We start from the raw sequence: 116,682 nt of genomic DNA, 5'->3' as shown, positions 1-116,682 counted from the left end.
TGTTACGCTGAACTGATTGTATTTATGAATAGAACAAATGAAAAAAAAAGGATCACGAAGATGATAGTGCTGAAAACAATAAAAAAACTAATAATGCTAATAAAACTAATAAAACGTAATCTGAAAGGTTTCTCTGATTAATTTGCTTTTCATCTAATTTTTTCATTCCATTACCATGTTATCTTGATCTATACCTCCATGATCACTTTTAAAGTAAAATTAATTAAAAATGAGCTGAAAGCACCTTTCCAACCCCTTAAGTGACAGTACCTCCCAAACTTTTGAATCTTTGTCCCCCAGGTGTTTTAGCCAAAATGAAAAAAACCGAAAACCTCTGTTTTACTCTCTGTGTAGTTAAAAGGAATTAAATGAAAAGGTCAAGTTAGTGCATTAGAGAGGGGTCTGCGGTTGTTTGATTGAATTTGCATCGGTCTGTGAATGTTTGTTTTTGGAACTCTGTCTCAAGCTGAGTAATAACGGCAAATTCAAGCCAATTATAGCAGCAATTTCGGAGCTCTTGGTATTTAGGCTTATGAGAAGAGAAACCTGTTCTGCTTGGCGCAGCCAGGTACTAAACAGAGAGAGAGAGAGAGAGACAGAAATAGACCAATTTGTCTGTTATTTGTCTACATTTCCTGGGAGCAGCTCAGTCTCAAAAGTCCAAATGTGAACAGTTCCAATTGGAGAACAAAAGCAACAATAATCATACTCTGCCCCGCCTTAATTACATAAAACCTCCCATTTAAAACCCACTGTGATGAAATTATTCCGAGGGTGAATGTCCAGAGGAGGCGGCTGCCTGGCATGTGAACCTTTTTGGTCATCGGCTCTGTCCGTCAACCAACATTTCTCTCACAGTGATGTGTTTTCCTCTGTGACTCCTCTCACCGCCGGAGCTGGGATGGGTCGAGAAAGCAGCTTCTCTGTTTTCTGCCCACGCAGTAGTTGACCTGGCCAGACGCACGCACACATACACACATACACATACACGCACACGCACAACATTGTTCGCGAGCTGCCATCTCCACTCCACGCATGAGTTTTTACTTGCATAGCTAGTTCTTTAACCGAACGTTAATGGAAGCATATAGGAGTCTAGCATAGGAAAGTCCTTGAGTTAATATGCAGGTTGGTTTCATAATTCAGCCTTTAAATACTTAATGCTACATATTCACCACACAATAATTAATATTAATGTATATAAGTTTTAGATGATGACACTCTATATACATAATAGCTATTCTTAATCACTCCACGTCTTGAATACAAAATAGTGCACGCACACCCAAGGGTTAGGTGTTCACTGACAACTTTTATTTAATTCAAATCAATTTAATTCATTTGTGGAGGGATCCCTCTACCGGGATGGACAGAATTCAATGGACAAAATGAGCTACGTAAGAGATACATGTAACACCATCCGATTGTAACCACCATCAGATGCCACACAATCAGCCTGGCTCCCACTCACCTCTAGTAACCCGGCATGTGTGGAGCACAGCCCTCTACTAGGGCAATACGGCATTATAAGCTCCTTAAGATAAGACGGTGAATGACCAGCAAGTTCCTTGTAGCATGAGAAGCACCTTAAATGATATGCTTCATGCACATTGACACAAGAGAAATTTGTGCAATAAATAGATATACATTTACCTTAAATGATAATGTATATATTATAATGAATCTAGTATTCCAGTAATTGGTATTGTCAACTAATTTGATGAGAAACAGTGCACCATGTCCAACTTTGAACTCCACTTCTTAAAGTTAGTCTTAATTTTTATTTTTTTGTTGAGTTTATTGCATTTTTGTTGACTTTGTTCAACTCCGGAGTTGGTGCCCTGCTGAGTGTTTGATGCGGCGGAATGGGTTTCATGTGGGATTGATTCAAATAAACCACAGAAATGCTTCCCACAGGATTTTGCGAGACTACGGTGGATGGACCTACGGGACGCCCCCCTCCCTGAAGGGCATTGTAAAAGTGGGTTCACTCGTATGTGTCCCATTTTACAAAAAAAATCTTTGTCTACACAGAGAATTATTGTTAAAACCTCTGAGGACATGTGTGTATTATTGCTTGTGTGTATGTCTTTGCTTGAGATATATTGTCATTTTTAAAAACAGGATGGACACATCCGTTTGGAAAAGGACTGGATTGTGGCTGGACTTGGAATAGTTAAACAACTTCTCAGCTTCTAGTCAACCTGGGATCACATGGATGCACGGCGGGCGCTCAGAGACGTCCCCATCCACGCCGCCGTCGCGCCGCCCCACTTTACATTTGCGGCCTGTCCGCTGGCATGCGTGAGCGCATCTCGGCGCTCTCCGTTGACCTCTTTGGCCTGCGGTGCATTTTTGTCCCAAGAATCGCTGTCTTTTTGTCAGGACGTTTTTAACTTTATGGTTTCTTCCCCTGCTTTGGTTTGTGCCGCCACCCTTCAGCAAACTCAAAGAAGCCCCACGTGACATCTGTTCGCCAGATGCGGGATCCAACCCGGCTGTAATTTATCACACCGTTTTTTAACGTGACCCGAAACTCCCATCGTGCACATTTGAACATTTAGTTGAAGCAACTACGCCTCTCGTGTCTGTCTCCCTTACGTCTTGTTCATACTTCACTCGGGAGGGTAAAGATAGAGAGGACGAGAGAGGGATTGCCTGCAAGCTGACGCAACAACAGCAGTGCCATACAGGTCCGCCAGACTGACGGACCACTCTCTCACGGGGGTTATCGCAGTGGGGGGGGGCGAGGGGCGAAGTTATTCAACTGGATATCAAACTGTCGTTTCTCCACAACAAAGGTTTGCACTTTTTACTGGGGGGTTTTCTAGAGCAGCATCCAGCACGTATTTTTCAGTCTCCACAGATTGAATGTAAAGTGCTCTCCCTTATGAGATTCTATTTTGATGTTCTTGAATTAGTCGTCCCCCCCCCCCCCCCCCCCCCCCCTCCTTCACCTCACTGCCCACACAAAGACGCACACAAATGTCCTTTGTAGCCTTCAGTTAACCATCTGCCGGGGATGGGAGCACATGGTAGATAATGTGTTAATGAATGCATGGTTATATAATCTAAACCTGTGGTGGCGGGGGGGGGCCGTGAGCGAGCGGCAGCCGGATTGTCACCTCTTGTTAAGTAGAAAAGACAAAGTAAAGAGCTTCATTGTGCCACAAGTGCCCTCAAGTGGCTGGAGGCAGCATTTCCTCTCCTCCTCGCTTCGTCTTTTTAAAACATGACAGGAAAAGTGCCTTTTTTTTTTTCTTTCTCTGTCTATAAAGTCTAATGCTGCAGACATAGGAGGTGATGCATTGCAGGCGTACACAGGGGCGGTGTTGTCTTCTCTTTTCAATGACCACCCTTAAACGGGCCGCATGCTGACTCGGTGAACCACAAAGCGCCGTCAACCGTCGTAAATCAGTTCCCGGGCCCCTCACTCTTCCTCCCGCCGCCGGAATGTTCCACCTGACCCCTACCCTGGCCCGCCATCAAACACCTTATGACGCTCAGACACTGAACGCACAAGAAGAGGGAGATGAGGACTTTTGTGGTCTGTACATTTTTTTTTTCCCTCCCTCCTCTGATGCATGTTTCTGTAAAGCAGGGTTGCATGATTAATCCTTTAGGCAATGGGTTTAAAGCTCTCGCAAAGCTGAAAGGGCCCGGCTCACATCTTTGTTCACATCCATTCATGTACTGTACATAACGGGGTCAACACGTCTGAGGATACATGCATGACCTCCCCCCACCTCTGCCAGTCCATCATACCATGAACATATTTCTCCTTCTCCATTTCTCTTTCAGCTTGGTCGAATTGAATTGCTCCGGTAGATCTATTTGTAGAAACCATGCTGTTGATACAGCATTCAAGAAAGGGCAACAAAACAGCTTTTACTGATCATTGAAATCTTTTTTTTTTTTTTTGAGGCTTAGGAAACAACTGCATAGTCGGTACATTTGTGTTAACATGTAACACCAACAAAAGAAAAAGTGTACAAACTGCCTCACGAGACACACAAATAACACGTTTTTTTTGTATGGTTTAATGTACTTCTCTGGGAGAAAATGATTAGCATGTTTCTTTAAGAAGCTTTGAAACCAAAAAGTGTCTGACTCTTTTCGGATACGCTGTGTTTCCACATCTGCTTGTTCCATGGTGAGAGAAAAAAGCCCTTTTCTTAAAAAAGCTTAATTAATATATTGTAGATCTGTGAGTGGGAAGCTGTTTCAAATGTATTTTAGTGAACCTTTATTCAGCCGCGATGATCCCAAGACAATAGTACGGGGTTCTTTTGTAAAGTTGGCAGCATAAGTTTCCCACAAAAAAAACACAAAGACAGATTAAACAAAACAGATTTTCATCTCACCTCTTTTTGTGTGAAGTTCACCACCGTGAGAAGGAGCATGAGACAATAACAGCCTGTCACATATATTGATAATACCATAACGCAGTTCTAAAGTTACTATCTCCTCGTCTTCGTGCCCATAAGGACAATAACCGTTGTTCAATAAACAAGGCCCGGGAAAAGTGGAGAAGCCACGCCGCACACACTCCGGTCTGCTTCACTGGACCTGAACACAACCATTTCATCTGTTGAGCCAGCAGGCCAAATCAAGTGGTCTTTATTAAAGTCACTTTGATGGATTCACCCCTGCCCCCCCCCCCCCTGCGGTGATCTATCACCTGTTCAGCCCTTGGAGGTCGTGATAAACTTGTTTAGCGATGGGGTCACTGCATGCAAGCAGAGCAACGAGTGTGTGTGTGTGTGTGTGTGTGGCTGCTTTACTGCTCCTACGGTACACGGCTCTAGTCTCTCTGTCCCGTCCTGCGGGTTTAATGGTAAGCTGCTTGTACTGGATCCACTGGTGATTATATTTGTGTATTCCTTACAGATTGTTGCGTGATTGCATCATATTTTTTACACGCACACACACACACACACACATGGTTAGGCAACAGCGGCGTTACCCCTCTGAGTAGTTTTACTGTAGATCAGTTCCTGCTTATTCCCGAAAAGTGTAATAAATCAATGGTAGTTAAGGATGCGTAAGCCCTCCACAGATTCAGTGAAGTCACACAAAGCTATTTATTTGAGCTATTGGTTTGTGGGGGGGAAAAACAATGAATTATTTGTTTCTGCTAGGAATATATTTCTATTAAGAGTCTCTGGCATTGATTTTAAATGAGTAGGACATTTTTATCAAATTTCTTATTCCTTAAGCTCAACGTCTCACATCTGTGCAGTGGTTTTTAATTGGCAGCAGTCAGACGCGACTCTTGGGAGTTGCATCAGGCGAGGGAGCGGAGATCTTTAAATGTTCTGTCTGTCCTTTAGTGAATGAAGCAGAACAATTAGCAGATGGGGTCGACTAGTTCAGTGTGTTATCTTCCAGTTAGCAACGGCTGACCTAGTCCACTGGGACCAGTGTCTTTGGATGAATCATCAGATCATCAAAGGTCTGCAGTTCCCGCAGACCTACTGAAGGCTATCTCACCTTACATTGTGTGTAACCCTGAACCCTCCTAAACAATTACTGATATTTTGCTTTTGGAATTGAGTTACACCAAGATCCAAGCTAAAATAAGCAGTTAAATAAGCAGTTACCATTAAGTTAAAACTTAATGGTAGATTATATTTAAGCAGTTGCCTCCAAATAAGGCTGTGTGTAAATAATTACAGTATAGTCACATTCATTTCCAAAAAATGGACAAGCACACAACAGGTTTTCACAGTTTAATAAAAAAAAGGTTGGTTTTACGATGGTGTCTAAAGGTTTATTCATTAAGCCGCAGAGTTTGATTTGAATGGAGTAACTGTTCATAACATGAGCTGAAGCGATCAGTTGTTTTTGTCATCTGTAGCAAAGTTCATACCATCGTCTGAGTAATCCTCATTGAAATACAGTCTGGAAACCATCTGTGGAGAGATATTGGTTGAAACTCTCACTCAGGAATTCATTGCGACCACAGTCCAGTTTTTTTCAGAGTCCACACATGTCTCCAGGCAATTGCTAAACACACTCCAAGGTGTTGAAACCCTAAAACCACCAACGGAGGGATACAAAGTTGTACCCCACACCTACGATTTCCTGGAAATTGTTCGTTAGATTCGACAGCGGCTCCATTCATCATCCGGCGCCATGAAAGCGCCACGCCCTCAGAAGTTCGCTGGGCGCACCATCATGGTCGCCATGGTAGCCATCAGATTTGGACCCTTCCAATAGTACCACTTAATGCCGTTGTAGCGAACCACACTGGATGAGCTGGGGTAATACATGCCATTCAGGTTGGATGGGCCGCACGCCTCAAACCACCAACCTGAAAAAAAGAGGGTTAAAATGATTTAAATATGAGCCCATGAAATCCAACACCCAAATGTACAGCTAGGCGTCGGTTCTAAATTTATATTGGCGCGGAAGGAAAATGAAATGCACTTTTACAAGGCGGTTCGAAAGAAATGTTTAACAAGATGCGTTACAGACTGAGACGAGGATAGAAGTGGAGGGAAGCTGCGTACCTCCCGATGCCAGCTGGGCGCACTTGCAGGTGCAGCGGTCGTTGTCTCTGTCCTTGGTGCTGAAGTGGGTGCCCGTGTGGGAGAGGCTGCTGGTCCGTCCAGCTGTGCCACTGAAGCCCTCGGCGTGAAGGCTGGAGTTGTGGGGGAGTGGTAAAAAAAAAAAAAAAAAAGCAAAGGGTTTCAGAAAAGAAAATAAGCCATAGGCAGCTTTTATTATTTAGCGTTGCGTTGGGCAGCTATGCTTGTTTGCAGCTCTGCATGGCACTGAACGTTACAGCCCCAAAACTTCTCTTTTTTTTCTGAAAGTAGGGCACGACCCAATGCTCTCCATCACAGATCCTTCTTGACATTTATAGTCTGTGCAGAGCTGAGCCTTGTGGAACACGACATACAAAAGAAAGAAAACAACAAAAAGTATAGCACAAAATAAAGATGAATGAAGTTATAACCATGTGTAAATCATGTAGGAAATCATAGCATTTTTAGTGTGTGTAAAATACAAGGTACCATCTCAACCTAGGTGTCCACAAGAAAACTAAGCTTTATGGCTCTTAACAAACCAAAGTAGTGGGACATTTGTTGTGTATCAATGGCAAGAATTTTCAGATTCATAGAGGTGTTGGTTATTTTGTTTCAGACGAATTGCAAAATGATTTTTTGTGTGTGTAATATTGATATATTTCTTCACCGGTAACTAACAGTATAAACAGATTTTTGCACATCCTAGCACTTATCCAGATACAAAGTAGACAAAGTACTTCCTGTGTAATTATTAAAAACTATTATATTAGAGAAGAAGGCAACCGTTGCTTAGCCAGGACTCCACCGGCCTTTTTTATCCTGACTGACTTTTCAATCTTTTAATGACACGTTTGCTGTTACAGTAAAAAGGATGCCATCGGTTTCACTTTGAGACATCAGTGGAAAAGCAGTCTGATATGCTGATTATTAATGTCCGAATCATGTTTGTTCCTTGTTTTCGGGGGGGGGGGGGGGGGGGGGGGCAGGCTGGATGGAGGATTGCTTCGTCCGACAAGCTGTTTGGCGCCACGGGTCTGACTTGGGAGTTATAATATCAACACACAGACGCAGCTGGTAAAGCTGATTCATATTGAACTGGTTACACAGCCACATGATCTCAGAGGTAGCAGGCTTTGGACGTGATTATATTCGTTAACCACGATGTGGCCAACAGCCAAATCGGGGGAAAACATTTGGATTCTTCGCGTTAGTTATGTAGAACAAACTCGGGCAGTGTTAGAGCTCTTGGAAAGCACACACCCGCGTGTGATTAGGATTATCATCTGTCACAGCATCAATCAATCAATCAGAACTTTGACTAAACAAGGGGAGAATTCTTGTTAATTTATATGAAATCAAGCAAACTATTTGACTAGTGTCATGTCTGTGTGCGTCAGAGGAAGCACGCCCGTAAATAATATTCAGTAAGTGATAGTAAGGTTGCAAAGTTGCAGAAGAAGGCAGGATATGCTTCTTATTTTCCTGTGGAGGTGCTTTGAGGAGGCGTTTTGTATCTGTCGTGATATGAAAAGTACTTCACTCTGAGAGAAAGCAACTATTAAATAACCCAATAATAACTCAATAACCCCAGTAACTATTTACATGTTACGCATCGCTGGTACCTGTAGTTGTTGTCCTCCCCTTCTATGTAGAAGCGATCGTAATGTGAGAAAGCTTCATTTCCCTCTCGGTCTTTTAGCTGCACATGCAGGCTGTATTCTTGAGAGCTGGTCAGCTTGTGGATGATGTCGTTCCCCAGCCAGTGTTCCCCAGACGGCTCTCCGAAGCCCTGGATTAGACACAAAGGCAGAGAAACAATGGAACAAGAAACTATTCCAACAAAGGGGTTTGTTTTTACCAGGACCTGCCAAGTGCTTTTGTAGTTTTTATGAAAAAGTCGCATTCATCATTTTGTTGGCTGTAGACAATCCACAAAGTTTATGAAGATAAATAGTACAATACCAAAGCAATGAGCCAGCCAACTAAGACTTCACGTTTTTATCCAAATATCCTACATATGTTCTATCAGTGCAAACAACTGACAGTTTATTGATGACTGGCTAGCGGCACAAACTAGGGGTGGAAAGCTACCCAAACGGCATGTACCTCTATGTTGGGGTCCGGCGTTTAGTATTCTATGTTTCTGGTAGCGCAGGGAAAAATAAATATTTATACGATAATAATATTGATTTAGTTTTGAGCATGCAACAGTAGTTTGTTGGCACTGACTCATTGCAATAGCGGAGGCAGAAACTGGCATCTTGTCAATGTGTGAAAAGAAATGAATATCAAAATCCCAAAATAAATATCCCAAATGCTCATAACATGCAATGCTCAAATCAGAAGGAAGCTGTCTGTTGATTATACAGACTAATAACCACGAGAGAACCTGAAACAGACAAATTGAGCATCCACCACTACCTCTATCCAAACATCAATTTATCGAATATGTTCTGTAGGAATGATGGACATTCCTTCAGAATAGAGATGAGCATAGAAGCTGTTTTTGCAGCTCATTCTTCAACAATTTGGGTTATATGCCGCTTGGGTTTAGAATATCAAATAACGGGTACAAAAGAGACGTGTCAAGGACATGTTAACAGCTTGAAGCACACTGATGTGAACATGATCGCAGCATTAAGCGAAAACCGTTACAGTGAGTCACACGGGCATGATGTGGGAAGGGATAATAACATGCAGCGTTCATCCAAAGATACCTCTGACGAGGAGGGATATAATGGGGCTTCTGCTAATGAATGTCATGTAGGGCCGACAAATAGAAAATGTGCCTTTTGACCGATGCAGGCGGAACGCTGCACAGTGTGAAGCGTGAGCATACGTTATCTGAACATGAATAAGCCTACAACTGTGCATGATCAAACTATAAAACCTGTTCAAAAGACCACTCTCTACGGCCATTGTTGTTGATCATAACTTATGATCTAATAATTAGGTAATACGTAGTTAATGCGGTTGATCATTTCAAGATGTGTGTTTGTTACGGGCTCTAATGTCTGCCAACTGTAATACAGTTATCAGCTTTTGTTTCCCCTTTAAGGCTTTAGTAGGCTTTATTTTTAGAGGTTATTTGATACATATTATTTTTTATTGAATTACCAGAATTGAATTTGAACTGCGATGGAACGATATGCAATGACTTACCGCCCTTTATTCAAAATACTTGGTTTCAGTGGAACATTTTCTCCTTGTTTACCTTAGAATCCCACCTCACTTTATCTCACTGACAAACTTTCCGAGTGCTACCGGCCTCAGGTGAGAGTCTTTTTGCATCGAACGTTTGAGCAGAAATGACTAGTTTTGAGAGTACGGATCGTCTGCAGAAGCATTTTAGTAAATATGTTATCTGCCAACTACAGGGCCCCTGGGCTCCAACGTCCCAACTGGAACCAAACATTTATCATCCACTTGTAAAAATATTGTCTTCGAATGAGTTTTTGCAAAAATTCAATTTTTTTTTCTCTCTCTCTCTTTGTTTGCGGTAACTCCGTTCTACTTTCAATCAAAGCTGGAGCCACTGATTTGTTGGCGTGGGTCAGAGGCAAATTGCTACTCCACTAAATCCCAAACTAGCCTCCTTCATTTGTTCTGTGGATTTCAACACAGTTGAACAAAAGGCCTGCGAGCATGTGTTTTTCTCTATTTCACAAACGCAACGTCGATCCCCGAAAGATCCGAAAAAGCCCCAACAAAACCCTACCCCGAGGTTACTGAAACACGCTTGATCCGGCCAGAGCGCTGAAACGTCTTCATAGCATCTGGTGCACAATTATTATGAGATCCAGTTTTTTTTTTTTTTCGAAGCTTGAAATGCTGTGACTTTCATCCCCTGCAAAAGCTGTTGCGATGTGAAGATGGGTACGACAGTTGTGCAGCGTGTACCACTGAAGTGTGTGTGTGTGTGTGTGCTCTCGCATAAGCGTGTGCTCTCACGGGTGTGTAGGAGTATGTCGGGGGGGGGGAGGGAGGGAAAGCGAGCAGGTGCAATAACACGGGGGTGGGTAGAGTACACGAGGGCGGCCAAATCCAACAACCGCGGGGTCACCTGGGATCACGAGCGGTCCGGCGTCCCACGCCTCTCGGCGCCAGATCACCCCGCGGAAGGTTATTGAAACCTCCTGTTCGGGTCCCACAACACAACGATCCGCGGTGCCGATACTGATAGCGGCGCACTCTGACCCCCCCCCCCCCCCCCTCGAATCCAGCGCTCGCCCCCGTAGAGCTCACCATTTTGTAATCTCTCCAGCCGCGGTGGAAGCTCACGGAGCCGTTTCTCCGGTGCTGCAGCACGGTCCACCCGCCACCGCCGGTCTTCATGTCGCAGAACACCTGTGGAAATGAAGGCGTAGTTACAAAGCGATTTTATTCCCTGCGTCTAGGTGACACAATGATTGTGTCTGTAAGGTGTCTAACTCGTACTCGATAATAGAATATTTACTGAGCAAATCCGGAAACCATTTTGACCCTTTTGATTAAAGGAATAATAACTGTTTGTTTTTCCACCTTTAACGTTAACAACCATCTCATTTGCCACAATCATTTTGCACATCTGCCAGATACACGGCATTAATTCGAAATTGTGTTTCAAGCCCCGTTGGCAACAGCGTGATATCCAGCCTCCCTTGATCTCCACAGCTGCCGAGGGAAATATGGCTTTGTGGAAGCCAAAGGCCCCACTGCGTTTACCAGCTAGTCCCTTACAGAGGATTGGCCCCCGGGCCAAGTGTGTGGTAGGTGAACTGGAGCCTTGTGCCTACGACAGAACTAGTGCTACTTCAGGGACATATCATTATAAGATTTTGTCCTTTTTAATTGAAGTGTATTCATTTAGCATATTTCAAGAATTTCAAAATGAATCTTATCACCTCAAAATATACTTGTACTATAGGGCTGGGTGATAATTCAGTATGATCATTTATTATCTTTCAATGGAGGCATATTTGATCATATTTAATTAATACACATTGTAACATTTCTTGTTAAACTATCAAACTATGATTAATCTGCATTTGTGAGCGTACTAGGGCCATTCCAAATACTGATGAACCCTATACAAAACAGATTGTTTTGTTATTTTATTTAATGATAGCAGCTGGTATATTAGTCCCCAAACAATTTTTCAACCAGGGTTGCAAAAAAGATTTCAAACCCCTTTTGTTAGAATCTTCCTTTGTTGTTATTTTTTTAAACACACACAATTCAAATTATTAGGAAATAAATCATTTGATTTTTATTGATGAAAAAAGTACGGATTGTGGATCAACGCTGATCCTTTACTCCACCAGTACCAGTAGTGAATATACACTTTTGCTCCAAAAATTAGAATTTTTAACCTATGTCACTATTTAACTAAGGAGTAGGCCTCAACGTGAATATGCATCAGTATATGGATTTATGTCGAGAACTCATTTATTGAAGATAGAAGACTTTGACCGCATTGCTCGACCCAATTTCTTTTGACGATTCCGACTCAATAACGATCTACACAACCAGAAATGCTAAACAGGTGCTAAATTACTGATGGCTGGTACTGAATGTTGCCAACCATATAAATCACCCTGACCGGTTTCAAGAGTAAGGAGGCGTTGACGCCGGTGTGTGGACAGCATCCCAAAGGGTTCCTCTATTTCAACAAGTCGAGTGGCTGCTTTCTGCTTGAAGTGAAATGACATCGTACAGCACATTCCCACAAGAGGAAAGACACATCAAGGTCAGAAGGCACTCAGGTCTGTTACCTCAGAACACAGAGTGGACTGAACACATGCTGTGATTATTCTCTGGGACATAAAACACATGTTCCGGCGTTAAAGGCATCGCAATGAATACAAAAACAGGATCTTTAAATGGATACGGTTAATCAATGTGACTGGTACCAATAGTTGGTATAAGTGAAACATCCTTTGATGTCAGACTATTCTATTTTCTGTATGTTGTTGAGTATTGGTGTAGGAAATATTCAGTTCATATATAAAATGGAAATAGAACGTACATCAAATCTCTTTTTTGCAAATGTGGTCGTTATTCTGATTTAGACCATATAAATCATTTTCGTTGTTATTAGGAGCAAATTGAGGGCACAAAAATCGAGCAAATGTAAGCAGTTCATTATTGTATTTTTTTTTTTTTATCGCATCCAAACTATTAATTATTTGCCTGGTAAACACCATCATTATCTACAATCCTTGGTGATTTGAACATGCGTAGATGGATGCATTCCTAAAGCACTTTGTACACTTTCTGTCACTTCCTCGGCTGAGAAAACTCCCCAGTGCTTTGAAAAAAGGGTAATTTGTATTTGCCCCACTTTTACGCGGCCACCCGGATTGCCAGCCACATTGGATTTAGATGGCATAGATTGAAAGCAGCAATGATTTTGGGAGTACTAACTCACATCAGTGGAAATGCACATTGGCCCTAGTTGGCAGGAAACCCGTGGCACCAGTGCCCAACACCTGGTTGCCTTGCCCACGGGAAATGAAAAGGAAGAACAGGGGGGAAACTACAGGCGGTATGAGATGGTGCCAACCAGAAAAGTAGACTCAAAGTAATGAATAACAAACGAATAAACAGTTCCACTGCTTTTTTGGGCAAGTCATGATCGCTTTTTTTCAAAGAGGAGATAATGAAGGCCACGGTTGAGTTAGCAAGAGCTAGCTGCTTCAGGTCAGCGGAGGTTCCTGCTAAGCCTTTCTGACTCTGCATTCAGTATTGCACGCCCACTCACCATGAAGCCTTTGGGGCACAAAACTCCTGTTGCTTATTATTTACCCCCACCCCCTCTGTAACCCACCGTGGCATTTCCATCAACCACTTTACCAAAAGCCCCGGCACGTTACCGTTCCATCAGGCTGCTTTCTCCTTTCGCTCTTTACAGCGTGTTGATAAGCCCTCAGAATTTCATTGTAATAATAATAATAATAATAAGCTTTCCAGTATTAAACATTATAACTAATTGGTAAAAATACCTAGCAAAAAAAAAGGTTCCATGTCACAGTCAGTTAGGTGATGTTTGCAACAAAAGGCCTTACTACCTTGACAGTCTGCGTAGAGTTAGGGAGGCGTATGCCATATAATCCGCTCTCCGTCACTCCAGAGCGCAGGATCTCCGCACAATCCCTGAAACTAGGCGCGTCCTCCTTGGGCGTATTGGCGATTTCTGCAACAAAAAAAAGAAAGAAAAAAAAAGGTGGACAGTCGGCGAACATAAGGGTTTTGCGCACAAATCCCAACCAGATTTATGAGATTTATTGTAATGTTAAGCCCGAGCTTAAGCCTGCAATGTCTGCAGCTCAGGCGTGCGTGTTGTTTGTTTAGCTTACATTTCCCATTATTTCATAATTAATAATAATTTTTTTTAGCCTCTTCTCTCTGCGCATCTCATGTTCATTCATTTAAGGTGCTGTGGATGGGTTTCCCGCATGGAGAAAAAAAAAAAAAAAACGGCGATTGCCTCAGCGCTACCGTTGCAGTGGTTGACCAGAGCCAGCAGCTGCTGAACGGTGTCCGTGAGCGCGGCCTGCTGTCTCTGCAGCACGCTGCTGTTGAGCGTGGAGCTGACCAGTTCGCCCTGCAGCTGACTGACCAGTCGGCTCTGCCGCTCCACGAGTTCTTGAAGCTGCTGCTTTTCAATCTGCATGCCGTGCAGCCCCTTCCCATACCGAGCCTCCAGCGCCAAGAGCCTCTGTTCCAGAAAGCTACCCAAGAGAGAAAGCAAACCAAGAATCAACGCGTGTGGTATTGGTTAATATTACTGAAATATCTGTAGAACAGGGAAAATGGGGTGACATAATACCGCATCAGGTGTTGAGACGTGTGTGGAACCCTTTGGGTGGCAGATTAAATAAGCAGCGGGTGAACGGGGAAAATTAATCTGTTTGACGTTTACCTGTCCCGGCGGAGGTTGAGCAAACTTGCACATTTACATGATGATGACTAATGGACATCAAGGTGACAGGCCCATTGGGCTAACATCATATAAACACCTGTACTGCAGCAGCATTCACAGATGGGCCTGCATGCGAAACCTCTCCATCACAGCCATCATGCAGCAATCTGTGTGTGTGTGTGTCTGCACAAGGGCCACACCCCCATATGCAAATGAAGACCATAAATCCCTGCAGCTTGATCTTTATGGCTTTTCAGCAGTTATTTATTGAAACATCCAGCCACCCATATTGAACAAGTTACTTTTTTAGCCCTCTGCCCATACAACCGCTACACTAAACGTGTATCCTCAATCTTTCACTGTAGGCAGCGACTCAGCATGTGGCCTGGAATGAAGGCTGGATCAATCCAAATCGTTTTTAACATCGCTTCAATTTCCTATTTGCCCCGTGTGGAGGAGCACTCCATAAACGTAGCAAAGCAAGCAAACAATTTTTTCTTCATTAATGTATTTTACTTTCAAAGAGGAAAAACCAGCAGGTCGATCAATGTTCATAAAGTCAAAGGGTCTGACAAACATTTTTCGAGTCATGTTGCATCCTGGTAAATTAAACGGTTATGCTCATGACGTTGCGCTATTTATTATTATCGAAAAACTCAATCAATATTAGACGGCACTTGCCCAGTAAACGCAAAATGCAGGGTTTTAAATGTAATGCATATGAAAACAAACATATCTTTCAGCTCGTTTTAGTTGGCGGCGGTTCAAAAAAAAAAAGGGCCCCGGCCCCTCAAGGATCAGCAGCAGTAGCCCCCAACAAACACCACGTTCCCCTTCTAGTCCACAGCTGATCGTCCGCCAATCTGCTCCGACCTCTCCATCTCCGTTGTCTATTTGTGAAGCCGCATACAGTCATTTGCAATGAAGGACGAGAGCCAAACGGGCAGATCAAGGCCAGATGTGTGACAGGTGTTTGAGCGCGGGCAGCGCGTTCCACCGGTCACACTTGGTACGGACGGTTAGACCGACGAACCCAAAGAGAGAAAAGCCGCCCGCCCGCTCGCTCTGCCGCCGCCCGACACGCTGCCCTTACTCTCTGCTGGCCCTAATTTGACCTCGTCTTCCTTGACAGAAGAATGGGAAACCCCTCCTAACCCGCACTGCCCATTCACTGGCAAACACACACACACACACACACATGCACACACACATGCTTAAACAATGCTCATTATACTGTTCAACGTGTTCTCTTTCAGTAGTTTTGGTGAAATGGAAAAGTTTTTCCTGACGTGCATGAGCTGTGCTTTAAGGTATTTTATATTTTTGCCACCAAATGGCAAGTAGCTTTTTTCCCCCGTAGGAAGCACAATTTGGTGCTGCCTACAGCAGACAGGGTGAGCTCATTGTGGCTCACCAAAGGAAAAAAAAATAGCACAATGCGCAGTGATTTCACACTGACAAACAGAACATCTGCCTATAAGCTATTTGACGGCATCAGCTCTTGTACACTGTAATAAAAAATGTAAAAATAATCCACTGAAGCATGTGTTTTCACCTGTTTTTGTCACCGAGGCGTGAGATCTCCTGAGTCTGCAGGAGAATGTGTTTCTCCAGCCGGTTGGTGAAGAGCGAGTACTCGAGCAGCTGTATCTCCAGGCGACTGGTCTGGTTTAACACCTACAGATGAATGAAAACAGAATAGTAACGATCGCAGCGCTGAGGAATGGATGAGAGTGACGACGGGCTTATTGACTGCAGGGCGGGGGGGCTGTGAAGCTCCAACGTCGCGCACCGAACGTCACGAGGCCCATTATGCCGTCGGCCTTTGATCTCGCAACGAAAAAGCCGGAGCGAGGAATTATCTCACAATGCACCTGTGACACGTTTTGAACTTTAAAAAAAACTCTGAACCAAGCAGCTCAGATATTTGTACAGGTTGCAGTTTCATATCGACTCTGATAAGAGGCAAAAAACAAACAAACAAAAAAAAGCACAGGGTCCGAAAACAGCCCAATCTGTAATAACAGCTCTGTGGCACAATTGAAGACACATCTGTGTTGTGCTACTGCTCTTTATGTTTTAATTGGCTGGTTGTCACACGGGCGAGCTCAATTCAGCGTGTCAAATCAGAGTTCCCGTCAAACCGAATGCCAGCTGTTTTTAAAAGCGCCCGCCGCCCACCTTTGGGCCCCGGCTTTCTCAGTCGGCTACGTCTGACTTGCGTTTAATTAGCTCTCCGCCAAGCGTTTTGCACGTAACATCATTTTTTTTTTTGCATGGTTGCGACCACCCCCCCCCCCCCCCAATCATTTGGATTGGCTGCGTTCAAGTCGGCCCCTGGGCTCGCTCAGACGCCTCCCGGTGGGCTCACCTGGGTCTCGACGTCTGTCAGCTTGCGGGTCTGCTCCGCTGATTGGCTGAGGAGGTTGGTTCCCATCTCCAGCATGGCAGCTGTCTGGGTGTGTACGGCGGTTCTTTTCATTTCCTCCATCCCCGAGCGCACATTCTGCTGGATGAAGTTCTCCAGCTGCACAGGGAACAAGCCGACTCTGAGAATATTATATTGCATGGCAGATTTTTTTTTTTTTGGTTTCATTGTGGTGGTAATCATATTTTTGAAGGTAATACACTGGCTGCTTGATGCATTGTAAAATTCATGGAGTCATCCGTCTTCTTCACATCATTTTTTTCTAGATTGCTTTGATGGAGTCATTGAATATCGTACCCCTACGGCATTGACACCATCCATCCATCCATCTACCTCAGGCAAATACTAGCCAGTACTTTTTTTTATAATTTAGCATGGTGTAGGAGTTTCATTGGAATTTCAAAAGGAGCAGTAACGACACACACCAACAGGCTGGGGTGATATTTATGTGCAGGGCTTCGGGGATCGTCGCCTACACCCTAATCAATCACCAGGTCAGATACATTAAAGCAGCTTTGGCCAAACCCATCATATTTGGCAGAGGGAGTAAAAATATAATGGCATCCTTCTTACTGCAAAACAGATTTTCTTATTAATGTGGCTGTTTTCAGCAAACAGAATCTGGACGACACATTCGGCTTTCAAGGCTGTGACCGATGGGATTTAGTTTGTCGTTTAACTTTCAATGGCCTGAGCGCCGCAATGAAACCAAACCGGGGAACAGTAATATTAACATGATGCATGTTATTGTTTGTGGGGATAAAAGATCAGACTTTATCTTTATCAGACTTTCCTCATGACTGGAAAGTCTCGTAACAAGCTTTATTTGCAACAAATCAAAGGTAATTCAAATTAGACTGTTTGTTTGTTCAATACAAAAGTCTGTATTTCAGGAGGGAATGGAGTTATGACAGTGTATTGACACTGCTTTTTCTGTATTTTATGCAGTATTAAAATACGGATCTAAGTGGGTAAATAGAGATGAATCTGCAATTAAAATAGTTTGCCTGCCAGGGTTTCCTGCAGACACATCTCTCTTTATCTCTAAGAGGGATTTACCGATCTGACTTTGCTTTCTGTCATTTCTTGTGTGTGAGACCACTATAGCCGTGTATAAAATTATACAAAACAAATAGATATAAATACTCAACAATTTAAGAGCAATTACAACTCAAGAGTATAAACATAATGTTTAATGTAGCAAATTGGTAAAAACTGGTGTTGAGTTTCTAGTAACATACTTCCTCTTGATCTCCCTCTGATTTAAACTTTGCCCTCTTCTTCCTTCATGCTCTATGTATTCATTTCTCACATTTTGCTAGTAAAGGACAACTGAGGGATTAGAAGAAAAAAAAATCCCTCCATAACGAAGGTTTTGAGAATCAAGCGGATTAGAGCTAAATCTGCAGGAAGACCCAAAAGATCCCTGCGTCATGATCACCCTGTTTAATTAAAGCCAGTCGCCTGTCCAAGTGTTTTAAATTACAGCCTTCTGTGGTGGGACTCAATCCAGAGGTCCCGATACACCCCATGTCTCACTGCCAAGTGCATTAATTGCAGCTCTGTCACATACTGCACTGAGCCGCAAGACACATTGCAATTGGGATGTAGCATTAGTGAGTCTTATTGTGTCGAAGAAGCAGGGGTCACTGCTGAGACAATCAAGGGAGTAATATCACATGATAGCCTAATTGTTAAGCAAATATACCGAGAGGAAATGTATGAACACAGGGTTTTGGAAAATATGCTTAATGTTTTGATTTTAAGGCAAGGAATGATTTCTGTGACCATGGAAATGGCAAATGTATTCGGTACAACACATAAATTCACTATTTTCCTTTTTCTTTTCTTTTTTTTTTGGATATTTGCCTCAACCTCAATAAAATAGACAAAAGTTTTGATGATGTATCTTTCAAGAAGAAACCTCTCCAATTATATGGGCATCAGCAAATCTTTTAATACTTGCTGATGAAAAACGTGTCCTTTTCGAAACGGTTGAAAGGATGTTCGATAGATTAACCCAAAGTAACCAGGATGTTCTCCTGGTTATTATCATTTTTCTAACCAGGAATGCTTCCAAATCAGTCACATGTTGCATGACGATCATCACACAGTGGCTGATGTCTTTTTACGTTTCAGATATAAGTGTCAATGTGACATTATGAAATTGTAACAAAACTAGTTCAAATCAACCCTTGGCTGACCGAGCAAAAGAGCATCCTGCCCACACAGTTTTTGTATTTCCCTCCAAAAATGTTGGTGCTGGTTTGAGACTACTACAACACCATACCACTTGTGATGCACATATGTACCACAGATGTGTATTTTTAATAGTAGAGGGTGGATGGTGGGAGAAATAATGAAATCTTTCGAGTTGCTCCCCACCGTTTTTTTGTGTTCAAGGAAATTAAAAATGATTGAGGAAAAATAAGTAACGTCCGTTATATGGGTACCATACTTATACATGAAACATCACTGAGACAGGAAATCGGGTCACCTGAGGTTAGCCCAGCCACCTTGATCTCTATGCAATATTTCCGCATTAGCATAATCCACACAGGCTCTTAAAAGGACTAACAAAAGCACGCTTGCATCTTTTATCAATCCCTCAGGGCAGCAGAATGTTAAATGGATTAGTTGGGGGAGCTGGCGGGCTGTGTTGGGGGTTAGAACAAAACAAACACAAAAAACACGATGTTCTTCTCTGAAAAACCAAAGAAGGAATCTGGAAGATTAATCCTGTCCTGTTGCACTCGCCCACTTGAAGATTCCTCAGCGGAACATGCTGGATTGTGCATCGGAGCCTGTGTGCGTGCTGGTGTGTTTTCTTTCAAGAGGTTTGGGTTGAAGGCTCACAGAGAGGGTCATATTATCCCAGGGGAGCCTTGAGCGAGACCTCATAGAGTTTCACAGACAAACCCACGCACAGTCGCCACGTTTTAAGCTCCTTCGCATACCAATTTGTCCCCCGACTTATGCAGATATGCTTAATGAGCTCCACAAGGTGCTGAAAAGGCTTTCACCATCTGGAGGTCAAGGGTCGGCATAACCTCTTGCATTTCTGAAAGAGCCTCTCCAGGGTCTTGAAGTGTTTATGAGGAAATCCCACCTACGGTGCGATCGCTTATGCATTGCAACGGGAGGGTTGGAGGTAACTTGTTGAAAGCCTCGGTCCTTGTGTTCATTCCAGATGTTGTGTGGAGGAAGTTTGGCAATGGAGCAAGATGTGCGTCAGCAGAGCTTTTTCTACAGATGGAGGGATTAAAACTGCATCTCCACCATGGCCTCTCTCATCACATCTCTGGTGAAGTGGTAGTGGCAACATGCTGTGGAGAACACGACGGAGACGAGTGCGGGATGTTCTGCGGACTGCGTGAATAACAAACTGGACACGTGAGGGGGCGGGAATGGTGTGCATTCTGGCGCTATCTCTTCAATACACTGTATCTCACACATTCCACAGAGCCGCACTGGTTGGCCTGATGGGATGCTTCTCACTGAAAGCATCAGAGGGAGCGCGCGCGCTTCTCAGCGTGGGGGGGGGAGTGGGGGGGGTCGAGGGCGCGGGAGAGCAAGGCGGCCAAAAGAGTTTGAGACGTGGTGGTCGGCGAGTCGAGGTGCGATGTGAAGTGAAGGAGAGGGACGGGGACAAAGGAAACAAAGGAAACAGAAGTCGCAGACAAACTTATCGCGGGTAGGGCGGGGGGGCGCTTTGGCACTCTCATTACCTCACTTTTAAATCCTGAAACATAATCAACATGTTTGCCCTCGGGCAGGCCAATCCAAACACTCGACACAAACCCTCGCAGTCGGCCCCCGAGGTTTTGGTGTATACCATAAATATGCTGAGAAGAATGGAGAGACGGGTGGAGAGGGGATGACGTGTTAGTCACTCTGTCTTAGACAATGGCCCAACGCTGTTTCTGTGCCCTGACGACCTCAGCAATGAAAACACTATTGTTGGGGCCACTTTTAATCGCATCATTTCATTTCAGTCGGTCGTAATCCAAGCCAAATGGAACCGCAAAGGGCCACGGGCCATGCTGAAATGTGTTTGCAGCAGATAAAACTTTTTTTATTCCCCTCACTGAGGAACATATTCAAATATTCTAAATTTATACATCGGCTGAGTCTGGTACACACATTTTTGATCTGATGCGTTACATATTTGGCATCATCTGATATCACTGAGCTTTCTTCATCTTCGTCTCTCTCCTCTTGTAGTCAACTTGGGGGGTGGGGGGGGTTCCGGCTTCCTAGCGGTCTTCAAAGAGACTCGTGCTGCTGAAATGATGAGTTGAGAGGCTGCCGGATGTGCACACAGAGCAGAGCACCCGGGAAATCCCCCCCATTCCGTGTATTCCGTGGACGCCCCGTCCTATTCTCGGCACTTGAGGTCGTGAAGGCCTGCAGACTCAGATTTGGTCCTGCCAAGAGCTAAAGAAGCGGGGTCAACATAGAACAGAGATCTTACCTTCTGCAGCCACTGGGTGTTATTCTCCATGGCGCTCTCCAGATTCACCAGCTTCCTCTCCTGCCAGGAAGGCCTCTCCTCCTGGTCCTCGCCCGGCTCCAATTGGCTGGCGTCTGCCTCCGGCGGGGAGTCCCTCTGGAGGGTGTTGGTAACCTGGAAGTCCTTTGAGGTTTGGCAGTGCTCCACCTCGGGCAGGATGAAGGTGTAGCTGCAGCGGCCGTGCTGCACCCGGTGCTGTTGTCGCTCTGAGCCGGTGGTCGCCAGCAGGTGAGCCAGGTAGGCAAAGGTCAGGGCCAGCAGGCGGCCCATGTCAGGGGGGGTGGGGAGGGGGGGATTCAGGTGAGTTGTCCCTTCTGGTACTCTATACCTCCTGGATCTGTTTCTGTCTTTGGTGGAGAAAAAAGTCCCTCAAGACCCCTGATTCTGTCCTGCTCCTGTCTTCTCAGTCCAGCTCCTGCTGCTCCTGTCTCTTCTTCTGCCCCAGTCGGGGTGGACAGAAAACACACACACACACACACACACACAACTCCAACAATCCAGTCCCGGGAAACCAACAGCAGACTTCTCACTCACCATTTATCTGTCTCTCATGAAATGTTGGCCTCGCTCTTTCAAGCAGCTTGAGTCCAAACGTCGGTCTGGAGGGAACGAGCGGGCAGAGGAGGGGTTGCAGGGGAGAGAGTGGCCCGCTGCAGGATGTTGGCTGGAGTGGTATGCTCTCAGCAGAGAGAGAGAGAGAGAGAGAGAGAGAGAGAGAGAGAGTGTGGCGTACCTCTCCAAAACAGACTCGCACACACACAACTCCTTAGCACATAGTCACTCAACCACCCTTCCCTCTTTCACTTTCTCCCTCCCTCTTGCGGTACTCCTGTTTTTGCGGAGGTTAGAAGAGGAAGCCACAAACACACACACACACACACTGCGCAAGAGCGGGAGCAAGGAACTTTCTCTGACAACTTGTTGCTTCCTCCCTTCTTATATTGCTTTATTTTTCTAATTTTGGTCTCATTTTCTCTTATCGTAATTACCCAGTATGGCACTGCAAGAGACATGTTAAGACTATAATATACAGTTAAAATGTTAGATAAGTAAATGAGTATCAAATAATTAAGAATAAAAGCACCTAAAATCATCTGTATGTATATTGTTCTAAACTAGAGGCTCTGTCACACTTCTTTTCTAATACTTTAACAAATTTCCAGAAACAGTTGAGTTATGGTTGAAAGCTCCTCGGGGGAGAGAATGGCAAGTTGAGCCAGACATTAATCTGTTACATCGCAGATATGTGTCACCACTGAGAATTAAGCTCAATGCGAAGAAAATGGTTTTTCTTCACTGCTACACCGTATAAAGCTTGAATACACTGTAAAACTGCATTACCTGCCTACAAAGTATGCATAAAAAGACTTGCTGTAAATTGTTATTTATGCAAGTTATTAACCGTAGTCTAGCAAGTAGTTTAACAATGCAATTTATTGGCAACGTAGAGAACCGTGGAAGGAAAGAAATGACAAAAAAAAAAACTGGAGACGTATTTGGAAGGTGTTGTCAGTTTTTCCTCAAAGTTGATATTGGATTTAGTTACGGTCTGAGTGTGTCCAATGGTTTGTATTGGAGTTTTATTATGTTTTTACACTGGCTGCAGTGAGGCACCCTCTGTTGCCCTGTCTCTACCGCTTGTTTTCCATTAAAAACATATTACGTTGATGTATTTAGTCAAAGTCAATCTGACATTTAAAACCCATCGTTTTTTTGTAAAGAACTATAGTCACATTGAAGCTCTATACAGGTCTCTTGTATATATTGTTTGATAAACTGAGGCAATTAAGTACGTTGTTCTTATAGTAATCAATTCAGTTTATACTTAATTTGTCACCTGGTATGATGCAATTGTATTAAATGCTTGACATGGGCTACGAGTATTCTGTTCTTTCTCTGTTTAGCTGCTGGTGATGTTATAGAGGCCTCTACTGCATAATTCACACTGCATAACAGATTTTCCACCTACGCATAATCTTAATCGACGTAGCCACCAAACGTTTACTAAACTCTTACTTGTTTTCAATGCTCTCCTGTGACATTGATCAAGTACCACCAACTTGCACAAGCAATTTAACATAAAAAAATCTCCAAGGGCGGCAAGGGAGGAAGTCGCTCTGCCACACATGAGCAACATGAGGGCTGTTTGTTTGCTCGCTGCGATCAACACCTCCAAAGGAAAAATAAACGCTGCAAAGAGGAACTATAAGACTCTCAAACACATTTCCTCCTTTTAGTTTTGCCTTCTTTTCTCGCACCTTTCCCGCGTTGTTAATGCATTAGGAGACAAGTGTACAGTAAGACTTAATCTCCCATGTGCTTTACATGCACCGTAGACTCTCAGCCTCTTATCGCCGATGAGCATTCCACACTGCTACTGGCGTGTGGCTGCGTAATGACCCAGCAGCTATTGAGCCCAGTGTGTGGCCCCATCCCTCAGAATACCAGTGATTTTGGATCTATATGGTCATGCATCAATTCCTATCTACGCACGGACGGTATACACGCAGCGCCCTGGCGTTTCAAACGGAGCCCGATTGATTGATTTTCATTAGGAAAGGAACTTCATGGAGTCTGTAGAGTCGATTTTGCGAGCAGAGCTGTATGTGTTTGAATACTTGAATACTGTGTGGAAAACAAGAAAAACAAAGGATGTTTCATGTCAGCCTTTGTTTTAGTCTCTGTAGACATTGGTCAGGCATTAAATGAACAGACTTCCAACTACTGTTCACGGCACGTAGAATTCCCTCCATTATCCACAATGAGATGTCACCTCATGTTCAGTGCAGGTCAACTGGAAACTTGATTTGAAAAAAAAATAATAATAATGTTTTCCCACAAAGATGATTAATGCACCAACACAGGCATGTTGCTGTTGGTGCATATTTGCATTTGAGACTGAGGAATACTGCACGTGCATCGGGTAACAGGCTTCAACATGGTAATGACCTTGTGTAAACCCACTGACACAGTAAAAGCCGCAGAGAAAACTCAGAATGCTGTTCCTCTTGTGGCCCCTTTTCTGCAGATTTAAAAACAACAAAAAAAAGCTCATTCACATTTTATTGCACGTAGTTTTTCATAAAGACGGACCAATAAGGGACGATGGGATTAGATCTTCCAGGTGGAGGTCGGGTCCGCGCAGAAGTAAAGCGAAAGGCGATTTAAACGCCTCAGGTGTGTGTGTCCACTGTGGACAAACGGCTTCCAGTGTTCAATCTAAAAACATGTAACACTGAGCACAGTTTGCTTCCAGTTATGCAACTGAGAGGGAAACACGTTCATTGCTGAGTGCTGAGAGCGGTCCAATATTTTTTAATAAAACAAAATATTAGCTAATAAACGAGGCCTACATCCCACCCGCTCTAAACATTCTAGCATTGCACACAATGTATTGTATATCAGTGCATGTTGCTTTGCTGTGGGACAGGGTTACAAAGTTACCTGATGAAGTCAATATATCTTATATTAATGTATGTATATATCTATATATATACATGTATATATATATATATATGCATTTAACAGGGGCTGAGGGGCAGGATAAGTCAGAGTAATCTACATTCCAGCCAGAGAGCGCCACGCACTCGATTAGTGGGTTTGGGATCAGGTGTGGGACGCGACACACCTGGAGCGGATCTCCTCGTCAGGGAGGTGGATGGAGGTCAAGCGGGGAAGCGGACCGAGAGGAAGTGAGAACCAGGGAGGCTATTCCACTATTATTATAGTAATGCACATTGTGATAGATGTTGGGACCTGACCGTGTGTTTACATACATGGCCTTGCTGTCAACTAGTAGTATTATTTAATAAATCCATATGGTCAAATCTCAACAACTAACCAAGCCTTTAAAACATCTGACAACCTGACAACTGTGACTGTTAGAGGACGTAATAAAAATACAAAATGTATAAATTGCTTGGCATGAATATTGTTAACAAGTTTAATGTCTTCCCGTCAGTCATCAACCATTTTTTCAGGAATTTGAAGGATGGAAAGATCTCATATAAAAGAGTAAGTACTTTATTTATTGAATTGTGTGTTTCACAGATTAACCCCCTTTCCTGGTCTATAAAACAAAGATAGCCGTAAATTCATACTGGTGGATGCTCTCCCAGGGGAACACTTGTTGTTTTTTTGTTTAGTCTCCTGTCAGGCCGAGGTATTTTCCCACTGCTCCCCGGGGGCCCTGAATCAATGCTGTCGCTTGATTCGAAGGTGACATTCAGCCCCCTCTCCCTTTGGTCCGGATATAGCGACTGGGTTTCTCCCTCGTCTGCAGCGCTTGTCATCCAACCCCCGTCCCCTGAGAAAAGAGCAATGCAAAGTGACAACAGTGTAACAAAAACATGAAGACCAATGGTTTTCTTTTAAATAGCATTAAGAAAAGCCGGAAAAACACAAGTTTCGTGCAATTTGTTTTTTGATGCCAAACTTGCAGAAAGTTTTCACTATGCTAACGTACTCTTTAGCTTCGTTTCACACCAAAATCCAAACTTTCCTCCTGGGGGCGGGGTGGAAACACCAGAGAGGGAACTAAAGTACCCCGCAATCCGCTTAAAGGTTCATCCTTTCAAACCCAGTCCGAAATACTCCACATCTTTTTCAGATCTTTTTTTTTTTTTTCACACACACATGTAAATGTGAGAAATGCCTGTGTAGCTCACAACGGCTTGTTACACTGTCCAGTGGGCTGCTGCTGATTGGGATAACAATGATGACAATGTTAGCATAGCTTTACTGCCTCCCTCATGCTGTTTCTGGGAGAGAAAAAGGTATCGAAGCAACAGAGGGCCCAGGGGAGCCGCTCTGAAGAGAAAACAACGTTTTGCTCCATTAATTCGGACCGACAATAACATGAACTTGATTGAACCGCATCTGACGAACCGGAGGGCGAGACGAGTCCCCCCCCCCCCCCCCCCCCCGTTGCGGTTCGCCGTCATCGGAGACACGCAGCGAGGGCTGAATCAAAACTCTCCTCGCGGGGTCGAATCGCTCCGATAAAGACGCCTGAAGGCGACGTAATTACGAACTAACAGGTCCAGAATAAACAAAGCTGCCACAGTGAGAGATGGAGAACGGACTCCGTGGCGCTGGAGAGAACTTGAGCTCGAACGCCATGGAGACCCGATTCATCCGTGGAGCCTTTTGATTGTGTCTGCACGATACTCATTCATTTCCATGGAGACTAAAACAAATAGAACGATTGGTGTTGCTGGTGCACAGGATCGTTTTACCTCCCCTGACCTGCATGCAGCGTGGAAGCTACCGGGCTACTCTGAAGAGCAGTGCGACTCCTGCACTGGCAAAGGCCGTCTAGTTGTTTTGCAATTGACTGAGGCCGATGCTGACAGAGAAGATGAATGCATTGTCAAATGAGGAAGTAACGGTGCCTCGGTCGTATTCCGGCATTCAGTCGAGTGTAAAATGTCGAGAGTTGTGAGAATGCAGCGGTCGGAGCGATGTTCTGGTCCCGCCTGCCAACCGCTCTACGAAGACAGTTTAACAGCCCTCGTAAAGACAAAACACTAAGCAGGTCCAGATCCTCATCCACCTTCCCCATTTCATCCGCTTCTCTTGCAAAACGTCCCGGTTCTCTCTCTCTCTCTCGCCCCCGCCCCCCCAATACAAATTGCAATTCCTATCCGTCCGTGTCACACACAGTGTGCCGTGTGAGAGCTGCCGGGTTACACAGCCCAGGGTCCATTATTCATCGCAAGATGTCTCTTGTAAAAACACCACCGGTTCCGTGCGTGGGCTTAATGAATTAAAGAAATGGCCAGATGAACACTGTGATGGCGGTGATGTAGCATTCAAACCCGAAAGGGGTCGAGGGGCTCGGTGGGGGGGGCGCGACGACGTCGACGACAAGGGAGTTGCAAGCGGTTTTGTCACCGCAGAGGCTCCGTCGGCATTATAAGGCCGCTCGGTTTAATTCCAGTTCATATCACCTCTGCTCCTTCATCATGCCCCCCCCCCCCCTCTGTTTAGTACGTTTCTGGTGTCTACACACGTGATGCAACTATAAAGGCCGGGCTATAATGTGCTTGGTATGTGATTTTTTTTCAAATTGCTGCGTGTGTGTGTGTGTGTGTGTGTGTGTGTGTGATTAGAAGGCTCTTGTGCAGTAGGATTAGGTAATAAAATGTTATGGATGAAACTCATATTGGAAGCAGCTGCTGTTCCAAATCACCTTCGTTGTGTGCGGAGGATCAGGAAGTCCTCCCTAAAGACGTCCACTTTCCAATCCAACGAAAAATATGGATTCAGTATATCAAAATCTACTGTTTTAGGCTCATGGGGGGTGCATGTTTTGGGAGAATGAAAGGCCCATCAATGTCAGTGTGCGTTTGAGAGAGAACCAGAGAAACGTGCAAACAGCCTAATTCACTCCGAATGCACATGCAACATGACCTCTGACCCGTCACACAACTTGGTAGTCCACTTCCTTCTCCTGACGTTAGCACCTGGCTGTAGTTTTGTACTTTGCAACTTGTCACCCTGGGGGCATCCTGTGTGTGTGTGTGTGTGTGTGTGCGCGCGCACACACAAACATTTTAGGGAGTGACATGGTCACTGATCAGAGCATATAAGTGCTTAATGTAAATGTGATATGGAGACCAAATGGTTTAAGGTTTTAGGTCGGATGGCCTACTGTCGCAGATAGAAATGTTGTACTGCTTTAATAATGCACCCTTTTCAATGCTGGTTTTTTTTTTTGCATTTCATGCATTAAAAAAGGTGGAGTAGGCTTCCTCTATGAATAAAAGGCACACACATAGACAGCATTTTTTTATGTGTATGACATTAATTGTGAAGGTGTTTCAAAGATACACCTCGGGGCCGAGTTTCATCTCTCTCTAATACTATCCATCTCCTCTTCTTAATTTATTTATTTATTTTTTTACCTCAGTCACTGGATAAAGCACTCTAGTCAAAGCCTCCGAGATGGATAATAAACAAAAAATCTATCTCACTTTCTTATACATGTATCCCAATGTTATGAGACGTGGTGGAAAATGACCGCCTCGCCTTTATGGCAGTGCTTCATCTTACAGCATCCGGTTTACAGTCAAACTAACAGAGAATGATGATCCTTGAACTGTAAGCTATTTTTTCTTTTTTAGCATGCAATGTCAATGCAATATCTACTGATAATCTGACACAAACAATTTTTTGTGGAACATTGTGCGCGCGGATTATCGTTTTAATTCATCCGTTCCCATTAGTCTTCATTGGGGGGGGATCAGGGTAAGGGCAGAAGGTCACACGTGCACATCGACGACCGCGACGCGGATACCAAACCCAGTTAAGCGAAGAGTGGGGCGAAATGGTGAGGGAAGCGGAAAGTAAAACCACGAAGGCGATCGGTAAACGGAGGAATTAAAAAAAGGAGGTTGAGAGCTATAAGAAGAGCCGTTTTGTCGGAGAGCCACAGCAGCGGCGGCGGCGGAGAGACGGGGCAGAAAGAGGAGTCCTTTGGACAGATTGATGGCGATGAGGGAGAGCTTGAGATCCCTCCGATACTGATGAGCACTCGCTTCTGACTGTTAGCTCTGGAAAAGTGCACCCTGACATCAGGTGGCAATATTCAAAAACACACCGATGGCCTGTTTTAGACTCGCACGGACTAAAACCCCACATTTCAACGCTGCCTGCGAATTCAATTGTAGGTCCCGTGTTGTTTAGGAGCCAGTTTGCATTTGCTGGAAGGCAAAAAGATGAGAGAAGTGGGCGGAAAAACCATTTTATAATCACATGTATCATGAAAGTGTCCCTGGTCCCACATCAAATATGCTGTTAAACCCTCTGTAGCTTATCAGCACTGAATGAATGTTGATTTGCATGACAAGCTTCTAGAATGTCCTTCCCACATCATATCAAGCTATTTTTTTTTTGGTCCATGACGAATTGTCCCTCTTGTGAAATCGAGCACACGTGAAATTGTATAAAGTGGAACGAGAATGACATCTCACACAATTGGGTTTCTTTGTGTGACAATCAAGAAAACAGGAAAGTGCCCCATGAATACAAATTGTACCTTTTGTTCCAGCTTTTTTTTTTTCTCCACTTCTCTCAATGTAGAGAACAGTTTTTCCTTAACTTTTGATCAACGCCACATCTACCGTTCAGCCAGGGCCGGCCGGCCCTTCCTATAGGCGACCAAGGCGACCGCCTAGGGCGCCAAATTTGTGGGGGGGCGCCCTCTAGGTGTGCCCGTAAGCATACATCTTTGTCTCAACAACATTGATTAACAAAATATGATGAAATAAAACCATCATTAAATCAAATAAACATGGCGCCCCCGTCATATGTTGAAATTCAATCTTATATGTGTTTGGGGAGGGGCAGGGGGGCGATTCATGGAGGAGGAGTGGGCAAGTCCAGGCCATATGGTGCCAAGCCAAGTTCATATAGATATATCTTTATATATATATATATATATATATATATATATATATATATATATGTGTATAGTGTGTGTGAGTGAATTCTAAAATGACTTTAAACAGAAGGAACAACCAGCCTTCAAAAATCGGAGCATATATTGAAAATCTACTTTTGTCCATGATAAAAAGTATTTTCTTTTTACCTTGCACACTATGTTAAAATCGGATGTGAAATAACCAAAATACGTGTAAGTGTTTGAGTCAAAGTAAATTCAAGTTAATAAGTGAGAGAGAAAAAAGTTAAAACAAGTTAGCAATAACTTCCTAGGATCTGGGAGCATATAATAACATCCTGACACAAGTAGTGTTGGTTTCAATATTCTTATTTAACCTTTAAAAGGTTATGGTTCAGAGTGGGCCTAGGTCGTAGGTCGGGGGGGGGGGGGGGCTGCCTAGGGCAGCCAATGGGCTAGAGCCGGCCCTGCATGCAGCGCAGCAGGACGTTTAGATGTTACTTACCACAGGTCCTATGCTATTCAGGGTCCCCCGCACACCGGGGCCCTTTATGTGCAGGAAGCATCAACTCCGATGGAGGTGTTCCTGCAAAACGCTGTCGGCAACGAGGATCGCTGGCCCACAGACGGTTTCAATCAACCGCGCCGCACGAGAAGTAAAGGTATGGCAACTCTCTCCAACATGTCAGTGCGCGGGCCCTGGAGGTTGCGTGTTGTTGGGACGAGGCGGGGAGGAATAACAAAGGGATGAAAGGGTGGGAGATAAAGTAGATTGATGAAGCTGCAGAGGCGACGGGAAAGGGGGAAAACGGTCAGCGGTAACGCAAATGAAGACAAGTAAAGAATCGAGAGAGAGAGTTCACAGGTCCATTTGCTTGTGCCTGAGAGGACACAAAAGCCACGGCGGTTCGCTGTTTCTTATCGTGCGAGATCAGCCCGAGGGACGGGGGTGCGAGTCCTTCACGGTGGAGTCGGGGCGAAGGGAGGAGGAGGAGGAGGAGGAGGAGGAGGAGGAGGGGGAGATGACGGGAATGTTACAGCTGGTTTGTTTCATGGAAACCTGGGAAAAAAGAGAACCCAGATGAGATGAAGGGTTACGCTCACTGTTCTCACAATCAAACCTTAGATTCTTTCTGGTTACTGGTACTATTGTTACTTTTGTTATCATTGCACATCAGTAAGAGAAGCAGTTCGGTCTCGCCAGACTACCTTTCATCAGCGCGAGAACAGTCAGCATCAGATCATTCTGCCGGTTCCCGAAGCATCTGGTGTTACTCAGTAGCCTGAATGTGCTCCAGTGTGTGTGTGTGTTGTTCTGGGAATGATCTTAATTCTTTCTGCTCATAAAGTATTTGAATGCGTTCTACCGAGGGCTCGAAACGTCACACAGCGTCAGGCGTGGAGTTTGTGTTGGACCAGGTGCGCCCGTCACAATGTGAGGATCGGTGCTCAGGTTTTTTTTTATTGTTGTTGTTTCAAACTGTGCCCTATTTGTCAGAAGAGCTGTAAATCTTACCTTACAAAGTCACCATCCCCAATTCATAAATTACACGGAACTCACCAGAGGAGCTGCATGGAGTCCAGATGAGTAAATGAGAACCTTCTGTCCTCCCATTGGCCGCCTGCTCTGCACACATGTTCATTTGAACTTTTTCTTATTGGTTTCAGGTGACAAAAACAGAACCCGCTTTAAACTTCACAGTAAAAAAAAAAAAAAAAAGCTTACATTGTCAGTCGTGTTTTGAGCGTCTCAATGATTTTTTAATTTTTTTATCAATGATCCGCCCTTTAAGTCGTTAAATGCTCCCCTGTGTTCACCAGCCTTGGTGGTCGATGCTGGACTGGAAGTGTCCGTAATTGAGGTTGATGAGGGCAGTTGGACCGATGCAATGCCTTCAGATCGCGTTGAATCCAAACAATGAGGGCTGAAACGGGCCGAAATGCCTCACCCGGGCCGAGGGGAAAAGCCTCCGTGGGTTCATCACACGAAAATAATTCTTCACACTGCGCATGGTCACCTGACTCACAGTGGAAATGAAGCAGCATCAATCAAGCAGCATCGATGTTTGTCCGAAATATTACTTGTGCCGGGTGTTTATTCCCCTGACAACTGTTCAGCGTGTCCTCTAATTGACCTTCTGGCGTTCTGGCCAGTATCCGTCATACAGATTGCCGTTTCTGTTGCGTAGAGCTGGTACATTTGAGCGAGTACCATAACCGTCCCCGGCTCACTAGTTCTTCACAACGCAAATAAAAAAGGAGGGGAATGGATGATGCAATAAGAACAAGAACTTGTAAAAAAAAAAAAAAAAAAAGAATCATCTTTTATTCTTTGCTTCATTCAATCCGGAGCTGATGCCGGAACGTCACAGCAGGCGTTATTTTTAACGGCACGTCTCTTAAACAGCTCAAATGGACCGTTGTTAACAATCCATTTTGCGCATACCATCCAGATGTAATTTCCGATATGTCCTTTTGTGTTTTATAACTAATGCAGAAATTGAGTCCCGAGTTTATCATCTCTTTACCTGTTAAATTTTCTTCAAGGGACGTTATATGAGACGTCAATAAAGCACTGATCCAACATAGCTTAGTCTCACGTAGAAAACTGTATTTCTCATTTGCCCAGATCTACAGTTTTTTATTATATTTATGTTCTTCTTATTTCTCTTTTCATACTGTGCAAACATGCTTTTTTTTTTTATTACTCAAACTGACTAAAGTTTTTTTTATTTTTTTATTTTAAACCATTTATTGAAAACTGCTTTAAATGAGTTTTATGAGGGCGGTGAGAATGAATCAAAACCATTAACAATTAAATCAATTTCTATTTCTATTCTTTTTATCTGTTTTGTTTTGGTAGCTCATCATTTAAACAATGGCGCAAATTATAAAAATGAAGTTATTAGTGCAGCTTTACGGAGTAATAAAAAAATAAAAAGTCTGGCATTTAAATTTAGAGTTAAAAGCATTTCAAAATAAATTTAAAGCCAATTTATACATTTGAAGTAGTATTGGACAGCACTCCGTTGTGGATTTATTTAGATTTATTTTTTGCTTTCTATCAATGCACGAGCCTCGTTTCCACTTTGCAGTCAATGCACGTGCGTGGATTTTTCCACAGGCTGCATTTTTGACAGCTGAGCATTAACTAGAGCCACGTCCATGGTACGTTTTATAACGATGAATTTGTGGGAGTGGCTTTCATGGAGAACACGGAGGGACGGGCTGTGAGTGTTGCACACTTTTTTGCTATAATTAGCTGCTTTTCATTGGAAAACCTAAGGGTTGAAATACCATAGAAACATACGGAAATAGTGTTGAGAGCTAGAGACGATCAATAGCACCGTCATAATATGTATGTAAGATGTGTTACCTCTGCTTCAGAGACATCGTGAAATACAATGATATAAAAACGCCATTTTGAAATAATCTGCCTTTTTCCACCTTTGTTTGTTCGGAAACGCAATCACAATGTGATATTTGACGTTTGGCAATCTCACACTAAAAGCAACATACCTTCACACCAAAACAACTCCACAGGTAAATATATAGAAAAATGAATTCATCGCATCATGAGTGAATCATTCATTCATTTGAGCTTTCAAGCTGGCGTCTTTCAGAGGGTGAAGCCATTGAACAAAGAGGAACACACACACACACACACTCCCTTTAAAGGAACTTCCCTGTCAGCTCTGTGACTGACAAGGAAATCGCACCACAAAAATGGCTTCATCTGCTGAAAATTCTGCTGGAAAAAAAAAAAAACGTGTCAAAGAAGCTCCGCCCCCTCTCTCGGCCAAAGGGAACGATTTTGGCGTAACAACGACAAAACAACCCAACCCCCCCCCCCCCCCCCCCCCTCCTAATGAATGTGTTTCATACCAGACAGACCAATACGACCCTCTGTCTGCATATCATCAGTCTGTCAGCATGTACCTCTCCCCCCCCCCTCGGCTCTGACTGTAAACTATGCATTTTAAACGGAGGGCTTGACACCGTGCGGCCCACGGGGGGTGGGGGGTGGTGGGGGGGGGGGTCAGCCTTCAAAACCCTGCTGGACTGTTAATGGCCTCCTCTGTTATCACTTTGCCGCTACTCCTCACACCTGCACTCAAGAATAATATTTACCCGGCCTGTCATCGCCGTGTGTGTGCGTGTGTGTGTGTGCGTGTGTGTGTGTGTGTGTGTGTGTGTGTGTGTGTGTGTGTGTGTGTGTGTGTGTGTGTGTGTGTGTGTGTGTGTGTGTGTGTGTGTGTGTGTGTGTGTGTGTGTGTGTGTGTGTGTGTGTGTGTGTGTGTGTGTGTGTGTGCGTGCGTGCGTGCGCCTTCTTGTCCTCGCTTCAGACTTTACTGATGACTTCCATTCTCCTCTTCCCTCAGGTGTCTCATTAGAGGAGGAATGGACAGCCGGGTCTGTGTGAAACAGACCTTTCTCAGGGAGCGAAGAGGCGAATACCAGCACAGAACGCCCCGACCCCCCCCCCCCCGATCACTCATGATGTCTCAATTAGCGTCCGCTTAAATGCGTGAGCACGCACGCACGCGCGTCTTTCCGCTGTTGCTTTGCTCTGGCTTGTCTCCCATTGGTTGAATCTGGAAGGCCGGTTGCCTCGTGCGCCTCTCACTAAGCCGCGATGAGTATGCTATCAACACTCGTGGAACAAGATGCGATTGCTTTCATTTAGAAAAGTAACACTTAAGTCATTCCCCCCCCCCCCCGGGAATTTAAACATGAGAGGGGAGAAAAGAAACGGAGACACATCGCAAGGGGCTGAGACAAAATGGGCGAGGCCAATGTTTTTCTTGCCTGTTTTTCGGGAGTCTGGGGAGTCTGGGGAGTCGTCAGTAATGAGAAATACAACAACTGAGTGATGATGATTCGTTTCGGTTTTTCACCCGTGAGAAGATCTGCACCGCAATTTGTTTTTTTTGTTGTTGTTGCAGATCTGTCGCATTCCCATGAATTTGATCTCTCAATTTCCTGAAATTCAAATAACAATTGGTTCCCCGTCGCATTATCTTTCAACAGCAGACCAGCGTAAGTAAGCCGGGCCTCAGTAGATGAGAATCAGACAGTTACCTGAGATGCAATTTGCTAGCTTGTGTTCACTGAAGGGGACCTGATGGAATTGTTAAAAGTCTTAGTTCAACATTCTGGAAAACGTGCTTCTTTACTTCTTTGCCAAGAGATGAAAATACTGATTCCCCTCTCAGGTATTAGAGCGATATATCAGACATCACAAATAATTCTCACGGTGTGCATCGCCCAAAGAGGTGTGCGATTTGTTATCGGGGCATCACACAAGGCGATCCAAATGAACTGAACCACGCCAACAATACCCACACACACACACACACACACACACACACACACACACACACAGTACATACAGCATAGTAATATAAAAGCTTATGTTAATTATGATTATTGAAATTTGTATAATGTCCTACAGTTTCAAAGCTTTAAAATCAATGTCAATCACATTTTAATGTTTCTTAACATATGCCATCAAATGGATATTGGGGTTCAAACCAAGTTTGTTCTGGATGTTGCAATCTTCATTTGCTTGAGGAAAGGGACTCATGAGTATTACAATAAAAATGCTATTATGTAATTTGGATTTTCAGTTTTCATTCAAACAAGAGAAAAGCACCAGAGATTATTTATTTGTGCACCAACTTTTGGCTTAGAAAACTCATTTTGAGGTTGGTGAAGATTTTTAGAAAGATATCCAATACACACAATACTCTTTATAACCAAGCCATGTGCCTGTATGTTTAATTTGAATTCTTTTATTTAATTAGCAATCCTCATTAAAAAAGAATATCACATGAAAATAACTGTTCACCATGCAACAGTTAATAGTTAATCATTGTGGGCAAAGTATGAAAAAGGGCCGAGCAATTTGAGTTAGTGTGATGGATGCAGTGTAGGTGATATTGCGCATAACAATTCCAATACAAAGGCCACCACTGAGCCGGTTTCCTAATTCATTTAATGGGGTCTGTTGAGATTCCTTGTTGTATGCAATAAATCTCAATTTGCTAATAAATGCATCTCTTAGCATCTTCAGTTTTGTCTTCATCATCCATGAGATCAAATGTATTATGCCCAGTTGCAGCAGTGAAGGCCTCCACAGCAACTAAGCTGCTCTGCAGACTTCTTCATTTGTATTTGCTGCCATCTAGTGGACATAAAGGAAAATGGCCGTGTTTGGCGTAATACAATGTCGGCACCGTAGGGGTCACTACTTCCATTTCCACCAGTCTTAGTTTACTTTGGATTACAGTACCGAAACAGGCACTAACATGCGCTTAGCAAAATGACCACTAGATGTCACTAATAACTGAAAAACATAAAGATTGAGTTGTTGAGCAAGTGTGTTATTTTCTTGCTTACTTTCTATCCTGTTTAGGTGCTCCAGGTTTCCTTCATTGATCTATTCCTGCAGCTTTGGCAGGAACTTGATTGCTGCTCAGCCCAATTTGGCTTCACAACTAGGTACCTAACACGCTAAAAATGTGATAATCAACCAATCCAAAAAGTTCCCTGATCCCCCAAATTGAATGTGAATTCTGAGATGTACCGTGTGTGCTCTATATACTATATATATATAGGTGTGTGTGTGTGTGTGTGTGTGTGTGGTTCCCACATGGTTGATGGGTGCAGAGAGTATTTTTTTCTTCTGCGCTCAGAGGCCCACTGTGGGGCAGGATTACACCTTTTCCTCAGTCCTCTTCCCTCTCCACCCTCAGCTCTCTCCTTCCTCCCCCCACACCCCCCACCCCGTGTTTCTCAGACAGCTCTGCTCCACCAGTTGTGCTCTGCGTCGGGCTGGAGAGGAGTAAGAGAGAGAGAGAAGAGAGGATTCGGTAAACCGAGGAGAGACCGACAGGGGAGAGGGACCATGGCTGCTCTCTCTGCCTTGCTGAAGACCTGGGTGATACTGCAGACCCTGTGCCTGGCGCTGGCCCAAGTGGTGAGTGGACAAGGGGAGGTTGAGACCCTGCTGCGCTGCGGGGTTTAGCCTCTCTCATTCTTGGGGTCCGGACCGGGATTCGTGGGACCCTGGGACGGGCCGCCGAACCTTGCGGGTTGTCTGTGGACTTTTTATCCTCATAGGTGTTGAAGATTTAAGAGAGGGGTGCGTCTGAAGGGTTTGTAACATTCTAGGTTTTGTCGTTTGGTGGTGCAAGATAATTTTTATGAATCAAGATTGAAGGTAAAAGTTAAGATTTTTTATTTTTTTTCGTGGTCGTGGCAGAGATGGAAATCAATGAGCTAAACTTAAACACACACACACACACACACACACACACACGGCCTGAAGCATGCACAGACTGACTGTGTCCACTGACACTTTCCCTGTTCAAACAGACACCGACATGCAATCTACTGGACCCAGGTTCACTCTTTTGGATTATTCACTTTCTACACTTCTTCTGTGCAAATCAAGTAGTGGTCTCTGATCATCTGATGGACTGACAGAACATCTGAGGACATTGTCAACGCCAGCTGAGGGGACAATGTGATGTGAGGATAGGGGGGAGGGGGTCAGGTGGGGGTTCTTTGGAGTAAACAGTGCCAGTCTCGTGACACCTCCTTCCACATTCCTCCTCATTCCTTTGTTTTGGTTGCTTTTTTCGGGTGTGATGCTTTCCCAACCCTGATTTGAACGACTCAATGTAGTTTTCTCCTGTTTTCACTTGACAAATTAGCTAAAATATATTGTATAGTTTTCACTTATTTACTTTTACTCACCAATTGTTCCTTTTGCTGTTACACCTTATTATGTGACCATGATGCTCATTGCAATGTGTAACCCTTGAAGATGGCACAGCGCTGGGAGACTCTTTGACATGACATATCCCTGCCTGTGTTTCAGAGGGGTCCACCTGGACCTCAAGGCCAAGCCGGCCCGCCAGGCCCCTCCGGCACACCTGGGTCAGACGGCATCGATGTGAGTATCCAGCAGATTTGTCACAAAGGCCGTCATTGTGCTGGAGAAATAGCAACTGCGCGCTGCAGTACCGGAGTCTTACCAGCAGGGGGTCGCACGTATGAAAACACCTAGGCACAAAAGAGCTCTGTTCCCAGCAGTGAGAGGTTGTCTTTGAGAAGGGACCCTCGCCTCAATACGGAGTTTGTGTCACAGTAATGTGATACATTTGGGCTACTCTCAGGGTTAACTACACACAGGTTGTGTGCAAACTGCCACTACAACCACAGCGTTGCTTCCAAGACTCACAATACAAAGTGATTAGATGTTGGATTTACAGGTGAAACTCGAGAAATTAGAATAGCGTGCAAAAGCTCATTACTTTCAGTAATTCAACTTAAAAGGTGAAACTAATATATTAGTATATATATATATATATATGTATATATATATATATATATATTATATATAGCCATAATCATCAAATTATATCAAATAAAGGTTTGAAATATCTCACTTTGCATGTAATGAATCTATATAATGTATTATTTTCACCTTTTAAGTTGAATTACTGAAAGTAATGAGCTTTTGCACGATATTCAAATTTTTCGAGTTTCACCTGTATATGGATCAGCTAATGAGTTTTACGGTTGTACCACCTTCCTCATATTAATGTGCATTTTGAGTTGAGACTGATCGATTGCTGAGTCACTGCAGCTAGATGTATGACGTTAAGGCAGAATTCACCTGAAAGCCGTTCATGGCATAATCACTGTTTGAAATCTTCTGGCAAAGATGGCAACACAAATACTGACCTAACACAAATACCACTTCAGAAGGGTTAACATCTCCAATCGGTTTCTCTGCAGGGAGAAAAAGGACCACCTGGGCCCCCGGGTCCACCAGTAAGTTTGTACCAGACCAGTTTGGTTTCATAATACAAAACGGTTAGCATTTGATTCATCTCGATATCTACATTGGCCGTGACAATATTTCTCTTTTGTTCATTGTAGGGACTGAAGGGAGAGCCAGGAGAGCCAGGTCCTGATGGAGTAGCAGGAGAGAATGGCATTGATGTAAGTACACTGACTGATGTAGGTGTTTGGTGTGTGTGTCTGTATGTGTGTGTGTGTGTGTTTTAGAGAAAGAAAGAGACAGAATGTGAGGACGGTGAAAATTGAAAATACAGTTCTAAGAAGCTGTTGATCTAAAGAAAAGTTTGGAGAGGCTTAGTGGTAATTCAGTAAAATTTGAAAAAAAAATAAAAATCGCCAAGCAAAGATGAAACAACAGCAAAACCCAGCGAATGTAAAAGAATCCCGATTTTACAGAACCGGAACGACCGCCAGATATCTTTTATTTGACAAAATCAAATGTTTCTGAGGATGTTTGGAGCCAAGTTATTACTCTGGTAAAAGAAAATAAACAGTGACCCATTTATTTATTTATTTGGACGATGGATCACAAAGGTCAGTATGAATAAAAACGACAAGCTAGCCAGGAACAACATCTATTGTGTTGTTTGAATCACTGCAACCTTCCACGCATGATGACACATCTGCACCACGAGTTTTGGGAGGAACATTTGTTCTGACTAGAAAGTTTTGGACCCGCTCTGTGGGCTTATGATTTAAACCACTGCACATTTAGTACTGGGAGGCATTCAAGTTCATGGAAAGAATCAAAACTCAAAGTCCACTTCTGCTTGTTTGTGACGCTTCTGCACAAAAAACCTACTGTACAAAGTCATTTATATATTAAGGGCCCGATTCTCTGATCTATTGGTTTGATGTTTGAACACAGGGATTTTAGGCTTATTTTACATTTTGAATGATTAAAAATGTACCGTGCAAGACTCAACTAATAGCGTTGGGGACGGGACATTCTAGGTGATGTGGTTAATGCACTTCATGTCAAACCCATTAGCCCGTGCCAATATAACTGTGATGAATATAAATTCTCCAGCATTGATTCACCTCTTTTGACTGCAATTGTGGTGCAGCCTCCGTTGCTGCTTCACCTTTGGCTTTTAGCATGTGACCAAAAGGAAGCAGGCAAACACATGCACCCACATGCATTCCTCTGAGATTTAGCCAGTAATCCGCCCTGGAATCTCAATCTCTGGTTGTTTTCCTAATTACCGAAGGACAGTGTCCGCTCCGATCAAATGTGTAATTAGCTGAAATGTAAGGTGATTTTAAGCAAGGCGTTAACTTATTAGTGTTGACTGACTGTTCGACCTCTTTCATGCCATTTTAATGTTCTTTATATATATATATATATATATATATATATATATACACACACACCTGGAGCACATGGGCTTGCTAACATGTCCTTCCGTCCGTCCGTCTCCAGGGTTTGATTGGAGCGAAAGGCGATCGAGGTCCCACCGGGAGCCCGGGGCCTAAGGCAAGTATCTGAACCTCCCACATCATATTTCATAACGCCACATCATGTCTAACAGGTGTCACTCGCACGAGAAAGACGTCTCTGGGTCCTGCTTCTTGTGACATTGATGAGTTGAGCATGACCATTAAACCCTGCTTACGAGGGAATGACAGCGTCCTCTAGTTGTGTCACCGCTGGAGTTACATTGTTGTTCTCTGTTGCCTGCAGGGTAAACCTGGACCAGGTGGAGAGCCTGGACCTCCTGTAAGACATCTTTTTATTGTTCTACTATGAAGTTCAATGAGTGAAAATCTCACATTTTTAAAGAAAGTGTGTTGGGGGAAATACCCAGATTCATTTTTGAAGTCAAAGTACTGTTAGAGGGAAATTATTTACGTATTTGTTCTTTATTGCAACGTATTTTGCAAGCTTGCATGCTATTTTTATATTAACTAAAGGAGTATAAATGGGCAGAAGTGGAAATACTAAGGTTAAGCCTCATATGTAAACATTGCACATGGTCTGTCATACAAGCTACTGCCACTAGATGGTGCTCAGCGTCAGTCTATCAAACAGCATCCTACAAACTGAGTCCTGAGTCATTCAATGTCATGCTTGAATTCAACACTGTTAGTTAAATCCCTTGTTTAGCATTAACAGGCCTCGTGTCTAGAGGCCCGGCTCGTACACCAAGCTGCCTCACGCTGCCTTGGACTTGGAGATCCCCGCCCTGTGGGCTGTTCTTCCTCCAAGACGGCTTACTGATTTAATTACTTTGCTCATAATTAATTCTGAGTCGGAGCAAACATAAAACTGATTGCGTTTCTGTGTATTTGCCCTTCTGGAGCACTGTTTGTGCCGCGCTTCGACACTGTACATCCGCATTAATGAATTACTGCTGCCATTATTAATTGGCTTTCACAAATGTTAATTGATACTTTGACGGATTGGTTCCACTTGTCGTACAGTAGTTTAACCCCTCGCCTCTTCTGTCCACGCAGGGACCCGGCCTTCCAGGACTATCTGTAAGTAGCTTACTTGTTGCTTGATTTGCCGCTTAATGGCTTTGAGGTGTGGGAATCAATTTGTGGCTGCATTGTTTTAACTTGATCCCCCTGTCCCTCCGTCTAGGGCGCTCCAGGCCCGATTGGTCTTCCCGGGGAAATTGGACTATCTGGTCCAAAGGTAGCAACGCGTCTACGGTTCATTATACTGCCTTCATGCAAATATCTCGTATGCAGGTCACAAGCTACCAGGACTTTTACCGTCTTGCCTTCTCTTCGGCTTCGTTTAGGGTGGCGCGGGATCACCTGGACCTCCAGGACTTCCTGGGCCTCCCGGCAAGCCAGTAAGTGTCGGACCAAGGATACAGCTCTCTGATGATTTTTAAAGGAACAAAGATGATGTTAGTGTTAAAATGAGAGGTTGGAGTAGGGATGAATAAAACAACAGGAGTATTCTTTGTACAGCACACCACAACCTTGTGCACCACCTGAGAACGGCTACAACTACCCTCTTATTTTTTTTCTCCACCATATCAAGTTCACAATCTCGTCAGGGTCCATTAACCTTGCACAGTAAACGACTGGCACATATGTATAGCCCGACTATGTTTCTTTACATACACCCAACATTCACCCATTTACACACCGTGGTCCGTAGTATCGTCCCCAAACACATGTTCTCCCCACTAGCGGACTCGCAGGAATATTCTGAGTCACAGCCCAAGATACGGTACTGTCTCCAAATTCAACACAGTTAATTGGATATAAAAATGCAGCAATGACAGCACTGGTATTATTTGAGAATTTATAAGATTTGAAAACCATATATAGGCCAAATAATTAAAATATATATATATATATATATACAATACAATCAAACGTATTTAATGAAGGTTTAGTGTGCTCTGTGGAGCATTTTACATCACAATAAAAAATCCTCTGGTGTTTAAATTATATTTGGCATATCTCGGCTGTGATTCCTTCTTGTATTAGATAGACCTAACAATGCTAATATATCTGCACTGAGCTATTTTTGGCTTGATGCATTAACAGTGAATAAACCTCTGCTGTTGGGATGAACTCAAACTTGATCACTGTAAATCCTGTCATATTAAATTAAAAGAGCTTTTCATTCAGTCAAAAAGCACCACAATCTAATTTTAGCAGTTTACTCAAACAATCCAAGGGCGTAGCACCGCGCATCACTTCCGCTGATCCTATGTGGATGTTCTTCAAAACAAGCAGCCATTAACGTGCTTTTAGAATGCACCGCATGATAACAAAGCGCCTCGCACAGCCAGGGCTCCCCGCTGCCCGGGCAGCTTCCAGCACACAGCGAGTGATGAAGTGCCACAAACTGTTTTTGAGCGCTACGCTTTCACGTCTTTCCTCCCCACGGTGTACGCAGTCCCCTGTGTGCATCTCGGAGTGGTTCCAAGGAGGGGTGTGTCTTCATGGAGACTGATGTTCCCGAACCCAGGGGAGTGTCTTTGTTTAGCTTTAGTGCCATCCTAGGATAAATAAACCCCCCCATTAGATCAGTGGGCTGTCTCATCCGACTGTAGCAGGAATACATCAGCCCTCCTCAGCTACTTTACCTCCTAACTCAACCCAAGAAACAGAGAGGGGGATATACAGAGGGAGAAAGAGAGAGAGAGAGAATGCTGGCTCAGCTCATGGGCGCCTAGCAAACGGTAAACAGGTGACTTTCTTCACCCATCTACCTGTTATCCTGTCCATCTAGGGTCCTCCGGGGAAGTTCATTGGTGGAGAAGAGGGAAGCGCAGACTTCCAGGTGAGACCCAAGGACATCCACGTCACTACAAACCTGTTTTGACACTACTTCGCTTCACGTAACCCATGTGTTTCCCTCTTTTGTCAACAGTGTCCTCTTAACTGTCCAGCGGGACCTAAAGGGCCCCAGGGACTGCAGGGAGTTAAGGTGAGAAGTTGGCATTTCCCCTGGAGGGATAAGCATACGTCTTTTTTCTTCTTCTTCTTTTTTTTAGCATCAATGATTGTGTTGCATGACAACATTTTATCACACACACCGCTGACTGATTGCTGCCCTACAGGGACACAAAGGACGGGCCGGTGTCCTCGGAGAGCCCGGCAGCATCGGCAAAACGGTGAGCTGCACAATCACGCCTGGAGCCGACTCACACATGCACGCGGACACCCACACATGCACGTGTTGCACACACAGCCACCAGCAGGGGTGAGGATTAGCTTTAATGAAGCCCCACCACCTCCACCACCACCCTCTCCCCCAAGAGGCACAGGACTGGCACTAATCTGGCTGCGATTAGTCTGGCCCCGGGCCCGTGCCCCTGCAGTCAGCACGCGGCGCTAGATGAAAGGGGCGGTGAAGAGCCAGGTACACGAAGGAAAGGATGATAGTCAGGTGAGAGCCCTCTCACCTTGCCGCATTAAGCGCAGCTAATGAGCACGCAGCGGGGCTCCCGAGCGGCCGGAGCCTGAGCAGGCGCCAGGAATTGGCCTGTGATCTTCTCGCTCTTTAGACACTCAAAGAAACGTCCTTTTACTGCTCCTGCAAGTCAAGACGGGCATTTTCCCCGAGCAAAACCTTTTTTTAGGCCAAAACACAGATACCCTCTGTGATAAATGTGCTCTATCATAGCAGGAGCAGCATTAATGCGTTTTTAGAACGCTGGAAATAAGACTAGAGCAGCTCAAACTGGCACAGGCCTCGTTGCTCATTGGTTGATGCCCATGGCATGATGGTGAGGGTGGTAAACGAATGCAATCAGCTCCAAAAAGTGTTTATTTGTTATTTTTAAATATCTCCTCGTGCGAGCTGTCCTTACAAAGCCCTGGCTCACCAAATGAGAAGCAGATAAGGGGACTGAGTCCAGTTTTTCTTCAGAATAGTCTCACCAGAAGGAAAACAAGAATACAGGAACCACAAGTCACTGCTGTGAGACATTAGCCGACTGGACTTACTTCTTTGGGTTGTTGTTTGGGTTGTTGTTCACAAAGTCTGTGGAGAGAAAAACACGCCTCGTTGTTTTTTTCACAGTTAGTTAAGAAGCTTCAGAGATGTTGGGATGTTAGGTAGGCCCGTCTTTTAAACTGCGGCCATGTTAAGATAATCACCAGCAGTCTCGAGCAATTTAAGAACCAGACATCTTCTCACTTAACTCTCGGCAAGAAGCCATTCGAGTGAGTTTTCTCAAAATGTTCAACGGTTTCTTTAAATACACAAATAAACCAGTTTGAACTGTTTTAAGTGATGATGGTTATTAGACCAGCTTCTTGCTGGTATTTGACCGTTTGTATGACCAACTTTAAGCTGGTTTTGTAACAAACTTTACCAGAACAACGTTTCAACCGTAGACTAGTTTCAACGGGTTTTTTTCGTCCGGTTCAGGAGTTTCTGGATCAAAGCGTCGACTTGCACCAAATATTAGATCTCAGAGCAGCACAGAAAGAGAATAAATAACCAGCCTGTTCTTTCCTTTCCTCCATCAGGGTCCCAAGGGAGAAGTGGGCGTCTCCGGGGAGCAGGGCATCCCGGGACCTTCGGTATACACAAAATTCCTCTTTCTAGTACTGTATTAGTATTGTAGCATCAACTCCGTGTCTGGTCTCCGTTGGAACCTGTTTTTCTCTGCTTCCCTCCAAGGGTCCAATGGGCCTGAGAGGTTATCCAGGAATGATGGGTCCTAAAGCAGAAGCAGTGAGTACCAACCTTTGATTGACCTTGTTCTCCATTGGCACGTGGGTGATCTCATTCTTAGAGGAGCACCAAGGAGGCACATCCAGACCTGCCCCCACTAGGCAAACATCATCCATTACCGGCAATGGGGACATATGGAAATGATGCTAACACAAATCTCTCCCCTCCTCTAATGAGTTGAGGTTGTCTGGGTCTACGGTGCCTCCATTTGTAGTTAATGATCCACGGTAGCCATCCGTCTTACTGCTAACGTCTGCCGCGTTAGCCAAGTTAGCGCCCCGGGCTTAATGCCAGAGAATGAGCCGCTGGCGTTCTGGGTAGCTCCAATTAGCGAAGTGAGTTAAGCGCTAATAACCCCTTTATCGCAATGAATAGCAGACTACCACGACTTAGCATCCTCAGCATCCTCTCTGATCTAAAGTGATTGATGATTTTGTTTCCCTATAGGGGCCCCGTGGTTACAAGGGCATCAGGGGACCCGTGGGAATACCTGGGCCTCCTGTAAGCACACACACACACACACACACACACACACACACACAGAGATGTGGCTACTCACATTGAAACAGGTATACCTGCAGTACACCTAAGCTACTCAAAGTATCTCTCCATTATGTGTAGGGTGAGGAGGGACCTAAAGGACCACCCGGAGAGGCAGGAGACATGGGAGACAAAGTAGGTGTTTTTCCATTGACGTGTATAAGCAGGACAAGACAGATGATACAATTCTCGTCACTTCAAACGGGGCATTGAAAATACATGGACATTATCTTTTTTTTACCTTTTTTTTCTGCAGGGGGGCCGAGGCATCCAGGGCCCACAGGGTGCGGTTGGCAAAAAGGGAGAGAATGTGAGTGAAAAGACAATTTTGTTAATGCACCACACAGTGGTGTTCAGAGAGTGTGCCAAATTAAGTCCACTCACTCATCCGCCGGCTTTTTCAGGGTCTGCCGGGTATTGATGGAAAAGATGGTACGCCTGGTATTCCAGGGATCAAGGTAAGGGTTACCGGCGCACGGTAATGATGAGAAACTCAAATTGCAGCAAAATTTGACAATTTCTTCTTCTTCTATTCAATCTTTTTTTTTTGCAGGGTGGCCCTGGCCAGGCCGGGATGCCTGGTCCTCCTGGTCCTCAGGGAGCAGCGGTGAGTGATCCGTCAATGTTGCACATGCAAAGAAGTCGGTTTTATAAAGGCTTGTTGTCACTCGGAACACGTTTGGGGTCAAACTGGTATCCTCCTTCATTCAAAAAAAAAAAGCCAGTACCGAGACTGGGAGAAAAACAGCGTTGTCAATTTGGGTATGTTTTATTTTCTGGGCACTCATCCAAACAACAGTGACCCTGTGACCCACACTGTTTTAGAATTTAAACCACCTTGAAATAGCATTCACCCTCCCACCGCCGGTGATTTATCACAATCAGACCAGTGGGTATAGTGTGTGTACATTTGTGTGTGGTTAGGTTTGTGTGGGTGTCACTCTAACTAAGGGGTAATGGAGCATGAGATGCACACTTTTCCGTATGGTCATTGCAGTGACACCGACCCTGCTGCAAGCTTAAACACCAGAACTTACGCTGCGCTATGCTGTGCTGTGATATACCATCACACACACACACACACACACACACACCCACAGAATCACTGCAGGGAAACCTGCTGCTAGGTGTATCGCACTGCAACTCGGCCCGTTCTCATGGCCATGATTACATTAGGCATTGTATTGCACCTGCATTCTTTATACATCCACCTGCATTACTGGTTGCATTTTCAGGTTCGTTGTCTGGATTCCAAACTATGAAATAAACCGAAAGCGATTGTTTAATTCTTGTTTATTCTGTCTGCAGGGATTGCCTGGCAGCCCGGGACCAAAAGGTGGATCTGGAGCAAAGGTAGGTTTCACATCATATGTTTTATTGAGCTTTCCGACTTTCGTGAAATGATCCTCCTGGTATGTCTATTTTTGATGACTACTCATGGCTTGTTAGGGAGAGCCTGGACCTCGGGGTCACGTTGGCATGACGGGTGCCCCCGGACATCTGGTAACACACACACACACACACACACACCAAACATATATGTTTTCAAGTATTCCAATTGTTGCTATTATATTGTGAAGCAGGGTGAATCATTGCCCTTTAACTGCATGCCTCTAGGGCGAGCCTGGTCTTCCTGGCGTGGCCGGCATGGAGGGAGTTCCTGGGCCTAAGGTACAAACCCAGAAGTAGCACATGGAAGCATTTAACTGCAGCTATGAAGGCGTTCTTACATTTGCCTTTCTGCTGCAGGGGGACAGAGGCCAGAGAGGAGCAGTTGGGCCACAGGGGATCGTCGGCAAGCCTGTAAGTTGATTATTTGAATTTGTTTTTTTAGCTCTTCTGCAGCTCCTCTTTCCTATATGAATTCAACTGTGTCTCAACAGGGAAACAAAGGAGAGAGAGGACCTATCGGTGTTCCAGGTGCACAGGGTCTTAGCGGCACCAAGGGAGACAAGGTATGTGTGTGTGTGTGTGTGTGTGGGTTATAACATTTCATTGTTATTTAGTTACCCAGACTTGTCCATTGGGGGCAGTGTTTACCCATCAATATACTAAGTCATAGCAATCCATAGTAAATCACTGAATGAAGCGAGCACTATAAATGATAATGTGAGCATCCTAATCGTACTTGTTTTAGAAATGAGACATCTTTCTTTGTGATATGCGGTGTCACTGGCTTGAATCAACATTTAGTTGTTGTTATTTTTGGAGGATTATAATCGTGTCGTGAGCACAATTACACGTACTCAAAATGTATGTCTTTCCAGGGCTTCCAAGGAAAAGTGGGGTCAAAAGGAGACGATGTGAGTCGCAGTTATTTCTAGCCGGATTGAATTTATCTCATGATGGTGTATTTCCATTCGGCAAAGAAATATTTGCTGTATCCTCTTTATCTTCATCTTGTTCCCTCCATCGCGTTTAGGGTGACCCCGGCGTTGAGGGATTGGCTGGCGAGAAAGGTGAAAAGGTAAAAGCGCACACCCACAAAGCCTAAAGCCGTTCAGAAACTTTTGTTTTGTAAAGAAACGCAAAAGTCTCAGGATCTACAAAATACTAAAACTTTCTGGATTTAGACGAGCCGGTTGTAACATTGGGCTCCGAAGGCATCAAAGCAAAGTGATATGTGGCAGAAAATGTTGCAGCCGCGCAGAAGTTAAGGCGGAGAGGAAGTCTGTTTGCGAATTTGCATCCAAATCCCCATTGTAGTCAAGATGGCAAATGAGCTATTTACATGACAGTGAGGCAATGATGCGTGTTGGCTCTTTTGAAGCAGCATTTTTTCCATATTCATTTACAATATTCATTCTTGAATTCTCGCTCAATGGTTGTCTCTGAGGCAGAAACGATAGATGAAAGTGATGAATGTGAAATTGACAAAGTGTCTGTTTGCTGCGACAGGGTTTGTCTGGTGAACCCGGGCCCAAAGGACAGGTGAGGCTGAACCTGATTTGATTCTGGATGCATTTGTTTCTTACCTTTTTTTTTCATTTCTTTTACATTGGCATCAATTTTCATCCGCCCCCTTCTTTTCTCTGAATATCCTCCCCTCAGTAATGCTCCTCTCTTTGCAGCAAGGCATTAGGGGGGACCCCGGACACAATGGACCGACCGGAGACCCGGGTAAACCCGGCGACCTGGGACCCCCGGGACTGCCCGGGCCCAGGGGGCTCAATGGAGAGCGAGGAGTACCCGGCATGCCGGGCATTCAGGGGCCGTCGGTGAGTCCAGTTCACTCTCTGCGCACAGACTGGTTGTTGGCTCTGTGCTCAGTCTGCTCTTCTTTTATCCAGGGACGTGATACATCTGACCAGCATATTGTCGAAGTGGTCTTGAAGATGCTGCAGGGTGAGCGACTAGACATCAATGTTCCCCTTTGATGCCCATGGGGGAGATTCAATTTTTTCTACTTTTAGCTCCTGAGCAATCACTTCCCATTATCAAAGGTAATTTCATCAAGAAATAATGACGCTGTCTCCTCTGGAACAGAGAGGCTAGCTGCTGTGGCAGTGAGCGCCAAGAGGGCTGTGCTTGGTGGAGCGGGTGTAATGGGGCCTCCCGGCCCCCCTGGGCCCCCGGGGTCAGCTGGCCCGCAGGGGCCGCATGGCCTACCCGGTGCCCGCGGCGTTCCTGGCATGATTGGAGGATCTGGACAGATTGGGAACACAGGACTTAAAGGTGGGAAATATATAATATATAATGCACATTTGAAAGGATAGCATTTTATGCTACATCTGAGGATGCCCTATTTTGTTTTTTTCTCCAGGAAAGAGAGGGGCAAAGGGAGACAGGGGAGATCCTGGTAAACCCCACCCGGGTCCACCAGGACCCCCAGGCATACAAGGTAAGAGATAAAGCCTGTACCTTAGTGGAATATACATGCTGAAAGTACATGCTGGTACTACTAAACAAAGGTTCAGATGAGTAAGAGTGCAGCAACAAGAAATTGAAGGCATTACGGCTTTTTGCCACAGGGGAGTCTGCTCCGATGCATTTTAAAAGCATCATTAACTCCAGTCATTTAAGAGATGCTCTTGAATCAGAATAGAATGGGATTGCAACGGTACATGCTAATTCCAACTGTGGAAAACACACTCACTCGCCCCTGTGCACGCACTTTAAATATATGCACACATACCGCGTATGGTGGGGTGAGGAGACATAAACGTTAGTGCTGTTGGTCAACTCGAACCCTGGGATTCCTGTCAAATCCAATGTCGAACCCTCCCCTTCCACAGGTCCTGCTGGTTTGGATGGTGTGGCTCGCAACGGTAGGCACGGCGAGCGGGGACCCCAGGGATCAGCCGGAGAAGCCGGTTACCCCGGTTCGGCGGGTTCGACAGGCCTCCCCGGCTTCTGCGAGGCGGCGATGTGTTTAGCTGCGTCGGCATACACATCCCCGAGATTACAGGAGGCGGGAAGTATCAAAGGACCTAATGTTTAGAGACCCGGCTCTCCATCAGCGGCTCACCTGGGAGAGAGAGAGAGAAAGAGAGGGAATGAATAAAAGGAGTGACGCCACTCTTCTCTATAAGAAACCATTGAGAACGAAGGTTAGGGGACAATAATAGTGACAGCGCCCCCTTTCTGAAACTGACACCCGGACGTTTTGACTGGTGGGGACATACTCGGATCTCCATCCCCCCCCCACATCGCCATGACAACAGCAGCTCTCACCCAAATCCTTCTGAGTACTGTAGCGTTTTTTTTTTTTTTTTGGGGGGGGGGGGGGGTGATGTCAGTGTCCCATGCAAAATACCCCAACCTTGTTCTAGCAGTGAAAGAGTATCAGATTAATGTTGCACCTCCGTTTCCCAAACCAGCGATGAGCAGAGAGATGAAAAAACCAAGCGCGGTGAAAGGAACATTTCTTTAACACCGTGATCACTTTGAATGGTTTTACATATGCAACATTTTGTTTGAGATGTTTTGAAGTAGAATTTCCATGCTTCTCTAGCGCCATCGCTCACGATGATGGCACAAAAGTGTACAAAAAAAGCCCAATAAATGATGAAAGTGACACACCGTACTGTAAAATGTATCCGTAAGCTTTCAAGTCCTTTATTTAGCAAATGTACGTTGAAGCCCGGCCCGCTCACCAACACTACTCCCTCCACCGCTTTACCCAAATCCCATTTTAGAAAACAACCGGCTTGATCTCGTCCGCTTGTTGCCTGGCAACAGCATACCCAGATGGGCACTCCCGTCTCCCACAATGCAATGCTGTAAATCTTTGTAAATGTGTGTTGATTATTATGTAGAGAAAAAGAAGGGGTTATGAAATGCACCAATAAAAAAAAATAAAGTCCTGTGTTACTGAATTCAGTGAAGATTTGACAGATGTAACGTAAGACAATCAGCCCGAATGTGCTTCTTATGCCACTGTCAATTTTCTACACGGTGTCAGCTATTTTATTTTCTGATCAACTGAAGCTATTTATTGTTAATATAATCATCTGTTAGGGTCCTTTTCTCGGCTACTCAGGTCAAACCCGAACCAATAAAGAAGAACTTTTTATCACATCATTTATCTCTTCTGTACCAAGTGCGGCATGGAAACAAGTCTCAAGTTTCTGTTTCAGCTCCTTTTCTTTTACTTTCTCCCATTTGAAATCTATAATAGTATTAATTTATGCATGTTAATAAAGTCCAGAAGTGCAGGTTCACAGCTTTGGTCAATATCTTTGCATTGGTGAATTTTCTGTCCTGACGAGGAATACGTCTCCATATCTCTAGAGTTCAGGCGTAGCTAATGGCCTCCTTACGCTGTTGAGTCTTTAAAATGAATAACTTTAGATGAGAGATTGGGGTTAAGAGATCTAAACTGGATTGTTTCACCAATAGTGAAAATGTAGCTGACAAAAATATAAAATCAACTACAAAATTTGGTAAAACAATATGGGATAAATGTCAATATAACTTAAAGGAAATGCAACATGATCAGAAAGGTAGAAGCTTGGGAAATATAAAAAAGAACATGCAACAGAAGACGATTGGAACTTGAGCTTTGCTTCAGGTCCCAGTGCTCAGGATCCAGTTTTTTAATTCGACAATAACAAGACAGCGTCTTTCAAAAGCCATTTAATCCGGTTTTAACAAACATTTACCGTGGATTAGTTTGTGAGGAGGTCTGACTGTACTCAAAGTATAAAATGCAGATTTAACTTTGTTGAGATGGCAGTGATTTAAAACATGACCTTTCAGATTTACAAAAATGGTAAAGTAAGAAATAAGACAAGCCTAAAAAAGTAAGATGTACTGTTAAATCCATTTGGGATCATTTGAAGAATATTTTCCCTTTGAGTGCTTGACTGGCTGCTTAGTGGGTTGCATTACAATCAATTAATGCTCTTATTCTCTTGATAAAGTTCCTGTTGAAGCAGAAACCAGTCTATTACAGCTAATTTGGAATGCAGATTTAAATGAGAGGCTTTAGGGTGAGAATATAAGATTTATAATGGGACAAACTTTGGCAACACTTAGAACCTTCTTTACATCTTAAACTGAACACTTGAATTGATTTTAAAAGCTTACAAACCGTAATGAAAATATTCCTTTGGTTAATAACCAACAAAACTGGGTATTTAACTTAGCGTATTTATTGTATCAAATCTGTTGAAAAAGTAGAAAAGGCCACAATATATAAATATTAATATATACAAAACAGTCAAATCTTTGGAAATGGTATGGATGTAAATGTTTGACTTTCTACAGAATTGAAATACATTTCTTGGGATGATTTCTTACACCACAACCGCTAAGTTGAAGTTAAAATGGACGGGATGCCCCCTAAATGGGATCTGGTGAGAAAGATTCAAAGATATCCAAGCAAAGTGCTCTAAAAAAAAATGTAAAAAAAGTAGAAAAGATAATATATTGAAGCAATATCAGTACATTGCAATGAAAATGTGCTGCTTGTGAGTCTTTTCAGGCCTCATTCCAACGGGGCTCGTGGAAAAATGTAACATTTTTGCTTATAACTAAAATCTGTGTGCGTACGTCTGTACAATTCAACAGCAAAGTTACCCCTGGATATCATCTGGAGGTCAAATTTTATGACTTTATAACTAGGTCTTTGGCTTCCTGTTGTCTCTGAAGTCCCCTTAGCTTCAGTCCATCTACTTTATCGCCTCTCGCCCTCTACCAGGGGCCCTTCATAGGTGGGCCCTTGGGGCTGTACTCTACTTGGTGGCTCCTACAGTCTGACGGATTACACCGGCCATCAAGTCCCTTTGTACCAGGCTTGCCAGGAGAGCCAGAGATCCCAGGAACACCCTGCTGGCCAACGGGACCCGGGGGTCCCATCTTGCCATAGCCTTGGGGGCCTGGGACACCTGAAAGAAGGAAGAGAGAGATTGTAATGATCATCACTGTTCAACAACGAATGCTAAGTATCGAGTGGGAGGTTGTTGTGGACGTTAGCGCCTCAATAAAAAGGAAGGGAAAAAGGAATTGTCTGTAACCAAAATGACAGTTTAAATGCTAAACAAACAAAAAAAAACTATAAACAAATACCTCTTTTATCCAGCTCCTAGCTATGGCTATCATTTCAATACTTAAAAACCTATAACAAACCTCTCATTTAGTCATTGAATAATATCATAGATCCGTGTGAGGGAAATTTACCTGGTGCTCCTGGAGGTCCTACATCTCCCATCTCTCCAACACCCTTATCTCCTTTTTCTCCACGTGGTCCATGTGGTCCTACAAGAGAGAGATTACTTGTCTTGATCACATGACCGATGAACCGCTTACGTCACGGTCCCGATGCCTGAAAGCTTTTTTTTTTCTCGCGATATCGGATGGCTCACCAGGTGGCCCTTGGCCTCCCGGGCGCCCTGTTCTGCCAACGTGTCCTGGGATTCCAGCGGCGCCTGGGTTCCCAGGATTACCTGGAATGCCGTCTTTCCCGGGGGGCCCGGGCCGACCCGGGGAGGCTGACTCTACTGGCACCTGCATGCGCGACAGGTAGTAGGCCATTCTCTCTGCAGAAGGGACAGATGTGGGCGAAAAGTAGTAGCAAAAGCAGAGGTGAGAAGTGTAATTATTCTTTGGAAGAGAGCTATTAAAAAAAGACTTCATACACTGTAAACATTGCAAAAAGAACACCTCACCATCAAAGATCTTGATGACCTGCTGGCGGATGAAGTTTTTGACTTCATCATAATTCACAACCGCCTGTTTAAGAGCAGGGAAATTAGGAGAAAAGCAAAAGGTCAAACATTAATCAAGGAAAATCATTTAAAATGAATGAATGATACGCCTATGAAGCTCGTGCCTTTGGCCACGGTACAGACTCTCGGTCTATCCATATGAATCATTCGTGTTTTTTTGTTGTTATCTATATATGTTATTTTTGTAACTGATACGGTTGAATAGATGTAAGTGAAATGAATCTGTATCTCACGTCATTTCCCGGCACCCCTGCAGGTCCGGGGGCTCCCGGAGAACCCTCCGAACCCGGGCTCCCTCTCTCTCCTCTGGGTCCGACTGGGCCAATCATGGGCTGTGCGTCCTTGGAGTGGTAACCGCCACCCCCGGGGGGCCCCGGTCTGCCTCTTTCACCGGCGGGACCTCGCTGGCCCGCTTCTCCGGGTTCACCCTGGGAGAAAAAAACACACACACACACACACACACATCCACACACTCAGTAGCTAAACAACATCAGTGGTAGCTTAGAAAGTAGATGTGAAATGTTGAGGTTTGTACTAAAATATCATAATATAGTATGACATTAAGAGTTAGGCTATTAAAAATCTAATTGTATAAAGTATCCCATGAAGATGTCTTATTAATTTTCTGGTCACAGTACGCATAGTACTTTTATAAAACTTCACAGTTAAGTACGTCTTGGCATTTTTCAGATTTGGTTGAATGACAACCTGCAATTAAAAGGGATTTTAAATGATCTAAACAAAATTACCAAAAGTGTGCAAGTGCATCTGTTTTTAACCCCATTTGCTATGAAGCCCCTGGATCTGATCCGGTGCTATCAAATGCATTCAGAAGTTAAATGTTAAATAAATTCCACCTGCGTGCAATTTAAGTGGGCGGATGAAAAGAAATGCTTCAAGCAAACGCTTTCCTCAGCCCACACTTCCATGAATCTCAGCTGTGTGCAGTGTGAGGCATTACTCTCTCCCTACAAAGAGACGCTCTGCTGTAGCACTTTCGGGCTCTTAAGGGTAATTGTTGTTCTCCTTGTTGCCCTCCTCACCTGCCGATTTGACCCCGTTCTGGGAGGTGAGCATTGCTGCTCAAAGAAATGTTCAGTAAAGTAGGTAGTATTATTTTTATTTTGTCATTGGGTACTTGATGAATAAAAACCTCAGTGTAGTTTGTGAATAAATCATTATAGTAAGATAGGTATAGTAAATGTATGTGGCTAGTAGGTTAAAATATAGTAGTAGTATATAGAATGTTGGTTAATAAATATGTATGTATGCAAGCAAGCATGTTAAAATATAAGTATATAAGTCCAATATAAGTAATAAATTCCTACAAGAAATTTAATTAAAAATTGACTTGAGTAGGTACCATATACTGAAGCCACAGAGTGAATAATTAACTATTAGGTTATTCCAAAATTGACATTTCTGCTTTAATCTTCAAGATTTTAAATGATTAAAAATGTGTAAAAATGACTGAAAATGAATGAAAAAAAATCTGATTATTATCCCCTTATTGACGAATCTTTTTTTCTCTCTCTCTCGTTTTTTGATTTGTCTTTCCATGCAACAGAACCCACCATTCAGGTTTCTCCCGTGCAGCTAAAGCCACGACAATGCCGTCCTGTCAGCGTGACAAATAGCCTCATCGAACCCCCCCCCCCGCAGCCTTAATAGCATTATGCTAGAGGCAGGAGGATAACTTCATTACCGCATTCCACCTACGGCGCGTCTTAAGGACAGCTCCACAGAGGGCCAGCGGACGGTGGAGAGGGAGAGGGAGAGGGAGAGGGAGAGGGAGAGGGAGAGGTGCAGCGCTCCTGCCCGAGTGGGTTTAAAATAACCGAGAAAAAGGGTCCGTCTCTCCGCAGGTGGTCTGCAGCACACACACACACACACGCGATATTTGGAGCTGTACCACTGCGAGGCGGCGCTCACCTTTTGACCTGGCTGCCCGTTTTCACCCGGTTGGCCAACCGATCCCTTTAAAAAAAGCAACAAAACGCGATTAAAAAAATAATAATAATTGCATCGCGAATAAATCACTCTCCAATATATTTAAGGGGAGAAACAAAAAACACAAAAACGACATTACTTACGTCTTTACCGGCCTCACCATCATTGCCTGGCTCTCCCTAAAAGTCAAATTCAAAGCAGGAAAAAATAAAAGTTAAGAAATGCATATTGGCGTGGAAGCAGCTAGAAGGGAATTTGTAAACGCTGGTTGAGGTATTAACCATGGACCCGGGGTGCCCGGGCGGTCCTGGGGCTCCTCCCATCCCTGGAAGACCTCTCTCACCCGCTTGGCCCTTGTCTCCTGTTATACCCTACAAAGGGAAGATGAAGAATTAATACTGTCAGAATATATATATATATATCTCTCGTTTAGTGCACACAAACACATTTTGCATACCACTCCTGATGGCCCAGGAGGTCCTGGTGGTCCAGCTGGACCTGCAGAACCCTGATGAGAATATCAGACATAAAGTATCAAAGAGGAAAAAAATAACCTTCCACAGTAGCAACCAGACGTGCAATGAACTTACGACGTGGCCGGAGGGTCCAGGTCGCCCAGGAGCTCCCGGGGTGCCGGGGTCACCCTGAAACAGTCACAGATTGACCTTGAGGAATTGTCACAGTTACTCATGACGCGTGTGCTCCTGTGTGGTGCTTGAACGAAATGGGATTGATTGCTTTGGGCTTGAATATTTCACAACATCCAGGAAGAAAGAAAGCCAAAACACTCGCCTCGTGACCCGCCCTGCCCGGTGGTCCAGGTGGACCTGAAGGTCCAGCTTCACCCTGCAGGGAGGAGAACGTAATGAAACAAATAATGGCAGAAGCAGGAATGGAATGAGTCACTCTTCTCCTAGCAGAGGCTAAAATACAAATTAGGCGGGAAAATAACAGCAGCCAGAGCTGGCTCATGAAAGCTATTATCACTTTGATAAAAGAGCTAACCCTGAACGCGCAGGCAATACGAGGGTTGCAATGTTACGCTAAACCGGTGGCTCGTTGACCAACCTTCTGTCCAGGGAAGCCGGAGTGGCCACTTTTCCCTTTGAATCCCTGAGGAGAGACATCAAGAGAGGACGAGATTGGTACAGTATCAAAATCCACAAAGTCAAGGCTGCCAGAGAGCAAGCAGGCGGGTCTTTGAAAATCCCCAGCACCTGCTCTTTTGGTGGAAAAACAAAGCGGGATACAGAGGCTGAGTGGGATAAATAAAAGATAAGAGAGAAGGGAGGCAGAAACGCAGCTGATCCTTTCTTCGCCGACGCTGATAGCGGCGCGCGGACTCGCTATCTCAGAAGATCTCAGAATAAGATGGGAAGCTCAGATGTCTCAAAACGGGGGGGGGGGGGGGGGGTCACATCACAAGAGACATTCTTCACACTTGCAAGACGCAGCGAGGATTGCACGTCGACGTGACTCGGGTGAAACCCCACGAAAATCAATAAGCCTCACGGCGATCCATACGATTGTTTTTGACACAATTTACTTCAGACCGACCACAACTTTTAACCTCTTAGTCGTGCTTCGGGGAAACGGTTGCAACTGGCATGGCCGAATTAAAGAAAAAAAAACCTGATTCAGACATTAATGAATTAAAACCCTATTTTGATGTCTTACGCAACTCTCGATCTCATAATGCATTCTTTTTGAATACACTTTACTCAGAAATCAGAGGGCTGCAAGAGATCCATCACGATTGGTTGAAGGAATATATACATAATCGTTGAGATCTATATGTTGAGCTCTGGTTCGGATTGGCGCGCTCCTGATGCACTAAACACAGTGTACTGCTCCCACCTAACCGAGCAGCTGGATGGAGAATCAAATTAGGTCCAATGTAGGAGGTGATACTTACTGGAATCCCTCGTGGTCCTGCCGGGCCTGCAGGGCCTGCTTCTCCCTGCCAATGAAACCAGCAGACCACGCAGAAGGGTCAACCGTAGCATGTATTTAACCGCGCCAACAACAGCGCGGCCCGAGCGTGCCTTTGAGTTGGAGTGTACTGCTCGTGTGGAACTCACCCGCAGCCCTGGTTTCCCATCTTTTCCATCCAATCCCTCAATGCCAGGGGGGCCCTTTGGTTGCAAACACGGACAGAGGGTGGAAATGATGATTTTTTTTTTTCATACTACACACTCGTGGTCAAGCTCGGATGATGTAACATGCATATACCATCAGTCCAGGGGAGCCTGGAGAGCCCGGGGGGCCAGTCGGACCCTGAGATCCTTGAGTGCCATCATTGCCCTTCGAAAGCAGTAATATTCAGTCCACCAATCATCGTGATTATTTTGGATGCAGAAAGAATTAGTTAAAGGCGTGATGTTCTACTTACTTTTTCACCTTTGAGCCCAGTGGCACCTTCCCTTCCAGTTTTCCCTGCAATACCTGGAGGACCCTAAAAATACACACAAAGATCAAGGACATTCCCTACTACTCCAAAGGCAACTATATGCAAGGGAGCAGTTAAAAAATGTACTTACTGGTGGTCCTGGGAAACCTGGTTGTCCTTGGAAACCCTTGAAATAAAAAAAAGGAATAACGTAAGAATGTGGATTTGATTTTTTTTTAAAGTATTTAAATGCATGTGTTCCACACACCTGATCGCCTTTGGCACCAACAAGCCCAGCCGGTCCCGCGTCTCCTTTAATGCCCTGTGGAAACAGATTGGCTCCAATTATTCTCAGTTATTTTTAAATTTGTCAGAATAAATGAGGAAGCCGAGCTTTAAAGAACGCTTGCGAAGAACTGGGGATGGAAAGCTGACCGGGGAGCCGGCCGGTCCTTGGTATCCAGGGTTACCAGGAGCGCCCTGCAGAGGGGGGGGGGAGCAAGATGTTAGCTGATGATATGCAACATTAACTGCGAATAAAACATTCATAGTGGGATGGCTTACCGATTCTCCTTTCTGACCACTGGCTCCGGGGCTCCCGCGCTCGCCTTTCAGTCCCTGACAAGAATATGGAGGACAGTTAATCAGCAGTGGCCACCTGTCCATCCATTTAAAGCAGTCAGGCTGCTGTCAATCACACACACACACTTCTTTCATAATGAGGATGCGGACGGTGACTTACGTGGAGCCCGGGCGGCCCCATGGATCCTGGATAGCCTGAAGTCCCCGGAAGGCCCTGAGATGGGGATCAGACACCGAATCAAACCTGGAAATGCGTGTTATGATTGCAGGGAAACGGATCGGCAGGCACGTACCTGCTCGCCCTTAGTTCCTGGGAGGCCGGGTGACCCCGCCTCACCGCTCTGACCCTGAGAATGATCAAAGTAAGGGAATAATCAGGAAAGGAAGGAGACGTGATATGTACGCTTCTACATCAAAGAGACACAACGTGTAGCTGGCCTGTTACATTTTATTTGATCAAACTGTGATTTTACTCCTCTAATGCATACAATTTCAAGAGAATATTGAATGTTGTTTTTAAGATAAATATTCAAATGAATCTGTGATGTGTTGCTTTGCAACAGCCGCTCTAAGCAGAAGACACAAGCTGGAAGAAAAGAAAAATCTAAGTGAATAAAAGAAGTTTGTTGAAAGCTGTGTGTTATTAAAATGGTCTTTTAGTGCAAATTAGATATTAAGCATAAATTGTAGTATGAAGTATGTATGAATTACTCCTTAAAACAAAGGGAAAAGAAAAACTTTAAAAAGAGTATTGGTAATTCAAGTGATTACTGAGGGCTGTAATTTAGAGAAAGTAATTAATGACTTATTATAGGGAGGCAAAACTAGTAGCTCATCAATGTTGTCAACTTCCTCACAACTGAATATAAGTAAGAGATTCAGCAGCAGGCTTATGATACCAACACACACACACACACACACAAAAACTGATTTTGAATCTGGTGGTTTCAAACCTTCTTCTGGGAGTTGTGGTTATTCCGGTTTAATTAATATAACGGATCGAACCTCACAGTATACATTTATTCCATATTTCACAAAACAGGTGAAGATTAGAGAAAAATGAACACTATTTTGTGAAGAAGAACATTGTTTTTTTCTTGTGAATGCCCAACAAATCATATTAACCCCCCTTCTACTAAGTTGCATAGACAGAATCAATGTGAATTAAATGAAACTAGCTCCACTTTACGCAGTTACAAAAGTAAAATGTAGTATATTAAATATTGTCATACATCCATCATTCTGGCACAGCATTTTACTTTGAGATTATGAGTCAATTGAACAGAATAGAATGTTAAATGTAATATTTTAAAGTCATTTTTCACAAATGATAAAAGGGGATGAAGAGGAAGTGTGTGTTTGGGGGGGGGGGGGGGGGGGAGTTGGAAGTGTGCATTAAGCTTACAGATGAACCCGATGGGCCCGGAGGTCCTGGGAAACCGGGGGGTCCCTGTGGATAGAGAACATTGAAAGGAACACCTGAGACAAGATGAACTTAACCATGGAATTAAAATACTAAATCACCTCTTCGAGCGAGTTTCGATACGGTTTGTGACAATCGATGAATCCTGGAAAACCAGCAGAAAAAGCTGCTCTGTCCGTATAGGAGAGGTTAGTGTGTCGGGAAATCATGCAAGGTGGCAAAAGTACTGGGAAACTTTTAAAAAAATCTGGATACGTTTACATCCAGAAAGGAATTAATGAGAATTTCAGAATAAGCACCGAGCTTTAACGCTGTGTCTTAAATCAAACCACCGCATTAGCGTTTCTCTGAATGAGCTCTGTGGGGGTTCAAGCTCAGCTGTCCGGAATGGTTCAATGAGAGAATCTGAATCTTACCATGATTCCTGGTATTCCAGCTTTGCCTCTTTCTCCCGGTATCCCCTGTAATAAAAAGATACGAAAATAAACTCTGAAGTGATGCAACTCGGACGAAGGAGGACACATTCGTTCTCAAGTAAAACCCGGCAGTGCGTCCACTCACCGGCTCTCCTTTTGTTCCCGCTGATCCAGGCGTCCCTGGAATTCCTGGCATTCCTGATCGCTCATACTGTGAGTACACAATAACATCAATAAATTAGGAAATGTGCATATGTTATATATAAATACATATCAATGTGATAAGGGTTTGAACTGACCGCAGGTTGTGTCGCCTGCTCTTTGTGCAGTCTCTCCAAACACTGGAAGCAGACAAGTCATTGGAATGATGCCGCACTGCCGGCTACTCAACACAAAATCTCAAATACCAAATGAGGGATGGCCATTTTGCATTTTAATAAAGCACAAAAAACAGGGATTAAGCTGTTGCTGACATGTCACATGATTCCTGGAGCAATTAAAAGCGACCACTCCGTCCTTGTCTGACCTTGTCACAGCCGTCCAAGGGGGTCACACCAGGCTTGCCCTGGTCTCCTTTCTCTCCCTTGGCTCCACCTGTGCCTTGCACCCCTGGAGATCCTTGGGAGCAGTCTCCTCCAATACAGGTTTCCTATGGTGTAGAATACACACAGACACGGCATTCATAGGTATTTATTCACTGTATGTATATATATATATACACGCAGGTCATGCATAAGTCAAAGGAAAGAAGAAAAGAAAAGGGATTAGATCACACTGCATTCCTTAAAAATGCAGTGTTACCCGTGAACTTACATCATCATCCGCTCCAGCAGAGTCTTGAGGCAGCTGGTCCTGGTGGAAAAAGAAAATGAAAACAAGTGTTAATTTCCTTTCAACAAATAGGACAATTAAGGGGGAATCTATAAAAAGGTCAAAATAAGCGGTTTCAGATCCTGGACAGCGTTGAATGAAGTTTGGGTTTGGGAAACGTTTTCCCAATTTTATGTGACTCATTGTAAAACCCCGTGTCCTCAGCAGAGATTGATCTCGAGTTTTTAACACAACATGATACTACTTTAGTGCTTGTTCATTATTCTGACCAGGAGGTTTGGGCATTCAGATAAAAGAGCAAACAAAAGTATACAACGGCAATCTGGAACTGAAACTGAAGAAAAACAAACTTCACAACCTTTCCAAGCAACTTCCAAGATACCATACCAGTCTCTTTCAGCACAAATAAAACCAGTGGATTTATGAGATTTAGAATATTTAACCAGTCCTCCTCAGTCTTATTCAACTGCCGCTCTTTTGCCCTTCCAAGTAAAAATTAAATTAAATATTCAAATTAAATTACTGCGGCTCATGCTGATGACATTTATGGATATGTACAACAAAGGTTTTCATGAACTTATTGGGAGCAAGTAACTGTACATGAACCCTTGGAGTTCAGCAGTGTTGATACGACAAGCTGGACTAGATTCTCATTAGAGGATAGATATGTGACAAATATTAACTGATATACAAAACCAGCGCAGAATACACCAGACATTTTTTTTTCTCAAATAATGTCTGGAAGCTGTGATTAAAGACTGCTGAGACTTCAAGCCTGCAGCTGCAAAGTTTTAACGAGTAGAACGTCGCACCAAGGAAGTTGGACGGACACACATCAGTGGTTCATTTCTCTCTCACACAAACACACACACACACACACAGAAAATGTGCAAGAAAACAAGAAAGACAAATGCCGCGGTGGAGTCACATCGCCTGTTCATGATGAGTTCTGACACACAACTACTTCACAGGCCCAATCACGTTGGCTTTGGAAGGCGGTCAGAGCAGCGGGACCCGGTCCACCGGGAGGCTCCGTCGGCAGCACCTGGCCGGGTTTCAGAGTCATTTCAAACCCATTTTACATTGTTCAAACTGGTGCCATTAGTTAGAAAGGCTATTTAATGCGGCGCGGTATTGGCGGCTTTGGCTTTGTGCAGCAACAGACCTGCTGAAAAGAGAAGGTTCCCTATAATTACGTGTCACCGTGAAATGTTCACGCCTGATGTATTGAAAGGGATCGGCAAATTGCTTACTTTGGGATTTTTCCGAGCAAAATAGCATTATTTAAAGAAACATCTTAGTCAGGGAAATCATCTTTTCTTTTTTTAGGCTGTAGAGAATTCTCGCTGAACCTTGAAAAAGATGAAACATTGATCGGTTTATCCACCAAGATTATGGTCACGTCAAGGCTGGGCATTGCAGATGGTTCCAACTTTACCACTGCAGTCAAACTTATGACAACTATTCAGGAATTCTGCAATAGTTCAGAGCTACCTAACCCTAACAGTCAGTCTTAAATATTTCACCAGCATTGTTTGCTGATATTCCAGCACCTCCCTTTCCTTCTTTAGCTATCTGCGATGAGAGGTGAAGTTCTCCTTGACGGCGGGCTCGGGCTCAGCTGTGATGTTTCTTTAACGGCATCAGGCTCGAGAGAATCAGAACCGACGCCGCACACAGGACGCGAGCCCACAGATTACAACACTCAATTATCTGCTTGGATGTTTTTCCTTTGCACTTACTTTAATTAGATGAGTTCTGTCGTAAAATAAAGGCAAACACTTTAAATATACATATGTGGTGTTTGCAAAAAAACGCCTGCATGTCTCAAAGTAATACACCTCTGACACTATGTAACACATTTATAGTCGTTATGAATGGAAATTTTAACATTATTAAGTCACAGTTGTCAGTAAAAAAATATTAACTGTGTATTACTTGTTTTCAAATCAAATAAAGTACCTAAAAAATAAATCAAATAAAGATGGTACTTTTTTTTTTTTGCATCATGCATAATCAATACATTAGGGCCCAGATCTCAAATAAGTGGATAAGAGCCAAGTCTCCTCCTTTTCTCTCTAATTTTACTTACGATGTTTCCAGGTAAACCGGGTTTCCCCTGTATCCCGTCGTTGCCAGGGATACCCTGAAAGAAGGAACTGAGGATGAACTGGTTTATTGCCAGCCGAGGGCTTGCCACTCCCATCTCCACCAATGGCCGGGGCAAAGGGATCAAACCAGTTCCTTTCTTTAATAGGTCTAATGAAACGTTGTATTTTGCACACAGCCACTACCCTTGTCAAAGACATGACCACTGTCATCACCACTTTCGATGTCTTTCCTCCCCTTTTAAATATCGCAACCCAGGTTACAGTAACACCGTATTTGAAGGTCTGCTCAAATTAGAAATGTATTTTATCGGCGTGGTGTGTTTATATATTTATATAAATATATACAAGTATATATATTTATATTGAAGACCTTCAAATAACTGTTCATGTGTTGACAGATATTCCCAAAGCTTGCTCAGTTGCTTCCCACATGGGTTAAAGCTTTAAGCACCGGACAGGTTAGTGCACGTATTCCTTTTCATTTGAAAAGCCTATTTTTGAACCCAGTTATTAAAAACACATTCATTTGATAATGTTGCTCCCATTTTCTACATGCATATCCTTAACCTTATTTTCCAGTCATGTTGCAAAGCATGTCAAAGCCTTGCTTTTCTCAAGTAACACAGTTGCCGCAAAGCTGCAAAATGCGTCGTTTTCTGCACGCTGATGGAGCAGCACGACTGAACATAAAGGGGAGAGAGATGCCCTCACCATCCTACTGTCCATTCATCTTACCGGTTGTCCGTCCATTCCAGTCACACCTTGAGGCCCCGGCAGACCAGGAGGGCCGGGAGGTCCTGGTGGGCCCTTTAAAAAGAAAGATATAGCCACAAATGACACACACACATGCCTATGGAAACACAAATGAAGAATTCTGTGAACTAACTTTGCATTGTAAAAAAAAAAAAAAAAAAAAAAAAACATAAAAGAAGCTTGCAAACAAAGCCTGAGCCATCAGACAGGGCTGCTGGCTGACAGATCAGACCTGAGGGCCGGGCTGCCACGTGTTTATTGGAGTTCCTGGAGCTCCCTGTGAGGAAAAAGTAGTCACATTGGGAAGTTTAGAATGATTTCATTCTTGGTAAACTTAATAGTATGGAGTCATACCTAAAAAACTATACCTAAAATTTGTATATTTCAGTGTTTGTGTGTGTGTACTTACAGGTCCGCCTGTGCCTGAATGTACAGATGTTATGCAGTTGCACTCTCCTGGTTCACCCTAAAAGAAAGAAAAGGAAATAGCTAAAGTGAAACTCTTTGGAAAATGTTAAGCACATGCTGTCCAACTGTGTCCAACAAGAAAAAGTACTTTGTGCAGTTTTTACATTACACGAACCTGTCCTTAATGTAGTGCAACGGTATTGTATGGTAATGTAAAGTAATCTGCAATATTTGCCGATTATTTACCGCGTTACACATCTGCTCCAATAACTTCCCTTTAACAGCAAAGTATATGTGTGACTGCATACAAGCTCTCCAGCATAGCCCAAGACTACATCAAAACATTAAAAAAAAAAAGACTCCTTTCCACCCTCTTAGTTTTTCCTGATTAACACTGCCCGACCCTTAAGCCCCGCCCGCACCGCTACTTCATCTCTCCCGGTCGGACACAGTGGACTGGTGGCCCCGATGAATGCGATGATTAACACTCCTACGCAGTTCTCTCTTAAGGCCCACACACACACAAACGCCTCCCGTCTGGCAGCAGCAGCACACTCGTCACCTTCGCTGCTACTCTATCTGCGGCTCGGGGCGGGTGCGTGCATGTTTGTGTGAGAGCATGTACAGTGTTTGTGTGAGAGATGAGGGGAACCCATCTCTTGCGATTACCATCTGTTCCACCCCCTTATATTCAAAGCCCTCCAGTTCCACTTCATCCAAACAAAACGGTAGACTTACCTTGTCCCCCTTAGCGCCATCAAGTCCCTACAAAAGAAGGGGACAGCACACACACACAAGCACTTAGTTACTCTTGCTTTGTGGTTCCAGAAGAAAGCTCACAGGGCAGTGAGCTCAGTGTAGGGGACAGAGGATGAGATGGGAGCAGACAATGCCTCTGTTATGGATCGAGGCGGACACCATTGGTTACAAATTATGCCTAAATCAAGGACAATTGCCAAAGAAGCTCAAAGAAAATTTAAACCCTGAACAGACGCGAACACTGATGCAAAAAAAATCTAAAGTTTGCTACTAAAATAAAACGGATAAAAACAACGCTTATAATGGGTTTGTGCATCTGCATCAGCATGCATATGCACAAAAACATGCAAATGATCAAGAGATATAAAAGCAATAAGACAACTTACAGGTTTGCCGTCAGCCCCCGGCGACCCTTTAGAACCAGGGTTTGCATCTCTGCCCTGGGCGAAGAAGTACACAGAACACAGTGTTTGACAGCATAACATAACGCCATTAAATCCCCCACATGCAAATCTCAAAAAGTTGTGTTAATGTTGTACCGGGGGGCCTGGTACTCCAATGCCCTCAGGACCGCGTGGTCCCGGAGGCCCAGCTTCTCCTACGGAGCCCTAAAAAAAAAAGAGAACTCTTGGTAACTCATGGTTTCATTCTCTCAAAAAAAGGGTATATTGGAATTTATATTGCACTGATGAGTTGGGCTTTGACCTTTTCTCCTGCAGGGCCAACAGGTCCAGTCAATCCTCTGGCTCCAGGAGGTCCCTGTACAAAACACACGAATTAGACCAACATTTTAAAATGTAGTGTAGAACAGTTGGACTTGACTTTATCTTACTCCAAGTCCTGGGAGTCCTCTTGGTCCCTCTTCACCCTGCGACAAAAATCCAAAAGGAAAAAGTTTTAGCGGCCAAGTAGACTCTGACTTCTTTTAAGATACATCAGTTAACTTATATAACTCGGTCATGAAGGTAGTACTAGTTAAGTCTTACGGGGGGGACCAGCTTCCCTGTATCAAAAAAGGATTGAAGATTCCACAATGAACCCAATTAAGAGCCTAGGACATGTTTAGGTAGTTATTTACAACCTAATTATTCTATTTTAGTTCCATGAAAAGGGAAAGCACCACTATGTGGGTGTGCTGTTCATTACGGAGATGAAAGCAGGATCACATCCACCTTGCACGTGTGTGTATACTTTGTATGACAGAGCCGCGTCGGCTGGCGCCGTAAAACTCCAGATGTGGACACATCAGTCTTACTTGTTGTCCTGGAAGGCCAATTGCTGCAACTCCGGCTTCTCCCTATCAGGGGCACAACACAACACGGATTAGAATTTAACCAATCCACCACATGTATTCATAGACACGATAATACAACCAACGTTCATACCTTGATTCCTTTGGGACCCGAAGGACCCGGCACACCTGGTAAGCCTGGTTTTCCCTAAATAGAAAACATGTAAAATGATCGTGAGCTATTTTCCTGGAACAGAGCCAGAAGCACACCCACACATACACATTGCGTAGTACGTATATTATGAATAAATTCATGTAAAATTCCCTTACATTTCTTCCAGGCTTCCCTTCTCCCGTGGGACCGGTGTCTCCTCGCTCCCCTTTGGGGCCTTGCACAGCGACACCATCCCCCACTGCAGTTCCCGAAGACGCACAGCTGGTACAACTGTCGCCCTGAGAGAAAACACAACGAATCCAAATCATTATCAGTTAAAAAATTTGACGTTCGATGTTGCTTATTATACAGTAAGCCATTAACAACTGATGCAATAACAGCATCAAAATCAGTCAGCAGAGCGGACCGCTCTTAAGTTTCGGTGTTCTGTACCTTTGCTCCCTTCAAGCCCATAAGTCCGTCCGGACCAGGCTCTCCAGGCAGTCCCGGGACTCCAGGAGCCCCGTTGAGTCCGTTTTCCCCTTTATCGCCTTCTTCCCCCTGTGAACATCAACACCAGGGTCGATGATATCCCACTGACCAATAGTTATGGAAGCAGTGTCCCTAAAAATCAGTCCATCAAATGTGCAGTAATTTTCCTTTGTCCCAGTAGATGTAAAATTAGCTTTTGTTTTTTTACTGTCTCTAAAGACAGCGAGTGACTCCAAACTCCTCCAGTTTATCCATTATTCAATGTAGGTATTTAGGGTAAGAAACTTACCTTTTCTCCTTTCGCACCAGCAAGACCTGCTGGGCCCTGTGTAAGCAAATGAAAGACAATGAACAAACACACACAGACACATGACACACAAAAGTCCAGTGCGCACACACTTCCAGGTCATTGGAAGGTGTGAATGAAGCAAATAACAATTCTGCAGTAAAAGAAGAATCCCTGCAGGTGTATTCACTATCCGTCGTGTCTCCTCTGTGTTGTGGCATCCACGTCATTCACACGGAGCCGTCGTACCTGTTTGCCATCCGCTCCGAGTCCCGGGGGTCCGGGCGGACCTGGAAGGCCCGGTTCGCCCGGCTGGCCTCTTCCTCCATCGAGTAATTTCATGCCGGCGGGTCCGCTCCCCGCCTCCGACGGCTGGCACTGCCCGCACTCACCCTGTCGGAGGCCAGGGAGTCAGGAGGGTTAGTTTGCGAGACAATGATGCCAAACACAACACTTGCGTCTACACTTACCTTCTCACCCTTGGCGCCAGGAAGACTAAGTCCCGGCGGCCCCTGCGCTCCCTATTGAGAGATAAATGCGATGTTGAAATGGCACACAATGGGTTCTTGGGCATCTCAAAGGATGTTTTCAAAAAATGTCAACATACAAATGGGTTTTGTAAATTGGGATCAGTGCACTAAAATGTCGCAAAAAATGTGAAAAAAATGTGACAAAAAGTACAAACTCCTCTCCCAGTTCAAGATGCATGATTAGTTACTGGCATGTAGAAATCTAATATATTATGTCATTAAGGACTGGAGAAGTTATTGACAAAACGTAGCACTTTATATTATAGTATTATACTATACAAGCTTCTATGTTTTTGTTTTAATGGCTAATTTACCAGATTGCTGAGATTTACCCTTATGGCTAAATCTGGTACAATTATAATGCTGTTGTGCAATGTGATGCTGAGATGTTGATTGTTCCTGCTAATAAAGACAAATCCATGAAGATCCTGCATCACATTAAAAGCTTGTCACTGCCCTCTTACCTGCAAGCCTCTCTGTCCATCCTTGCCACTGGGCCCCTTGGCTCCACTCTTTCCCTGCCACGTGGAAAAATGAAAATGAAAAAATAAACCTGAATCCAAATGTGGTGCGAGACATTTTGTTTTGAGGGACTGATTTTGAACTCACCGGCTTTCCATCTGCTCCTTTGCTTCCTGCGTTACCCTGCAAGACAAGTAATGAAACAAATTAAAATTTAAAAAAAATCACTACAGTGTCTGAATTTCACAAATTGATTCAAATGGATGGGGCTCTTAAATAGGTAATTCACATCTCATAGAAAGGTGCAGCCTACAGGCAGCCAAGTGATGATTTGGGTTTTTCACTACCCAAGCTTTCACTAATAAGTTCCCCGCTGAGTAAAATCCCTTCAGCGAACAGTTTTAGGCCCTAAAATTAGGCGACTTCTGAGATCATCCTCCCCATGAAGTCTATTATGAGCCCCATGGAGCGTCCCACCGAGTGAGTTCCCCCCCTTTATGTAAGCCTAGTCTTCTATTGAGGTCACTGACTCTCAGTAATCATTTTTTTTTAATTTTACATTACTTACCTTTTCTCCTCTGAGCCCAGGTGATCCTACATTTCCAGGCTCTCCCTGTGGAGAAGATCAAATTGAACGATGCATCATTTTAATGAGGGTTCCCGTCACTGCTCACACACACACTGACATTAACAGAATCATAAAAAACAAAAAAACATCACCCAATCAGTTTTCTTCTACTTTTATTTCCCAGTTTATTGCATTGCTTCTTTTCAATGACGAAATAACGTTTGCTATTCTTTGTTCGTGGTGTTTTATTTTTAAAATGAGGCTTACTGCTCTGCTTTTCATTTAGCTTTAGAATTATGTTAATAATGCCCGAACCGACTTACTCGTTGTCCCTTTTGTCCAATCCCCGGCTCTCCCCTCTCTCCCTTCTGCTGCAGGGTCTGACCACCGGGGACCAGATTCCCAGGTAACTCCCCGATAGTTGGGCACGCGGAACATGGCTCTCCCTAAATGAGCGTGTTGGCAGATGTGGAGGAGGTGGTTTAGAGATTGTCGCCATATCGTGATCCACCACAGGACTCATTTAAATAAAAAAATAAATGAAAGTGGATGGAAAGTTTGTGTGTGTTCCAAGACAAGTCGCAATGAAAGAAAGAGCTTTATGAGGACACACAATGTGAAGTTCATTCATTAGGAGACTTTATCGAGGTGACATTTGAATAAAGTTATCCAAAGAATGAAGTGCTTCACACCGAGCCAAATAAAACCTGACCTTTTCTCCTTTGAAACCTCCTACTCCTGGTTCGCCCTGTCAAAACACACAAAAATAGAGACGGCACAGTAGTCAGAGCTTCCTGATGAATGCATTCGCCTTGAGATGTCGCTTCTTGACGTGCCATCGGAAGCATACAGAGCTGAAACTATGTGCATGGTGCATGGTTTGCATTCATGAACTTCATTCATGGCGTCTCCACATGGAGTTTAGTTCAGCTAGTTTGCTTGCATCTGCTTTCTGCACTGCTGATGTTAGCATATCTAAATGTGTAGGAATGCAGATGAGTGTGTGTGTGTGTGTGTGTGTGTGTATAGGTCACGCTTCTACAGAATATCAATGAATTAGCTGTAAATGAATGAGGGAGAGCTCCATACCTTCTGTCCTGCTTTGCCATCTGTGCCCAGAGGCCCCTGGTAAAAACAGGAAAAGAAGAGGCGGCGCAGGGATGAGCCACGAGCAATGTCAGTTCAACGCTGATACAGTCAGGTCATATCTCTCTCTCTCTCTCTCTCTACCTCCTTCTTACTCTGGCCTAACCAGGTATGACAGATGGATGCTGGCATTATTGGAAATCGTTGCGCAGAGAATCTCATAAGGATCTAGATTTATATTATCTCCCCCCTCCCCACCCCACTCCCACCCACCCACACACAAATCATTCCCCATTTCACCTGCTGGGGTAAGTAGGAAGATGTAGAAAGAACAGAAAGAGAAACACAACGCACAGTGGGATGAGTCCACATTCACCCCGAAAAGAAATGTGCTTCGACTGCATTACCAAAGTGTCCTGTGCCAAGGAGGAGACTCTTTTGACAAGGGCAAATACAAGCCAAAACTATAAATCAAAACCCTTTCCTCAGAGTGATAAGGAAAATAAAAAAATACATCCGCTATCAAACAAGTGCTACAGCCACAGCTCAGACTGTACCTGTGACTCTCCAATAAAACACAGCAAGACCATAAAAATGTTAAAACCGAACACACCCGGGGGCAGGTTCAGAATACATCACGGCTCGACTTTGCGGTACGTTCAAACGGTTTTACTTACAGGCGGCCCTCTCTCGCCTACCCCTGGTAATCCGGCCTCTCCTTTGGGGCCCGGCTTCCCTTGCAGTGCCACCGCGTCGCCCATGCCTGCAGGCAGCACGGGGCACACCTCGCATGGGTCACCCTGGCGGGATCGAAAAACACGAGTCAAGGTCACGAGACGTGGACGAGCGAGCACGCGGGTTCAAGATGCGGAAGACGCGGTTTTAGGAAGGTACCTTGTTTCCTTTAAACCCTGTTGGTCCTCTTGGTCCCTATGAAAACAGCAGATTCCCAGTCAGACACTGATGCATCTGCATAGTGGGAGCGCAAGCTGAATATCAATCAATGTTTTGAAGAGCCTCTCACCGGATCTCCCGGCGATCCGTCTCCTCCCTGAGGCCCTGCATCTCCCTGTTAACACGAAATACAGCATTTGTCTTCGAGATATTGTTACACTTAACCTGAAAACTATCCTATATGAAATACATTTTCTCGCATTGTTTAAAATGAAACGGATAAAACAGTTTTAACATGCCAAATATCAGTCTAGATCAGCGGTAATGGAATGGATTGATTATATATGGGGCCCTTGCAATGTGATTTGTGTTGCGCTGAATAGTGAAACTACCTTGTCTCCTTTTACACCAACCGCTTCACCGGGAGGGCCCTGACGGGGAAAGAAAAGTACAGGAGTCATTTTAAGAGATGTTTTTAGTCATGGCCAATAAATGCTGAACCAAAAAAGGCTCTGCAAAGTCAACACACGAAAAAACCTCACAACCACTTGACCCTTCAATCCAAATGCCTCCCTCCTAGGAATCTTTGATCGACTGACCTATCGAGCTATAGGGCTGCAAGTTGCAGGAAGAAAAAAAAAAAAAAACACACTTACTGGTGGGCCTGGCCTTCCAACTCCCGGTGTGCCTGGAAACCCAGGCTTCCCTGGCTCCCCGGCCAAGCCCTCGGGACCCACCAAACCTGGGGTACCCTGGGAAAACAAGGAGGCACACAGCTCCTAAAGTCCTCTGAACAGAAGGCGTGCGAACGATTGATTGGTAGAAACCGCCAGACGTAACGCAGGACAGACCTTCTGTCCCTTGGGGCCGACGACACAGATCGACCCTCCGCGACCCTGGTGAAACGGCGACAGACAGAGAGGCCGACGTGGTCAGTGACGTGGTCAGTGTCGGGCGCCCGGAATGACAAAGCTGGCGCTGCGGAAGTCTGTCTCCCAATGGACTAAGTTTGATTTGCCTCACTCCGTTTTGAGAATTTATGATTGGAATTAGAAAGACAGAATTTGCGGAGCGTGCAGGATGCACCGTCTTCATCGGTGCATGCGCAATATTCTCTGGCTGCCTGATTCAAGTCACATCAACAAGTTCATTCATATTCACAATGTCAGATGGCTGGCAGGCTTAAGAAAACCTACCCTCAACCAAATCCATCCGTCCACGACAAGCACTTAGCCTCGTGAACAGCTAAATGTGTGCGTGTGTGTCTGATGGAATATTTCAAGCGAACACACACACACACACACACACACACACACACACAGGCGTTGTAATTCGTTCCTAAAAACTTTCCATGGCTCTACAGGATCACCGCGCTGAACAGGGAAGATTAAAAGGTTTAAGTCTTCCTGAATGGGTTCCTGCCTGTGTGGGAGATGAACAGCACATTCAATGAGGCAGCATTGATTGTGCAAGCTTTGTTGCCCTTCGCCTAATCTAACAGGCATTAACCGGCCAACTTAACGCTATGGGAGAGTGGAGGGGAGAGAGAGCAGATATCAATGGGAGTCCAAGCTTAAAGAGTAATACCGTATAGGTTTACTGAATATCCGCTCTTAATCTGATAATAGTGGCCCTTGTGAGTGCTTGCTGTGTGTGTGTGTGTATGGCTGTGGGTGCATTTGCATGTTCGTGGGAATATAGATCTCCAAACAACTGGTTGACTTAACCTTTGAAGCAAAGGGCATTCTTTCATTGATCGTCATTACAAAGAAATGGGACGAGATACATAAGAAAAAAAAAAACTGAAAACCTACATCCCTCCCTGGAGTGCCTGTGAGACCCTGAGCACCGGTCTCTCCCTTCCGACCCTTTTCTCCCTAGACGGGGACAGAGTAACAGGGGTGAAACATACAAAATAGGACCTAAAATAACAAGAGGTTACATAGTAATTAGGTGAACTTTAAGAGGTCGCGTCTTCATTATTCATCACTGAAGGTTCCTTAAACCTTTCACCTTGTAGCCTGCTGCTTCGCCCCAGTTGGCAGGCGGCGCCTGTGGAGAGGAGGAGAGGAAACGAGGCCCAGATCAATGACCATCCTCTGAAGAGACATCACACACCACTGGTGCATAGCAAACAACGCAGTGACTAGTCAGCAACTCGTCTGGAATATCAGCAGGACCCGTTTGCTCAATTGAAACACACACACACACACACACACACACACACACACACACACACACACACATCCAGATAAACTATGGGCTTGGAAGCAAATACAGATGCATATACAGTACTTGAATCTGACACAAACATATACTTGGACGCGTATACATAAACACATACAGAGACCCGCATAACGGATTTTATGCACACACAAATTCCCACTGCATGATTCATTCTGGGTCCCGATGCTTGGAAACGAGATCTTTGAATGAGGATCAAACCAAACCCCTGAAAGGTCGGCGAGGTCTGACGGCAGTGGGATGTGCTCCTGTAACCTGTGGCATGAGAATTGGCACTCACCAGCTCGCCTCTCTCCCCCTTCTGGCCCTTGGGTCCCGCTGTGCACTGATGTTAGAGACAGTTAGTTGGCATCAGTTATCACATATCACTTTTTAGCCAATTGTTTTCCAGTTCATACTGTGCCTGCATGCCAAAAAAACAAGAGAGTGCTTCTCTGCCAAAACGCGTCTACCAGTGAGACGCGATGGAAAGGTTACTTACTGGACCTGAATGGGAGCCAGAACAGCCATCACCCTAAGACGGAGGGAGGCAGAAAAGAAGAGCGATGGCTTGCGAGTCAGGAGCAGAAGCATCAGCTTAGACTTACACTAAAAGTGTGTGTGTTTATTTCAAGGCACGTCTGAGCACATGTGGGGGGACAAAACACATTCCAGCAGTCTGAAGACACATAAACGCCGATTTGTGTGTCGGTATGCTATATATTTTTCATGTTATGCTCACCCTGTCACCCTTTTCACCTTTAGGGCCAGCAACTACCTGCAACACACACACAAAGTTACACACTCCGCAGTGGTGTACTCGTAAGGATCAGTGATCTTTACATTTCCTTCACTGTTCGGGAGTAAACAACCAGCACACTACAGACATATAGACACACAGAGAAGTATTGTACTGTATCGGCTACTACACAAAAGTCTTTTAGTGGCCGAGTAGGTTGTAGTTCATGTAGCCGCCAGGTGGTGGCACTGTTACACTAAACAAAACCGTGCGGCAACAGCACGCAGGCCGGGAGGTGGGCGAGCACACGGACACACACACGCACACACACACACACACACACACAGGACCCATGGGAGACTGAGATCAATCGGAATGTCTGATTCCCACAGCACAGGAGACCAGCTGCTCCTCACAGGAGGGCTCGCACACTTGAAACAAATACCAAAACAAGGATAACCATTATCAATAACCAAAGTATTTTTTTTTTGGTGGCGGGGGGGTAATTAAAAGCAGATTCCCCAACCCGGTGTTCCTGGAAGTGCTCCTTTCAAAACACCAGAACGTCTGCATATGGTGAAGCAGTGACAATGAGCTCAGATGAGGAAATAGCTGTAGTAACAGCACAGAAACAATGACATGTAATGTACTTCTCCTCCTCCTCCTCCTCCCCCCTGCATCCCTCCTACGGGGGCTACGAATCCATCAATGGCTGGCTCGACCAGCTGCAATTACGAGTCACTCTTTCCGAGCTCTTGTCTGGCCGCGGGCTTCAGTCAAGTCCTCGTGAAGTTGCGCTCAGAGATCCGGCAGCCTTGCCCGTATTGTTTATTATCTCCGTTCAGCTTTGAAACGGGAAAAAGTCGAATCGGCGCAAAAAGGGCAGGACACTTGTGCCGAGCATTAGCAAATGGCATTCAAATATCCCCGCAGCAGCAGAGCACATTGTGCCGTCTCTGCTCCTCTCAATTACAAGAGCAGGAGACACAATCTGATGATCGCTGCATATTTAGCTGGTATTTCCGTGGGTTTTGGTTAGTTGTACGTATTCGATCATGCAGTTCGCTCTTTACATTTGTTGTCCCACAGACACACCTCCTCTCCTCTCTCAATTCCTCTTCCTTGTCCTCCCTTTTCACTGTGGTTATGTGTAGGACCAAAAGCCCTCCCCTGGAGCTCTGTTGGAGCCTCATTCCAGATGTTTTAAATCTGGATCACCTCACACACACACACACACACACCACAAAACAAATCCTTGTCATGCAACACGTGGATATTTAATACATGATAACGTATCAACATGGACTGGTGCAACCTGAAGAGCTTCAGCCTTTAAATTTGGCAAGTTTTATTTTGCCACAAATATCCTTGTCAGAGGTGCAGGAGTAGTATTTAACATCCGAATAAGGCATGTAGGTTTTTTTTAATAGACATTGCGCATGCCAACATCTATGCTCATTTATTAGTCATTGAGTCTTTTATTTGGTGTTAAACATTCCAATGGATTCATTTGTTTTTGGCATTTGTCTCTCTAGCTTCCAGAACTTGGCGAATCAAGGGGCGACCCAGAGCACTTTAATGCAAATCGAATGACAGCAAACACCGACTACTTGCCTGGTAAGTACATTTCAACACAACCTAGAAACTTAGATCTTATTTTGGCGCGAGTGCCGCTTTCTCAAAAGCATTACTTAAGACTCTTAATCTAATAGCAGAAAAGGTTTGAAAATACCGGGCTGAGAGTTTTTTTCTTTTGGGAAAATTTGAGTGAATAGATTCATGGTGAGCCTTTTTACTCACATAACCACAAAGCCGCTCGTGTAGCAGGAGAAAAAAAAAGCGATAGAGCAATAGCTGAAGCAACAAGACATGAAAAATGTATTTTTGACTGAGTTGTATGATTTCATCCTATGAGCCAAATCGACCCTGTATTCACACACAATTATCCCCATTATCACATCATTTCATTATTGCACGAGCCTGTTTAATTATATTTGTTGGGCCTTTTTGTCCATGCAAGTGTCTGACCCAGTAACGTGGGGCAAGCCGAGTTCTGCAGCTCGGGTGATAACCTACATTGAGAAAGTCAGGGGAGGTGGCCAGCTGCGGTAGTAAGCGCACACACAAACACACACACACACACACACACACAGGAGCAACATAATGGAGCGTCTGGAGTTTTGCATTCTATTTGTGAACAGAACACGGCTATTGTAGGTGAATGATAAGATGAATAGGCAGCAGAGCTCCCGACAGAGGCTCAGCGCATAATGAGGTGTAAATCAGTCCTCGGTCCGTCGTCAAGCTCGGATGAGTGTGAGGGACGAGGGAAGAAGGGGAGGCATTTCTCCCCGTGCAAAACAAACAAACAAACAAACAAACAAAAAGGTATACACAAGCATTGTGGGTCCTATTTAATGTCAGCAGACAAAAACTAGTTTATCCATCCACATGCTTCCTGGACGTTTCTGAGGTTTTACGATTCGAAGGAAGGTGCATGTGTTTGGGACGATAGGAGCTCGAGGCTCGCTTCGACATGACCGCCTGCGCCGCTGTGATGTCGAACAAGTTGCATTAGAGATTCAATAATGTCAAATCCAGCGTGTGTGTGTGTGTGTGCGAATTGTACGGCTTACTTTCTCAGACAGATCCTCCGATGCAAAACCCTCCTGTTGGTATAGAGAAAGTTAAGAGAAGTAGAGATTGAATGAACAGGAGAAAGGGGAGAGAAAGGGGAAAGCAGACGTCAGGTCTCTTTTCTTTCACATCGTATCTGAACTTGACCTCATTACTACGATCTATGACTATGACATTGCTGGTCTCTGTCTATGTTGAGACACTAATGCTGACAGCTTGCTGGCCATAACTCGCTGAAATCATATTCAGACACTCTGAATCTAATAGCTTTGACGAGAAGTCGCAGAGATATTATTCAGGCTGGTTTTCTACACTTTGACAGGACTTTAACCTAGTTATTGTTTCAGCCTTAGCTCTTTGTATCATAAAATATCTATATTTCATAAATTGTTCTCAAGCCTTTGAGCATATTAGGTCCTACTCAGAGGTACTGGCAGCTGTGCCGCAGCTCTAACTTGAACAATTTTAGAAGATGTGCAGCCATTGCACTTGAAAGTTTCCATAATATCAACATCCTACGTAACCTTTGGGCAGACTGTAGTTTCCGGTTGCACGTGGAGTTCATACCTTTAAAACCTTGCTGCAATTACAATTCATTGCATCAGGCAGACAACGAAAACAGGATAACTAAGGGCCATCTTGGTTTCATACAGGGGTCATTAAAAAGTTATTCTTTTCAAAAAGACATGAAAGAGAAAAATGCTACAGTACAGTATCCCCATGAGCCCAGAGGCTAACGGAGAGATGGACCCTGCTGTGCACGGTTACAAATCTGGCGAGGGAAAAAAAAAAAATCGACAAGAAACATGGAAAAAGGACTGGAAAACAATTTATTCAAGACAGCATGTTAGAAGGGGTGGAAATAAGGAAGACGTTATGCAAAGGGAACAAGAGGGACGACATTTCTACAGCTGGTTTTGGACTTCGACATAAAAGTCAAGTAGAAACACGCCGAGGCCGGGCGGTGAAATACAAAGAAGCAGATGACCTTTCAGTTAGAAGCCGGGATGAAAGGAAGGAAAAGAAAAGCGGGTTATAGTGCAGGAGGACGCGACACAGACAGTGTCAGTAAGATATGTCACACCAGCGGAAAGACACCTCTGCACCAAACCCATGCAGTCTATTAATAGACTATGATGGTATAGACTACTACTATTATTTATTACAAAGGCGAATACACCCACAGAGTTGCTATTTCACCACGAGCTGGTTCGAGGCCTCCCTGTGCTGAATCCTCGTGTCCTTTACGCTTTCCATTTACAGAACACCTGAAATTCCATGTATGCAGAGCTAAATATGCTGTCACTCAGCGAGGCTTAGTTTAATGAAAGCAGTGCCGTGGCTCAGAAAACATCTGGCCTGCACACTGGAATCTTGGGACTACATTGGTCTTTTACTCTGCTCGAAACGAACACACAAAGAAAAAGAGAATCCGCCAAAGTTGGACACTGCGCATGTATGAGCACGTCGGGAAATGGGGGCAGAAGAGAAAGGAGTCGGCGGGGATATAGAAATGGAAAACGAGGACGGAAATTAGTCTGGGCTGCATTCACGGCGGTCGCACATCTGTAATGAAGAATGGCGGAGTCATTACCAGGCGCCGAATACCGGACTATAAGTCTAAAACCTCATAATGCACAACTAATAGCAGACGAGAAGGAGAGAAAAGAATGAGCGGTGGCGAGAGAAGGAGAAATACAAACAGGGTTACATTACTGTAACCGTGTCTGGCTGAAGCCACCTATGGGATTGATTACTGTCTCCCAAGTCTGCCGGAGCTCCAAGTTAACACCAGCTCTCCACAAGACAAACAACCGGCCTTAATGAATAGATAATTGGATATAGATCCCATTAATATGAATGATGAGAGACGCGGATGTGAAAACAAAAAAAACAAATTGCCTTTAAGTTACGCTGGACAATCTTCATGTATCAAAGCGGCATTGAAGCACCCATAAAAGATTTTTTTTAAAACACCACGGGAAACGTGTTGAATAATGCCAGCCCACGCGTGGCGTGAGGCTCCATTCGTCATGCATTCAACACTGAAATATCACAACATGGGAACTCAACTCAAATGAAGGTACATACGACTCTGTGGTGCTCGAAAACTGCAGCAGAGTGGAAAAACGACGATGTTCACAGGAGAGTTTTCAAGAAGAAACAAATCAGCCATTTGGTGAAAGTACCACGAAACGGCATCAGCAGGACGACAAAAACTATTTCAAGAACAAAGCAGTTTGAGGCCAAGTCCTCCGTCTCTGCGCCTGATGGGAGCCATGTTGGACAGAAGATTCATAAACATCTTCCCTTTATTTGGTAATGGATTTTATTGCGTGTCATTGGTTTTGCAATAACGGAAGTGCGAGTATTCATTTGTTGATTTACCTGGTTAAACAAGTTTTCCCACAGGTCATTCTCTGCAGCACGGCGGCTCTTGGTGGCATCTGGTGGGCACTGCAGATATACAATAAACACACTGTAAGACAAAAAGTAAAAGAAAAGTTTGACTTCCTACCTAAAGGCTACAACGCTATTCTGGGCCAGATGGTCTCTCTGTGTGTGTGTGTGCGTGTGTGTGTGTGTGTGTGTGTGTGTGCGTGCCTACGGTGCATATGTGCACACATGCACAACCAATTTTCACATCAATCTTAAACGCTGCTCGCGTGGAGCCGTGCAGCAGAGACGTGGAGCAAAGTTTTTCTGTCTTCAAACCGTCCAATCAACGATTCTACAGCGGTCAGTCCGTCCTCCGGAGGACTCGGCAGCCTCTTCAGAGGGAACCTGCCGCATTTGTATCCCGTTCAAAAAATTGTATTTGGTAATGAAAAGGACACACATGCGTGCACACACAGTGTTGATCACATAAAACACGTAGAGCTTAAAAATAAACCCAAGAATTGGCCGTGCACGATCCTCCACCAAACCCCGAAGTGAAGACTCACTCGCTCGGTTTTTCTCTGTCTAAGGGAAACATGCTGTTTTATTTAGGTCCAACGAATCTGTTTTCTACCTCTCTGAAGCCTGCAGACAATAACTACACGGAAATCCACATCAAGAGAAGTGGTGAGGGAGAATTAAAAAAAATTATTTCTAAAGCTGAGAGAGAGAGAAAGTAATGCTTTCAATTAGCCTCTCAGTCTCGGGGTTGTGACAAAAAATTCAAACAATGGAATTACTCCAAGCACAAGTCAATTTCTTCTAAAAAGCTTCTGAAGAATACTGTGTTTATATATATCAGTGGAAGTGATTGATCTGCAGGGAGAGAACAGTAAGTGCCCCTACTGCATATAAAAGCTTGACTTTTCTTCCCTTTCTGACCCCCCCCCCCCCCACAATGAGTGGGAGAGCTTTGCTGGTGCCATGAAACATCAGATGGAAACTGCTCTTATATAAATGAAATAAAAAGCAACATCCGGCAACTTGTTGGCAAAAGTGTGGCTTCCACCTTCTCATCTAACTGTCAGAAAGCAGAGAACGTTTTTCTTTTACCTATCTTTCAAATTCCATTTTTGATTATAAAGGACAATTCACAGTAGAGCCGGTGTGAAAAGCCTCTGCTCGACACAAACACATTTTGTTGTTGTTAATCCTTGTAAATCAGTAAAATGACGGTTTTGCACTCTCACCCGAGCTCCAGGTATCTCACAGCAAGCTTCCTGAGCGGCGAGGGAGGGGTCACAATACAGCATCACCTGCTGAATGTCCATCTGCGAAGGACAGGGAGAGAGGCAGGAAATCCTAAATGCTCTGTTTTCATTGGTCGATGGTGTAAATAAAAGCTAAAATAAAGTCGTATGTAAGGCAGAGAGCCAATTAAATGATAATGTGTACAAAGTATTAGGAAAGCGCTTTGTCCAAGAGGTTTACATGCATGTGTGTGTGTTTGAACACTTCTTAACTGCGCTAACCAAACAGCCCACCCACCTTTAAACTGGGCTGGTTAAATGATCGTCAAACTAAATGCATGGATTACTGGATCTATTCAGATTAATAGTCCCGGCTCACTTAGGGCACATTCCCCCTGGGTGGTCCAAACACTTTTTAAAGCACTTAAGGGGCGTTCTAAAAACGAATACATACAAATGTGACAGTACACATAACGTGCACAAAGAGAATCATTGACTTCGGAAAAATGGGGCCATTGTGTTTCATGAGAAATATGTGCTTTGCGCTGGAAACAGAGTTCTGGGAAATGCCTGGTATGTAATAAAAATAAAACATCAATATTATATTGATGTATATCATGCGGCACATCACCAACAACTCTCAATGGTACAGGTTAGAAAAAGGGATTTTTGTTTCATCCACACTTTGGAAGCCGACCGGTGATAGTTTGTTCTTCACACAGAGGAGGACTAAAGTTCACCGCACTTTCAAAATAGCGAGTCGAAATGACATTTACTCCACGTCGCTCAACTCAAAAGCTCTTCAATAGCAAAGAGAGGTCACACCCTGCATATTTAAGATCAACAGCACACAGGAGATTCTCCTCTCATTTCGTCGGTTCATACCTGCACGGGCCCAGCGTCTGAAGCCCGAATGCCCAGCAGAGTGTGTCCGTCGGTGGGCAGGACTTTCCGGGGCCCCAGCGGTCTGGTCTCGATGGAGTTGCAATCCACGTGGAGCGAGGCGGCGCCGCGCCGCACGCTGAGCGCCACCTTGTGCCAGCTCAGGTCCATCAGGGCCTCCACCCCCTCCCCGGCGAATACGCAGCTCGCCGGGTCCTCCGCGGGCTCCGCGGCCCCCGCGCGGAGCGAGAGGGTGCCGTCGGGGCCGTTGAAGTCTACGGAGAGCTGGGGGGGGGGGGGGGGGGGGGGGCGGGTGTCCCGCAAACACATTCGGTAATTATTATGCCAATGCACAAGAAAAATGACCTGAATCCAAAGATGCCCGACTGGTACTGGTTTCCACAAAGAGCAATATGTACATGCTGATACCACCCAACAAAGCTGTAGAACACAGCCGTGGAGATGAAGTGAAGGGAAAGACATATTAATCACACACGCAGCCAGTACAGACGATCAATCACCCCCTAATGAGGCGACTTGGCCTTCATCCATCATACACATTGAGCATTTAAATCTGGCCTCAGACTCTTGGTGATTATGGGGACTCTGAGGGACTCCAGTGCTTCATCATGGAACACACATGAATAACAATGAAGGTGAATGAGATAGGAGAGCAGAAGATGATGATGGAGGCAAGAGCAACTGAGAGATGGGGGGGAGAGAACAGGAGGGGATCAGATATATATATAAGAGAGAGAGAGAACAAAAGACAGGTGGAGCGAATTGAAAAGGTGTCAAGTAAGAAGAGAAATCGAAGGGGAAAGTGGATGACTATGCAAAAGAGAGATCAGAGACAGAAGGAACCAGTCGACAAAAGGTGGGAGGGATAAAAGCCAAGAAATCAACGGCCGGAGGGAAGGAAAGGGGATGAAGAAAATAGAGGCGGGGCAAAAGGATGCAGGAATGCATAAACATGGCAAAACAATAAAAGGGGGGGGGGGGGGGGTTGCACCTGGGGGTATCCCTGCTGATCAGATATCTGGAAGAGGTACACGGTGTCTCTGAGTGCAGCCTTCTTTAACACCAGAGTGAAGACCAGGGTGAACTCCTCAGGAAGGCCATGAGGAAACACCTGCCTAGGAGACAGAAGATCAGAAGGAGATGTCACTCTGATTACAGCCGAGTGGGTTCATTTGGCTGTATTACAAACCGGAGGCGTCGAGTGGGCAAGTAAATAAAAACCAGTCCAACCTTCTTGATCGAACCCTCATTTAAAAGTATTCTGGTTATATTCTAGTATAGGAGGACCATTTATAAATGAACAGGCATATTGCTTTAGTGCAGTGTGTGTGCCAGTTTTCAGGTATTTATATAGTATATTTGTAAATTTTCATTGTCAAAGTGTGAATATCGGAGCTGTGAAACTATTTTCACTCAGGAACAATTGAGTGTTCACATTTATACACGGCAGCAGTGGAACTAACATCACATGCAATTAAGATTATGACAAATAAGAATAACTTTTGAAGTCAAATATATCTCTTTGTGCTCCTCCTAAGAAACATTAAAAAAGTAATTTGCTTCCTTATTCTTCTTTAAACTTGACATAATGTCCCCCCCCCCCACGCTTTTCTTTCTCCAAAGACACGGCGAATGCAGCCAGCATTACAATTCAAAGCCGTGCGTACTGCAACCTCCATGGCATTCATTTTCATAGCAGATGCAGACCTGCAACCCTCATCCCTCAGTCTAGGTCAAAGGCATCTAAGCACACAAATACGCATTGCAAGTATGTGTGTAGATGTATTGAGAGCTGAAGGGTCCACAAACAAGTCCTGTGAAATTCACACTCACTGAGATGGTGAACAGTTTGAAATACACCCCCCCCCCCCGCACTCTCTCTCTCCCTCTCCATGCGCACAACACATACACACAATTGTTGATGCTGGCAGTTGGTTTCCCACTCCTAGAAGTGGGGTGACAGTGATGTATGGCTAAGGGATGATCCAAGGGAAAACAGCCAACTGCAGGACATCAAAACCAAAAAGGGATGAGTAGGAAAAAAGGAGATAGAGAAAACACATTCAACTTGGAAACCTGCAGAGACAGAGAGGATGCAAAAAAGAGAGAGAGGGAGTAAAGTCTGAATACAAAGTATGAAAAGGCATTTGATAGTAAAGTGGACATATAATGCTCATTTGCAGCTTGATGTCTATATTTGGGGGGTTATGCTAGAAGATGTTACCATGCTTTAATTCTAAAGATACTGTTGACACATCTTGGTTTGTCAAAAGGTAATTCTCATGTCTTTGGTGAACATTTGGTTAAATAATCACGTAAATGTAAGAAGGGCGAGATGGAAAGAGTGTGAGAGACTAACAAAGAGTCAAAGAAAGAGGAAATAAAGTAGAAAGAGGTGGTTTTGCTGTCAAATTGTGACATGAGCTGCAGGGCTGCACACCAGAAAACCAAAAGTTTTTTTGAAGAGCAATACAGAGGAAAGTCAGTGCAAGAGGCAAACGCAGGGGGGGGGGTGTCCATGTTGATAAAGCAGATCTACGGTTGTGAATATCACCTGGAGAGGAGTGTATGCTCCCATACAGGGCTCTAAGAGGAGAAATCAATTGCTCTCAGTGGAAAGGGTTTCCATCCCTGAATGGATAATAAACACCTGACGGCTTGGTGCCGACACTGTAAAAAGACGCTCTTGTGGACCATTGCAGTTTTATGTTGCATTTTTTGGTAATAATTTAAGATAAACTTCCATTTGGGTTTTTTTCTGAACAATGTATACAACTTCAATAAAAATCAGCCGCATACAGCAGCACAAAAAAAATAAATACTTTACAATATAGGAATTTGTGGACGGCTCGTGGTGCAGTGCAATGGTTTATATCTCAATAACCATCAACAGAATGAACCTTCTAACGGCTTCAAGCTGAATTTTATTTACTTATACTGGATGAGGTGACTAGGGGCCAAAATCCCAACAATGCTATCGGTCTACATGCTCGCTGCTCTGTCAGGCTGCTCAACGCAGAATGGTTTTAACCTGACAAACATCAGTTTGGCAGTTTAAACTAGACCGAAAAATAACGTTAAAAAATGTGGTGGAATGGAATTATATTAAGCCATTTGCGTTAATCAAACCGGGCATGAATGGAAATCAGTTCATTTGAGTTGTCAGATATTTTAATACAGCTGGTAGCGCTATAGGAAAAGTAATTTGAATTTACCCACTGCAAAAGGGGATAAAACCATTTTATGCAATTCAACAAATCACAATTCATCCGTCGAGATGTGTCGGTTTGGACCAAAGTGGTTTGCACAAACAACCCTCGGTACAAAACACTGACAGACAGTCACAGCAAAGCCTCGAGCAAATGCCACGACGTTGGGTTCCTCCCGTCCTCCCATCATCTGAAAGGATTTTACAGTTGTCCTTATCAAAGCAATTCCTGCAGCAAAATGCTTAATGTGCAAAACAAATTGGACCACTTTTGCGATGCGATAAAACGCGTTACATTCATCAAACGTATTTAAATCAGGTCATAAGTATTGCGGCCTTGTAACATAATATCACATAATTGCTTCACATCTCTGCTACCCGCTGTATGAATAGAAACAGGCCCAAAGCAATCAAATCGTATCTTTTAAAAAAAAAAAAAACTAGAGACGCGCGTGACCGGTTGTGACCGGTGCCCATTTCGCCGTCTGCAGACAACTGACAGAGGCGAGAGACAAGAAGCTTCATCCGGCTGTCACTCATCTGTGTTAGCTTGGATTAGCTGCATGGATTAGCATCTCAAAAAAACGCAAAACGCTGCTATCTAATTACTATACACACGCGTCCTGCACCTCATTTCAACCGAACCGGCAACACATCTGAAAAGCTGCTTGAGTGACAGGTTAGTCTGTTATGGATATGAGCCATGTGGTATACAGCTTCAGAAAGTTATACAATATATGTGTGTGTGTGTGTGTGTGTGTGCTCAAGCAGATGACCACGCTAACATGACGCTAACATGACGAGCGCACACAAACAGCCACATGATGTTACTGAGAGAGAGAGAGTTTGTTCTGTCACTTATTGCCTGGGTTCAAACCTTTAACCACGTTGCCTCCCCACTACGACTGTTCTGTTCTCCGCCTCCACTCTTTTCCAAGTACGTGAAGCCAAAAGAAAAAAAAATAAAATAAATGGGAACAACTAACCGATGCAAGAAGATTCCAATCGACTTTTCCGTGAGGCACGAAGGGGGAAAAAAAAAAAATAGAGCAAGAAAAGCAAGAATCATCTTTTTTAGGTTTTTGGAGTATCGTGTGTAGGAGACGGTGGGGTTTTATAGACAGAAAAAAAGCACAATACAAGGCAGCTGGAAGGCTTACGTGCCGACACCGCTCACTCAAATCAAATCACCCAGGTAACATTCATCAACGACAAAACTGACAGCCGAGTTCTCAACGTCATCCACATTTCAATAAATGCCGAGTCCTCACAAAACCCAAACCAGGTAGGAGGATGGCCTCTCACTGTCTTGTCGGAGGAAAAACAACTTCTTCTATTTTCTTTTCGTCTCCTCCATTTTTATTTTTTTCTTACTCAGGACAAGGAAGCTCCACATCTGTGACAAACAACATATGTGACACAAAAAAGTCTCTACTGAAAGGACTGGGTCTAACTCTGCTGGACGGGGTTAATAAAACACTGACCCAAGCGGCGAGTGCTTAAACAACTGGCTCAATCGGTTTTCATGGCGACTGCTCTCTCTTTGCCCAGAAACAAGCTCGGCGCTGTAAACCAATACTGTTAAATTCATATCCCAGTAACATCTTTACTGCCAAATGCATCACGCCCACCAATTAAGGCATCGCTCGTATAGTTTGCGCCTCCAAGCAAACGAGCCAGATATTTCGTGTGTTAACTAGTTACAGGACGAACAAGGCGGTCGCAAACCGGAAAACCAAAAGGCGGTTTTTGCAAAAACCAGAGGGCAGTTGTGTGGAAAGCAGAGTGATGTTTCTGGAAATGCCATCAGTGATTGGCCCGGCGCTGCATAGCTCGCTGCAGGACAGCATTGAGTGAGCATCCCGAGGCCTCAAGAGGATCCAGTCGGCTTATTTCTTTGTTGAGAGAAGCGAGAGACGTGTAGGACAGCAGAATATATGGCGTCTTTCACGCCCCACAGTACGCGACCTGCCACCCGAGGAGAAAAGCGACCTGCGGGTTTGTTTTCAACGTACTCAGTGGGCCGTAGGAGTGCGGCTTTGCCCAGGCGGAGGATGGCCGGCCCTCGCGGGTTGCGGATCCTCTTGACGTCTTTGCTCTTGAGGAGGGAGAATCGCCTCACCAGATTAAAGCCTGGCAAAAAAACAACAACAACAATAACGGCGTTAATCAGCGCCCACGTGGAGAGGAGCTGGGAGAGGAACAGCTTCAGCTCGTCTCGTCACCTGTGATGTTGCGCCTGGCCTCCTGAGGAAACTTCCACTCATCCACTTCCAAGGCTGGGCATCGATCGCCTGTAGAGACGAAGATGACACAGAGGGGAACAGAAGAGGAGGGGGGGAAAAAAAGTCAAAAAATGTCAAGAAGAAGCACATCAATCTTTGGAGAAGTAACTAAGTGTTTTGTTAGTGCCGTTAGTGCTTAATACAGTGCACAGCTGTGTGTCACAGGGACGAAGCAGCGGCAACAACAAAAACGTACATGAGAAAGAAAAAATATTGATCTGGAAGAATAAGAGACGTTGAGTCGGGGTCGGGGGGGGGGGGGGGGGGGGGGGGGGGGTGGTTGAAAGAGAGTCAATGGTGCGGAGCACAAAGGGTGCGATGAAATGAGGGCGCAGCTGTGGAGACAGAGAGAGGCAGACGGGGCCCCGGATCTGACGGCTTGTCTCGCACCAAGCTCGTCTGCCTTCGTTTGATGGACGTGTTCTCACCCCGTCAACGTGGGGGGGTGGGGGGGTGGGGGGGTTACAGAAAAAAGTGTTGCCTGTCACGGCGGCCCGGGTCCGGCATAAGAGGGAAAGATGTGCGGGTGTGTAGAAAGTACTGTACTTTTTACAGGTGGACAAGGAAGCCTGTGAATCGCTGTGATCCACGGCTAATTGAGCTCTTTGGGGCCGGGGGCCCGAGGCCCCCCCCGAGCAAGGCGTTCTACAGCTTTTTCAAAAAGTGCATTTTCTGGGAGCAGAAATAATCTTCTTTGAGCTGCGTTGCTGTCAGTTAAAATTCTAAATTATTCCGATGTGGCTTCTGCCAAAGCTGACAGCCAGACATTTTTAAAAAAGGTACAATGCTTCATCTTTTCTAAATATAAAATCATGGTACTCCGTTAACCTGATTTCATTTTTGCTTCAACGCGGAGCAGGATCGATCTAAAGGCATCCTTGGCACTCCTTGCCACTGAGGGGAGGGGGGGGGGGGGGTCAGGAATGTGGAAAAACACCAAAGAACATCGCTGGGCATTTTTAAATCTGCTCGTTTGTTTCGCTCAAGGTCAACACCGCGAATGAATAGTAATGACTAATGCAAAATGATTACATTTCACGTACCTTCCAAGTACATGGCTTTAATCAGCTAGTTATTGACTCTGCATTTGGCGTCTGCGCTAACAAACGTGCTCCCGCGTTGCATGCGACACACCGCTTGCCTCCGAAACACAATCCAACTTCATCCAGACTGGAAGTCCCATCATCATATAAAAAGAGCTCAATATAATTACCTAAATCATAACACAACTGAGTTTAATTAAGAGTTAGAAAATTAATTTCACGCAGGCCAGGCTCGAGAAAGAATTGAAATCACTCGCAGCGCTTCATCACTTCCGATCGAGTTCATCAGTCGACGCCCCGCAGCTTCTGCTCGTCTCGGTCTCAAAACAGGAAGAAGTGTCGCACTGAAATGTGCTGCGCTCTTTCAGCACATTTCAGTGTGACACTCGCTCGCTGTTGCCGCCCGCCAGGGCAAATCGGTGTTGTTCTGCGCTGAGAGAAACGTGTGAAATTCAACCCCCCCCCCCCCCCCCAAAAAAATCGAGACTTGGAGGTGACTTCTGAACAAAATAAAAGAGACCCTCTGATACGCACACAGTCAAAGCTGTATTTATTATATTTTATTGTATTCGTTCACAAACCTCACAAACAGACTTCTTCCATTAAAATACAGACAAATCACAGTTTATCTTCATATCTCCCACCGGTTTTTTTGTTTTCAATCAAGAGACGGCAAGGATTATCCTTCAGACGCTACCTAATCTTTTTTTTTTTTTTCCTCCTTTCACACCCAATTTCAAAATTGGACAATATCAAGATGTCAGGAGTAATCCTGGCTCGAGGCGAGGGTGGGAGGGGGTGGTGGGGGGGGGGGGGAGGCATGCAACACATACAGGCGGAGGTGTAGACAGGTGGAAGAACAGAGACCCGAATGAGGGAAGCTGACAATGCCGTCAGCTTTACCTCCTCCCTAAAGACTGAGTCTCCTTAAAATAGTTTTTTATTTATTTATTTTTTTTAGATGAGGCAATCTCTGCCAAAGACGTTAGATCAATAGGACGGTGACTGGAGCCTTACAAGAGGACATTGGCTGCTCCTATTAGTGTAGAATATATAATGTACCACTGCAGAGCTTTGATGCATTCAGGAATACGAGTGTAAGTTCTTGAAGGCCAGGTTTAGGTATACATGACACATGTGTTGTTGGGTTACGAGTCGCCTATTGTGTGCAGCAAGTGTTATCGGTGCCGAGGAGAAATCTGCCTCAAGTTGGTCTAATCCGGTTTTCCTTCCTTTGGTCCAGCTAGTTGCTAACAGTGTAAGACTTCAAGTGCTGGAGTCTACAGTAAGTTTGTTGTATATATTTCTATATATATATATATATTTTTTTTTTTTACTGTACACTGCTGCTTGCTGGCAGGATTGAAACAAATTAGAGGAAATAGCAGTCATTCAAACCCTAAAAAATTAGCTTGAAGACATTCGAAAGTACCATAGGGCTGCGAGTGTGCATTTGGATAGTAATTATCTCTAGCTTTATCACTAAAAGAGAACTACAACCAGTAAACGAGGATGATGAAGCATAACTGAAGACGACGAAACCAGATGATGCTGAGGCTGCTACCTTTGCAGCATTTAACTTTTAAGTTACCACTCTCAACCTTGCTAATCATGTCAAATGTTGGATTTACCTGTAGGGGGCTTTGGCTCACTTTCAAGGGACGCACAAGCTATTTCTACATACCTCAGCGGATGGATGATATTTTAGCGGACTATTCTCTGGCAATTGGCAGTTTGGCGGAGAGCGCACTGCGGGACTCGAACCCCATTTCCTCTCAAGCTGTGATCGAATGAAAGTGTTTGCCTGTTGACAAGCTAATTAGAACGTAGTACGAGTGCCACTCCAGGATTCTGCAGCGGCTGCATGTAGCCTCGAAGAGATCGGAGGCTCTTGGCTGGGTTCACTTCTTTAATGGGGTTGGGTTTGATTCTTGCCAAGCAGGTAATGATACTACACTGGCACTCGCGCAGTACACTGCTCAGAGAGTTCCCACAGGTTTCCACCCTGCCAAAGAAACAAATTGAGGACATTCTGGGTACTTCGTGGAAGTAAAACCCTGTGTTTTAAATGTCGGAACTTGCACTTAAGGTGGCAGATTTGAGCATGGGGAATGCATCAATATAAAGATTACTTCTCCACGAGCAAACACTTTCCCACTCTGGCTTTCATTATGAGAAAGAGCAACTGAGCTCCAGCTCCGCCACTGCAATTCCCCAGCTCAAATAAGTGATGTGTGACCTTTCTTGAGTCTCGCAAGATTTTTATGGCCTTATCTAACAGTGCCTTGTTGTGGCCAGGGTCTCCTGAAACCAACTGCCCCTGAGTTTTAATAGTGTTTCCGCAGCAGCAAGCACTTGGCAGAGCACTTTCATTAGGGAGAAGAGGTCACAAGTGTGCTCACGGAGGAGTTGATGTGTGGTTTGCAATAAGACAGGGTATGGTAGCTATTGAATGTGCTTTACAATGTGGCATTCCAAGATAATTGGATTGGGCTGTTGATCAGCAAAAAGTCAGACATCCAAGACCCAAAACTGTAAACCCAGGCAACATATGGGAGGAGAAAGGCATGCTGGGATGTAGCCTATGTATGCTTAAAGTGTAGGTTAAATGACAAACTGAGTGGATTTTAAGATTGTGTTTCTCCACCCGGGCCAAATGAGACTGAAAAGAGAACATTCCTGCTTTTTCCAGAGATAAAACTACAGCACAGAGGATTGGAAAGACTTAAAATGCTGCACTGTGGAGGGATGAGCTCACTCATTTTCCCCTTTGAAGGCCTCTGGCCCACATTCCCTACACTCATGAGCTCACACAGACAGGACTCGCATTATACCATGATAAGAGTAAATGCGGTACACTACTCATGTTAGATTTTTGGTTTCTCTGGAAGCCTGTGAGCTTGTATCTGCAAAGTTGCAAAGTGCACATTGGGTAATTGAGGCCGGATGAGACTGTGAGAGAAAAGGGACAAAATACACTTACGCAGAAAAAAGGTAACTTTCATATCAGGACAAAATGTTATACATTCATTTTAAACAATATCACCTCTTTGACTGATCACATTTGACCAGTACATAAGACTCAAAATGACTTTACTGCAATGCTCTTTCTTCTGCAGAATGTAGAGACATAACAGTGTTAAGTGTTTTACTCCAGTAAGCTCTTAAGGGAACTTCTCAGACGGTCTGTGATAGCCTTGGGCCAGAACAATCCTACTAACAAAGCGTTCACATTTTTCAATTGAACCCGCTCTCCTGACCCCTCCACTCATATCTGACTGCCTCTCTTCTCCATTTCCTTGGTTTATATTATAGAAAAACCCCTCACTGGTGTTCTGACCCGACTTGCCGTTTCCCCTGGAATTCCATTCCATTAGCGGAGTTCAAATTTCTGAATGACATTTCCTGACTGAAAGCTGCTGAAACCTGCAGTTGCGGAGGTGAGGATGTATGGTTACAGTTACCACCTTGTATAGACCAATGGCACCGGGGTGTTGAATAATAATAATATATATACTAATAATTTTACAAGAATGAATAGAGTAAAGAGGCCTGCTTTCTCCCTTAAGCACAAACAGCAGTACCTGTCAAGGCCTGTGACCCGGCACTGACATCTCGGAGAAGTTAGTATGCCTGGCGTGGCGTGGGGGGGGGCGACGAGATACTGTGTATAATTAAGAAGCAGTTCCATTTGGAGAAAAACACATACTGCAATATCTTGAAATTATTGTTAGACTCATTTCTCATCCCTATTTATGTCCCACCACAATTGTCATCTAGTTTAAACCAAAGCAATGTTTTGTAATAGTAGAGACTACAACCAGTCCTCAGTGTAGAAGCACATGCGGTACAGCATTTAGAATATTCACTTGAATAATGGATATCCTCACCAAACCAATAAGGCATAACCTTAAATAGGCACGTTGATGTATGTCTGCTTCTGCAGCTTGTCTTCTCCAACTTTCAATTCTGTTCATATGAGCTTATTGCGACAAATTCATTGGCACCACAAAAGATGCAACTTAGCTCAGAGGGAGCCTGAGCAAATACAAATCGATACAGAAATCCATTGTGTTGGGAGTGTTTAGGGTACGTGGTGCAACACTTTCTCAAAAGCAGCGGTGTCAAAAGTATTGACATTCATTACTCAAGTAGAAGTATAGATACTAGGGATACTACAAAAATACTTTTGTAGAAGTTGAAGTAACCTGCGCCGACCACTTTACGCATCCGCCATCACTCTGATTTGCATCAACATCTGCAGGCGCATCGCGCAGAAAACCAATAGGGTCCCTGGATGGTAAATGTTTATACTACTCATGCAACCACAATCAAATTCACTCAATCTGCATGTCGCGATTTACTCGGATAGGTTTTTTTTGTGTGTGTTTTTGAACGACGGCAAGCCGGAAAACAAGCCAAAATGAAATAGGAGTAACAAGGCCATTTTTTAAATGTAGGAGTAGAAAGTACAGATATTTGCATGAAAATGTAAGGAGTAGAAGTAAAAAGTCATCTGAAAAATACTCCTGTAATGTATAGACATCCCAAATTTCTACTAAAGTAAGGTAACAAAGTATTTGTACTTACTTCTGCTCAAAAGGCAGGGAATCTCAGCAATTTAATTCCGCTATTGGGACCAGTCTTTCTGGCTGATAGACTGCAGAACTGCAGCGCAATCATCCAGCCCGATTCCTCAACACTAGTTTTTACTGCTTCCCTGCTGTAATGTCAGCACATTACATGTAAGTAGAGATTTGAATGAGTCAGAGGGATGTGTGTTTATGAGCGTGTGTGGCGCTTGCTGGGACAACATGTTATAGGTGCACTTGAGAAAGCACTTTTCTTCACACCACTGGGGGCAGGGGGGGGGGGGGGGGTGACTCAGGGGAGCTGCGAGCTGACGCAGTCTCATCTGAGAAGCTAGGGGTCTCCCGAGAGAGTCCCCCCCCCCCCCCCCCCCCCCCCACATCCCCTTCCACTAAGCACGCCTCAGAGCTCCACAGGCTCCCCAAGTGATTCCTCAGAGCCGGACCCTGACAACACGCTGACAGAGTGGTGAGGGAGTGGGACCGCGGGGGAACGAAATAAATGAATAAAGCAAAACCTAGTCTTGGTGTCTTCATGTGCACTCTCTCTGACACACCGACAGACATCAATATCTTCCTCATTTCATACAGTTGTACATGCAGACACTCAAAATACTAGACACCTTGATGGACAAGACACTCCCAACGATTGACGGTTCACCAAGAAGTGACCCAACCGCACGTGGTAAAACACACACACGCCGTAGCCTGACCGCCCTGCCGCCAACAGCCACCAGCTCGCAAAAACCCGCGTAAGCCTGTAATTACAGTCCGTTTTCATTGTAGCCTCGTGGCAGTTTCACCCACACGCCCGCCGGCCCCGACGCAGTGCCGTCAAACTCACAGCATCAGCAAAAACTGCAGTCAATGAGCTGCGGCCTTGTCTGTAAAAATGTAAAAAAATGTGGGAAGCCACGATTGAAGAGGTTACAGTTAGGCTGGGGGTGGATTTGGCGGGAACAAAATTAGCCTACTAGCTACCTAGCTACCTACTAATCACTTAAGCTCACTGCGCAAAACGCTACAGTCCATTTGCTTAATCCCTCGAAAACACCAAAGCGTGGTTTTACTTCAGTTGTCCTTATTATTTTAGATTATTTCTTGGAACAAAGCTTTGGCAAGGCAACCAGTAGAGACTGAACGCCTCTGAAACTCACTCATTCACTAATGTGGCGCTTTCCAGAGGTACCGTTGGACAGGTTTTGTTACAGGCTAGCGTTTTTCCCTCTAGGTAATGCCTGTGGCATTAAGGGGCGGTTATGAGACTAATATCCATCTTCTCATGCTACTTGCTGAAAAGAAGAAAATCATGGTTGCGTTGAACTAATTGTTAAAGATTTGGTATTTCTCCTGAAGTTCACTTTCCTTATCAGGTATAAACACTTTTTAAAGCTTCAGCAGAGGAAACTTACCTTGCTCCGAAGTCTGCAGGTCACAGGAGCCCAAGCTGAGCGCCAACAACGTCAGACAGGACCACTGAAGCCACATGGTTTCACTCCAACCGAAAGCGCCTCACCTCAGCCACCAGCTGATGGATGAATAGACAGAGAAAGTCAAAAAAGGCAAATCTGTCAAAATGCCATCCATCAGAATTAACCAGAATTTCTCTCAAATATGATCATATTATCATGTTATTATCCTCTCCATCTGGTCGGCCTTTGAATGGGCAGCTGCTGCACACAAGCACTCACACACACTTGTGAATTTGTCAGTCAAAGTGCACTTTAGCGTACAGATAAACCAACGTGACCATTTCTAGGGAAAGAATTCAAAGTCAAAAAGAATGTACACATTCTGCTGCAAACAAAAATCAAGACAACAAAGCAAAATGCATGCGCGAAATTAAAAAATGATTTGCATGCAGGCTGGTTGGTCCCAAGACAAACACACAGTGGGGCCAAAACACACAAACACATCTGGAGACCATTCCACTGGAGCCATGGTTCTGGTGGACCAGATGCTTCCACGTGGCTTTACAACAAGTACACACACACACATACACAAAATAAAAATGCACGGCTTCAAATTAGTGCCACGTCTGGATCATTATTGAATTCGCTCCACGGTAACTCTCCCGTCTTACACGCCCTTTCATGAAACGTACAAGAACGCACACATTCCCGCAGCAACGTCGCCCGCTCCACACATCGCAGCTGACCTGGACTTGCCCCACACAGCATGTGCGTAAGCCCCAATGACTCTTTGGTGTTTACAGGTACAGCGGGGCCCTGAAAGGCAGGCGAGCAGACGGTACACACACCTGTCCCGTCTGCTAGGAGAAACGACCCCCCACCCCCCGCGCTCCCCCGGGGGGGTCCACAATGAGCCGTTTCTAGCTGGCAGAGGACACCTTTATACAACCTGACCAGACTGCCTGCAGCTCGCTGCTAACAGACAATGTGGTGTAGGACAGTGTTTTAAATTATGTAAAATAACAACAGCTCGACATACTCCACATTGTGAATTATACATTCAATGTTGGCCGCTGCAGACTCAAGGCGCGGTTGCTTCCCTTGAAGCAAAAAATAGGGGCCAGGTTACTATTTCATGTCAGGAGCAAGATCTGAGCCAGACACAGTGTAATCATGTTGTTGTGGAATTTATCCTTGTGCACAACTGTTGCCAAACTTTTTATGTAAAAGTAGAACATATTTTTTTTAAATCCCCTGCATTTGGACGGGTGGAGAGTTAATCAATGTCTTCGACGGCCAAGTTTGAGCACTTAAAAAGGTGCCGCTATTATTATAGGCTTGATGCAAAAAAGTTCACACAGTACATAATACATAATGCATCACAATCCAGAGAACATTAGGCTGAGGGAAAAGTTACAGCTCATTGCTATTATTATCTGGCCACAATCCAAAACAATTTAATAAGTCTCTTGAATATGTAATGCTACGGATGTCTCTCTTTGTCTGCCCTCCACCAGCAGCTCCACGGGCCGCCCAGCTGGCTACAGCAGATAGCGGGCAATGTGGGGGCAGGCCGGTCAGCTCGGAGGTTGAGCTGGCCATGAGCCCGGTAAGCAGGCCTGCGAGTGATCGGGTCACCGAATACAAAGCCAACGCAGAAAGGAAAACAATCGGACATTTTATAAATCTAGTACTAAAACACTGGAGAAAAGCACAGACAGAAGAGCTGACCAATATCATCAACTAAAAACACAAACCTCCAAGACCTCCATTCCAATATTTAACTATGCATGAATGTCCCAATACGATATACCATATTTATGTAAGCAACTTTGTGCCGGTGCAACAAGTGGATTATGGAATATTTCATAGTCAAGCATCTTTATGCAACTTGTAAATGGCAATATATGAAATAAGCTGTTGATCTCTCTCTGACCTCCATTCCAATATTTAACTATGCAATGAATGTCCCCTGAAGATACAAATATTATCTGTATTGTTTTTGGATTGAGGTTCAGAACAACCGTCTAATTTCCAATTTTAGCACAGATACCAGAAAAGGGGGTCATTTGTGCTCAATGCTCAGCAATTTAATAATTATCACCACCACTACTTAGAAATGGAAAAACAACCCCAACACAAGCCTGTTTAGAAGAACACACCCTGACATTTTCAGAATGGCTTATTGGCCACCCAGACACGGATGATGAAATAGCAGTGGACCAGTAGCCCACTGTTTAGACCGCTTTCTTCCTCGGTTTTAATGGGAGAACTCTGCATCAATATGTCAGCCATGTAAAATGGGTGGGTTCGCTGCCTTCGCAGCTGTCTCGCTCAGCACTTTGTACCAAGAAGATTGATGGACAGGGTGTCCGTTTCCATTCTTGCCTGCTCTGTCATATTATGTCATCGCGCTCGAATTCACACAGTCAAGATTGGTTAGGATGCTGTGAAGTGAAAACAAGGTCCTGCTCTGACCTTTTTTTCGCGACCCTGAATGAATCACCCAGAGAAAGTCCTCTCAGCAGAGGATGTGCAGGCAAGTTGACTGGAATGCCACCATAAAAATGAAGGTTCCTAAAAAACTAAGGCGGACTTGAATGCATACATTGACATTAACAAAAAAACATTCATATGCAGTAAGTCATTTGTAACCCAAACATTGGTTCATTACACAAAAACATCTGATAGGCCTCCTTTGGAAAAAGACAGAAATACAAGGCTAGATTAATGCTAGCAATGTCTTCCCACGGGAAACAGGAATCACGATATACCATATTTATGTAAGCAACTTTGTGCCGGTGCAACAAGTGGATTATGGAATATTTCATAGTGAACCATCTTTGTGCAACTTTTAAATGGCAATGTATGAAATAGCTGTGGATTTCTCTCTGGACCAAAGTGGTGGTTGAATAGACCGACCCTGCCATCCCAAAAGCCATGCTGCTACTTTGGCGAGAGAAAGCAGGTTAAATCTTCTTTTGACAGATACAAGCATCAAGAGCATTTCTGTTGAGTGCTTTTTAATGGGGCAAAAAAAGTTCCAAACTCCAGCGGCAATCCACAACAGCACGTACACTCGTGGCTATTGAACTTTTTGGATGCACTTCAGCTCAAACCGGAGTGTGCATTGCAGGCCTGTTACAACCAGGGAACTTGGCGAGGATGAAAGTAACTCGAGATGCCTTGAGGCGTTTATCTAAACTCCACATATCAACAGACCAGGGTGTTTAAAATACTTGCAAACTAGCAAAGGCAATGCCCCAAGCTGGATGACTAACAAAGAGGACCGTGGCAAGTTATTACTAGTCTTATGTCTGCGGCCTTTACTATCTGACAGAGAAAGGCTAATACAATTGAGCAAAAAGGAGAAGGGGGGTTGATGCATGCACAAGTTACAATGTAATGTGATGCCTACTCTGATGGCATGAACTGGTTGGCCTCAGAGCATGCATGGCTGAGCATACCAGCCTCTACCATGGCGAGTGGCTGACCATATCTATACAATGTCCACATCACCGCAAACTGGAACAAGCACAAAAAACAAGTGGACGACACAATGAGCTGCAGGCTACACAAAAGGGAAGTACCAAATGCAATGGATACTGCCGGGCCCGTTTTATCCTGCAACGAGTTAAGTGAGCAACACTTAATGTGTGGTCAAGTTCAAAGACAACAGTTTGTAATCTTTGCACCATTATATTCCCCAGAGCCTCAAGTAGCCGTACAACCATCTACTGCTTTTGTCTGCACTCCGACACGAGGCCAAGCAGAGCTGTTCCACACTTTGCATGGCAGTGGGGGGAAGGGGGGGGGACTCAGAACCTTCAAGATGGGTGCGCAGTCAGGATGCAAAAGCCAAACGCACATGGGACGACTGAGGGATGAGGAAAACAGATGTGACTGTGGCTTTCAAGCCCCCCCACCCTCCCCCCTCCCCATGTAGAGGTAGAGGCTGGTCTCAAATCAGTGCAGCGCTATGCTCAGACATTACTTTGCCTCAATAATATGTGTGCCACAGATCCAAACAAGGTTCAGGTCACAGATTCTTCCATGCCAGAGGGTTGGGGGTAGGGAGAGGGGGGGGGGGGGTGGTTGGAGGCTAGCCACAAACATTCAGTAAGTCAGCCCATTGTGTGTTGCATTAAGGTCTGCTCGGGTCATGAAGGGAAAATCAGTCTCACTTTGGCATGCAGCTAAACCATAGTTATATATATTTTTTTAAATTAAAAAACAATACAATTAAGAGGCAAAAAGATCCCACCATGAGATAACATTACATGAAATCATGACACTTTGTGTCCAGCGTCAGGACAGTTCGTTTATCATCCAAGGCCGGGTCTAGACAGGCATGTATGAGGGGGCAGCCACAAATCTTGAGGGGGCATTGTGCTTAGTTTATGTGCTTAGTAGATTTAGTTTGAGGGGGCACAACATTTATTTGAGGGGGCCAGGCCCCCTCTTGCCCCTGCCTAGACCCGGCCCTGTTACCATCTGCTATATGAAGTGCATATCATGCAGTCTAATTTAACCGCGCCTGTTGCATATGGACATAGTTACAAAAACTAAGTAGTAACTACAGAAAACTTTTACCGCGACTTAACTGCTGATCCAACGTCGCTTTAGGACACTTCAAGCATCGCTACGCTAACAGCCACGGAAAAAGAAGATTTAATATTTTAAAAAAAACGAAGCATACCTTCAACAAATGATAAATCCGTAACTTTGCGACCACATTAATCCGTAAATAAACGCGCGCGTGCAGCCAGGTAATCCGGCGCGCCTTCTGTCCCGGGGATTTCTTTTCTTGGAGACTTCTTCCACAGAGAAAAGAGGCAGACAAAAGTTAGGGAAAGATCATTCGTGTCCAAACCCCCCCCCCCCCCCCCCCCTCCTTTCTCTCCCTCCCTCCCTCTCTGCACAAACCCTCCCCTCACTACACTCCCCCTTGCTTCCCCCGTGTCTTTCTGCTTTCTCCTCACTTGTTTTCCCTCTCAGTCTCCTGTGCGCGCAGATGTCTCTTCCTGCCCCCCCCCCCTCCCTCCCTCCCTCCCTCTGTTTCTCCCATCCTCGCTGTGGGAGATACCTCAGTGGAACGGTGGTGACGTCACCTTGTCCAGAGTCCGGGGAAATGAGCCTGGGGCATCTCAAATCTCTCTGACAAGCGCTTACCCTCTTTACCCCCCCCCCCCCTCCTCATGTCTCATTCTCCTTTCAAGGTTTGATTCATGGCTTTGGAGGCCATGGAAAACTTCCATTCTGTTTGGTTAAAGCACTGTTGGGACAAGAAATACGGATAACAGCAGCAAGTGCATTATTGAGAAGAATTTATTCCATTAAAATGAATGAACTTGCTTATCATACTTACCTTTGATTGAAGGCCAGGTCTTATTTGTTTTATCACTGGATTTTATTGCATCCAATCCATAAAGTGGCCTCGGTTGCAGCCCCTGATCATTCAGAAACACTTGTCTTAATGGCCACATAAATTCCCTTGTTATTGTCAGTAAGTAAATAGTTCAGAAGGTGAATACATATCGCTTCTGCGTTTGATTTATACGTTCCTCCATCTCCGTTGCAGCTGAATGGGTCCAGAGGAGCGCTCACATCTTTCAAGATATTCATTTCTGTACTCTGTTCAGAGGTTAAATCCTCAACAAAGCCATTATCTTTCACATTCTCATTAGTTTCAACCTCTAGCTCAGAAAAAAAAAAAAAAAAAAAGTTCAATCAGCAAGAAAGAAAGGAGGCTTATGAGCAGCTTGCGGAATTCCGGCAAAGCTTCTCTGCATACGAGAAGGACACGACTCCATCAACGGCTTTAGCAGCTGTCTAGCAATCCTGCAACATTTGAACTACACGGTCCTCCGGATATGATCCCTTTGAACTAGTGTTGGTGAAAAGAAAGTCATTTGGACACTTTCTCTGGGAAATGTGGTGCGTGTGTGTGTGTGTGTGCGTGTGTGTGCGTATCGCAGAGACTGCTAAATACTTGATGTATGAAACTAAATTCAACTGAATAGCAATTAAATGGTTTTATCTTAATATCTGTTACCTGGAATTTATCATTATATTATATATATTTTCCCCCAAATCATCTCTTTATTATCAATTAAAAAGAGGAACATGGACATAATTGTTATACTTTTCTAGGAAAAAAAGAATAGTGTTCTTAGGTATATAGCTACAGATTTGGTTACCCTTGGACTTGTCTCGTAGCGCGTAGCAGTCAAGTCGATGGATTGGTAAGACACTTCTAGGGAAAGATAAACTCTCGGGTTCGCACCGCACTTGTCGACTAGCAGACTAATGGACTTCCTTGGGGAGTACGTTCGAATCTGAAATTCATCTTGTCCACGAGGGGTCTCAGACTGAGAAGCAGTGTTCAATTGGTTTAACCCAAACCTGCAATTTTCATCACGTAGTTTTCTTCTTTGTTCAAATGCCAAACCACAAACAGAAAACCTACCAAATAAGAACGTTTGAAAAGACTGGTTTTATGTACTGTGAGCTCAACACATCAAGACCAGACATTTGCAGCTGAGAAAAACGGCATCAAAACAAGTACCAATTAACCTGGTCAAATAATTCTTACATACATTTCCGTATTTAAATGTTTGCAGCCTTTATGTATGAATGTGATTTGTTCACTCACAAGAAGCGTTAGTCATCTGGAGACAATAGGAGTCATCGACTTGCTAAGAGTATGGCTCGTGATGGAATATGCGAAAACAAATTAGTTTCATTATTCAAGTCGCAAGAAAAGAGCCATTTTGGGGGAAAATGTTTTAGATTCTTGCCAGAATAACTATCAAATGAAGCCTAATGAAGTCTAAACATGATATAAACTGATGATGATTTCAATTTTTATTCAATTTTTAATTGAATCAGAGTGGTTTCTAAATGCCAATGGTTAAAAAAGAAAAAAAAAAACAGCAAGGTTTAAAATGAGCTAAAACACAACCCAATGTATCCTTTAAGCAGCTGTCTATAAGGGGGTTATGATTGCAATGGGATGCCTTGAGGACTTTATCGCCTAACAGGATACAGCTAGGTGGATGACAGAGGCAACATCAATGGGGGCACTTTTTTTAGAATGCGTCGGTCATGTAATCAGATGGGCTGCATATTGATTCGAGTAGTCACATGGTCTGTGTTGGACTTTGGTGGTTCGATCCTAAAGTGGCAGAGCTCCACGACTCCCACAGCTGTGTCGTATGCATCATTTTGTCTTTAAAAGCCTGGAGCTGTTGCGGCTGTGTATGCGACCCGGCACACCGATTTTTTTTTGTTTTTTTTCCTGGAACATTTAAAACAAAGTAAATCTTTGTTTCTCATTTGCAGGAAGATATTTAGGCAGTCTGGCGCTGTAATGGGACCTCGCTGCCTTTTAAATGTGTAGATGTAGAAACACAAGACAGGTGCATTAGCTGCAATGAACTCCAAAGGGGAGCCCAGCAGAACAGGCATCAGTGGCAACACAAATTAGGTTTATCAGTCATACAAATCATGAACTGGGGGGGGGGGGAGATTCCCAGATGAGCATGACTTTCTTCTTGGGTTTCCGCGACTATTCTACGATGCCCAGTGTGAATTTGAGGGGAAACTAGTAAACAAGATTAAACCTAGTGTTCCTCTGATGTTCCTTAATAGCACACTGTCGGAAAACAACATCAGACACACATTACCAGGCATCTCGACTGGAAAAAAGAAAAAAAAGAAAAGACAAAAACGACCCTTTTGCTGTGAAAGAAAACCCAACCATCTCAGAAAAAAAACAACCCGCACCAGGATGTGAATAGGAAAGTTTCAGGGAATTTCAAAGACTGGGAAAATCTACCTGTGGCTTTTCTGGGCTGATGGGAAGATCTTCATCTCACGTACATGAGTTCGCTTTAGCTGCCTGAGGAATCCTCTCGCAGCGTCAGCTGGGGAAAACGTCCACCCAGAGGAGGTTCTGAAGCCATCTATGGTGGATGCTATCCTGCTCCTCAAGGAAATAAAATACACAATAATTAGTTACTTATGAATAGTTAACATATTATCAAAAACTGCAGCTCAAATTGTGAAAGTGTGAGTTAAAATTGTCAACCACAAACTATTAATTCACTTGTCAGAGGTCTAGTTTGACAACATACACAACCTACCTCCTTTTTTTTTCTTTTTCCAAGAACGTATGGACGCAATTTAGAATCTCTGTCAGTCCAATGCTGGGAGTGAAAGGATTATATTTCGGGGCATTTTCCGTCCATGCGAGAGCCCTTGTGCTGCCCTCATTGCCTCAGGCGGGATCATGTTATCTCTTGATGGGGCGACTTCTGAAAGTATTCTTGAAATATTCACATTTTTCCTGCCTCTCTCTCTGCCTCAGTACAGTAAAAGGTTTAATCTTGTAGAGTAAAAAGATGCTTGGTCTTTCCGTCTGCAAAAAGAAGAAAACGCTATTTGAGTGCATCTCCATGGAGCTATGATGAGAGAAATGTATTCCACATGATGGTCCCCCTCATACACAAACACCATCCCGGCGCACGCCGCCTCTGCTGCTTCACAAACACCGTTTGATCGTAATCCTCTTGTAGCTATATTTTCCCGGTGCACTTTGACGGCGTCGATAAATTACATTGATTTGGAAGCAGGAATGAAAATCTCTGCCAAAGTTTTCTGCGTTTTTTGTGCTCCGTTCAAAACTTGCGGATGCAGAAGGAGACCTTTCCTTCAAAATAGGTAGCTGGATTGTTTGTGCCTGTGTGTGTGTGTTGGAGAAAGAGAAAAAAAAAAAAAAGATACTGGATTGACATGAAAGGGGTAATTATTTTGAAGATCTGTATTATACATGAAAGGATGCACTTTCAGAGGGGCTCACACGGGTAGCAGATTTGTCCTCTCATCCAGTTCTTCACAGCGCCTTTCTGCACACGAGGAAATCAGCACGCGACTAGGGTTTCAATGAGAATTCATGTAAATGCTCCAGTTCAGATGCATACGAGCCACTCACATCCCCGCCTGGTGGGACTGAAATGTGGTGACAACCCTGCGAGACATGATCATAAATGCTTCATCATAAAAAAGAAGAAAAAAAAAGGGAAACGAAAACGAAAAACAATAAAAGTAAAGATTGCCACGGAGGATTGACGACAGCTATTATCGTAAAAATTCAAAGCCTTGCGAGGGGGGGAGGGGGGGTTGCAACAAAATTGGCCTCATATCAAGACAATCTGGGTGCTGTAAATTGATTGTGAACAATAGTTTACTAAATGTGGCCTAGGTAGACGGGTCCAAGTTTTACCGTCTTACAGTGTGTGTGTGTGTGTGGGTGTGGTCCATTGCAATCACACACACCGAGCCAGGTTGGTGGTTTTGGACGAGTCCCATCCAACGGGGGGAGGGGGGCATCTCTGTGTGACACGAGGTACCCGAATTAATTTTCACTCAAGGGACAGAGACATCTTTACCGTACAAAACAATTTATTAAGACAATACTATAATTATGTACAATGGATATTTATAAAAGCTTGCTACCAGAAAATCTATATACTCGCCCGGTTCCCTAGCCACAGCGAGGGTAGGGCGGCCGTCTGTGTGGGGACAGCGAATCTCCCCGTACAGTAAAACACCCAGTGCCACCTGTAAACATGCAACAAACACACACACAAACACGGCACACTCACTACAAACCCACTCGCACAATGACAACAAGAAAAATTAGAAATAGTTCATGCAAAGTCAACCCGAATGTGCCCGCGCCACTCCTCCACACAGCGAGCACCCCCCGCTCGAAATCAATAAAATAAAATAAGGCGAGTACACAAAAAAACGGAGATCAACAGGAACAAGGAAACGCACAATATAGCAATACAATCACGGTTAACAACACTCAGTCGTTATTGTGCAACCGTGAAAGAAAACCTGGGGCAAAACAGCAGCTGTGCGCCACCTGAAAATTAAACAGATTCGGTCAAATAAATATTGTTTGTCTGCGGTGGTCCTATGATCCTTTTACCTGGAAAGGCTAAGGCGTCAGACCCTCCCCGACGAAGTTTAACGGGACTCCACTCCGCCGGCCAAACCTACAAAAATATTTAGCAAACTGACATTGCTGAAATAACACTAGACCCGCAAGTTAGCAACCTACCTACCGATCTCCCTTTCGCTCACGGTAAGGAACCGGGGGACAGCTGGGACAAAGTGGGTGTCGCCTGCTAGTTAAATAAGACGCTCCCTGATGACGTCAGTCTATCCCGCAGTGCTACCTGTCACAATCTACCCCCACCACTTTTATCCTCGTCCCGAGGGTAAAACTCACCTCCCTGGCCTAAGGGTACCTATTTTATGGCACACCCCGCCCACTCACGGTTGTCTCTGGCAAGCGATGGAGATTAGAATGTTTGCCCGCTGTTACTCGGGTTGTCCGTCGACACACTGGTTCTGGAGGGAGGTTTGGCTGGCCTGTCCCTTCCACTGCAAGGTGGCCTGGTGATCGCACTTGTGGGTTGGGAGTCACTCCAAACTGCACTTCCTCCGTTCTAGCAATGCTGCAAGGATGTTCCACTCCCGCTGGGTTGGCACCGTCTGGGGCAAGTGGCCTCTCCCTCAAAATCCAAACCTCTTCAGGTTCTTCCTCTTCCTCGGTATTTTCTACCGTGCTTTGCTCATCCCGGGGAGTTGGAACATGAAAAGCATTTCGGGGAACCAATCTAATCATTGTTCGATGCACCTGCTTAGTTTGGTCGGGTTTGTCGACGGGGGCCACAGTATATACCGACCCACCATTTGTGGGCGCCTTCAAAATTCTGTAGGGTCGTGGGTTCCAGTGATCCTGAATCTTGTTTCTTCCCCTCGCACTGTGGTCCCTCAGATACACCAACTGATCGACGGCCAGCCCCTCATCAACATTTCGGTCATGTCTCTCCTCTCTCCGTTGTGCAGCCCCCTGCATCCGATGTCTTGCCCCGTCGTAAGCTGTTCGCAGTCGCCTTTGATGTTCGCCAAGCCAGCCGTCCACCGTACCAGCAGCGGGCTCTTTAACTCTCCCTAACAAGAAGTCCACCGGCAACTGTGGATCTTGACCAAACATCAGCAGATACGGTGACTCACCAGTTGATTGGTGTGTGGTGGTGTTGTAGGCGAATGTAAGTTGTGGGAGGTACAACGTCCAGTCCCTCTTCTTCTCCACTGGCAACGTACGCAGCAGATTATGCAACGTGCGGTTGAACCGTTCACACTGCCCATTTCCTTGTGGCCTGTAAGGCGTGGTCCTGCTTTTCTGGACCCCGTACAACTCACATAGTTGCTGGATGAGTACCGCTTCAAAACTTCTCCCTTGGTCGGAATGGATCCTAGATGGAACCCCAAACCTGTAGAACCACTCATGTACTAGCAGTCGGGCCACCGTAGGTGCTCGTTGGTCTCTGGTGGGGATGGCCTGCGTATACTTAGAAAACACATCAGTCATAATCAGAACATGTTCTCTACCATCTCTAGAAGGTTCAAGCAGGGTGAAGTCAATGGCCAATATCTGATTCGGCCGGGAGGCCAATAAATGGCCCATGGAGGCACGAACTTTTGGTTGGACCGCTTTTGCCAATGTACATCGTTCACAGTTCTGGCAATACTCTTTAATCTCATTAATCATACCGGGCCAGTAGCATCTTTGTCTCACCAGGTCAGTTGTTCTTTCCACACCTTGGTGTCCTTGGCCCTGATGTAACTGATGCAATACTTCCTCTTTTAGTTTAGCAGGTAATACTAGCTGTTGTCCTTCTTCCCCGCCATCGGATCTAGATACACAGCGATACAAAACTCCCTCCTCCTTGGTCATCCTCTCCCATTGGCGAAGCATTTCCAAAACCGGTTTGGGGAGGGTCTGCCTCTCCTGCTGATCCGGGCCCCGTTTCCGATCCCAAAAAGCCAGGAAGCAACTGATGATTGGATCGGCTTCCTGTAACGCAGCCAGATCTGCAACAGAGTGGGTAGGGAACGCTGATACGGTTGATTGAGTTACCTCCATGTTTGGTTGTGTACTGAGTTGTGCTATCATCTGGGGGATGGCACTGCCCGGCATCAAGGCACCACATCCTTCGGCAGACGTATCCGTTTGATACTGCCGGGATAATCCGTCTGCGTTACCATTGACTCGGCCGGGTCTGTACTTAATGGTGAAATCAAAGTCAGATAGTTGAGCCGCCCACCGCTGCTCGAGGGCACCCAACTTAGCCGTGGATAGGTAGCTTAAAGGGTTATTATCTGTAAACACCACACACTTCTGACCCAGGAGATACTCCCTGAATTTCTCGGTCATGGCCCACTTGAGCGCCAGGAACTCCAATTTCATGGAACTGTAATTTGTCATGTTTCGTTCCGTTGGCTTCAATCCTCTGCTAGCGTAGGCCACTGGTCTCACCTTACCACCCTGTTCTTGCGAGAGCACTGCTCCGAGACCACTGTAGCTGGCATCGACCTCCAGGATAAAGGGCAGGGAGAAGTCAGCATAATTTAGTACTGGCGCAGATACCAACCTTGCCCTCAGATCGTGGAAGCTTTTTGCGCATTCGTCTGTCCAAACCTCATTGAATGGGCGGCTGGATGGTTTTTTCCTTTTGGATCCCGTCATTTCAGCTACTAGACGGTGCAGAGGGGCGGCAAGAGTAGCAAAGCCATTGACAAACCTTCGATAATAACTAGCGAAACCCAAAAAGGAACGTAATTCTGATGTGCGTTTGGGTGGGGCCCAATTAGCCACTGCGCTGATTTTCTCTGGGTCTGTGGACACTCCATCCTTTGAAATAACGTGGCCCAGATACTTCACTTCGGGCTGAAAGAAGTTGCATTTCTCCAATTTGACTTTCAGGCCTTCTTGGCGAAGCCGACGCAGTACTGCCTCCAGGCGTTTCACATGCTCCTCTATGGTAGAGGAAAACACCACCACATCGTCCAAATACAAAAGTAATGACTCAAAATGTTGGGCCCCAAACATTCGTTCCATCAAGCGTTGGAAAGTGCCTGGTGCATTACACAAACCGAAGGGCATACGGTTAAATTCAAACAACCCAAAGGGCGTACAAAAAGCTGTCTTGTTCTTGTCGGCCTCTGCCACGGCAACTTGATTGTACCCACTGGCCAGATCCATGGTACTGAACCAGCGGGCACCCGACAAGGCATCCAGCGACTCTTCGATGCGGGGCAAAGGGAAAGCATCTTTCCTTGTTTTGCCGTTAAGTTGGCGATAATCCACACAAAGACGTATGCTGCCATCTTTCTTTTTCACCAGGACAACCGGAGAGGCGTAGGGGCTGCTACTTTCCCTAATAACCTGGTTTTCCAGCAACTGGTGGATATGAGCTTTGACTGCCTCATAGTCCGACGGCGGGATACGTCGATAACGCTGCCTTACGGGCGTGTTATCCAGTAAAGGTATGTCATGAACAATGAGGTTTGTACAGCCTATGTCACCCTCACATGCGGAGAACACTGACTCATATTTATGCAAAAGGGACCTCACCTTGCCTTGTTCATGGGCGGGTAGACTGGACAAGTCGATGTCCCCGATGGCATTCTGTACTGATCTCCCCCCAGCAGCTTGGACCGAGGACGTTGCCACAACTCCTTGGTCCGACATCCCCTCAATTTCGGTAACACCTGCAGGTAGGCTCACAATCTCTACCTGGCACACTTCTCCCACCCTAATGCGGGGGGGAAGAAATATATCAACAGTGCTTACATTGACGAATGGCAGGTACACAGTACTTTGTGTGACCTTTACGATAGCTGGTGCCAGCAATAAGCCACCGGGGAGGTTGCTATTCTCCGGGGGTTGGAATAGTACCGAGCAGCGAGAATTAAAGGCTCCTTGGGAGCAAGTGGTTGCCACTAGCTTCATGGTGCCAGCCGGGACACATACTCTGGTCTTACCCCTAACTCTGACTGTCCCTACTTTCTCAGCCTGTGGTGTGAGGTGCACTTGATGACAGTACTGCAAGGCCTGGTGCCAGGTGCTATTCGCACCCTTAATAGCGGGAAGGTCGAACATACCCAGTCCGTGCTGACCAAACAGTTCTTCAAAACACTGACCAATAATGTTCATTCCCAAGACCCCTGGGTGATCTGGTTTGGGTAAGGATTGCGGGGGGTCTTTAACAATGAGAATGCCACGTTTTGGAATCACTTTGCCCAGCACAGTGACGTCTAGCTCTAAATAGCCAACATAGGGGATGTCTAGATGGTTAGCCGCTCTGAGCTGCAACCATCTGCATGACTGCAGCCTCTCCTGACCCCACGACTGGAAATGCTGAATAAAGAAGCTTTCAGTTATAGTGGACACCATTGATCCAGTGTCCAACAGACAGGGGACCCCCACCCCCGCTATATGGACAACAACGTGGGGGCATGGATGTACCAACTTAGAGATTGATTCAGGGTCGACCGGAACTATGCTATTCGAGCCTAGCATGACCCCATCTGATTGGCGGCTCTGCCCGTCAGAGGGTGTCAGTTTTCCGACGGTGGCTGCGTGAACCTTGACCCATCCTGTCCAGATCGATGGAAATGTCCAGGTTGGGGAGCTGCCCGTTCATTCTCACAGTCCCTAGCGAAATGACCTGGCAGTTGACACCGCCTACAGATGACTGCACCCCTAGATTGAAACTGAGGGCGCTTAGGGGCGCTTAAGGCCAACAATGTTTTGGAAAACTGCATAAACTGCTCCTGCTGACTTTTTAGCATTTCCCGCAGCTCAGCTACCTCAGACTTCAAAGTAGCATGGGGAACCATGCACTCTGGTCTACCTGAAGCACCCTGATGAATGCTATAAACAGACGGGACGGAATAGCTTCTCGGCCTCCCTTCCCACGGTCTACCTTCTCGCTCCCATCGGATGGCTGCATCACGGATGTCATGGAGATCATAGGCGGGGTTAGTGCGAACAAGTTCTTTTAGCGCACGGCTAAGGTTGCCATCTGACACAAACTCCACATATTGATCACGTAAGAGGCTAGCCGCCTGTGCAACCCCATCAGGAGATTGTTGTATAACAATATCCATTAGCGAGAATAGCGCATTTGCATACTCACGCAATGTCTCCCCTTCTTGCTGTTTCCTAGAGTGGAAATTCTGCAATAAAGCAATAGGTGAGTCTGCACAGCCATACTGAGTCTGAAGGATGGAAAAAATTAGTTTGGGATCTTCCCGAACCTGTCTAGGACGATACTTAATCTCATCTCTTGCTACTCCTCCTAAATGGTCATAAATGAAATGAGCCTGTTCTATCGTAGACATCCTACGTGTGCGTAATTTCGACTGCACCTCATCCACCCATTCCCTCACTGATACCTCCCCTTCCCCCGTAAATGTGGAACACTTATCTTTAGGGATGTAAACCACACGTTCAACTACTGGCATCGACCTAGTAGAGGTTTCCACACCAAGAGTTGGTGCATGGTCAGTATTACCACTGCTGGCAGAGGGAGGTGTGGTCGAGGGCCCCGGGACCGGGTTCAGGGCCTGTCTTTCTTGTGACAGCCGCTCATTATCTGCCTTTAACCGCTGCACCATTTCCCGAAGTTCTTGCATCTCCTCTTCCATGTTAACACCGTATCGTCTCCAAAAGCTGCTGGGAGCGCTGTTTCAGGGGCCCTCTGGCAGACAGACTGCTGTTTTGCTCCAAAATACACAAAAAAACAACAACAAAAACACCATACAAAAAACAAGCTTATCGTCAAATGTATGATTCCTTTAGGGAACCAGCTTCACGGTATATACAAACATACAATAAAAAAAAATGACTGGCAATGACTGTCTCTGTCCTTGATCCTGCCAGCAACGCCAAATGTGACACGAGGTACCCGAATTAATTTTCACTCAAGGGACAGAGACATCTTTACCGTACAAAACAATTTATTAAGACAATACTATAATTATGTACAATGGATATTTATAAAAGCTTGCTACCAGAAAATCTATATACTCGCCCGGTTCCCTAGCCACAGCGAGGGTAGGGCGGCCGTCTGTGTGGGGACAGCGAATCTCCCCGTACAGTAAAACACCCAGTGCCACCTGTAAACATGCAACAAACACACACACAAACACGGCACACTCACTACAAACCCACTCGCACAATGACAACAAGAAAAATTAGAAATAGTTCATGCAAAGTCAACCCGAATGTGCCCGCGCCACTCCTCCACACAGCGAGCACCCCCCGCTCGAAATCAATAAAATAAAATAAGGCGAGTACACAAAAAAACGGAGATCAACAGGAACAAGGAAACGCACAATATAGCAATACAATCACGGTTAACAACACTCAGTCGTTATTGTGCAACCGTGAAAGAAAACCTGGGGCAAAACAGCAGCTGTGCGCCACCTGAAAATTAAACAGATTCGGTCAAATAAATATTGTTTGTCTGCGGTGGTCCTATGATCCTTTTACCTGGAAAGGCTAAGGCGTCAGACCCTCCCCGACGAAGTTTAACGGGACTCCACTCCGCCGGCCAAACCTACAAAAATATTTAGCAAACTGACATTGCTGAAATAACACTAGACCCGCAAGTTAGCAACCTACCTACCGATCTCCCTTTCGCTCACGGTAAGGAACCGGGGGACAGCTGGGACAAAGTGGGTGTCGCCTGCTAGTTAAATAAGACGCTCCCTGATGACGTCAGTCTATCCCGCAGTGCTACCTGTCACATCTGGAAAAGAGAATCAATGAATTAGTCAACCATAGTAAGCATAGCAAGCTGGTTATCTGAAGTTCCACGATGTACGAGGTCCGGGTCCTGGTTCTGACCTGCTCTACTCAGTCATCACCAAGTTTAATCACTCCACTTTGCTCTTTATTCACCTGCTCCATATTGGGACACCAGTTTAAATAGGAATTCGGTCTTCTCAATTCAAGCATCCTTTTTTAATCTTTTAATTGAAAACGAACAGAAAAGCAGATAAGCAAATAAGACTCTTGAGCTTCGTGTAGTCCGAGAAACATTAAAGTCCCAAGCGATGAGGGACTGGAAAGGATTGAACTTGTTGCAACGCTCCCCTGGGTAAGGAAGACCTATCGGCTGGGGTGGGGGGCGGGGGGGGTCCAAATGTGTGCGCACGTGCTCCCTAACAAGAATTATCGCCCCACCATCCAAGTCTCTCCATCTTCATCCCCATCCTGCGCCCGTTCTTCACCGTCCCCCATTCATCTTCTCCTTAGCCCCCACGCCTCCTGCATCCTCCCAACCCCACCTGCCCTCCTCCATGCGTAGCTGTAGACACGTTGGAGGTGGGCTCCTCTCTCCTTTCTCTCCCTCAGTGGCTGGGTGAGGCGCTGGGAGTGGATGGATTCTGGCAGTGTCTTTATTGGCTCTGTTATTTCCACTGCATGGTGCCGTGCTCCAGTAAGAGGATGAGGGATGGGGGGGGAGCAAGGGAGCACTGAAAGAGGGGAATAGAGTGAGTGTGTGGAGGTTGGTTGGGTTTAGCTCGTTTGGGGTGGGTGAGGTCAAATGAGGGAGAAGGGAGAAGAAAGAAATAAGCATACTTATTTTTTTTTTAGCATTCACCTTAGCGTTGCAGGCCGTGAACATTTTCACATGCAATGTTGGAAATGTAACACACACACACACACACAGAAGATAAGACAAACTCTGCCAGTCCCTGCACTTTCACTGCAGACGGAGGAGCGAATTCTATTTCAAGCATGAGTGCCGATATAAATCAGTCAATCAATGAGGAAAGAGAGATAGCCACACACACTTATGAATGGGCAGTCGTACAAAAAAAAAAGAGAAGCCTAGCACACAGCCTTGAATTAATGAGAGGGCCTCCTGTTTTGATAGTCATTAAAAGTCCCGGTACACTGGTGTATACCAGTAAATTGGCTTAATACCCAAGACTGCCTCTTGTTGACTGATAATGTAACGGCGGCTTCAACTTAGCATGAACAAAATAGTGCGTGTGTGTGTGTGTATAGCTCCTCAGTTTGCTGGTCTGTGTTATTGCTGCAATAAGCTACTGAAGTCAGACTCCCACAGCTGCGGCAAACTGGCAACTTAAGCTACAACATCGCGTCACACCGAGCGCATGTCGCCGGTTTAAGGCGGGAGCGAGACGGAGCAGTACATTGCTAAAGTCTAAAATGTTTCTGTCGTGACGTAGGGACGTATCACAATAAAAGAGAAGGCAAGGCATCCGCAAAAGAGCAGGCCAAAAGATTTGGAGAATTGAGAAGTATAAGGAGATGTAGCTGGAGTAGATTAGGATGCGTCATATCCTGCACCATGAAGACCGGCATGTGGGCCCTATTTGGCCAACTGACACATACAGTATTTCAAAAGCAGGATCCCCCCCCCCCTCCCCTCCCTCTCTCCAGTCAGTCTTTCCAGCCACAGGAAAAGGTTTGAAAAGGCATAGAAGGGTGGATGGGTTTGTGGAATATGCTGACGCCGGCTAATGAGAAAGAGGCGCAGAGCTGTGAGCAATACAAAGAGAGCGAAGAAGAGACCGCAGGAAGTACAGTAGCTGCAGCCCTGGTTTTCCATTGGAGCCCGGAAAAAAATCAGTGTACTCCTCTGACTTTGAGCCAGGACGTGTGTGTGTGGTCACATGATCACCAGGCCACGTTGTTCAGACATTTATGGGAGCTCACTGCTTCCAGGACTTTTTCCAAACACGCTGCACATAATGTATATGGCAGCACGCCAAATGTATTTTTCCACATTGAACAAGGAGAACCTTCTCGTTTCATTCCCTTAATCTAATAAAATTCTCCACCTCTATACATTGAACATGCAAAACACATGTGTAACCGGTAAAAGGTAAAACTACACGTTAGTTTTTTGGCATTCTGACATTTGCTTATTACTGAGGTTAATGGAAATTTCATGAATTCAGCTTCTAAAAAAGGAGGGTGATCAATTCCGATTCAACAGAAACTGAAAACTTGCTTTCAAGATCCTAAACATTAATAACTTCTCCGAGTGCTAATAAAACACGTCTGAGGAGGGATTGGCTTCCACCAGTGTATCTAATTTAATCTATTTATTATTGTGGGTGTGCAAGGGAGCCAGGCAAAAGAAACAAGAAGCCTTTTCATTTTTGCGGCCTCCGAGGACTCGGGATGTTTGGAGTTCAAGGGCTGGAGTCGGCCAAAGGAGGCAAAGCCTTGGCAAGGTCGTCACTTGACACTTGCCTCCTAATTGCCCCGGGGCGTGCATGGGCCCCTCAATCTGCTTTCAAATGCAAAACTGCACTTCAAGAGATTACGGAGACACACCTGGAATACGTATTACAAGATCTTTCCTCTACCTTTATCCACTTGGATGGTTTAACCTAGCTAAAGTGTGTTCACACGGCTCCCAGGGAGCCACTCAGTGCATTGCGTGGCATGCAAAAGCGCACACCGACTACCATACGGCTGCGTTGACTTTAAGGCAACATGAAGATGGAGTCATTTCCATGTATTGCTAGTCGCAGCACAGTCATAAAGCACATACGTGTTCCAAGTGTCTGACTAAAATCAACATCACGTCATACTGGGAGGTGTTGCTGGCGTCTGTTATCATGGGAACAATCTGCTCAGTCCCATAGGACCCTAAAAAAAGGTACCGATGGAGACTTAAACATTTGAGACTCCTGGTCCACGGCCGCTAACATCGGGCAGGAAAGCGTTAATAGGCTCCGGGGCGCTTAGGTGAATCGAACTGTTTGACCCGGTAAACCCCGGGAGTTTGGGATCCTTCTAACAGCCATTGGTGGCAGGTTTAATGAAAGCTTTGGCTCATTAACATAGGGCTCAGACTGTCACCCCGTGCCATCCCTTCCCGGCTCGTTATCACAACACCAGTCCACAACATCCACGGCTAATTAGCTTCAGTACACAACAAAACTTCTCACATAGAGAGATCATTAGGAGAGGTTTGCTATCATGTTATCAGCGGGACTGCGGATGAAAAGCTGACTGCAGGGTCCCCGTTTCTCCACCCTAACGACTAATGCTCACAAAAAAAAGACTAAACTTTGAACCGTTGAGTGAGTGATACAAAAATAGGATGGGGTCATTCAAAACCATTGAATGTCCCAAATTAATATTTTACTGCATCTCAACAACCTTTGTGGTTTGTAGAATGAAACCAAAAATGTAAACCTGACAACCAAACAAACTTAAAATCACAAAGATGTTCCAGGTTGTATCCGTGTGAGTAAGGCTCAGGTGAAATAGATCATGTGACCGGCGTATGGAGATGCAGTTGTATACACAGACTCACACACACACACACACAACATCTTTCCAAAAACAGAGCGTGGCAGAATGTGCATTAAAAGTATCCATCTTTCATGAAGGTGTAGGCAAGCAGCAGGACAGTGCCTTTCATTTGGCATCCGTCTGTGTGTGTTCTTTCATATCCTCGCTCACACGCATCAGTGCTTCTTGCAATTAGTTTAGATTAACTAGACCCCGCCGAGGGGGAAGCCAGCATCAGCCCAAAGCATTGGCGAGGTCAATTGATCTGTGAACAGAAGCTTCTGTGGAAGTGTGTGTGTGTGTGTGTGTGTGTGTGTGTGCTGCTCAAGCAGATGCATTCAGGTTAAAAAGCCTAATATGAAAAGACCCGTCATCCTCCGTTGCCCTTCGTCACTCACATTGTCCTGGTCATTAAGAGTCTCCCAAGGGGGGGGGGGGGGGGTGGGGGGGGTTATCGCTGACCCTTCCACCCCAACGGTGAAGACATGTTTGCTATCACTGCGCAAGATCGATGACGGTGCAAGACAGCGAAAAAAAGAGACGGGGCAAGTAGAGAAAGGCTGAATGGAGAATGGGAGCGATACAGAGAGAAAGACTGTTCCACATCAAGTGCTAAGCTGATCGATTCCCTCCTAACAGGGCCTAGTAGTATTGATCGTGGTGTAAGTATCTGCCTCGCTGTGGCTTACACTGAAGCCCACACAGTGCCGCTGCAACGGTGCATCGCTGCACCACAGCAGCAAGTTATTCTGTTACAGCGAGGCGCTGTCGCCACTCTCAGACAAAAAATTTTTTACGGCCTTGATACAACATGCTTGCACTATTACGTCCATGTTGTCAAATTTACAGAATAAATAATTTTCCACAGAGGAGTGGCAATGACACTGGGGGCCTGTCATCGTTGCATTTCCTCACCCGCTCGCGGCCTTTTGCCGCTCTCACGTTAGAGAGTTTCCTTTAAGCCGCAAACTCGAAATGTTTTCTTTGGAATTTGTACCGAGATCCAACCAAACAAGCTAGAACAGAGGCGCACACACACACACACACACACACAAGAGGGTGAGAGAAGGAGAGATAAACAGAAGATATGTGACGGAAAAGAAACAGAATGCGGGTCAGGCCTCGAAAGATTACTGCATGAAGGTGGTCTCGGCAGCACAGCTAATTACGCGTGACATTACTGAATAAGCTGTTCCGCTTGCTACATTTTATTAAAGGGGGTAAGAGCCTGCATGCCTTTATTCATTATTCATTGATTTTAATGGATATTTCATGGTTAAAAAAAAAAAAGTGAAAAAGAGCAGCGAAGCTATCCATCTGTTTCATTATGTGGCCTTCAAAAGTCTATTTCCAGGCAACTTATTGATTTTTGAGTCTTTTGGGACGATGCATTCTGGGTTATAATGCAGGACGCACGCACGATGGCATTGGGACAGCGCACTTTGACAAGATGTAAATGTCTATGGGCATCAGGGAGCTACGAAATTGGAGTTCCGATGTTCACATACAGGTGAGATCTAAAAGCATCTTTGCTCCATTTACCAAACCACTGAGGCAATCCGGTTTTACAAGAAATATAAATGCCTCCTGTGTCAGACATGGAAGGAATTATTGAAGAGGGTATTGTTCACAACAAGGCATCGACTCAGACCTCCAGCTGAGCGAGTTGTGATTATAATCCGTTGTTTGTTTTCATCCCTCCCTAAAAGGAACTTGCCAAATATGCTAATTTACCCAGATACGCCAATTTATTTATTTTTCACAGCGCAGTGTGTGATTTTCTGAGAGAAGACATGGCTTCCCCCCCCCCCCCTCCAGAGAGCTGGGAATAATACAAGATCATATAAAACACACATACATGAAATCATTTCCACACATGCCTGCTTAGTCCTGAAATGCGGAGGCACATGCACACGTCAACTGAAGCACCACTACAAGGGCGAGCTTCGGGAGGAGCTGTTTTTGTGCATCTCCGGGTTGCCAGCGTGAATTAGAGAGAAGGCTGCTCTGCCTCCTCTAAATGTTTCATGATGTTTACCAGGCTGTTTGTTCGGAGAGCAGATCAAGGACGGACCACTCCCACTGGCACCCACCAAAGGGGCACGGGGGGGTGGGGGGGGGGAGGAAACCGAAAACAGAGGAGGGGAGTGGGGGGGGGGGGGACTGAATTTCTAAAAGACTGGATTGATGGCTGGATGGATGGATTCAGTAATGATCCTCTTAGATGGATTGATACCATTGCATTGATACCATTGCACCTAATTTGTAACGCACATGTGCTGCTGCTGCTGCTGCTTTCTTGCAGCGAGAGGCAGAGCGCTTCTTAAAGATGGCTGCTTGAGCAAAAGGAAATAACAATCAGCGGATGCGGTTATCGATCACAGGTTTTTATTATGCAAAACCTCGCTGGCAGTTATCGCCGCCTATCAGGGGGACAACGATCTGCCGCATGCATTATGGGTGCATATCGTGAGAAGATGAATCGGAAACCTGCAGCAGTGAATCTTGTTATTACCGTCGAACCGTTTATGTTTACGCTGATTGCAACAGGTGCCTTGGCCAAAAAAAAAAAAAAAATATATATATATATAAGGCGCAAAACCTTGATGTGCAGAATGAAAGCAAATGGAAGACATGAAAAAATGTGGGTGATGGGATTTCTGAAACTATTTCTCATGGCGTGAAAACGCAAGGTGGGATCCATGTCCTTCTCTTGAGCGGTGACGTTGGGGGCAAACCTTGCCTCCCTCCAGTCCTTGTCCCCCTTTTTTCTTCATTTGCAGGCCCCTCCCCGCTGCCTCCTCTGCTCCTCGGACGACGTTTATGGCGATAATTGACATTCTCACGAAAGATAAGTGCTGACCTGGAAGCGAGCGAGGGGGGGGGGGGGCGCGCTTAGGCCACGGCGGAGCTCACAATGCCTCTGCTGCTCCTCC

At 44.9% G+C, this 116,682-nt stretch overlaps 3 protein-coding genes and 1 long non-coding RNA gene across 6 annotated transcripts; 1 reads left to right on the top strand and 3 right to left on the bottom strand.

Annotated features, from left to right (window-relative positions):
• Window positions 1-5,727: 5,727 nt before the first annotated feature.
• On the bottom strand, window positions 5,728-22,037 carry angpt2b (angiopoietin 2b). 2 transcript variants are annotated; one of them, XM_037474461.2, is made up of 10 exons: window positions 21,915-22,031; window positions 21,342-21,727; window positions 16,811-16,966; window positions 15,995-16,116; window positions 14,016-14,248; window positions 13,586-13,710; window positions 10,782-10,883; window positions 8,159-8,325; window positions 6,516-6,646; window positions 5,728-6,316 (listed from the first exon to the last, which is right to left on the bottom strand). In XM_037474461.2, the coding sequence occupies exons 2-10, from the start codon at window positions 21,648-21,650 to the stop codon at window positions 6,156-6,158; spliced, it is 1,506 nt and encodes a 501-aa protein (XP_037330358.2). In that variant the 5' UTR covers window positions 21,651-21,727; window positions 21,915-22,031; the 3' UTR covers window positions 5,728-6,155. The 2 variants fall into 2 exon arrangements, with proteins under 2 accessions (XP_037330358.2, XP_062414683.1); XM_062558699.1 differs by lacking the exons at window positions 5,728-6,316; window positions 6,516-6,646 and adding an exon at window positions 6,686-6,888 and having other exon boundaries at window positions 21,342-22,037.
• Window positions 22,038-36,596: 14,559 nt separating this feature from the next.
• col9a2 (procollagen, type IX, alpha 2) lies at window positions 36,597-51,013 on the top strand. The gene is made up of 32 exons (XM_037474417.2): window positions 36,597-36,766; window positions 37,673-37,747; window positions 38,596-38,631; window positions 38,740-38,802; window positions 40,085-40,138; window positions 40,346-40,381; window positions 41,119-41,142; window positions 41,249-41,302; window positions 41,412-41,465; window positions 42,866-42,916; window positions 43,007-43,063; window positions 43,197-43,250; window positions 44,614-44,667; window positions 44,768-44,821; window positions 45,269-45,322; window positions 45,443-45,496; window positions 45,618-45,671; window positions 45,766-45,819; window positions 45,915-45,968; window positions 46,670-46,714; window positions 46,811-46,864; window positions 46,979-47,032; window positions 47,111-47,164; window positions 47,245-47,316; window positions 47,629-47,664; window positions 47,784-47,828; window positions 48,260-48,292; window positions 48,433-48,579; window positions 48,652-48,706; window positions 48,848-49,036; window positions 49,125-49,202; window positions 49,597-51,013. The coding sequence occupies exons 1-32, from the start codon at window positions 36,695-36,697 to the stop codon at window positions 49,800-49,802; spliced, it is 2,076 nt and encodes a 691-aa protein (XP_037330314.2). The 5' UTR covers window positions 36,597-36,694; the 3' UTR covers window positions 49,803-51,013.
• A 411-nt stretch (window positions 51,014-51,424) lies between these two features.
• Window positions 51,425-98,376, bottom strand: col16a1 (collagen, type XVI, alpha 1). Of its 2 annotated transcripts, XM_037474379.2 has the most exons (70): window positions 98,225-98,376; window positions 93,526-93,641; window positions 86,422-86,490; window positions 86,212-86,329; window positions 81,980-82,103; window positions 80,971-81,252; window positions 80,086-80,166; window positions 78,845-78,913; window positions 76,456-76,488; window positions 73,823-73,858; window positions 73,583-73,615; window positions 73,382-73,426; window positions 72,871-72,909; window positions 72,672-72,734; window positions 71,709-71,753; window positions 71,514-71,609; window positions 71,250-71,288; window positions 70,988-71,032; window positions 70,858-70,893; window positions 70,641-70,763; window positions 69,967-70,002; window positions 69,590-69,625; window positions 69,201-69,323; window positions 68,878-68,922; window positions 68,457-68,492; window positions 68,312-68,365; window positions 67,788-67,838; window positions 67,567-67,710; window positions 67,321-67,356; window positions 66,993-67,100; window positions 66,716-66,838; window positions 66,540-66,593; window positions 66,410-66,451; window positions 65,987-66,022; window positions 65,860-65,913; window positions 65,694-65,762; window positions 65,541-65,594; window positions 65,134-65,160; window positions 64,397-64,453; window positions 64,220-64,264; window positions 63,970-64,041; window positions 63,216-63,269; window positions 61,106-61,144; window positions 60,819-60,941; window positions 60,592-60,633; window positions 60,438-60,503; window positions 60,293-60,337; window positions 59,859-59,903; window positions 58,747-58,800; window positions 58,614-58,667; window positions 58,436-58,489; window positions 58,307-58,351; window positions 58,140-58,193; window positions 58,023-58,058; window positions 57,875-57,937; window positions 57,715-57,786; window positions 57,564-57,617; window positions 57,398-57,442; window positions 56,551-56,595; window positions 56,275-56,328; window positions 56,073-56,126; window positions 55,940-55,990; window positions 55,764-55,853; window positions 55,626-55,661; window positions 55,465-55,509; window positions 53,766-53,960; window positions 53,473-53,536; window positions 53,170-53,343; window positions 52,985-53,062; window positions 51,425-52,692 (listed from the first exon to the last, which is right to left on the bottom strand). In XM_037474379.2, the coding sequence occupies exons 2-70, from the start codon at window positions 93,599-93,601 to the stop codon at window positions 52,499-52,501; spliced, it is 4,779 nt and encodes a 1,592-aa protein (XP_037330276.2). In that variant the 5' UTR covers window positions 93,602-93,641; window positions 98,225-98,376; the 3' UTR covers window positions 51,425-52,498. The 2 variants fall into 2 exon arrangements, with proteins under 2 accessions (XP_037330276.2, XP_062414681.1); XM_062558697.1 differs by lacking the exon at window positions 63,216-63,269.
• A 357-nt stretch (window positions 98,377-98,733) lies between these two features.
• Window positions 98,734-101,504, bottom strand: LOC134107186 (uncharacterized). The gene is made up of 3 exons (XR_009942681.1): window positions 101,366-101,504; window positions 98,894-98,975; window positions 98,734-98,800 (listed from the first exon to the last, which is right to left on the bottom strand). It is a non-coding gene; the product is annotated as an uncharacterized LOC134107186 (long non-coding RNA).
• Window positions 101,505-116,682: the final 15,178 nt, after the last annotated feature.

This window comes from Pungitius pungitius, chromosome 17 (assembly GCF_949316345.1).
Source record: "Pungitius pungitius chromosome 17, fPunPun2.1, whole genome shotgun sequence".
In the NCBI taxonomy this organism is placed as follows: Eukaryota; Metazoa; Chordata; class Actinopteri; order Perciformes; family Gasterosteidae; genus Pungitius; species Pungitius pungitius.
The sequence above is the reverse complement of the archived record's forward strand: the minus strand, read 5'-3'. Positions and strand labels throughout refer to the sequence as shown.

What these genes read in the sequence shown, in the direction of transcription:
- col9a2 (XM_037474417.2), top strand. Translation starts at nt 36,695, where the DNA reads ATGGCTGCTCTCTCTGCCTTGCTGAAGACCTGGGTGATACTGCAGACC. An exon ending in TGGGAATACCTGGGCCTCCT is followed by an intron (nt 45,323 to 45,442) that starts GTAAGCACACAC and finishes CATTATGTGTAG; the next exon opens with GGTGAGGAGGGACCTAAAGG. An exon ending in CTGGCGAGAAAGGTGAAAAG is followed by an intron (nt 47,829 to 48,259) that starts GTAAAAGCGCAC and finishes TTGCTGCGACAG; the next exon opens with GGTTTGTCTGGTGAACCCGG.
- angpt2b (XM_037474461.2), bottom strand. Translation starts at nt 21,650, where the DNA reads ATGGGCCGCCTGCTGGCCCTGACCTTTGCCTACCTGGCTCACCTGCTG. An exon ending in CGCCTCGGTGACAAAAACAG is followed by an intron (nt 14,249 to 15,994) that starts GTGAAAACACAT and finishes TCTCTTGGGTAG; the next exon opens with CTTTCTGGAACAGAGGCTCT. An exon ending in TCTGGTCAACCACTGCAACG is followed by an intron (nt 13,711 to 14,015) that starts GTAGCGCTGAGG and finishes TTTTTGTTGCAG; the next exon opens with AAATCGCCAATACGCCCAAG.
- col16a1 (XM_037474379.2), bottom strand. Translation starts at nt 93,601, where the DNA reads ATGTGGCTTCAGTGGTCCTGTCTGACGTTGTTGGCGCTCAGCTTGGGC. An exon ending in CAGGCACTCCAGGGAGGGAT is followed by an intron (nt 71,754 to 72,671) that starts GTAGGTTTTCAG and finishes CCGTTTCACCAG; the next exon opens with GGTCGCGGAGGGTCGATCTG. An exon ending in ATGGTGAGGCCGGTAAAGAC is followed by an intron (nt 55,510 to 55,625) that starts GTAAGTAATGTC and finishes CTTTTTTTAAAG; the next exon opens with GGATCGGTTGGCCAACCGGG.